Raw genomic sequence first — 143,793 nt, forward strand, 5'->3', positions numbered from 1 at the left:
CTGTGTTAAGTACCTTCTTCATTCCCATACACCAGCCTTTGTGCACAGGCATTCAAATCTGTGTCTCAACAATGGTGCACATCTCTGACATTCACAGAATTTTGTGGTTGTTTATTGCATAGGCAAATTGCAAATATGGAATCTGCAAATGCTAAGAGTCTACTATATGGTAATATTTTTATCTTTCTGGCCCCCACCTCCCACTAGGTTCTCAGATCATGAGGGCAAGGGCTGGTTCTTGCTCAGCTTTGTATCTTCCCAGCTATTGTTTGTGCTTGCTAATTGTTTCACCAGTGAGTAACTAATAAGTAAATTAGTGCTTGCATAATCAATTGACTAAATTTGTGAAAGAATGCACAAACTAATGAATGTATGAATAAATGGATGAGTCCATTAATGGGAGAATAGGTGAATGGTGAACCGATGAATGAGTAGAGTCAAATGAATGTAGGAGTGCTGGTTTCCTTCCTTCCAAACGGTTGTGTGGTGGTGGCAGCCCAAGTGGCCCCGTTACAGAGCCCTGGGAAGAATCAGGGCTGGGGCAGCTTGAGGGACAGAACTGAGGGAGAGTGCAGCTGCCAGAGCCCTTCGAATACAACCATTCCAGAGACTTCTTCCCCCTTCCTTTGGGCCACTATCGACTACCCCTCCATAATGGTGCTGAAGGGGTGTGAGGCAGGGCATGCCTCCAGGAGGCAGGGAGCTAAGTCCATGGCTGTCCTCAACCCTGACATCCCTGCCACAGGCAGTGAGGGCCTGCTCCTCCTTCGACACCATGTCCCCGAGCAGATGACTTTCCTCTCTTGTCAGCAACAGAGCGGCTGTCAGGAGTTTGCATTATTTATCTGTACTGTAACATTTACTGGGATTTAGTGTTTAATAATTGTCACTCCAATATATCTTTTCTTAATCCCTTCAGATCTGCTGCTATAGCAATTTTAAATATTTATCAACACTGTTCGTGTATTCACTGGTTGGGATGCAATTTTTTTGTAATTAAAGATTTACAAGACACTGGTCAAGATTTAGGAAGGATTGGTAGAGATCAAAGGGGGTGGAGAGGAGAGATCTGGTCTTGGAAACCATTGCTTGGAATCCAAAGCTGGAGTTGGCGCTCCCCCGGGAAAGGTGGAAGCTCATCCATTCGTTCCCAAACCCTCTCTTTTACTGTCTTTCACACAGCCCAGTGTTCCCAGTAAGTGGCCTCAGTATGGGCCTGCCTTCTTCTGGAGCTTCTGTGGTATGCCAGCCTTGGGCTAGGTGCTGGGGGACGACAGGGAGCAGGACAGAAAAGGTGCCTTTTGGCATGAAGCTTACATTTAGTGGTGGAGACAGACAATAAACATGTCAACAAATTTTAAAAAAGCATTTTGGATTTTGAAAAATGCTATAAAGAGAATAAACAGATGACTGAAAGTGGGACACTAGTATTAGAGTTCTTTAACACAAACAACAAAAACTGACTCAGGAAAACTTAAGCAAAAAGAAATTTCTAGAAGGATAAGGGAAATTCATCATTCAAAGGAAAGAATGAAAGAGAAAAAGAAGAGAAGGCACAGGAACAAGGGTTATTTTGAGGCAGGCACCAACAGACAGTGTCTTCAGAGGGTGGCCTTTGGGACAAAGTCTCCCAACACTGTTCTGTTTTTGTGACACTTTGCCCAGGAGTCACAGTCCAGGGACAGAAGTTTCTTCCTCTTCAACAAGTGGATACCAGGGCACCTTGACTGACAGTTATACCAGGACTGGGGGAAGGGAAGTTATTCAAAGCAAACTCTGAGTGATGATACCAGAAGGAGTTCTAGGTAACGGACATACTGACACCTCAGGCAAACATCATATTACAGAAAGCCTTTCTGAGGATATTTAAGCTGAGACAAAAATACTGAGGACACATGAAGAGCTGGGTGATGAGGAACCAGCAAGTGCAAAAGCCCTGCAGTGAGAAAGAGCTTGGTGGACTTTCAAGGGGCAGTGCGGCTAGTTCTGTCTTCCCTCAGACTGGACGTGGGAATGGGCCCATCTCCAGTCCCCAGGATTAACCTGGGCCATGTTATGAGCCCAGAGTTTTGTTTATTCCCCAGATCTAGATGGCATTCTCTTAGCTCGTAGGACAGGGAAACTAGTGAGGGTGGAATTCTGGTCAAGTCGAGTCATGGATCTGAAGGCTGTGGTGGACCCAGCATTGGGTCATGTTCAGTAGACTAAGGATGGATAAGCTATGCATGCCCAGAGCACATACGCTCCTGTGGGGGAAAGGCACACAGAGCATTACAGCAGGACAGTGATAGAAGTAAGCTTCAGAGAGTTGATTTGAAACCTTTCTTTTTTTCTAACTATGTGTTTAGTGTTATAAATTCCCTGCTAAGTACTGCTTTAGCAGTGCCCCGATGATTTTGATATGTTGTGTTTTTGTTTTTATTCAATTCAAAATACTTTCTAACATCTCTTTTCTTTGGCCCATGGATATTGTTTAGATGTGTTATTTAGTTTCCAAATATTTAGGGGCTTTCTAGTTATCTTTTTGTATTGATTTCTAATTTTTTCCATTGTGGTCAGAGAAGATACTTGGTATGACTTCAATCATTTAAAATTTATTGAGTTTTATTTATGGCTCAGAAGATAATCTTTCTTGGTAAAAGTTTCACATTTACTTGAAAAAAATGTGTCCTCTGCCATTGTTGGGTAGAGTGTTCCATAAATGTTGACTAGGTCAAGTTGGTTGATAGTGCTGTTCAAATATTCTCTATCCTTGCTAATTTTCTGACAACTTATTCTATCAGTTATTGAGAGGGGGTATGAAAATCTCTGACTGCAATTATGGATTTGTTAATTTCTCTTTCAATTCTATCAGCTTTTGCTTCATGTATTTTGAAGCGCTGTTTAAGGTATATAAATGTTTAGAATTGTTATACAATAAAAAACTATCGAGCTCCAAGTGTCAATTGAGAAAGTTGAGAAACCATAGTCTAGATATAGTTATTACCGACAGTTGAGGCAATATACTTTTATGTACTCTATTTAACGTCCCACAAATCATGGGGTTTCCCAGTCTGGCCTGGAGGTACTACTCCCAGCTTGTGTGAGTTTTGAGACTGTTCCATTTAATCCTTTCAGATTATTCTTTCCCGAGCCTCAGAGATTCCTCACATGTACGTGCTCATCAGTTCTCAGTTGAATACTTGGGATTCACTTTAGATTTCCAGAGTTCTCCCTTTGTGCAACTCTTTTCTCTCCAGTTTTCTTTCCTGTGAATTCTACCTGCCTTGTATGCTCAGCATTGTCTCCTTAACTTGGGGTGTCCACCAGGCTCCACCAGGGATGCTCTTCCTACCTGTGACCTGGAAACTCTCTTAAGATAGTGAGCTGGGGCAATCATAGGGATGACCTTATTTATTTCCCATTTCAAAGGAATCACTGCTTTTCATTGCCTGGTCTTGTAAATGTTTTATAAATAGTCATTGTCTTATAAATAGTCATTTCATATATTTTGTCTGGTTTTTGATTATTTCAGGTGGGAGAGCAAATCCTGTCTTTCTTGTTCCATTTTGGCTGAAAGCCAGTCTCTTTGGATTTTGGAGACCAGTCTTGAGATGCTATGTGGAACCTGTGGCAAACTCAATAGGAGAATCCCAGGAGGTCCTGACACATTGGGAATAAACAGATGCTCTATTTGCCAGGCCCCTCTTCTTTTCAGAAACAGTTTGGCTTATTGTTGGCCCTGACAGACTAAACCCCTGATCAGTGGACACCACATGAGCATGCAACCAAAGCTACTCATCATGACTGACGAACCGATAAATTCAGGGACGCTCAGCAGCACTCTGTAATCAAGTGCAAGTGATATTAGTGGTACTGGGCCAAGCAGACGCAAATGGCTCGTGTAGGTTGTAGGAGCAAGTCACTCAAGCTCTCAGTGTGCCCATTGCTCCTGCTCTGCCATCTCTTCCTCAATCTATACCTGTGGCCTCATGGAGAGTTGACTGAGGAGCACAAAAACAAACACTGCTTTACAAAACTTGTTGTGATATGTTGGTATCCACCCTAAGTACAGTACTCTAGCATTATAGCCCCATTCGGAAGTGCACTGGAAGTGGAGACTGGAAATCCTCCCAGTGGGAGTACTTGGAGCAGTAGAACACTAACTACTTTGCTTGGAAGGAGAGATGGCCTGAGGTAAGGCTCTCACTAATTCATGTGCTTTGCTAATGATTTGGCCAGATGGTCAAGAGCTTGGAAGGGGTAAGATTCAAGAACTGGTGACATGGAAGTTTAAAAAAAAGATATGGGGATGGGCCTCTTGGAATGGGCACAGAACATGAGAATATTTGTGTTCCATGTGGGTATCTACCAAGCCCTTATTGGTAATCAGGTAGACCAGATGGTCTTCTTTGTGGAAATTAGTTAGAATTTTCCCTCAACAAGCCCAGGGTTTACTCAGTGGGCTTATGAACAGAGCGGCCATACTGACTAAGTTGAAGGCTTGGCATAGGTTCAATCACGTAGTCTCAGTCATGTTGATGAAGTCATGGCCCTGTGGCAGTGTGTATGTACATGTGTGTTGCGTGCCAACATCCCATCCCTCTGGTCACCTGGGAGGGCTTTAAGGCAAGGGATGATTAAAGAAGTCTCAGAGGGAAGGCAAGAGGGAGGCAGTCTCTGATCCCTTGTTTGTTCAGGGTCTAGCATAGTTTCTGTCACAGAGTAGTTTCATTTGTTGAATGAGAAAAAAGAAAAGAAAAAAAATGAATGAGTGGATCTACGTATGCTTGGAGTTGGAAGGAATCTCAGAGATGATCTAGTCCCATCCCTAACCACTATGAGACAGTCTTTGTTGGTATCCCCCATTGCTTGTTATTATATAGAGCAATGGTTCTGGTTAAGATGTATCAAGTGCTTATCATTTTGAGTTACTCTACATGCATTAACTTCATAGAAGCCTCAAAATCCGAGGAAGTAATTCTTATGCTTATGTACCACTGAAGAAATAGTTTCAAATAACTTCTTCAGTCACACAATTAGTAGATGACAAAGTCAGGAGCTGAAGCCAGATGTGTCTGACTCCTTAGCATTTTTTTTTTTTTTGAGTGTCACAGGGGAACTTTATTGAGAGAAACATGGCCACACCCAGCAGACATGCTTTCCCTCTCATTCTGGGTCGGTCTCTCTTTCACACACGCACACACACACTCATCTCTAACCTTGTAAACATTATGCTGTACTCCTGGAATACATATTGTGACAGAGTTCTCACCACCTCACAAGGTAACTTGTGCTCTCATTAGCCAGCTTTGGCTGTTAGAAAATTGTCTTTCATCGAGCTGAAACCTGCCTCCCTGTGACTCGCAAGCACTTTTCTGAGTGTCCTCTCTGAGACTTCTGAGAACCACTCTCCTCCTGCTTCCTCAGGACTGTCCTACAGCTGTCTGAGATGGCTCTTGGTGGTTGCATGGATGGAAGGGTCTCATCTAGGGCTGCTGCTGGTGCCCTTGATGAAAGGGCCCAACTTTCCTAATGCTCTTAGCATTGGCTCTCAGGCTGAGCAAGATGAGGCCTAACCAGTGCAGAGTTTCAGGGCCATTGCCTCCTGTCTAGACACCACATGTTATTAATGCCACGTCACCTCACATTAACTATTTTGGCAAAAGAATTTCTTCTACTACTGTGGCCTGTTTTGTTGCATTACTGTGGAACTTAGCTCAAAGCAGAAAATAAGATGAGAGGGCAAGAACAGCAAGCTCCCCTGGGTCTGGCCTGAGTCATCTGTGATTCTGGTCTCTGGGTCTAAGTACTGGGCTGAGAGAGAGGGAGGGAACATTGCACAGGAGCTGGAGGGCACTGCTGGTGTGTGGGGTGATGCTTAGTAACCATCTCTGCTGGAATGGAGCTGTGAGGATTGCATGCGTGTGTGTATGTGTGTGTCCATGTGTGTGCACATCCATGTGTGAGTGAAGTAGCAGGGAATCTTCTAGAACACCTGTTGAGTGTCTGTCTCAGCCTCATCTATCTTGGCCTTTCCATTCTCACTTTGGGTGGAAATGAATCTTGTTTCACTGGAAAAACTATCCTTCAGACTGAGCTGAGCTCCGCACATGAGCTGGCTTCTGGACCTTCCCCCCATTCCTCCAGCCCTGGTGCAGAGAAATAGCTAAGGAGGCTGCTGTTGCATGGAAACCCCGGAGGTCCTAAAGCCATTCTGGTAACTTGTGTGAAGGCTGCAAGGAATCGGCGCACTGCCCTTCACCGGAGCCTGGGCAGAGTCCTCTGGGGCCTCTGCATGACTCTCTTTATGACTCGTGTGTGTGTGTGTGTGTGTGTGTGTGTGTGTGTGTGTGTGTGTGTGTGTTGCTCACCATGAATATGTTCCTTGCATGTGACCCCATGCTAATTGCCTCGGATTTCCTCTTAATTAAGATGTAATGTGGCTCCTGATGCCCAGAGGAGGATGAGGGTGAGAGGTCTTGGATACTTGGTTTGACCTTCCCATACCCCCATATGGGTGAGGGGTGAAGGAGCCAAATGTACACGGGAGAGGAAGGGTGGGTGACGCTCCATTCTCCCGCCCCCAGCACAGCATGCTGTAGAGAAAGGACAGGTATCAGGCTTCCATTCTGACATTGTCCTTGGCTAGCTGTGTGATGAATGGCTGCATTTCACCCACCTGCCACACACGAGGATGGCACTAGACAGCAGAGAAGGTGAGGGCTCTGGAATCTGACCCTCTGGTTTGAATTCTGGACCTGTTATTGGGTAAGTCACATAAACTTTCCAGACCTCAGTTTCTTTGTCTATTAAATGAAGTTAAAAGTTTCTACCTCCTGAGATTGTTGGGAGGTTGAAGATAATGTGTATAAAACACCTATCTCTCAAGGGACATTTAATAAAGAACAGTAGCAATCATTTAAGGAGACCTTGCCTGCTCCTTCCACTCTCTTGGGATGGCAGGGCTAATTGATATGGCAGTTATTTGGGGTTCTGCCAGCTGTTATTATCTAGAGTAACGACAGCAGTATTTACATAAAACTGCCTAACACTTTGTGTTCCCAGAATGTGCAGCTCTGGCGGCCCTGGAGGGGGTACTAGCAGTTCGGGTACATCCTTTTCTGCACTCTCCCCCTTCCTCAATCATAGCTTTTCTGAATGTCCCTAGTTCAAGGACTTGCTGTTTATCAGCTGCAGGGAAAAGATTCAGGATGCTATAGGGGAGATTTTTGTATTGCTAAGTCTCTATGCTCTCAAGGGAGTGGCTAATTAGAGCCCAGGTCCAAAACATGCATCACTGTTGCACCTGGTCCTGGGGCCCCTTGGCCTGGCCGGCTTCCCAGTAAAAGCCATAGATCACAGCCATCTCCTAGCAAAGGTGGGGAGGGCCAGAGTGGCAGGTGGATCACTGGACAGAAGCCAGGAAGCCAGGAGGGCTGCAAGAAACTATATACTCTTCATGACTCAGTGTCACAGGGCAGGGGACAGCCAGATAAATTCAAATATGATGATAATACAGAGCTTTGGAACAGCTCAAGGAATGCCAGGGGTTTTGTCTCATTTGCATGGCCCGCCCCCTTGCCACCTACCTCATTTCCCCATAACTTTGGGTCAGAAGACAAGGAAGAAGCCAAAATTTCTGGCCAGTTTTTAACCTGACATTCATGGTTGCACATTAGAGCACTAGGTTATATGGGGGGAAGGAAGGTGGGAGTGAGCCAGGCCCCCCCGCTCCTCCCATGTCTCATCAGCCTCATGATTCAGGCCTTCGTGCATTCCCTCACACATTCATTCACTCACTACAAAACATGTAATGAACACCTACACTGAGCCAGGTTGTGTTCTAGGTGCTGGACTTGAAATGAGAACCCAGGACCTCAGTCCGATTGGAATGACTGCAGTCCCATCCTTCCCTGCCTTCTCCTCAGAGCCCCCCATTTTCATTTCTGGTGGAATCTCATGGCCATTACTCAGCCCGAGGAGTCCCACCCTCCAGGACTCTGCTCTGCCCACATAACCTAGTGTCTTAGGAACACAGGTGACTTGAAGAACACACCTGGTGTGACAGTGCTGTGTGATCTCATGGTAATACTGAGAAGAGGCCCTAACTCAGAACTGGGGAGGCCCTGGAAGACTTCCTGGGGGAAGCGATATCTAGGCTGAGACCCAAAGGCTGACTAAAACTAGTGAGATGAAGGGAGGAAGGAGAGTTTTGTGGGGGAGAATGTTCCAAGCTGAGAACATTGTGCATAAAGTGCCCAACAGAGACAATGTGATATGTTCTAGCAATTGAAATACATTTGTGTGTGGCAGGGTCTCAGAGTGTAGGAGGGAGTGAAACAGCCTATCTACCAGGAGGTAGGGTAGGGCTGGGTCACGAAGAGCAGTGATTATGTGTCAGGGAGTTTAGTCGGAGCCATGAAACATTGTCAGCAGGAAAGTGATAGGACCGGATCTGAATTTTAGAATGAGCCCTCTGGCTGCTGATTTCCACCACAAAAGGAGGGAGGCAGGGAAGCCAGGTTGGAGGCTGTCATGGTGGTTCAGGGGAGAGATGACGATGGCCTGGACTTTCATGCCTGTTATCCCGACCTCAGTCTCTCTCCTCCAACCCATCATCTCCTTGCCGTGTACTATGACCACTTGTCACACGCAGCTAGCTCATGACGGGATGTAGCCTACTCTTCTCCTTGCCCCAAATCTGTCTCACTACTGGGTCCTCCTGCAGTGGGAGCTCGTATTTGAGCACCATGGCTCTTGGGCATTTCTTCTACTCATTGCCTTGGAAGTCCCTGTGTTCTTTGTTCCTCCCAGGGATGCTGGAGGGTGGGACTCCTCAGGGGCTGAGTAATGGCCATGAGATTCCACCAGAAATGAAAATGGGGAGCTCTGAGGAGAAGGCAGGGGAGGATGGGACTGCAGTCATTCCAATTGGACTGAGGTCCTGGGTTCTCATTTCAAGTCCAGCGGTGCTGGGGAGCCCCTCCTGCTCAAGGATGCCTTAAAAGCAAAGAGTGGAGAAATTGGAAACTTTGTATACTTACTGCTGTGGAAAACAGTGTGGGGATTCCTCAAAAAAATTAAACATAGGATTACCACATGACCAGTAATTCCACTAGTGGGTATGTAGCCCAAAGAATTGAAAGCAGGGTGTCAAAAGAAATATTTGCACACCCATGTTCACTCAGTATCATTCACAGTGAAGAGGTGGACGCAATCTAAGTGTTTATCGACGGATGAATGGGTAAACAAAATGTGGTCTATACATACAACGGAATATTATTCAGCCTTCAAAAGGAAAGAAATTCAACATATGAAGTTCTGACACTTAAGTTTGCGAACTTGCCACCGTGCACTTACATGGGCAGCACTGTACAAACAGCTTGGTAAGGTTACATAACCTTTGTATATCAGCGTCTCACAGCTGTGTTCATGTCGATATGTGATGGTGTCTCTTTGAGTGGTGTTCATTATTGTTGTTGCGTGTTTTTGTGTGCCATCGTGAGAATGTCTGAGCTTGAATTAGAGCAACGGACAAACATTAAAGTTTTTGTTAAACTTGGCAAGAGTGAAAGTGAAATCAGGGACATGTTAATCCAAGTTTATGGGGATAATGCCATGAAGAAAATGGCAGTGTACAAATGGATTAAACGTTTTTCTGAGGATAGAGAATGCGTCATTGATGAAGAGAGGTCAGGGCGGCCAATAACGAGCAGAATTGGCAAAAACATTGCAAAAATTCGTCGAATTCTGCATCAAAATCATTGGCCGACTGTGAGAAGCATAGCAGACTAAGTAAACATCGATAGAGAAACAGGAAAATCTTAACTGAAAATCTTGGCATGAGAAAGGGGTGTGCAAACATGGTCCTGAAGGAGCTCATCGATGAACAAGAGCATAGGAGAGTCAAAGTTGGTCAAGACCTTTTGGAGAGGCAAGATGTTTGTGGCTGTTTCACTGGTCATGAAACATGGGTGTACTAATATGATCCTGAAACAAAGTGTCAAAGTGCACAATGGAAGTCAGCCAATTCTCCATGACAAAAAAAGTTCCATCAGTCCAAATCAAGAGTCGAAATGATGCTGCTAAACTTTTTTGATATCAGAGGGATTATTCAGTATGAATTTGTACCAACTGGACAGTTAACTATTTGGAAGTGCTGAAAATGCTGCGTGAAAAAGTTAGATGACCTGAACTTTTGCCAACAATTCATGGCTCTTGCATCACGACAATGCACCAGCTCACATGGCACTGTCTGTGAGGGAGTTTTTAGCCAGTAAACAAGTAACTGTATGGGAACACCCTCCCTACTCACCTGATCTGGCCTCCTATGACTTCTTTCTTTACCCGAAGATAAAGGAAATCTTGAAAGGAAGATATTTTGATGACATTTGGGACATCAAGGGTAATACGACGACAGCTCTGATGGCCATTACAGAAAAAGAGTTCCAAAATTGCTTTGAAGGGTGGACTAGGTGCTGGCATCAGTGCACAGCTTCCCAAGGGGAGTACTTCGAAGGTGACTGTGGTGATATTCAGCAATGAGGTATGTCCTAGTTTGGTACAAAAATAATTGTGGTTTAAAAGGTTGAAAATAATTACAAAAATAGCAATTACTTTTCCACCAACCTAACAGCACTTTTTCTAGGATGAATTCACGAACCTAATTGTCTGACCTCGTATGCTACAACATGGATGAATCTTAAGGACATTATGCTAAATGAAATACGCCAGACACAAAAACATAACTGTATGATTCTACTTTGAGGTATCTAGAGTGGTCAAATTCATATAGAAACAGAAAGTAGAATGGTGGTTGCCAGGGGTTTGGGGAGGAAGGGATGGGGAGTTGTCGTTTAACCGGTATAAAGTTTCAGTTTTGCAAGATGGAAAAATCCTGGAGACTGGTTGCACAACAATGTGAATATACTTAACATTACTGAGATGTACAAGTAGAAATTGTTCAGATGGCACATTTTACATTATGTGTTTTTAAGTACAATTTTAAAAATTTAAAAATCAGATAATTTAAATTAAAAAACCCCCAGCAAAGCAGAGTCAAGGGTGGGTGATGGAGGTATTTAGCAGCGCCACCTTTCTGAGGACAGGAGGAAACGAGAAAAGGTCAAGCCAGATTCCAACTCCCCTCATCTGAGCTGCCCCAGGTAAGGACATCCGCTTGCCCCCACTAGGGATAGGTGGGGACTGGTGAGGACTGAGAGGCAGCTGTAAGGGCAGAAGTAGGAGAAGCCCTGAGCATTTAGCTGGTACCCAAAATGCCAAAGGGTCACCACTGCCATTTCCTTTAACTGCACCTCCCCCACATAGACACTGTTCCCTCTGAGGATATATTTACCACTTACTTTCCCCTCGATATTAATCTTAGCCTATTTCTTCTCTGTAAAGACAGTGGGGAGTCTGAGAGGTGGGAAACATGAAGTTGCTTTTGGTCCCACACTCATCTAGGGGTGCCTCTGCCTTCCTGTTTCTCCTACCTGCTCTCTCTCTTCAGAAAACTGTAGCGGAGGTCCTGCTGGAGGCAGGGGTGGATGGGGTAATTGATGGGAAGCCCCTTTCACTCATGTGGCGAAATGTCAGCCTGGAGGGGAAGGCCACCGCTGACTTCCCTTTTGCTCAAATGTGATGTTGCCCTTCCACATGCCCCCTCTGTCTAAAGCATCCAGAGCCACTGGGGGTCTTAGGCATGGGCCTGCTGGCAGTACAACTAGAAGGGCTGGACTGAGGTCAGACGCTCCCTTCTCTGTCATCTCAGGCCTTCCTCGGCCATTTGGTGTGGTCCATTGCATGTCTGTGTTCCTGGCATCTTGACCATAAACACTGCAGTTGAATTCCTCAGTGTGCTGGGTAGGTTTTCCTAAGCTTTTGGGCCTCTCTTGACTAAGATGTGGTGGGTTCCATAGAGGAGTCAGCAAGGAAGACAGATGGTGGTAATGTGCGTGTACGAGTACGTCTTTCTTGAAAAACAAGCTCCTCTTGGCAAAGCCTTCACTGGACTTTCTAGTCTTACTTGGTTCTCCTCTTCTGAACTCTTAATCTGTGTTCCCCTTAATCTAACTGTAATGCAGGGTCTCTGTCCCGCTCCCCGCTCAAGCACGCAGGATATGGTGAGGCCAAAAAGGAACACTAACAGAGCCATGGATAAGGGGAGTCATACCACTACAGTCTGGCGGCTGGGTTGAAGACACAGGAAGCAGGAGCCACACGACCCGCAATTCACCGTCTGCTTCTCTGCCAACCAAGCGACAACCTAGCGTAGCTACGGCAGTTATATCAGTGGCTAATGGCTCACTGGTAACAGCTGATGGCCAACTAGTCACAGCTGATGGCCATCTACTTCACTCCTTAACTAAATGGGAGATTCCTGGGAAGAAACTAAATGGGAGATTCCTGGGAAGAAACTCTTTATTTCTTGTCTGATTTCTTCAGCAGCATCTTTGAGGTTCTTTGTTATGCAAAAATATTGTAGTGTTTTATCCATTTCCCCTGGGCCTTTCTTAAATGTTTGATATCCAAATCATTTACTTTTTCTTGTTGTTACTTATTTTTTGTTGTTGATTTTTCTATTCAAATTATTTACTTTTGAGGTGATTGTTGATTTTCTGTTCTTCAGCTATTAATTGGTCTCCTCAAGAGCCTTGTTTTTTTAGTGGCTTGGTGGATGATTTAAACACTTTTATAACATTGATTTCATTGACCTCATTAAAATCTGCATTTTGGGGGGCAAGATGTCAATTTCACTTTTCAATGGGTTCATATCATATTTGTTTGTGTTGGTTGTCACCAACACAAAGTCACCACAAAGTCAACACAAAGTCACCACCCATAGTCAGCGGAAACTGACAAAGACCTGTGACACATGGGCTGGGGCCATGTTAAAATGAACAACTAGGTGAGGGGTTAAGGTCAGAGTGTGGTCACTTCACTTGTGAATATTTTTTGTTATGTTGACTTTTGTGTCCTGGCACAACCTGTGAGAGCTGGAGAATTAATACTCAGAAAACAAGAACCTCTGTATTGCCCTTCTGACACTTGGATGGTAATTAAGAACATACTCTCAATTTGCAAGTTGTAATTTCCCCCTACCGAGGAAGGAGTTTCTGCAGAGCTGCAATCCTGTTGTGTGGGAGGGGAAGCCCGGGTGAGTTGCTTCTAGAGTTTAGAGCTAATGAGAGAGAGTCACAGGGCCAGCGTTTCAGTTCAGTCTAAGGGAGGACTTTTTTTTTTTTTAATTTAAAGGCTTTCAATTTTCTTAAATAATCCTCATATGTACCATTCCACTTTGTGGAAAAACTGAAATATGCAGTCTGGACACAACACAGATTTCTGAACACTGACACAAATACTTACAAGTCTATATTTTATAATATATGGGAACACTGTGTCCCATCTTAGAGACTGTCACAGACGACAGGCCTTAAACTGCAAGAGGCTTACAGATGAAACTTTAAATTTGGAAGTGTTAGCTGCGCCAAAATTCCAAACTGCTTTGAAGAGAGTATTTAGAAATACGTCTGAAAGTAACTCCATCCCAATTCTGTTTGGTCATTGCAGCTGCACTCTGTACATACATATTAGCAACTTAACCTTAGCAGAGGGTACTTCCATCAACTGTATAAAGAGTTTATTGAGGCCCACAACAGAGCTGAATGAGTAAGCAAAATGACTATCCAGAAAAAAGTTGCAATTTCCTGTTTTCCCGGAAGAACTTTTTTAACAAGTAAAACTGTTAAACTGGATGGCTACCTTGTGAGGTAATGAGCTCTATGTCACATAAAGTATTAAAGCTGGGAAATGATGAGGGGGCAGTTCTTAAGAGACCATCTAATGTGGGTGAGAGGTGGGGCTAGAGGACTCTTCCAAATCTGAGAGTCTATTATTCTACATCTTTTGTTCTATGGTATAAACTCCTGAAGACAGGACTAGATTTTACTCATCCCCCAAGCCACCTCATAAATCCAGGGATAGCAGCTTGGTTGATGATTGATGAGTGTCTGACTGAGGGGACAAGCCATTGAATGAAGGAACAAGCTCTCATCTTCCACATGGTCCTCAGTACCTGGCCATTCTAGAAACCAAAGCCAAGGTTAAACTTCGCCACAGTCCTTCCCGTGGGAACCAAAGTAGGAGATGGGACCCTAGGGAAAAAACGGAGACAGAGGTCTGAAAAGAGGGGCAACTGGGTAGCTTATAAAGCTTGTTTTAAATTATTGAGCTCCTACTACAGTGGTTCTCAATCTTGACTGTACATTTAAGTCACCTGGGAAGCTTTTAAAAAAATAATGATGTCTGTATCTCACTCCTAGAGACTTTGATTTATTTGGTCTGTGGTTTTGGGCATCAAGCCAAGGTTGAGAACCACCATCTCACTAAGTGCCAGGCACTTTACATATATTTTCTCACTTAATGCTCACAACTCATAAGTTAGGTCACTGCTTCTCAGAATGTGGTCCGAACCAGAGATATCACTTTGGGAACTTGTGTTAGAAATGCAAATTTTCAAGCCCCATTCTAGACTCTCAGAATTGGAACCTTGGGGTTGGGCCAGGAATCGGTTTCAACCTCCCTCCAGGTGATTCTGATAATGCTCCAGTTTGAGAATCACAGAATTAGGTACTAGCAGCCCTCACTCACAGGTGAGGCAGACAGGTGTGGTTACTAACCCAATGTCTCAGGCATAGTAAGGATCACAGCAGGGATTTGAATACAGGTATACACCTCTGTCCAGACTGAAATGTCCTCCTTCTTACTTACGGTCCCCTGGTCAAACTGAGACACACCACAATGCTTGTGGGAGGTGACTGGGGTCTCTCGCTAGCCCTGGGTTGATTCTTTCTCTTTCTCTTTGCTTGGTGCCAACATGTAACTCCATCTGGAGCCCAAATGCTCTTGCCCTGGGGAAGAAAAGGGCAGAATACCCCAGGATTCATTCTTAAACAGTTTTATTAGGTGCTCAAAATAGCTTCTGGCAGATGGAGTGTAGAATGGGGACTAGAAGAGCTGCAAATGACATTTCCAAAATTGTGTGTGTTTGTGCAAGCACATGTAAGGGCACGTGTGTACACAGCTCATGTGTGTGTGTGGGGGGGAGGATGTCAGAGAAGTTGAGGAACTGGGGAAAGGGCGTAGAGGAGGACTAGAACAGGATGGGTGACTCCAATTGTGGGTACAGAGCCTGGAGTACAGTTTCTAGGCTCTCAGCCTTGTGTGGGGCGGGGGCTGGTTCGGGTAGTAAATGGCCATCAACTGGGATTGGATGCCATCAGCTGTGGCTGGTTGACCATTAGCTGTAACCAGTGAGCCACTGGCCACTAATATAACTGCCGTGGCTACGCTAGCAGAAAATGGGATCTGGCGAGAAGATGGTGGCTGGCAAGTGCGGATTGCAGTTAGGATGGCGGGTTGCGGACGGTGTGGCTCCTGCTTCCTGTGTCTCTAGCCCAGCCGCCAGCGGGAATGTAGTGGTATGACTCCCCTACCTATGGCTCCGTCGGTGTTCCTTTTTGGCCTTACCGTGTGTCATGCAGGGGACCCTGCTCGCTGCGCCATATGTCACACGGGGCAGCCTACAGGGTCTCTGCTCCTGCTCCCCACATAGGAACGCAGGACATGATGTGGCCAAAAAGGAACACCCACGGAGCCATAAGTAGGGGAGTCATATCACTATAGTCTCGCTGGTGGCTGGGTTGGAGACACAGGAAGCAGGAGACACACTATCTGCAACCTGCCATCCACTTATCTGCAATCTGCAACCCGCCGCGCTAACTGCACGCTGCGCTTGCCAGCCACCATCGTCTTGCTAGCCCCCCATTTTTGCTAGCGTAGCCACAGCAGTTATATTAGTGGCTAAAGTCCCAATGGTTACAGCTGACGGCCATCTAGCCACAGCTGATGGCCATCCAATCACAGTTGATGGCCAGTTACTACCTGAGCCAGCACCTTTCCACATGAGGCCGAGAGCCTGAAAACTGCTCTCCTGGCTCTGTCCCTACACTCCACCCCTACAGGGTCTCGCCTCATAATCTACGCGACAAGCGTCTTCCGCGAGGGGCCCTGTGTGAGGAGCCTCAAGGTGAATGCAATATCCTGGACACAGCCAGGCTCTCTGGGCACAGCCATGGTTTCTCAGGGCACTACCAGTTCTTCTGGGCACAGCCAGACTTCCTGGGCTTCTTAGGGTAACCACCAGGTCTCCCCAGGCACAACCAGGATTTCTCAGGGCACCACCAGTACTTCTGGGCACAGCCAGACTTCCTGGGCTTCTTGGGGTACCACCAGTCTCCCCGGACACAGCCAGGGTTCTCAGGACACTGCCACTCTCTCTGGGCACAGCCAGACCCCCTGGACACAGCCAGGGCCTCTCAGGGCACTGCCACTCTCTCTGGGCACAGTCAGACTTCCTGGACTCAGCCAGGGCTTTCAGGACACTGCCACTCTCTCTGGGCACAGCCAGATTTCCTCACATATTCTCCATGGCAGCTAGTCAAGACACAAAAGCAAACATCTGCCAGTTCCACTACATGGTGGTAGGTTCCCAAGCAAACAGTCAAGCAGTCCCTTAAATTAGGGATGGAGCCCATTCCCCATAGTCCACAGTCATTCTCCAGGGTTGTGCGTTAGCCTCACAATGTGTGCCCTCTCCGCAGGGCGAGGGCTCCAAGTCCTCCCCACCTGGGGGTGAGGGCCTCAGCAAGCACTTCCCAGCCCACAGGGCCACAACAACCTTCACTTTCTCCGGCCTATGCTGGTTGGGGAACCGTCATGTCTTCCCACCCCTCCACGGGGTCCAGCTCTCTGGCAGCTGCTCTTCCTGGTCTTCCTGAGACTGAGAGTTCATATGCACAAACTGCTCCACCGCCCTTCGGAGAGCTTTGGCCGGCACCATACCCTGCTCGCTGCGCTATGTGTCATGCAGGGTGGCATGCGGGGTCTCTGCTCCTCCTCCCTACATAGGAACACAAGATATGATGAGGCCAAAAAGGAACACCCACGGAGCCATAGATAAGGGAGTCATACCACTATAGGCTCGCTGGCAGCTGGGCTGGAGACACAGGAAGCAGGAGCCACACTATCTGCAACTTGCCGTCCACTTCTCTGCAATCCGCAACCCGCTGCACTAACTGCACTCTGCGCTTGCCAGCATATCACTATCTTCTTGCTGGCCCCCCATTTTCTCTGGCATAGCCACAGCAGTTATATTAGTGGCCAATGGCCCACTGGTTACAGCTGATGGCCAACTAGCCACAGCCGATGGTCATCCAATCACAGTTGATGGCCATTTACTACCTGAGCCAGCACCTTTCTATGTGAGGCCGAGAGCCTGGAAACTGCACTCCTGGCTCTGTCTCCACACCATGTCCTGTGTTCTTATGTGTGGAACGGGACAAGAGACCCCGCAGGCCACCCCGCATGACACATGGCAAAGCGAGCAGGGTACGGTGCCGGCCAAAGCTCTCCGAAGGGCGGTGGAGCACTTTGTGCGTATGAACACTCGGTCTCAGGAAGACCAAGAGGAGCAGCTGAGGGAGAGCTGGACCCCCGTGGAGGGGTGGGAAGACATGGACGGTTCCCCAACCAGCAGAGGCTGGAGAAAGCAAAGGTTGTTGTGGCCCTGTGGGCTGGGAAGTGCTTGCTGAGGTCCTCACCCCCAGGTTGGGGAGGACTTGGAGCCCTCACCCTGCGGAGAGAGCACACATTGTGAGGCTAATGCACAGCCCTGGTGAATGACTGTGGACTATGGGGAATGGGCTCCATCCCTAATTTAATGGACCCCTTGACTGTTTGCTTGGGAACCTACCACCATGTAGTGGAACTGGCGAATGTTTGCTTTTGTGTCTCAACAGGCCGCTGTGGAGAATATGTGAGAGCCCTGGCTGAGCCCAGGAAGTCTGGCCTGTGCCCAGAGAGAGTGGCTGTGCCCGGGGAGACAGGTGGTACCCTAAGAAGCCCAGGAAGTCTGGCTGTGCCCAGAAGGCCTGGTGGTGCCCTGAGAAACCCTGGCTGTGTCCAGAGAGCCTGGCTGTGTCCAGGATATTGCATTCACCTCGAGACTCCTCACACAGGGCCCGTCGTGGAAGATGCTTGTCACATAGATTATGAGGCAAGACCCTGTAGGGGTGGAGTGTGGGGACAGAGCCAGGAGAGCAGTTTCCAGGATCTTGGCCTCACGGCAGGGTGGGGAGGTGCTGGCTCAGGTAGTAAATGGCCATCAACTGTGATTGGATGGCCATTAGCTGTGGCTAGTTGGCCGTCAGCTGTAACCAGTGAGCCACTGGCCACTGGTATAATTGCTGTGGCTACGCTAGCAGAAAAATGGGGTCTGGCGGGAAGATGGTGGCTGGCAAGCGTGATTGCAGTTAGGACGGCGGGTTGCGGACGGTGTGGCTCCTGCTTCCTGTGTCTCCAGCCCAGCTGCCAGCAAGAATATAGTGGTATGACTCCCCTATCTATGGTTCCGTGGATGTTTCTTTTTGGCCTCACTGTATCCTGCGTTCCTATGTGGGGAGCGGGACCAGAGACCCCGCCTGCCACCAGGCATGACACTAATCTACCCAAGATTAAAAAGGAGAAGTGTTTCCCAGGGACTTGGGCCAACACGATGCCCTCCCTGGGCACGTGGCAGTCAGACAGATGTTGTTGACTGGCTGAGTGAGCTCTAATGTGGCTCTCAGGGTTGGCGGACCCACCTGAGCTTCACTTCAGGGTGAAGTGAAGTTCCAGAATCCTTGAAGGTTTTGTTCGGCTGAAAGCTCAAAGCTTTGATCAAAGGTTAGGAACAGACATAACAGCCCTTGCTTTGCATATGAAAACAATGGGAATTCATTTCATTTTCCTTATTTTAAAGGAAACATCTATCTATGTAAATCTGAATCCCATTTAGGTGCAGACATGGTAGATTCTCATCTATTTAATTCCCCCTGACAGACACTCAAGTCATCATGGGTGCTGTTTCCCATGGCAACTCCCAACTGTAGTCTGGAGTCCCGCAGCTGTGGGTGTGACTCCCAGACTGTCTATTACAGCAATTCTACAATTTTGGGGGGCTTTGGACCCATTTCAGAATCTTTATAAATCCAAGGCGGTGTCTTTCCAGTAAATTTCACATATACACATAAGCAGAAAATTTTGTCAGCAATTCATAGTGGTCCATGGACTCTCCAAGTCCCTTTTGAACTACTGAAGAGTATGGCCCTCCATCTTCCAGTGACCCTCAGTCCAGCCCTGTCCTGAGCCAAGAGACGGGTTGTAGCTCCCCACAACCCTCACTGTAAAATGAATGGAGATAATGATATCGAGGCCATTAGTAGGCAGAGGCCTGAAGCAGATGACTGTGCCAGGCTGGCTTTGGCTGTAAGAGACCTTACCAAGCAATGGCCTTTAAGCTCCAGAGTCATGTACTTGCAGCCCAGGCTCCTACTCCTCGGTCAGCTCCACCCCCACAAGTCCTGGGACCTGCCTACCATATACCCAGCTCCTACAGTCCTTGTCAGTGCAAGTGATACCATCTCCTCATGCTCTCTAGTTAGTACCTGATTGTTTCTGGTTAGCAGCAAACCCAGCTGAGAGGAGTGCACTGCATTCACGTCCTTTTTTTCATGTAGAAGGTAGGTGAATAGAGCATGGGGATTCGTACTTAGAAGACCTGGGTTCAAATTCCAGCTCTACCCTTATTGGTAGTGTGACGTTGGGTAAGTTATGTAAAATTTCCAAGCCTCAGGCTCCTTACCTGTAAAATGGGGATAACAACAATATCTATGTTGCCTAACTCACTGCGTTATTACTAAGAGCAAATGAGAAAGCAGAAATCAGTGAGCTCAGTAGTACCACAGTGTACTGCAATTGTTCTTACCATGCAGGTTGAGCCTGGGTTCCTTCTTTCCTGCCCCCAGGCTGACAGCCTGGCCCATTTTGATTCCTGAGGTGGCAATGAGGGGATGAGGAATAGCTCCGTAGCACTCCCTCAACCTACTGTGTGTTCTGTTGCTGCCAAGAAAGCTGCCATTTTCCAACAGTGGCTCTTCAGAGGTCTCAGACATCCGTGAGCAAGACCACCAGGCCCCTTTGCGTACAGTGGCGCTGAAGTGGGGGTGAGAGACTGTGGCGATTGGAAATTTCTACAAACAAGGCAGAGGAGAACTCTGGATTCCTTGTGGGGACAGTAGAAAAGGGAACCTGAAGAGGCACAATATTTGAAGTGTGTGGAGGAGACCAAGATGCTGCTTCCTGACTGTAGCTGGGCAGCAGAAGGGCACAAGAAGCAGAACCAGTGTCTGCATGAAGACGAAAGGAGGACGGCTCAGGAGGGCATTGTGGCAGGAGAATGACACTTGGCCAGAAGGAGGACATAGGTGCCATGTTTTCTAATTGATGTTAAGATATGGGCATGGAGGTCAGGGGAAGCAGTGGCGGGGACTCCTGCCACCTAGACACTTACTTGGTGCATTGCTCAGCTCAGTGTTGAGCTTCTGATGAGCTCCTGAGCTGCCAGCTGACATCTGAGCTCAGAGGCAAAGGAAGCCCACGGGCAAAGGATGCTCTGGACGTAGTTCTGACCAATGAAGAAAAACTGCCTGGTAAGAGTGGAGGTCCAATCTGCAGAGGAAGCCACTATGGAATTTTAGAGTTCATAGTATCTAAGGAAGGGAAGGATGAAGGGGCAAAATGAGATATAACTAGACTTCTAGGAAGCACGTTTCAAAAAGTCAGAGAAAAGAATCAGAAGCTGTACTTCTCAAGACAATATAGTTCAAGAGGTTTTAAAACTGAAGTCCTTACAATAAAGTCATAAGTTATCCTGAATATATACAGAGGGTGCCACAAAATGTACACACATTTTTAGAAAAGAAAAAAAACTGTATTAAAATTGTAATATTCAATATATAGGTAACAAAAGATGAATACAAGTCATGTGTACAAGGTCTGACAATTAAGTTCGCGAACTTGTTGCAATGATGTTGCTAAGCTTTTTGATATCAGAGGGATTATTCATTATGAATTTATACCAACTGGATAGTTAACCAAGTTTACTATTTGGAAGTGCTGAAAAGGCTGCATGAAAAAGTTAGACAACCTGAACTTTTCACCAACAATTCATGGCTCTTGCATCACAACAACGCACCAGCTCATACGGCACTGTCTGTGAGGGAGTTTTTAACCAGTAAACAAATAACTGTGTTGGAATACCCTCCCTACTCACCTGATCTGACCCCCAATGACTTCTTTTTTTGCCAGAAGGTAAAGGAAATATTGAAAGGAAGATGTTTTGATGACATTAAGGACATCAAGGGTGATATGTTGACAGCTCTGATGGCCGTTCCAGAAAAAGAGTTCCAAAATTGCTTTGAAGGGTGGGCTAGGTGCTGGCGTCGATGCCTAGCTTCCCAAGGGGAGTACTTTGAAGGTGACTGTAGTGATATTCAGCAATGAGGTATGTAGCACTTTTTCTAGGATGAGTTCATGAACTTAATTGTCATATACATTTTTGGGGGCACTCCCTGCATATATAAAAAAGAGGGCAGCATCAAAAATAAGAGTGGCTGCACAGGGAGCTCTCTAAAATCTGCACAAAGAGTTTAGAGGTTCTCATGTTCTTGAAAAACTACTGACATATTTTGAAAGTATATGAATTTGAATCTAGTAGAGCAGGGTGGTTAAGACAGAGCCTTTGGAATAAGACAGCATTTGAATCCTGACTCTGCAACCTACTAGTTTTGTGACCTTGGATAAGTCATTTAGCCTTTTTGAACTCTGATATCTCAATTTGTAAAATGGGGATAACAGTATCTACTTTGTAAGGTGGCTGTCAGTGAAATGAAATGGTGTGCATGGAATTCTTACTAGAATGGGTAGCACCGAGTTAAGTGCTCAGTGTTAGTCATTATTACCATTCTATAAAAAATACAAGGAGATGGTATAAATCAAAGGACAACTGCAAAAGGATAACACCAGTGGGTAAGAACATAGTAGGAAGGTTAAATATAGGTGATCTGACACCTGTGAAACCCAGGAGAAACACACAAAGATTCTTTCAGTAAAATCAAGAAGGGAGGTAGACAACAGGCCCAGAACAGCTAACACATTGTCAATGGCGACAGAGGAAGGACAGGATAGGGGCTCCTCTTGTCACTGCTGTCTCCCCTTGGAATGATGTGCTTGAATGACAAACGCAATGAGGAAGGAACTGAAGGCCAATGAAGCTCATTCCTCACTATGGTGGATGAGTTCCAGTCTCTCTGTTACAAGGCAGGGCATTGACAGACTTGCAAACGTGATTTGGAGCCTTGATCTACGTAAGCTACTTTGAAGCTTCATGGGGAAATACAAAGGGGGTCAGGAGCCTGTGAAAGAGTAAATGTGGCTTTGATTTTCAAAAATAAGGGAAAGGATAGATTTAGAAAATACAGAAGTGTGCTTAGTGTCCATTCCTGGCGAAGTTCTAAACGCAATGATTAAACTGAGGTAATTATTTCAGTAGTTTCCTAACTGGCCTCTGTTTCTGCCCTCAGCTACCCCACACCCCATGCTGTTCTCAGTCTAACAAGCAGAGAGAGAGGTCCCCTTAGGTCAAATCATGCCATGTCGACTCAGGACCCTCCAGTGGCTCCCCACTTACAGGAAGGAAAAGCTCAAGTCCTTCCAGTGGTCTATGAGGCCCAACACAATTGCCTGGCTACTTCTCCGATCTCAGGTCTCACGGTTACTCTTCTCCCACCCTCTCTTGCTCTGGCCACACTACCCTCCTTGCTCTTGGCCTTCACCCATGCTCTTCTCTCTGGCTGGATCACTCTTCCCCCAGACAACTGCTCAATTCTCTCTCAAAAGTCACCTCAACAAGGCCTGCGCTGAGCACCCTATGTAAGCCCCCACACCCACTCTCATCCTCTTCCCTGATTTTTTTCTCCATAGCACTCATTGCCATCCAATATACCATATATTTCTACTTACTGTCCTGTCCATCAACTTTCTCCCCTCACTAAAATGCAAAGTTGGGCTCAGAGTTTTATCTGCACCTCCAGTTCCTAGAATTGTGCCTATCACATAGCCATGATCAATAAATATTTGTGAGTTGGAAGGAGGGAGCAGGAAGAAAAGAAGAGGGGAAGATGGCTTGGTACACCTAGAAAGAATTCACCAGGCTAGGGTGGCCAGCCCAGTTTGCCCAGGACAGAGAGTTTCTGACACAAGGGACTTCCAGTGCTAAGACCAGGAAAGTCCCAGTTGGCCGTCCTACACTACATCAGCCAACCTCATTTACTTCTGTGAGATGAGGACTAGACTGATAGCTCTCCGAATGCCACAGACTCACTATTTCCTCATTTTAGCACCACCTCCCACAAAGTTGGCCTCATGGGAGAATGTAGAAATATCGGTTACAAGATAGCATATTTAACTGGTTTGCAGCAGACTGAGTGGCCAAACCAGACATGTTGATTGATGGACCCATATCAGGCTGGGGAAGGCTGCTGTGGTGACACAGAACGGGTCCACCCAGGTCTGTTCCACAATCTAGCTGAGCTGTGGATGAGGACGTAGAAGACAGGACAGAATCATAAAGTGGCATGCACTATGGAGGAAAAGCTAGTATGTCCAACAATTAGGCTGGGTTTTGAAATCATCTTGATAGGTAGAAATGATAGGCCCTACATAACAATTTAAAATTTAAACAGAAATAAATATTGCTTTCTATTTAGGGTTGAGAAAAAAGCAATCTTAAATGTACAGAAGAGACCAGCTATTTTGTTTGTTTTAAACCCAGCATGTTTAGTTGCCCACATGCTCCGTCTAGTGTGAAAGCTAAGACTTCAAATGCCACTTAGGCCTTGTTAATAGACATAGAAGGCACAGTCCCACCGTCCTCCCACCTGGCTGGAACACACCTGAGCCAGGTGCCCAGCTCTGTACTAGGGAAAGGCTGCTCACTCTCATTTGCTCAGGTTCTAGGACACAGCAACTCACAAAGTGCTTTTTCTCTCCCCCTCCCTAACTGGCTATGTCCTGGCAGTGTCATCTCTTTCCAGGAGAAAAGAGGCCACTTGCTCCCATCCTCTCCCCAGCTTACCTAACTTCTCTGGGGTAGCCAACATGGCTTTCACCACCCCCTCAGGATTCTGGTCTGTAGCTGAGGAGTCTGAGGAAAAAGAGGGTAGCAAAAAGGTCTTCCATTTTCCAGCCTCCCCATCTTCCAAACTCAGGCACATTTAGAGTATTCTGAGCGAGTGGAATCTAAGGCCCTGGGCCTCTAGCTGTGCTGGTAGCCACTTCCTGGGTTGCTGTGACCGGGCCCAGGGCTCCTAGGGGTGTTGTGGGGTGTCAGCAGATGTGCTGATGGGAGAGGGCTTGAGGGCTCCACAGGCTTTCCAGGGCTCTGAGTGCTTATTTAAGGGAACAGCACCCCAAATCTCTATCCATGTGGGCCCACCCAGAAAGCCAGCAACTGCCGATTGTCCTAAAGGAAAGGAGGCATTGATTTCTGACTCCAGTTTTTCATTATCTGCACAGGCCCAGCCCTGCCTCCCTCTTCCTTCTAGGTCAGAGAGAACCAGTGCAAAGCTCACAGATGGTGAACAGGCTAGAACCCACAGTCCAGCTTCAGTCAGTTGGCAGCGCTGCCCAGAACATAGCTGTAGTGATCCCAAAGTTCATCAGGAAAGAATACTGGGGGCTTACGAGTGTGGGCCATGGGTGCTGGAAGGGGAAGGGAGCATGTATGTCACGTCTCTGCTTGCCCAGCCCCCTGTCCTGAAAAACACATCACCCACCCTTGGAAAAGATCACATGGGAATGGAACCTGCTGACCTGAGCAGCCCATCAGTAAAGTGAGGAAGAGCGGAGGGACCACTGTCCAGCCCCTTTCCCAACCCTCTCCCAGGGGACTGGAGCAGAAGGAATGAAACATTTTAGCCACTGGAGGCTGGAGCTCTGAGGTTCTCAAAGTGTGGTACCCAGACCAGCAGCATCAGTGTTTGCATTAGAAATGCAAATTCTCAGGTCCTGCCCACATCTAGACCAGAAACTCTGGGGGTGGGCCCAGCTATCTGTGTTTAGCAAGCCCTGGGTGATTCTGAGACAGGCTGACCTGCTCAAGAGGAAGAAGGCTTCCAAATGGGCTGTTTGTGGAAGGTCTTCAGAGAAGCCTGCTCTCCTGTGCTCAGAGCGAGGAGCGTTACCCTCTGGGGTTTGGGGTGAGTGTGCTCTTTCTAGGTCCTGTGGGGCCTGATGCTCTGTCTCCTGGTCTGGCGTCCACCAGTCTGTACACTTGCCTCTGGGTGGCAGCTTAGAGCAGCCTCTAATAAAATGCTGAATGTTGTCTGTAGCACGGGGGTCCTTAGGCTCGTGTTGTTTCTTTTCTGTCTCAGAAGCCCCATGACTTTCCCCAGCCTATCTCAGAAACAAGTGCTATGGCCAGGGACCTTTTGATGGGAGCTGCCCCCTTGGCTGACCACAGCAGACCCTCACCTTGCCTCTGTTGCCCTTTCAACAGATGTCCTCTTCACACTTGGTCCTCAGAAGTCAATCTGTTTTTTTTCAAATAATGAAAAAGCAAACCGGGTTCATTGCACATTATACTGAAATGACCTGGGATAAATATAGCCATTTCCTTGTCCCACAGCCTTCCCCACACCTCCCCAAATTCTCTATCACCTCACAACCTTTCCTGACCCAGTAAGCCCAAGTTCTTGCTGTCTTGATTATTTGCAATTCTCTGTGTAACTTGCCTCTTGGGCTTGTTTAATTAGAAACAGGCCTGAGAAGTGCTTCTTATGCCCTGGCATGTTAATTGCGTATCAGAGAATGAGAAGGTGTGACAATGTTTGGTGATGTAAATTTCCACTTTACTCCATTTTTCTCCCCCACACCTCTCCTTGCCTCCTATGCTTCCTCCCTTTCTTGTCTGCCTCTCCTGCTCTTTGCCCCTCTTCCCCCACCTCTGTTGCTCAGTTACAGGGGCTCTCTGAGACAGGCCAGAATTAAAATCTGAAGCAGGGGTGTCCAAAGTTTTTTGAACGTTTTTCACCAAGGGCCATATGCGGTAAAATACACAAACAGCCGGGCCACTCACTCGAGGTGAAGTACGTATTGCCTGGTTTATTTAAGTAAACTAAATATATTTTTGGAATTTGCTGTGGGCCAATTAAAAATGGATTGCGGGCCGCAATTGGCCTGTGGGCCGCAGTTTGGACACACCTGGTCGAAAGGGAAAATCTGTGCACGCTTTTGCCATTTCCCTCCCTCTCTCTCTCTCTCTCTCTTCTCCTTTCTCTCCCATTCCAGCCCGTTCCTCTGTCACCCTCTGGGCTTTGAAGGGACTCCAGAGCAGAGAGCTCTGAGTTATACTCGGTACTCAAAGGACTATTTTTTTTTTGTTTCCTTTTCCCCCTTATTATGGTTGTTCTTATTTCATTTTATTTTTTACAAAACAGGAGAAAAGAGTGAATTGGGTTGGGGGAGAGGATACATTTCTCCACAAAGGCACAAAATTGCCTATAGAAAGTCAACCTCAGAGTACCAACCGGGCTGCCAAGAGGAGGTGGTTCTGAGCAGCGTCTCCCCAAATGTCCTTTAGAGCTGGTTGGGAGCGGTCCCCCAAGATGGGAGGAGAAGCTTCCTTCAGCCCTTGCTCAGGAGGGGAATGAGCAAGCAACTGAGACTGTACAGAGAAAGAGAAGAGGAGGGGATGCGTCCTGTGGGCTGAGGCCTGGGTCATAGGCGGGGTCATCCAGGCAGAGGCTCAGGAGCCTCTGGGCATGTAGACATCTGGGGTGATGGGAGGCTCTAACCAGAGTCTTTCTGTCCCTTACAGATGCTCCTCAAAAAGGCAGCAGAGGAGACCTCAGGAGGCGAGGGCCATGTTTTTGAGGCTGCAGGAGCAACCCCTGGGCCACAAAGCCCCATCTGTCTTGGTCCAGCTGCCAGGCCTCAATCACGTGGGTCCATGTCACATTCCTGGCAGGGCATCTGGCCCAGATTGCCTCCCGTTTGGTAAAAAGTAGTCCTAGTCATTTCTCTATTGCTGAAAATAGGCAGAGTTCCAGGAATTTTGTGACAATGGTGGTGACAGAGTCTCCCCTTCTGAGGACCTGGACAGCTTCCTTCCCAGATTCCAGGGCAGGACAAGGGGTGCAGACACCACCCGAACTGAGGGGGCACCCAAGCCCCAGAAAGCCCAGGCTGGAAGGAGAGGCCGCCCACCCACCCCTTGCCTGGGCTGGCCAGTGCCAAGGTGGGCTGCTAGCCCAGCTGCTAGCAGGAGGATGGCCAGGGCCAAGATGGCTATGAGCCCACGTCGGTCCCCTAAGGCTCTGTGGCAAGGAGTGGCCTCTTTAGTCCTGGCCCATACACAAGCCAACTGGGTGTGGGCATCAGCAAAGGCCACTTGCAGGCAGACCCAGTACTCCGTGGCCGGAAGGAGGCGGGTGATGTTATAGCTGAGGGTGCCCCGAGGCAGGCGGGCCAGAGCAGTGGCCCCCTGGCCCCGGAGAGAAGAGGCGCTGGACCAGGTGAGGTTGGTGGAGATAGTGTTGGGTGGGGGAACCCAAGAGAGCAGGATGTGATAGGGGTGGGTCTCCTGCACCCGGAGCTCTAGCCCCCATTCCTTGTCCTTGCCTAGCTGCAGGGGAGCCTGGCCAACCACCACACTGACTGTCTTAGTATCAGCCCCCACCAGGTTCTGGGCCACACAGGTGTATAGCCCTGCCTCTTCTACTGTCACCCTCCGCAGCTCCAGGGTCCCCTCGGGGTACACCCGGTATCTCCTGTCTGCATGGGCAGCTATCAGTCGAGCCCCGACTGGAGTGACCCAGTAGATCTCAGGTTCCGGTTCAGCCAGCGCCCGGCAGTGCAGCACCAGACTCTCTCCACTGGCCACATGGAGGCTGGGGGGAAAGCTGCGGGGGGAGATGAGGGGCAGGCAGTGGTCCGTCATCTCCCGAAAGGGCACCTCTCGGACTGGGCGACGCTGGAGGTCTGGTGGCTCAGCACACAGGGTGGACTGCGGCTCGATGAAGCGGACACGGGTGCCCGTGGCATTGGCCCAGCGGATGACACAGTCACAGCGGATGGGGTTGCCATGAAGACCCACCTCCTGCAGGTTGGGCAGGGACTCCACTGTCTGCCGGTGCAAGGCACTGAGTGCGTTGTTGTTGAGCATGAGGGTCTCCATCTGGGGCAGGTGGTGGAAGGCGCGGGGGTGAACAAAGGACAGCCGGGGATTGTTGGTGACGTCCAGCTTGGTCAGCTCGGGGAGGTTGACCAGGGCAAACTTGTCGATGGAAACCAGCTCCTCCATATTGTTCAGCCCCAGCTCCTTGAGGTGCAGCATGTTGGCGAAATCCCCTGGCCCCACACGCTGGAGCGGGTTCTTGTTCAGGTCCAGGAACTTGAGCCCAGGCACCTGCTCCAGTGCCCGCCTGGGCACCCGATCCAGCTGGTTGTCATAGAAGGAGAGGCTCTCCAGGCTTTGCAACCCCTCCAGGGCGTAGTCGGAGATCTCCCGAAGGTTCATGCCTGCTAGCACCAGGCTGCGCAGGTTGGCCAGGGGCCGGAAGTTCATGTCCAGGATGGCGTCCACCTTGTTCCCGCCAATCATGAGGATCTCCAGGTTGGGCAGCATCTCGAACCAGCGGCTGTCCACGGCCTTCAGCAGGTTGGAGTTGAGGTGCAGCCGAAGCAGGCTGCTGAGGCCAGCGAAGGCCCGGGGTGCAATGCAGTGCAGCTGGTTGTGGTTGAGATATAACTCCTGCAGGCTGGCCAGCCCCGCAAAGCTGTGGTCCTCGAGCCGGGTCAGCTGGTTCTCCTCCAGGTGCAGACTCAGCAGCTGGGGCAGGGCACGGAGATCACAGTCACGGGCATCCGAAAAGCTGTTCTGGGACAGGTCCAGCTCTGTGAGGTTGTCCAGGTAGCCAAGCTCGCTCCGGCCCGCGTGGACGATGCCGTTGCCCTGCAGGAGCAGGGTCTGCGCGCCTGCAGGCAGCGCTGGGGGCACGGCCGTCAGGGACAGGTCATTGCAGTCTACCGTGGTGGCCTCGCGGTAGGACGAGCGAGGTGTATACCAGGGCCGGATCTGGCAAGCACACCGAGGGGGACAGGGCACACGCCAGGGGACCACGGGCACAGCGGCAGTGGCACCAGCCACCCAAGCTAGCAAGAGGGGGGCCACGAGGAGCCTCATTATGGAGCTGCAGGGAAGAGGACCATCCACAGGAGAAGTCTGCAGTCCTTCTGCTCTTACCAGTCTGTAGGCTGAGGGGCAGCAGCCTGCCAGGGCCTGGGGACCCACCCTCCCAGGGCAGTCATGCTACACGTGGTGAGGACCGGCACTTCTCGCCCACCTGGGTGTGGCTGTCCATCCTCATCCGCTGGGCCTGCTCACTCATCGCCACGCCCCCCGGGGCAGCCCTGGAGAAGAGGAGTTAGAGTTAAGCAGGTGGCAGAGAAGCAGAATCTTGTTCCTCCTCCTGTCTCACCTGTCTGACTCAAGAGGCCAAAGGAGCTGAAGGGGTGGGCAGGGCCAAGGCTCCTGGGTTCCGTCCTACAGTCCTTAGACTTTAGTGTCTTTTTCTATGGCCTGCAGGGAAAATGAGTGACTACAAGTCTTCAGGGAAGAAGGGAGATTGGGCCTTGGAAGCTTCCAGGATACTCGGGAAAGGTGTGTGTGTGGAAGACAGTTGGTGGCTGCCATTATTGTCATCTTCAGAGTCCTTCTGAGTCGAGAGAGATGTGGAGTAGATTCTCCAAATTTTCTTACATCTCTCCTCCCTGCCTCCTTGGCTCACTCAATAAATGGAAAATAAAGTGATGGTTCCCAGACATCTCTCTGAGTGGTGTGGACAGGGGATGGTGAAAACAAGTGCAGCTTCTAAATTCCAGGGGGGCTCCCAGGACTCTGGAAGTTGGGAGGAAGTTGCTCCTAATCCCATACCCAGACAGGTTGAGGAAGGGGCTGGTTCTGCCTGGGATCTGCTTAAGCTCTCCTGGGTGTGGTGCAGCTTGGGATTTTGCCAACTTCCATACGTGGACGTAGGGGCTTTCCCTTTCCCAACAGCCTGGCCAAGCTGCCAGGTGGTGGGATTAAGAAGCCTGGGTTTGAGCTCCTCAGCCCTGCAGGTAAGACCTTGCATGACCTGGTCGCAGCTACCTCTTCTGGCTTCTCTTGCTGCCACCCCGCTTAACCGCTATGCACACCCCTTTCAGGTTGAAGTTACCCTGCTGTGCCCCCTTTCTCATGTGTCCTTCTCATTGTCTCCCAGGCAACCCCTACTTGTTCTTCAAGAATTTAAGGTTACTCCCCTCCTACAGAAAACTCCTCCCAGGCCTGCCACCACGGCTGGCTAAGGGGACTGCTTTGCACTCTTACAGGGCCCCACGCTTCCTTCTGTCACAGCCCTGACCACAGCACAGGGCAGGTGTCCCCTAAGTATTCATTACCTGATCAGTCTCTAACCCAGGGCGCTGTCCCCCAGGAGGTCGGGCCCCACCCCACCCCCCCCAACCTACAATCTAGGCCCTTGCTGTTCCCTTCCTGTCAGTCCAGGGGATCGGTGCAGGCTCTCTCAGACGCCACAGCCAGGCTGCATCACCCTGGAAGCAAGTCCATCCTTGTCCAGAACCAAGTTGGGGGGCTTCCTGGGCCTGACCTGACTCCTGAATGGAAGTCTGATTTGGGTAGTTTTCCAGCTGCAGGTATCAGGGAAGTACGCATGATTTGCCAGAACTCTTCAAAGACGCTGAATATTTTTTCTAATTTAACCCTCATAACTAGTCTACAAGATAAGTATTAATACCCCCAGTTTGCAGATGAAGAAACTGAGGTTCAGAAGAGGTTAGAGAATTTAGCTCAAGACACATAGCTGGTAAGTAGCAGGAAACAGGAATCCACCCAGTTTGTGCCATTTAGACCAAGCTTCTCAACCCCCAGGTCTGGCCTGAGCCCACCCTGGGCACCCTGGGGTGCAGTAGCAGCTGCAGGAGCAGGCTGGGTGCCCATTCTTGTCTCCTGGGGCAATGAGTCCTCACCAGGGAGCTTTAGGAACCTGGGAACTGTGTCTCCTACCACTTTCTAGGCAGGTGCCTCTCAGCTGGCCAGAGGGGCTCTTTGCTCACTTCATCCTGCTTCCAGGACACTGGGGCCCAGGAGGGCAGCGGTTGGTGGCTTGGTACCCTTTCTCAGAAGGACAATGGCATGCCTGTTTATATCTACCTCCCACCTTCTTTTGGAGCTATTTCTGAAGGTGGGAAAAAGAAGCATGACTTAAAATGAACAGAGTTTTTGTGCAGGAATGTGTGTGTACTGACACGTAAAACTCAGGGCAAACAAACACATGTGCACACATGCATGCACACCTGCATATAAGTACAAGGGGAGCCTGGGGAGCCCGGCCACCCAAGCCTGTGCCTGTCGGTCAGGAATGGGGGCGGATTTGTGGTGTACTATGTGGGTGGAGAGGCAGCACGGACAAGCTGAGTCCCTGAAGGGCCCTGTCTAAGGCCAGTGGTCCTGCTTCCTGCTTCCTGCCTGGAGAGCAGAACCCACCAGCAAGGAGATCTCACTATTGCACTTACCACTTCCTACCAGAAAAGTTACTGACTTCTCTGAGCATCTGTTCCTTATGTATAAAATGAAGTCATCAGGATTAAAGGAGCTCAGTGTGTTGCACACAGAAAGAGCTCAATAAATGTTAGTTCCCTTCCAGCTCTGCTCATCCCCCGGGGTTGGGAAGCTCTCCAGCTAGGACTTCTTAGGGGAAACAGAAGTTGGATCCTAGAGCCTGACGAGCTTCTGTTAAGCTTGCCCAGTGTGGGCTCAGTGTTGCCTTCAGGTGGTGGAGTGGGTGCTGTGCACAGAAACAGACCACACGTCACACCTTTAAAGAGTGCCACTCTGACAGGACCAAAACTGCAAAGCGATTAGGAGAGCCCAAGACTTTGTAGGCAGAGAGAAGGCTGGAGTGGGTGGAGAGGGGTGTTCATCTGAGCCACAGGCATCTCCGGGGCCTTCAGACCCTGACTGAGCCCCAGGCGTCTCTCCTTTTCCAACACCTTTGTTCTAATACATTTGTGATTGAGAAACCAAACTTAATTTAAAACCTCCAGAGACTGGCCTTTCCCTGCACCCCAGGAAGCACCCTCCTTCTTTCCTGCTCTGGCTGGGCTGGGTGAGGAAGGCAATGGTCCTGCTCCTCACCAGGAGCCCAGAGAGAGGCAGCGGCTTGATGACTCATGTTCACGCCATATCTCTGATCCCAAGTCTTGGCAAAGGCCTAGATAAGCCCTCCCCATCGCTGCTGAGCACGCAGCCCCTTCCAGGGTAGAACTCAGAGCTGCCCACTCACCTGCCATCACCATTTAAGGTCGTCTTGCACACGGCCCACTCATGCCGGCTGATTAGCAATTTCTGCCAGGAGCTCAGAGAAAGCTAATTGTCTTTTATCCATAATCTCCTGGGTGAGCGGGAGTTCAGACCATCACATGTACATTTTCCCCAACTGGATTTCAAGCTCCTTGCTGCTGGGGCCACGTCTTACATGCTTTTTGTGTCCCTACAGCACTCAGTGTAGGACTAGGCACGAAAGGGTACTTGTGAGTGTATATAAATAGTGAAACGTAATCTTCCCATAACCGTGTGTGTAGGCAGAGAAGGGATTATTTAGTCTCCTTTTGCAGGGGAAGTAACTGAGGCTCTAAAAGGTTAAGTGACTTGTCAGCTTCTACATGGCAGGGTTGGCATTCAAACCCAGGTCTTGCCCTGGCAGCCCAGCCAATGCTCTGCCTGGCGGATCAATACCGGCCTTACAAGAACAGAGCACGGGGCTGACCCGGGGAGCTGGCCTTGGACACAAATCCCTTCAGAGGTGGCCTCTGTCCTCAGCTCATCCTCCTTGATGCCTATCTGCCAGGCCCCTCCGTAGCCAGACACTACTCCTTCACTCCTGGGGGGTCTAGAGTGACCTGCTGGGGGGACAGCATGGGGAAGATACGGGTCCTGTGTGAGTGTGGCTGGGCCTGGAACCACAGGGCCAAACAGCAGGCCTCACACAGGCCCTAGCCCGCCTTCTGACTTGGGGCTGGGGTGTGCCCTTTGTGCCAGCACTGCCGGCAGCAGGGCCTTCAGGGATGAAGGCAGAAAGCCCTGGCGGCCACAGTCAGGGAAGTAAAGTTGCCCACTCCAGCGGCAAGTTCTCTCTTGGAAGGGCTGGCTCTGCAAGCCCCATTGGCCCGCCTTCTCCAGGCAGCTGCTTTGGATTTTGCAGGAAGTGTGGAATTGATCTCCTACACTCCCTAGTACACTAAGACCCTTGGCAACGCTCTAAATGAAGATATTTGGAGAAACTCTTGTCAGGAGTCAGAGCTGCTTTTCCCTCCTTCTCCAGCACAGTCCAGGTGCTCCTACCACACATTTAGGTCACTGTTCTTCCAGAGGGCTGGTGGATGCAGCCTCTCCCTGCCCTCCCCCCCTTCCTCTCCCCTTCCTGGCAGCCTCTGCCCTGCCCCTGGGAGCTGAGGGTCTGGAGGGAAGAGCAGGCAGGTGGTGATCGATTGCCTGGCCTTCTTTGCTTCAGTGGCAGGTCCCCCTGAGCCGCGGAGACAGATGGGCAGCATAATTGAGTATAGCATTGATAAACTCCAGCCTCCTCACCAGCAGATAAGCGCTGGGTGGAAGGGATGCAGAGGGAGGGAGGCCAGCCCTCCATCTGTACACCTGGCCTCAGCTTCTCCTGGGAGGTGAGCATGGCCCCTCACTCCCACCTTTCATTTAATCACAGACAACCAGGACCTCAGAGCTGAAGGAGACCTCAGCGTTTATCTAGTCTTCCAGAGCCTGAATTCCATTAATAACTTATGGAGCGGAGAAGCGTGGGCTTTGCAAACAGAGTTTGAGCCTGGCTCTGCCTCTTGCTGTGTGACCTTGGGCAAAGTGGGTAACCCTCTGAACCTCAAATGTTCAAGCTGGGAAATGGGGATAAAACACTAGCTGTGAAGAGCACAAGGATACAAGGGGTATGCAGTGCTTGTTAGTGCCCTTCATTGGCCCCATCATTGCTGCCTCTCATTCCATCCGACCATCTACTTCTCATCTCTCACCTTTTGTAATAAACTTTAAAAAATATTATTGAGGTACAGGAGAGTGCATTAATGGCACTAACTCTAAGTGTACAGCTGGACGAATCTCTACATTTGCAGATACCAGTACAACCACTGCTGCCCAGATCAAGATATAAATATCTCCAGTATTCTAGAAGGTTCCTGGGAAGCTTCCTTCCTAGTCTATATCCAGCACGCACCTGGAGTTAGCCAGTGTCCTGACTACTATCATCATCATTCAGTTTCATCTTTTTAACCCAGACTTCCCCTTTCTTTTCCATCACAACTTGGGACCACATTCTTTGGAAACTTTAGGGAAGGCCAGAACTTCAGACTTGAAATTCACTTAGTTCATCCTCCTTTTTTGAGGGCTATAGCTTCTCTGGGTCTCCTGTGTAATCGGCCATCCCCAGAAAGAGAGACTGACTCTTCCTCATTCTGTACTTCCCATTGCTAGCGATTGCTGTATGCCTTAGGGCCCTGCTCTGGCTGGAATCCAATGGCCTAGGCCTGTGAGTGCCAAACTGCCTCGAGGCAGGGAGATGGCAGGACGACCTCTTGGCCCCATGCACCCCTTGCAGCCATGTGACTCTCAGCCAACTTCCCTTCTTCAAAGCCCTGCTGGGTCTTGGCCACCTCCTGGCGCAGCGCGGCTCACCCCCCTTTCGGCTGCAGACCCCCAGGTCTTCTCATTACAGAACTCAAGGACATTAGGCAAGAAGACAAATGGAAGAGTGTCCAGAAAGGAGGGACACTCTTTCTGGACTCACTTCCAGCAGCCCCTGACCTCTCCCTGGCTGTCTCAGAGGGAGAGACACACTCAACTTGCCCCAAATTCAGCATCTTCCACCAAACCTGCTCTTGCTTCTTCGGTTCCATCTCTGTCAGTCAGCACCACCAGCCACCTTCTCCAAGACTGCAAACATGTGCCATCTTGCCTTGTCCCCCCCACCTCATGCCCCCCCGACAGTGCTCACACTTCCCTTTTCATCTCGTCTTACCCTTATGAGAGCCTCTTTGATCTCTCCTCCTCTCCCTTAAACGACCTTCTCATTCCTAGACACCCCATGCTCCTGCTAAACAAGACTTGCTACTTCTTTCCACACCTCAGGCGTATCACACTGCCTGAAAATCCCTGCCCCAACTTCAACTACCAATCTTCCCTTCAGCCATAAAAAACTATCCCAAATGCTAACTCCTCTATGATGCTTTCCCTGATTCCCTTGAGAAGGGTGGTTACTCGCCCCTCCCGTCTTCCCCAGCAACCCTGAAACTCTGCACAGACCTCCACCACAGCCCCTTCCCTGCTGTCAGGCTGCAGATCTGTCTTCCCAGCTCGGTGTGAGCTGGTCCAGGAAAGGATGCTTTCTTATTGATTTCTGTTTCCCCAGAGCCTAGTGCAGTACAGACTTTCCCTGCAGGGGTGGGAGGTGAACGGCAACCCATTAGTGGGTCATGAAAACAATTTAAAGTGGATCACAATCTGCATTTTTAAAAAAAGAGATAAAATAGAAAATATCAGAGTGGATTGTATGTAGCTAGACTAAGCATTGTTTTGAAAAGTTTGTCCCCCTATTTCACACACACACACACACACACACACACACACACACACACACACACACAGAGGGAGATACAGGGACATGATGAAAAAAATCATGCTTTTTTTTTTTCTTTTTTGTCTTGGGTTGCAGCTACAAAAGCTTGAAAACCATTATTCTTTCTTGGTAAGGTGAGTTCCTTCAACTCTAGTTGACGCCACTGGAAGGAAGACATAAAGCAAAGTCTCAGAGGAAAGACGTGACATTCCTGAGCACCTTCTGTGTGCCAGGATTTCTATTTGCTGGCCACACTGTCTACCTCATCCCATCCTCCAACTACCCTGGGAAGGAGGTAGTTTTTAGATAAGAAACCCCAAGCTCAGTGGAGCTAAGCCATCAGACCAAGTTCCCACAGCAAAATGTGGAAGAGCCAGGATTTGACCCAGGTGTGTCTCATTTGTCAGCCCTTTCTATTTCCATGATTTTGGTGCCAGGAGCTGACTTCTAAGAGTAGATGATGGTGCGGGAACCGGGGGAAAAAACTGGAGGGCATCCCATGGAGAAGGATGAGGTTTCTCATGTCCACCCTTGCCCTCTGCTCCTCTCTGGAGTTCTCTGGAATGAAAGGAGTCAGTGTTCCAGTAAAAACCCCTTCCTGGGCCTGGGAGGGAAGGGACTGGTCCCCGGAGAAAACTCTCTCTCTACTCCCAGGTCTCCTCGCTGGCCCAGGGAGAGGGTGTTTGAACTCTGATGCCTGGAAGGGAGCCTGCCTCGTTATTTCGTAATTAGGAGTGGAAGGTGCCAGTAGGTAGCACACAAAGCCATTTCTGACTGGTTGCACTGCACCAAAAGCGCTGCAGGGGAATGGAGCCAGGTTGCTAGCGCATGGAGAACAGTGCCATGCTGAGTCCCACCCCCACGTGCTGCCAGGCTTCTGCTGATCGTCCTTAGAAACCTCTGACACCTCCACACCTCGCTCTCCTGGGTTCCCCTGGTGCCCCAGCATTCCTCCATCATAAATTTGTCTGTCTGTCTCTCTCACCAGACTGTGAGACCCTCAGGGGAAGGGACTGTGCTCCAAGTTGCCAGTTCTTCCAACTTCTGGCACATAGTAGGAGCTCAGAAAATGTCTGTGGAAGGACGGAAAGAGGGAGGAAAGGAGGGGGAAAAAGGCAAGGAAGGGCAGGGAGAGAGGAAGGAAGCCGGTTATTTCGGAGCTCCTAAAGACCAGGTGGATCAGAGTCTGGGCTCAGGCCCCTTCTGCCTCCGTCCTCGCCAACTGGAAGGAGACACACATTGCTCCCAGAGTCCATCTTCCTCAGGTATACACCTGGTGCCCGGCCCCGCCTCTGGCCGCTGCACAGCCACTTTAACCCTTACCTCAGGTGGAGAAGGAACTTCTCTCTGACTCAGCTTTCCACCTCTGGATTTGAAACGATCCTACGATGGTCATCACCCTTCTGGAGCTCTCTCAGGGCTCCCCTCCGGAAATCCTGTGGACTCACTGACCTCTCTGAGGGCTTTAAAGGTGGCTCTGCACCTGAATCCTGGTGCGGCCTGTGGGAACTTGAGCTTCCTCACTCAGGTTCCCCTACCTCATGGGGGATGTTTGTAAAGTGTCCGGTGCTCAGGGAGAGTCCCTTCCCTTTTTATCCATCTCAGTTTGTCTGAGGCACAATCCCTGGTTTCTAGCCCATATTTATACCAGGCCAACACCAGGTGGTCATGTGGTCTCTACGGCAGGCATACTCTCCTAGAAACCCTTCCACTGCAGGCTGACACTCCTTCCTGATGGAGCTGCCCTCTCCTGGATCAAATATAAGCATTCCCCGGGGCCTCCAACTGGGTCCTATTTCTAGTCTCCAAGGCAGCTCAGTTCATTTACAGAGCATGGATGTCTGACACAACTCTCACCCAGTAAACAATCCGGCGCCTCCTGGCTTAGCTGAGCAGCTCCTTGTTTCCCCAGGTGCTTGCTCCTGGGAAGGGTCAGTAGAGAGGGCCCCTTGGGGACACAGCCCAAGAGAGCAGTTTCCAGGCTCTCGGCCTCACATGGAAAGGTGCTGGCTCAGGTAGTAAATGGCCATCAACTGTGACTGGATGGCCATCAGTTGTGGCTAGTTGGCCGTCAGCTGTAGCCAGTGAGCCATTGGCCACTAATATAACTGCCACGGCTACGCTAGCAGGAAAATGGGGGCTAGCAAGAAGACGGTGGCTGAGCCCTCAAGCGGTGCAGTGAGGGTTGTGAACAGTGTGGCTCCTGCTTCCTGTGTCTGCAACCCAGCCGCCAGAGAGACTATAGTGGTATGACTCCCCTACCTATGGCTCCGTGGGTGTTCCTGTTTGGCCTCACCATGTCCTGCGTTCTTGTGTGGGGAGCGGGAGCACAGACCCCGCACGACAGCCCCTCCAGCAGATTTCTAAATGTCACAGCTTGATGGCGGCTCACAGTCATTCCACGTTGGCCACAGTCACAAGACAGAGGGTCAGCCAAGCCCAGCTGCTGACCCATGAATCTCTCTAGACTTCCTCCCTGTAATTCCCCCTGTTTTTTTCTAGAATCAGGTGGGGTGCTGGGCAGACCCTGCATGTGGGGACAAAGCCCCCAAAAAACAGTTTCCAGGCTCTAGGCCTCACATAGAAAGGTGCTGGCTCGGGTAGTAAATGGCCATCATCTGTGATCAGATGGCCAGCAGCTGTGGCTAGTTGGCCGACAGCTGTAACCCGTAGGCCATTGGCCATTAATATAACGGCTGTGGCTACGCTAGCAGAAAGGAATGGGGGCTAGCAAGAAGATGGTGGCTGGCAAGCGCGGACTGCTGTTAGGCAGATTATGTAGATCCTGCTTCCTGTGTCTCCAGCCCAGCCGCCAGCGAGAATATATTGGTTTGATTCCCCTATCTATGGCTCCGTGGGTGTTCCTTTTTGGCCTTACCGGGTCCTGTGTTCTTATGTGGGGAGCGGGAGAAGAGACCCCACCTTACACCCCGCCGGACGTCCTGTGTGACACTGCAGCATTCTTGAAAGGCTTCCTCCCAGAGCCAGGACCACAGGACATCCCTTTAGACACAGTGGATTTGTGGGAACTAGGAGCAAGGGCAGGGGAAGGAGGGGAAAGTCTTTGAGAGATGCAGGCAATAGTCCTTCCTGCCCCAGTGCCTTTCAATATGCAGGGTCCTTGCCCGGAAGCCCCTTTCTTCATCAGTGTATTTCGGGAATGTCTTCCCATGGCTGAAATTTCAGTGTACATTGCACCTCTCTGATGTCCTCCCTGACCACGGCCATCCACCCTCTTCCCTAATTAATCAATCCCTTGCTCCTTCTTGCATCCTCTAAGAATCCACATCCAGTACGCTGCCCATCTATTCTCTCAGAATGAACTGCTCCAGGGCAGCTCTATGGCTTTGTGGCTCCAGAACTAATAGAAACGGAAGCACCAAGTCTTCCAGTCTTGTTTGAGGTGAGTAAGGAGTTAGATGGGGAGGTTTGGGTTTCTCTCTCTAGAGAGTTTGTGGCACTGAGGGAGGGAGCCTTAAGGCACGTTGGGGGGAGATGTTGGCAGAAGGTTTGGGGCCTGGATGGCTGAGAAAAGGCTGTGGATCAAATGGGGAGAAGACCAGTTAAACAAGGAGAAAGGCCAAAGCTCCTCTAATGGAAAAGGAAAATGAAATCAGAATGAAAATTGATGAGGCGGAGAGAAAAGGAGACTCGTTTCATCAGCAGGTTTGCCAGATGAAGCTGAGAGATAAATCACCCAGCGGCGGAAGGAGCCTTGGTCTCTCCTCGGGGCTCACTGCCTGCTGCCTCTGTCAGCTGTCTCAGGCAGGCCTGCCAGATAAATGGCTGCAGCTGAGGCCTGTGGAAGTTTTTTTCCCCTTCTAAATGCAGTGAGAATGGCCTGTGTCCTCACCACCTCCTGCAGGCCTGCCTGGGTCATTCCTTCGCTGGGTCCAATTCCTTGGTCCCCTCGCCAATCCCACTGGCCTCTCCTTCAGCAGCCCCTCCTTGCTGCCCCTTCCCCAGCTTGGGGCCAGGCCTATGGAGAACATGTCTCAACTCTATCGACCTTCTGCACCCCTCATCCTACTTCTCCAAAGCCAGACGGGGCAGCAGAGCTCAGGACACAGGAGAGAACACAGGACAGGACAGGGCTGGGTTTTAGTCCCAATGTGGGGACAGATCTTGGAATAGGTCCTCTCACTTCTCTAGGGCTTGCGCTCCTCATCCATGAAATGAGGGGTTGGGCCAGAGCAGTGAGCTGTTCTACAACCACATGTGGTCTCTGGACCAGCAGTATCAGCATGTTAGAAATGCAGGTTTTTGGGCCCACCCCAGCCCTCCTGACTCAGAATCTCTGAGGGTAGGGTCTTGTAGCCAGTGTTGGAACAAACCCTCTTTGAAAATCCTATTTGGAAATCGCTGGGCTAGCCAATCGTTAAGGTCCCTCCAGCTGAGATTAGAAATGTATATGTATGTGTATGTATATAAGTATATGTGTATATATGTATATATATGTATGATGAGTTTCTTATCATTATTCTGACAGGTAAGACTTGAGTGTCCAGAACCCCCTTGCACCTTCTCTGTCCTGGACACAAGGAAACTGCTACCTAATGAGCATTCATAGAGCCCTGACTGTATGCTGGCACTGTGAGGGGCTAGGGTGCAAGGTTATGGGAAGGGCAGGCAGGGAGTCAACAAGTAAAAAAAACCACTCTACTATAGTATGATCAATGGTGCCACAGAAGCATTTATCCAAGGGCAACAGAGGCACAGACTAGAAGAGAGAGCACGATTCTGCTTCATGTGGAAAGTTGGGAAGAAAAATCAGAGGAGCTTTACTAAAAGTCATTGAATTATACACAAAAAATGGGTGATTTTGATGGAATGCAAATTGACAATTTTATTAAAGTTGTTTAAAAAAAAAATCACAAGGGAAGTGTTGCCTGAATCGGTAGGTCAGCAGGTACACAGATGGTAGAAGGCATCTGTGTCCCCAATTGCACACATATTGGGGACAGCAGGAGCAAAGGTTCTGGGATAAAAAGATATGAAGCAAATTCCAAGAGGTGACTCCCCTGAGGTTCCAAGAGTGTGGTTGAGGTGGGAAAGAGGCTGGACCAGCAGGCCAGAGCCAGAATTGTCTGGACACGATAGCAAAGGCAGAGGGCGGCCGAAGGGGTATGTGTGGCCTTGACCACTATACCCATTGATAATCGTAATTGATTAGGGCCGGATGCATTTTGCAATTTAAATTCTTCCATATCACTGTCCTATAAGATTTTCACAACAGCCCTGCAAAGTCATAGGTGCCATTTCCTCCATTGTAATGGAAAAGATATTAAATGACTTGCCCAAGAGCATACAGCAAATGAGTAACAGAGCCAGGGCTAGAAGACAGTGTACTGCCAAGCGAGGCCTTCTTTTCCCAGTGGGATGACAATGATGTTGATGGTTACCACTGACTGAGGACTGCTTATGAGCCAGGCCTTGGGCTAGGAACCTGATATGAGTGGCTGCACTGAATGCTCGGAACAATGCTATGATATAGAATGCCTAGCCCTTTTCACAGATGTGAAATTCTCAAGAATATCCAGCTAGTTGAGCCAGAACTCCAACTGGGTCGTGGCTGGTGCCAAAGCCTGTGCTCTGAACCCTGACCTGCATTACCCTCCTCCAGCCCCCACTGCCTAGCTCTCCTCGAGCCCGGAAGGAATGAAGACATTTCCAGTTGACTTCTCCTTATTCAAATTCCCCTGAGCCTGGGCCAACCCAAGACAAAGAAACTGGCCCCTGGCCTATGCTGAGCAGCCCTTCCTCACGGGAAGGCCCTTCCCTGTCCGGCCGAGGCTCCCTCTCCCTGAGCCTGTCCATGCCTTCCGAGCCCACTGGGGACCAGTGGCTCCTGAGGACCCCAGAGCACAGTGGCTGGAAACGCTTCCATCCACGATCAATAGCAGGCATAATTCAGGGACTGCGGCAAGTACAAAGGAGTGTAGGTTAAATCAATATTTAGAAGCTTCAAAATTAAACTAATTAAGAGCAAGCCTCAATGATTTTTACTGTCTGGAAATAAAAAAGACAAAAAAGTCCATCTATATTTCATCATTCTACCTTAGTAGCTTGTAATAATTTGGGAAGAGCAGAAGACAAAAGTGCTCCCAGCCAGCCCCACTTTCTGCGTTGCAGGAAAGGGCAACACCTTGACCTTCATAGTAAAAGACGAGGGGAAGAGGGACGGGAGGGAGCACGGGTGCAAACAGCATGCTGCAGAAGGCCACTGGCTTGCGTGAGGGCCCGTATGAATTGAACTGTGTCCCCCAAAAGGTATAACTGAAGTCATAATTTCCAGTACCTGTGAATGTGACCTTAATCTGGAAATAGGGTCTTTGCAGATGTGGTCAAGTGACAATGAGGTGGGCCCTAACCCAATGACTATAACTCCTTATAAGAAGAGGGAAATTTAGACGCAGACACAGAGACACCAGGAGAATTCCTTGTGATGATGGACACAGAGACTGGAGTGCTGCAGCTGCACGCTGACAAATAACAATGACGGACTGCCATGGCCAGAAGCTGGGAGAAGGCAAGGAAGGAGTCTCCCTTACAGGTTTCAGATGGAGCATGGTCCTGCCCGCACCTCGATTTCAGACTTCTGGCTTCCAGAGCTGTGAGACAATAGATTTCTGTTGTTTTAAGCTACCCGGTTTACAGTACTTTGATACAGCAGCTCTAGGAAACTAACAGGGATCTTGGATGCTAGTTCCCACTCTACACAGTATAACTGTGCAAGCTGGGCAAGATGCTTAACCTCTAGAAGCCTCAGTGTTTTCCTCTGAAAAATAAAGGTAAGACCTTTTGTCTTTTGTACAGAGAAGTAGTGTAGATGAAACGAAAACATGAGTGTGAAATATGTACTATGAGCTGTATGTGCTGTGTCACCTGGCCTCATAGCTAGTGCAAAGAATCTGAGAAGGGACTCAGGAGCCATCTGTCAGATGGGCAGGACATTCTCTGCCAGCTTGTAGGACTGGTCTAAAAATCTAATCACAGGTGTGAGGTGTCTTTGCTTCGTTAGAGATATTGTATACACGAAGGGTATTTTTATTATCATTCTCAACAAGGATTTTATTTGCTGACCACTTTGCCCAAGTTTTCTCATCTATAAAATGAAAGGGTTGGACAACTTTTTCTTAAAGCACCATTTCAGCAGCATTCTCTGAGCTTATTTACATATTAAAAAAAAAAAAAGTCTTGGGGCCGGCCCAGTGACTCAGGCGGTTAGAGCTCTGTGCTCCTAACTCCGAAGGCTGCCGGTTTGATTCCCACATGGGCCAGTGGGCTCTCAACCACAAGGTTGCCAGTTCGATTCCTCGAGTCCCACAAGGGATGGTGGGCAGTGCCCCCTGAAACTAAGATTGCACACAGCACCTTGAGCTGAGCTGCTGCTGAGCTCCCGGATGGCTCAGTTGGTTGGAGCGCGTCCTCTCAACCACAAGGTTGCCGCGACTCCCGCAAGGGATGGTGGGCTGCACCGCCTGCAACTAGCAATGGCAACTGGACCTGGAGCTGAGCTGCGCCCTCCACAACTAAGACTGAAAGGACAACAACGGGGAAAAAAAAAAGTCCTGGAAGTACCCACTGTTCCCCAATAAAGTCCTGTTCCCCTTCCCCAATAAAAAAATCTTAAAAAAAATAAATTCTTAGCAGCCTAACCTCATTCTCATTCCTTACACCTCAGCCTGGTCACCCAGGATAATTCAGAGGGTGCCAACTAAGCACTGTGGCTTTGCTCCCTTTGTCCCCTTTGCCTGGGTTAAGGGAGGGCGGCACCAGAGCACCTCTGTCCTCCCTCAAGAGTGTACCAGGTATGGAAGGAACAGGAAACCACACAGGCAGCAAATAAAAACTCTTATCGATCAGGAGATGGCTGGCATCCCAAGTCTGGCTGGCTCCCAGAACTGTTCATTTTAAATAAACGTTCCTAATAATCCACTCGTACTTAATACTGGAGTTGTGTCTTATTAAAGTGCAGTGGAACTGGGTAGCTGAGCACTGGCACTACTGCCGCCCCGTCCAGGCCCTTTCCAGGGCGCCAGGGGGACCCAGAGTCTCAGGTGGTCTCAGAGTTTTGGAAGGAGCTGCACCTTTCAGCAGCGGGTTCTCCACTGGGGAGACCAATTTTCTTGCCATGTAACAACGACACTCTTCCCAGACAGCTGTCAGTGAGCGAAGGGCCATCCGGCTGCACATCACTCTCACAGGAAGGGTGACATTAGCAGTGCCACCATAATAACCACCTATACGCAACGCCATCGCCTAGTCACCTACCTGCATCCCACCATCTCTGTCAATATCACCAACCCCACGGTTACCACTGTGCTTAGCTGTGATCAAAGAGACCTCCACGCTCACTGCCATCACCACGTGTCACCCTGAACACCCTCTTCTAGCAGAGCGTCAGCTCTTCCATCCACTGTCACAATCCTAGTCATCACAAGTACCCTGATAATCGAAAGAAAATTTATATGGCTTCATCACTCTGACATGTACAGAATCTGAGATAGATATGGATTCTGTCATTGGGAAATATACGTGAGACAATAAGACCCATTACGACGCTAACACGAGAACAAGTGGATTTGCATATACATAGAGGTCCACCCCAAAGAAAGCGTGAACATGGAGGTGGGACGCACAGATGGAGAGTCCTGGGGGAGAGGGGAGAGGGGCGGGAAGGGTCAGTAGGGGCTAGGCCTCACTGTGGCCAGGTGAGCTCCACGTTCTGTCTGGGGAAAAATGAGACTCCTTTGCCTCCTATTAGCTCTGTGTTTTTCAACTCTGGCTGCAAATAGCATCAGATGGGGAATCTTTTAAAATAAATGGATGTCTATGTCCCACTCCAGACCAATTAAATCAATCTCTGGAGCATCATATTAAAAAAAAACACAAAACTCTCCAGGATTTCTTTGCATGCAAATTTTACATCAAAAGAAAAAAAAATTGTAAAACAAAACTAAAGTCCATAGTTGTTGATACTGAAAAATACTCCAGGGAATAGTGTACTGAAGTCAGCAATTCACTTTGAAATACACAAAAAATAAGATGGATTGAGGGATAGATGGAGACAGATGTAATAAAGCAAGTCTAGGAAATGGTTAATGGTAGAATATTATAGATGGTAGGTATATGGTTGCTCACTGTAAAATTCCTTCAACTTTGCTGTATATTTGAAGATTTTTATAATAAAATATTAGTGAAAAAAAATCCCCAACTGGTTTTAATGTGAAGCCAGGACTGAGAACCACTGCATCTGAAGAAAAAATCCATAAGCAAGGAAGTTCCTCTTTCCTCTACCCTCTATGTGTAAAAGAATATACCCCCTTTCTAACAAATCAGACTCTGGTTCAGTGCTTCCCAGCCCGTCTCAAGTTGTGGCACACGTAGAAAGTGTATTTGTATGGTGCACCTGGGGAAATGGAGGGGGTTGCTTGCTTGTAGCAGGAGCCTGTGGCTGGGGAGACGAGAGACATGAGGCTGCTCCAGACCCCATAGTGCTGCCCTGAGTGCCTGGGCTCGACCCAAGACCTGCCCACAGCCATACAGTTTGGCCAGCAATGCTCTGCTCAAACCCCGAGTCTCCCTTTTCTAAAGCCTGGGCTCAGCATTCTTAGCAAGGATTAAATCCTTTCCCAGGAAAACCAGAGCAAAGCCTGAGTACGGCAGTGTGTGTGCGCATGTGCGCACATGGCGTGTCAGATGGGCACTGCGGGCAGGGCCAACCCCATGCCCCATCTGTATGCTCCTCCATAACCACTGGCCCTGTCGGGGAGTGCCATGGCAACACCATGCTCTTTAAACACAGGAGTTTGTGCTACCATTGCAAAGCAGCATTAGGCAATTTAATTAAGGAGCTGGCAGCAGACAAACTTTGTGAGTTAGAGGCATTTTATTAAATCCCACTGTATTATGCAGCTCAGTTCCCCCAGGAGCTACGGAGCTGAGGAGAGGAAAGAATTTGCTGGGGTTTTCTTTTCTCTTTTCTGCTTTCCCTGGCCTCCCTTCTGCTTCACGCAAGCATTCCAAGTGCAGGGAGACCCCAACTGTGATTGTCTGCTCCCCCAGCCCAAGCAGCAGGCCTTGGCATAAGGGCTACAGGCAGCAGCCTAGGGATATAATCACCAGCATTGATCCCATGTATTACCGTTCAGAGAGCACTTTCACATGCATGATGGGGGCCAGGCCTCCAATCGTAGCTTCAGTAGTCACAACAGCATGTTTCATGTTGCCGGTACCAAGCTCAGGGCTTCCCATGATCTCATTGAATCATTCCCACACCCTAGGAGTAAGAATGCTGGCATTTCCATTATATAGATAAGGAAACTGAGGCTTATAGATGTGAAGTAACCTGTCCAAGATTTGTAAGCAGTGTGAGGCAAAGAAGCAAACACAGACAGGCTGACTGCAGAGCTATGGTTCAGACCACAACTCTCTGCTACCTCTTATGGTTGGTTCTACCCCAGTCACCCAGCCGGGGAAATAATTCCACGGTGAAGCTGAGGTGGGAATGGGGTTCTCCAGGATGCTGAGCTAACCTACCAGGCCTAGATCCTTTGTGAAAGGTCACACCCAGGACCTAAGAACTTGCCAACATGCTCAGAGAGCCCAATCTCTCTTCCTGGCTGCCGTAGGGAGAGTGTTTGGCTGGGACTTGAAGTTAACTTCATTATCCTCTGTGGCTGGATATAGGGAAGAACTTCCTGGATAAGGGAGAGGTAGAAACCAAAAAGGTATGATTTGCCAAGAAACCACCTGACACCTAACCTGTCCTCAGTGGAGCAGGCTCTGGGCCCGTCCATGGGAGGCCATCCCGGGCGCCTGCCCTCAGGCTAGGGAAGGGCCTTGGGGTTCCACAGCCTTGAAACTCAGCTCCCACCTCTGGGAGTCCCTTCTGTGTGAGCACGGGTAGGGCAGCTGTGGAGAGGCCCCCGTCCTCTAGGGCTGCAGTCGGCTCCTGGGCTCGGCTGATGGGAGAGCCCAGGTCTAGGTGTGGTGCCAGCAAGGGGCCAAAGGCCTCTCACTCTGCAAACATTTACTGAACCGCTCCAGGCGCACAGCATCCCAGATGTGAGTAAGAGAGGGTACCTGCCCTTTAGACCTATGCCGGGGACCATTCTCATGGGCTCAGCTTCCTCAATCCTAAAATGGGGCTATCAACTGAATAAAAGTAAAACATAAATAAAGCGAGGGCAATGACATATGCCTTGTATAGCTAAAATAGATGCAAAAGATAGCTAATTTCATCAAGGGCTTATTCTCTTATTCTCTTATATCTCTTTTCATCCTCATAACTCTATTACAGTGGTACCTCGATTTTCGAACATAATACATTCCAGAAGACCGTTCGAGTTCTGACACGTTCAAAAACAGCCGACAGCGAGGCCTCAGGATCTTGCACTGAGAGGAAGCCATATGAAATGTTCGACTTACGAGGCGTGTTCGAAAACCGAAGCATTTACTTCCAGGTTTACAGCGTTCATAAACCGAAATGTTTGTCAAAGGAGACGTTCGAAAACCGATGAAACTGAGGCTAAAAGAAGTTAAGCCTATTGCTCAAGGTCAGACAGCTAGTAAGGGGCAAGAACCAGTGCTCTTAACAATCCCATTTTCTCTCTCTCTATGTGTGTATGTATATACATATATATCCATATGTGTGTACATATGTGTATATGCATATACACATACATATTATATAATCATATATATTAATAAGTTTTGAGATATAATTCATATACTATAAATTCACAATCGCATTATATTTGAAAAGTAAATTTAATAGCTGTATTTGCCACCCAGCTTAAGGACACATTATTATCTGCTAGGAAGAAACAGATTTCATGAGTGCGGGGCTTCTCCTCTTGGAAGGGGGCTCAGGAGTCACAGCCCTGGAGCAGTGGAGCCCAGCTGGGCAGATCCTCTGGAGGGAGGAATTTGTGAGGCCCAGTCCTCTCTCTCCCTCCCCCACTTTGCTCTTCATCCATCACCATCCTCTCCCCGCTCCCACCAGACCTGAGGTTTCCACCTGGCTCTGGGGCCTCTTCTATTGGTCTCCATTCCCTTGCTGTACCTGGCAAAGCGTGAACCACTGCAGGTGCCCTCCAGGTGACCCCTTTGAGAAGTTCGGGGCGGGGGGCATGTGTGTGAGGTAGGCCAGGGGGGACAGAGCTAGCTCCAGGGGAAGGCCAAAGGGCCAACTTGAGGGATGCTCAGTTCCACACTCCACAGGGTAAGTCTGCCAGGGAAACAGCAGCCTTTGAATGGTCTAGCAGTAAGAGATCTGGTCTGGGTGGAAATCCAGAGGTTCTAATCCCAGCTCTACCATTTATTAACTATGGGACAATCTCACTGAGTCCCAGTTTCTTCTCATCTGCAAGATGAGGATAAGAACATCTGCCTTGACTGCTTACTATGATCTGGGACCTTTCACAAAGCTTTTTTCTTATTTAATCCTATTTAACACAACAATCCTATGAAAGCAGCAGCGTTAGATTTACTGAAGAGGAAATGAAGGCTCAGAGAAGTTAAGCAACTTGCCCAAGGTCACATGGCAAGTACATGTAGAAGCCACGATTCAAGTCAGTGTGATGCTGAAGCCCTCACTCTGCCAGTCTGTGAGGGAAACTATTGGACAGGTGAGTGCACAGGGGCTTCAGCAGGGGCTACACCAAACTAAGGTAGAGGTCTTCCCCCAACCCTCACATGGCTGTGCTATAGTTTGGCCAGTTTTCTTCCAGTGAGATAAGAACAACTGTTCCAGGGGCTGTGCACCCTCCCCTCTCCTGGAGCAGTTTGGGCAGCTCACGTGTGAGTGTGTGTGCGTGTGTGTATCTGCACAAGCATGCATGTGTGTATGAGTGTATCTGTGCATGAGTGTGTGTGTGTGTGTGTGTGTGTGTGTTGGGGGATGTGGCAGGCAGAAAGGCACCGTTCTCGGCCAGGTGAACCAGCCTGGAGGGGAATGGATTTGGAGGATGTATTTTGCCCATGCTTGCTCTCCTGGGCACAAGGCCTGGGTGGTGCCAGCTCATTTTCACAGCCAGTTCCCCAGGGAATTAACAGGGGAACATTCTCCTCTGGAATAATGATAAAAACAATAATAATTAAGAGGGTTGTCGCTAATATTTCTCTAGTGCCTCTCTCCCCAGACCTCAAAGCTCTGGGCAAAGAGCAAATCTGCCAGCTTTATAGCCATACCGCAGGGCCCGAGAAGCCTCAGGAATTGCCAGATTTTCTGTCTCCAGCTAGGAGGCAAGTGCAGGTGCATATTTGAGATTGACTTGTGCCAAGAGCCGCCTTTGAGTGCCAGTGGCAGAGCTGGGAAATGACCTAGGTCCCTGCCTCTTGCCTCCCCACTCCACTATCCCTCATGTTCTGGGATCACCCTGTGCCCAGGAGTAGCTAAGAGATGGATCAAGGTGTCAGCTATCTTCACCCAACCTCCAAAAGCACCCATCAACCTCTGGGCTCCCCTACCCAGCCTGCTCTGCCTCAGGGAGGACTGCCCCTGCTCCTGCAACCAGTGGGACCATGTCTGCCCGCATGTCTGGTCCCTGCAGAGGACAGCTGATGGCTTTCTCTGGCGCCAGCCAGGAGTCATTACGCACCAAATGTCTAGTTTAAACAAGTGATTAGGCAGCTCTATTAAGAGCAAACGTGCTTCCCACCAGGGAGGTACAGGAACTCCCCTGAGGTGGCTGAAGTGGGAGGGAGGGGCAACTCAGGGCCTCGCAGCACTGGGCTGTTCTCCTCCAAAGCATTGTCCAGAGAATTCAGTGCATGGTGCAGCTCCCAGGTTCTGAGAGCTGGCATCCTGAGTGGCTCAGAGCCTGACAGATTTTCAGACACAGAGCACTCCCGACTGTCCAGGCAGCCCACCCACACCTGGAAATGAAGGACCTGGAACAATTTAAATGGACAGAGAAGCCACAGATCTCATGTGGCCAGTGACTCCAGCCTCCCCATATACACTCTTGAAAAGCAATGACTAGATCTGAGTTATACTTCTTTTCTTTCTCCAGGAGCTGCAGGACAAGAAAAGGTCAGGAACTGTGTTTATCATCAACATATTCCCCCAGCATCTTGAGAGAGAAAGCCTACTGAATCTCAAGTCCACAGATGGACTGAAGAGTCTGGAAATACCTCCATTTGTATGCTGACATGATTGTGTGTGTGAGTGTGTGTGCATGGGTGTGTTTTTCTGGGGGGAAGTTCCATGGCTTGTATCGGATTTTCAATGGAGTCTATGACTCTACTCCTTGGTCAGTTCTGAAGGGAATGGGCTGTTCCCTTCCATAAAGGTGACTTCATCTTCCAGAAGCCATTGGTGGACTTTGAGGCCTGGATTCCACCTGCTTGAAGAGGGGCGTTAGGACGAGTTTGGGGGCATACTGAAGCAGGACACACTATGACAGACAGACTTGCCAGGCAGAGCCGTGGCTGCCTCTAATCCAGACCAGGTAGCTAAGTACCTTCCTTATCACCTCATTTTTCCTATTGGGACAGCTCCATGTCTACTGTTCCCTGTCACCACAGTGACAGCTTTCTAATGATGATATTGGCATCAATGTCATATAAATTCCTCCAGAACCCCAGGGGCTAGGAGGTCAGTTTCAGGAAGCTAGGCACTAAAGCTCTGCATAGCAGAGTGGAAAGAACAAAGCCTTTAGAATATGAAAGACCTGAGTTTAGATCCTGCTTCTGCCTCTTACTAGCAGTGTAACCTTGAACAAATAACTTAACCTCTCTGAGTGTCAGTTTCTATATCTGTAAAATGGGAACAATACCTCACAGAGTTATTTTGAGGATTAAATGAGGTCATGCTGACAGACATGCTGGCATTGTGCTGGCACAGAGCAGGAACTCAGTAAGTGAGTTCTCTTTCCCAGTAGGCATGGGTGGGCATGTACCCTTCTAGCCATTAGATGCACACTACGATATCAGAAAAAGGGGGCCCAGGGGAATGGTTGCTTAGTAAGATGTGAATGCAGTCAGAAGCCATTTCCCCCAACACTGTTGATGGAAATCTCCCAGTCCTTCGTGGCTCACCTGGGGCCCCTTCTCCTCCATGAAACTCCCCTTACAGTGCTCTTTCCCAACATCGCATGATTCCCATTGGGGCTTCTCATCCATCTCATGCAGTCTCCACTCCATCTCTCTCTTTATGATGAGAGAGGCCATTGGCTCATCTAGATCAAAGGGTAGATCCCGAGGCTGCTCCAGAAGCAACCTGAACCCCCAATCCCATCCTGGCCCACCTCTCCAGTCCTTCCCTCCTCTTCTCTTTCCCTTGACCTCTACAAGAACTGACTGTTCTTTTGTATGCTTCCAGGTCTTTGAGCTTGTTGTTCTGGAATATCCTTCCATTCTCTGCTTGGAGAGCTTTTAATTATCCCCCAAGTGTCAGCTCAATTGTCATCTCTTTTGTGACATCTTGCCTCCCTCCTGCTCCCACAGATCCTACCCTAGTTTAGCAAGAGCCACGGATTGGCCATCCGCCTCCCTACACTGAGCTTCTCCAGAGCAGGGGCTGGGCCTGCTCCATGCTGGTTTCCCCTTCACCTCGCACAGCGCCTGGCACATGGCTGGTGTTCAGTAAACGTGGGTTGGGATAAAAGAACACATGACATGGCTGCCCATGGCTGGCAGTGGGGTCCCCTTTAACAGAAGACTTCTTGAAAAGGTGGTAGGTAGTGCCCCCTCACGGGTTCTGCTGGAGTAGGTCCTACCCTATCCAGACTAGATGAGCAGGTGGGTGACGTTAGAGGGCTAATACACTCATCCCATCTGGATTCTGCACTTGTCCAATCCAAACCACGGGGCCAGTGCAGAGGGCTTCTGCCAGTCACTCCAGAACCTTCTCTACCTTGCATCTGCAAAGGGAGAGGATGGAGAGGGGATGAGGAAGGGAACTAACAATTGTCAGCACTGGGGGCATTAGTTCTGGCTCTGTGACACTGGCATCATTAACTCATTTCACAGATGAGGACACTGAGGCTCTGAGGTCACTCACTTGTTCAGGGCTATGTAAGAAGTCGCATGGGCTAAAATTGGAGTCAGGTTGGTCCAACTCTAGAGTGAGGGTTCTTTTCTTTCTTTATAAGATGCTGCCTTCTGCAGAAATCACAACATGGCACCCAGAGGAGACAGGAATGGGGGAAGATTCACACTGAAAAATTATATGTGTGTGTAATATTTCTCCTTCAATGATAATGAAGACGAAGTAAATGGATGGAGGATAGTTTGAATCAGTTGCCAAAATGGCTTTGGACAGCCTTTCCTCCAACTGTCTAGATGTGGGCCAGAGGATTGAACATTGGGGCAACCTTCTAAGCAGTTATCTCAGTTATCTCCATCTCCAGTTCTGATGAGGAATGGCTATTTTAGCACAGAGATGTCTTCCTCTAACTTAGTAACAACCCAGGTGGCTTTATCCCACCCATGTTTCTATCCCACCATGTTTGGTTACTTGCACTACCTTGCCAAAGCCTCAACTCCAAAAGGGTGGGGAGGAAGATGGTAGGAAGAAGCGCAGGAGGGGAGGAGGGAGCCCTCCATGGGGAGAAAAACAGGGGGACTCCAGACAGAAGGGGGAAACGAGGGGAAAAGGTTGGGGGCCAGGCTGCCTGGATTGATCCAGCAGGACTTGAGTGCCTTTATTTTTTATTAGAAATATGTGACCTGAAAAAACTTGGGACTTATTTCTATGCTTTTGGTGTTTTGTTGTGTTACCGTTTTTCTTTAGTTTTTAATGAATGTTCCTTTCTGAAAAACTACTCTTGTTTCTATTGAATTGAGAGAAAATATGGACGGTAGGCACCTACAGTACAGTCCCTCAGAAATGGCAGCTAGCAACAGACTCAGGAGAGCTAAGGAAGGTGGAACTGAGGGAAGGTGGGAGGAGAGGGGGGAAGGGAAGGAGAACCATCCATGGCATCCATGAAGGAACAATAGCTAAGAAGAAGGTGGAAGGCCAGATTTCCTCTCTACACAGGAGCTGTTTCAGGCCCCAGTTGAGATTGCCAGGCAACCCCAACCACCTAGATTCCAAGCCAGGTTCTACAGCAGCTTTTACAGCCTCCTGTGAGGGTGCCATGAAGATGGCTTGACTCCTAGTGGAGTAGGAAATTCTGATTCCAAGTACCAAAGGAGCAAGGAGGCAAAACAGGGGCTGGTAATTTAAGGGGGAAAGGCCTCAAGGGGACTGGCGTGGCAGGGTTAATAGTTTCTTTCCTTCAAGAGAGATGTCATGCCATGTTGGAAAAATAAAACACTGCGTAATTGCAAAGGATGCATTCCACAGTGTATTAGATACCACCACACTGCTACCCCTCTGTCAGCTGGCATCAGGGTGACTGAAGACTTATCAAAAGTCACTTTGACATTTCCAAATGAGATGTTTTGATAGAGGTGCCATTCAACTGGTCCAAAAAAGCCAGGTAGAACCTGAATGGAAATGAGGAACATTTGTCACCTTTGTCTCACCTATTTAAAGTGTTCTTGTCTGACAACAAGGCCCTCTCCAGGACAGCACTAGGAGGGAGGGAGGGAGAGAGGGAGGGAGAGAGGGAGAGGGAGAGGGAGGGAGAGGGAGAGAGAGAGAGAGAGAGAGAATGAACACTGGGAAATGAGCAGATGAGAGGGAAGGGAAGAACAGTAAGAAGTTGGGGGCAGCAGAGGCCAGGTAAGACTGGCTCTCAGTGACTCAGCAGAATGGAGCTGCAGCAAGAGTACAGGCCTGTGCTGTCCAGTATGGCAGCCGTGTGGCCGTTGAGCATTTGAAATGTGGACAGTCCAAACTGAGATGTGCTGAATGTAAATGCATACCAGCTTGTGAAGATTTAATATGGAAAAAGAATGCAAAAATATCTCATTAATAAATTTGTTATACTGATTACATTTTGAAATGATAATATTCTGGATATATTGGGTTAAATAATATCACTAATTTCACCTGAATCTTATTTTTTTTTAACGTAACTACTCGAATATTAAAATCACATATGTGGTTTGCATTATATTTCTACTGAACAGTGCTAGTATAGACTGTAGATAAGAAAGATGTAGGTTCACCTGTGGCTGTGGAAACATGGCCCACATCTACGGCTGTGGGGACTGGGCCGATATCTGTGGCTGTGGAAAAGCGGCCGGCATCCACAGCTGCAGAGACACAGGGGATCCCAGGACAGAACAGAGAACACAAAAGCCAGGAGGTGGGCTCTTTCCCTGCATCCCACAGCTGATCTCTCCTGCCGAGGGGGCAGCATATCCAGCATTTGAGGCAATAACCTCAGTGAGATATCAAGTTGGGCCCTAGGACAAAGGACACAAACTCCATACCTGGGCCCCTCCCCCAGCTCTTCCAATCCTACCCCCGCCCTTCCAGAGACTTAAATTGGCCCCTGAACTGAGGAGTAGTGTCAAATTACACAGGAGCCTTAGTGTTCAGGCTCTGGGAAGACTGGCGTGCAGCTCTGACCCAGGGAAGAGGCTGGGAAGAGTGTTCCTTTTGCTGGGCTAGGAGAGAAGAGACTCCTCCACCCCCAGCCACCACTTTTTGTGGTCTGCGGGAAGAGTGTGACATGGCTGGGGTGGGAGAGAGAAGACCCCTCCATCCCCAGCCCCCACCCTTTCTGGTCTGGCTAGGGCAGGGCAATCACAACTGCAGAGGCACTCCCAGGGGTCAGCAGTAAGTGGCAGATGAAGCTCCCAGCTTTCAGCAGCTCAAAAATCTTCCACTGCCACATACACACACACACACAAACACACACACACGCATGGAAGAAGTGCCCTAAGACTCAGGAGTACTGGACACAGGGCTGGCGGTGCTACTCTCAGTGTGCATATGTGCAGGCAAGGGCAGAAACTGCACTGGTTTTGTAAAAACTACCATCCAGACCCCTCAGCCCCACGCATCTAAATCTGCAGTTCCAACGTCACCCTGGGAACCAGGTGACAGGCTCTGCCCGCACAATACGCAGAAGACTCTTTGGTACAGCAGAGGACAACCTGGAGATTACTTGGTGGGCTTAAACCAAGACTGGCGCTGCTTTTTGTTTTGTTTTGTTTTGTCTTTATATCTTTGATATATTCCCCTGTGTTGAGTGGGGTATGTCGGTTGTTTTTACATGTGAAGGTATTTGATTTTTTCTTGTTGTTGTTGTTCTTGGTGATTTGCTTTGTTCTGAAATTGCCCTACACCAGGGCCCAGCTTAAGAGGCACAAGATTCAACACACCCAGAGGCCAACTCTAGACCAAACCGGAGTACTACTGGGTTTGACCTACAAGTGACACACCCAGACGGAATTCTCTACAGGCACAAGAGCCCATAGAGGCCAAACCACATTTAAGCGGTCAACCCTCACACAGCAGAACACCCTGCGGTGGGCAGAGCCAAGTCTCACAACTAGACAGCCTAGGAGTTAACCCCACCTACTCACAAGCGAAAAGCAATTAAATATTTTCTTTAACAGGACAATATACACAACACAAGAGTCACCTTTGGAGCACATGCAGGGGAGAAGAACGAAGTAGTGCAAGTCAAATATAAAGGACACATACTACATAAGATAACCCAGCAAGAAATAAGAACTCTAGGGGATATACCTAACACATCGAAGCAAACAGAGAGAGTCAGCCAGAATGGGGAAACAAAGAAACATGTCCCAAATAAAAGAACAGAAGAAACCTCCAGAAATGGAACCAAATGAAACAGAGGTAACCAACCCATCAGAGACAGAGTTCAGAACACTGATGATAAGAATGTTTAAGGAGCTTAGAGATGACATAAAGAAGGATAGAGAAATCATAATGAACAACCAGTTAGAACTAAAGAACACAATTACTGACACAAAGAACTCACTTGAAGGAATTAACAGCAGGTTAGATGAAGAGAGGATCGAATCAGTGACTTAGAAGACGAATTAGCAGAGATCACCCAAACAGAACAACAGAAAAAAAAAAACAAAAAAAACAATGAAAATAGTTTAAGAGACCTCTGGGATAACATCAAGCACAACAACATACGCATCATGGGAATACCAGAAGGTGAAGAGAAGAAGCAAGGGATCGAGAATATATTTGAAGTAATAATGTCCGAAAACTTCCCTAATCTGATGAAGGAAACCAATATACAAGCCCAGGAAGTGCAGAGAGTTCCAACCAGGATAAACCCAAACAGGCCCACACCAAGACACATTATAGTTAAAATGGCAAAGGTTAAAGACAAAGAGAGAATCCTAAAAGCAGCAAGAGAAAGACAGAGGATTACATACAAGGGAACTCCCATAAGACTCAAATGACTTTTCTACAGAAACATTGAAGGCCAGAGGGAGTGGCAGGAGATACTCAAAGTGATGGAAAACAAAAACTTACAACCTAGATTGCTTTATCCAGCAAGGCTATCATTTAAAGTTGATGGAGAAATAAAGAGCTTCCCGGAAAAGAATAAGCTAAAGGAATTTATTACCACCAAGCCAGCATTGCAAGAAATACTAAAAGGACTTCTGTAAATAGAAGAAAGATGAAAACAATCTAACTACAAATGTAAAAATGGCATAACTATGTACCTATCAATAATCACTTTAAATGTAAACGGATTAAATGCTCCAATCAAGCGACATAGGGTGGCTGAGTGGATAAGAAAGCAAGACCCTTGTATATGCTGTATACTAGAGACTCACCTTAGATCAAAAGACACACAGGCTGAAAGTAAAGGGTTGGAGTGAGATATTTCATGCAAATGGAAATGAGAAAAAAGCTGGAATTGCAATACTTATATCTGACAAAATGACTTTAAAATGAAGAACATATTAAAAGACAAAGATGGGCACTATATAATAAAGGGATCGATCCAACAAGAAGACATAACCCTAATAAATATCTATGCACCCAACATAGGAGCACCTAAATATATAAAACAGATATTGACTGACATAAAGACAGAGATCAACAGTAACACTATCACAGTAGGGGACTTCAACACACCTCTGACAACAAGGGACAGGTCTTCCAGACAGAAAATCAACATGGAAACAACAGCCTTAAATGACACATTGGACCACTTGGATTTAATCGATATTTTCAGAGCATTTCACCCCAAAGCTGCAGAATACACGTTCTTCTCAAGCGTGCATGGAACATTTTCCAATATAGACCATATGTTAGGCCACAAAATAAGTCTTGATAAATTTAAGAAAATTGAAATCATACCAATTGTCTTTTCTGACCACAGTGCTATGAAATTAGAAACGAACTACAGGAATAAAACTGGAAGACACACCATGGAGGCTGAATAACATGTTACTAAATAATGAATGGGTCAACCAGGAGATCAAGGAAGAAATCAAAAGATATCTCGAGACAAACAAAAATGAAAACACAACAACCCAAAATCTATGGGATGCCACGAAAGGAGTCCTAAGAGGGAAATTCATAGCACTGCAGGCCTACCTAAAGAAACAAGAAACATCACTAATCAACAGTTTATCTTCACACTTAAGGGAACTGGAGAAAGAACAGCAAAATAAGCCCAAAGGGAGCACAAAGAAGGAGATAATAAAGAGCAGAGCGGAAATAAATGAAATAGAAACCAAAAAAAAAAAAAAATACAAAAGATCAACAAATCAAGAATTGGTTCTTAGAGAAGATAAAAAATTGACAAACCTTTAGCCAGACTCATTAAAAAGAAGAGAGAGAGAACCCAAACTAATAAAATCAGAAAGGAAAGAGGAGAAATCCAAAACTCTAATTCAAAAATCTTTATGCACTCCTATGTTTATTGCAGCACTATACACAATAGCCAGACATGGAAACAACTGAAATGCCCATCAGTAGATGACTGTATTAAGAAACTGTGGGCAGACGCCATTATCCTCTGTTTCTCTGCGGCACCAACCTCGACGTCTTGCCTACGTCCCGTTTGTTTACGGCCTATAGATCGGTGTGTCCATTTAATCCAAGAAAATGGAAACTGAACAGCCAGAGGAAACCTTCCCCAACACCGAAACCAATGGTGAATTTGGTAAACGCCCTGCAGAAGATATGGAAGAGGAACAAGCTTTTAAAAGATCTAGAAACACTGACGAGATGGTTGAATTACGCATTCTGCTTCAGAGCAAGAATGCTGGGGCAGTGATTGGAAAAGGAGGCAAGAATATTAAGGCTCTGCGTACAGACTACAATGCCAGTGTTTCAGTCCCAGACAGCAGTGGCCCCGAGCGCATATTGAGTATCAGTGCTGATATTGAAACAATTGGAGAAATTCTGAAGAAAATCATCCCTACCTTGGAAGAGGGCCTGCAGTTGCCATCACCCACTGCAACCAGCCAGCTCCCGCTCGAATCTGATGCTGTGGAATGCTTAAATTACCAACACTATAAAGGAAGCGACTTTGACTGCGAGCTGAGACTGTTGATTCATCAGAGTCTGGCAGGAGGAATTATTGGGGTCAAAGGTGCTAAAATCAAAGAACTTCGAGAGAACACTCAGACAACAATCAAGCTTTTCCAGGAATGCTGTCCTCATTCCACTGACAGAGTTGTTCTTATTGGAGGAAAACCTGATAGGGTTGTGGAGTGCATAAAGATCATCCTTGATCTTATATCAGAGTCTCCCATCAAAGGACGTGCACAGCCTTACGATCCCAATTTTTATGATGAAACCTATGATTATGGTGGCTTTACCATGATGTTTGATGACCGCCGTGGGCGTCCCGTGGGATTTCCCATGCGGGGAAGAGGTGGTTTTGACAGAATGCCTCCTGGTCGGGGTGGGCGTCCCATGCCTCCATCTAGAAGAGATTATGACGACATGAGCCCTCGGCAAGGACCTCCTCCTCCTCCTCCTGGACGAGGTGGCCGGGGAGGTAGCAGGGCTCGGAACCTTCCTCTTCCTCCACCACCACCTCCTAGAGGAGGAGATCTAATGGCCTATGACAGAAGAGGAAGACCTGGAGACCGTTATGATGGCATGGTTGGTTTCAGTGCTGATGAAACTTGGGACTCTGCAATAGATACATGGAGCCCTTCAGAATGGCAGATGGCTTATGAACCACAGGGTGGCTCCGGATATGACTATTCCTATGCAGGGGGTCGTGGCTCATATGGTGATCTTGGTGGACCTATTATTACTACACAAGTAACTATTCCCAAAGATTTGGCTGGATCTATTATTGGCAAAGGTGGTCAACGGATTAAACAAATTCGTCATGAGTCAGGAGCTTCGATCAAAATTGATGAGCCTTTAGAAGGATCCGAAGATCGGATCATTACCATTACAGGAACACAGGACCAGATACAGAATGCACAGTATTTGCTGCAGAACAGTGTGAAGCAGTATGCAGATGTTGAAGGATTCTAATGCAAGATATTTTTTCTTTTTTATAGTGTGAAGCAGTATTCTGGAAAGTTTTTCTAAGACTAGTGAAGAACTGAAGGAGTCCTGCATCTTTTTTTTTTATCTGCTTCTGTTTAAAAAGCCAACATTCCTCTGCTTCCTAGGTGTTCTGCATTTGAGGTGTAGTGAAATCTTTGCTGTTCACCAGATGTAATGTTTTAGTTCCTTACAAACAGGGTGGGGGGAGGGCGTGCAAAAACTAACATTGAAATTTTGAAACAGCAGAGTGAGTGAATTTAATTTTTGTTCATTGTTGGTTAAAAAGGAAAATTCCCCCTATGTAATTATTGTGAACACCTTACTTTGTGGTCACTGTAACATTTGGGGGTGGGGGAGACAGGGAGGAAAAGTAACAATAGTCCTTAATGTCCCTGGCAACTATTCAGAGCAGTGTGCAGAATGTAATGCTCTTTTGTAAGAAACATTTTATGATTTTTAAAATAAATTTAGTGAACCTAAAAAAAAAAAAAAAAAAAAAAAAAAAAAGAAACTGTGGTACATTTATACAATGGAGTATTATGCAGGCATAAAAAAGAAAGAAATCTTACCATTTGCAACAACATGGATGGACCTAGAGAACACTATGTTAAGTGAAATAAGTCAGACAGAGAGAGACGAATACCATATGATCTCACTTATATGTGGAATCCAAAAAAAAGAATAAATGAATGAACTAATCAGAAACAGTTTTGGAGACATAGAGGAAAAACTGAGGGTTGCTAGATGGAAGGGGGCGTGGGGATAAGGGGGAAGGTGAGGGGATTAGAAAACAGTCAGTAAGCACAAGATTGCCACAGAATTTTGAAAATTAATTTGGCGAATGTAATCAATAATGTTGTAAAGATTTTGTAGGGTATCCAATGGACACTTATCCCATGTGGGAGACCACCTCAGGGATGATGTAGATGCCTGATCACTGCATTGTACACTTGAAGCTGAACAATAATGAATGCCAACTATAATTTTATATATATATGTATGTATGTATATGTATGTATATACTTACAAGAAGCGGAGTACAGCATTAGGAATAGAGACAGTGGAAATGTAATGGCTCTGTGCGATGTCAGAGGGATAGTGGATGGGGGAGGAGGGTCCACACAGTGTGAGGGATATAAACGATAAACGTCTAAGTATTACTTTGTCTTGTGCACCTGAAACTAATAAAAAAAATAAAAACAACTGAGGCAAAAAAAGAAAAAGATGTAGGTTCAAATCCCACCTCTACCACTTACACAAGGATTATTGGTTGAGTCTCTTAACCTCTCCACACCTCAATTTCCTCATCTTGTCAAATGGGAAAATATGGTATGTGTTCTTGTTAGGTTGCTGTGATGATTGAATACAAAGATACGTAGAAAACACTGCGCATGATACCAGCTACACGGACGATTAGGAAACATCAGCGGCCCCCCTCTTCCACTTACTCTCCCTCCTCCCCGGGAGCCATGAGAGTGCTCTCCTGGCCTCATCACTAATTAGCTTCATGCTTAGCTTTGTTACCAGCCCTCTGTGAGAATTTGGGAAACTATTGCCCCTTTATAGACATCGGTTTTCTCAACTGTAAAATGAAGGGGTTGGGTCAAATGACTTCTCAGACCCTCAAAAAACTATATGGCCCTTCACCTGAATTATCTAACCTTTGTGGGCCTCAGTTTCCTCATCTGAATCTTGGCAAGTAGCAACAGTGGCCCAAAGGGGGCATGATGAGTTTGTGCCTTATGGCAAAGACACCACTGTCCTCTGGGCTGGGCTCTGGAACCAGTGAGGGGCTGTGCCGAAGCCCTCACACCATTAGTGTCTGAAGCCTGGGGCTGTAAGCAGCTCAGTGAGGCCAGGTAAGGAACTCAAAAGTGCCTGATCATCAAGTGTATCTAGAGAGGGTGGAGGAGACTTTAAAACCTTTAGCCAGGAGCATCATAGCATTGACTAATCCCTGAGGAAATAAATATATTTCCTACAGAGCCTGTCCCTGTTCCCAGTTGCTGCCTTCAACAAGTCCCTCACCTTTCCGGAGGTTCCCACCTTCCCATGCCAGTGCAGTGGGGGTGGAGGTCAGAATTATCAGGGGTATCAAGGAGGGAAGAGAGTGCTGACAACAACTTGAAGATTTAGGGTCAACTAGTCCTTGAGGCCAGGTGGGGACTGATGGTAGAAAACCTCTGACTGAATGCCAAGGTCTCACTTATCAGGACACAAGAGCTCTTGGCAGATACGGATCAAACGGGTGGTCCATACAAATCAGAGGGTGATCCATGGAGCCCTTGAACCAGAACCATCCAGCCAGGGCGTCACTCATTATGAAGATTCCTGGACTCCACACCAGACTTTCAGAATCGAACTCTCTGGAAGTGAGACCCAGGATCTTGCGTGCCAAACGCACCCTGGAGGTGGTCTCTGATAACCACTGATGGAGAGCCCAGGTGACGAGCTGTCTAGTGACCGCCATCAGTCTGGCACCCATTTCTCCACTGAGTAGCCTTCATTTCTGCCAACCTCATCAGCAGGCAGGCATGAGATGTTTGAGCAGAAGGCATTATAAGGGCAAGGGAAAGCTGGGGGTGACTGCACACCTCTTCTCACATCCACCCAGCCCTATATGCAGAAAAAAGTTTCCCAGGCACTGAGGGCAATGGTCACACTGCATCAGTAGGTGTCATGATAATAATGTCCTGTGATGAGGAGCCAGCGATACTGGAATGACTGGTTTCTTTAGTGGAAAGAGATGGGTACAAAATGATGAGCTCTAAGCCCCCTGAGGGGAATGGGCACTGTTGAGGCTGTGGACCCAACCTCCCAACACCCTTCCTTTGGGTCAGGCCGAGGAAAGAGATGTGGCAACCGGGGAAGGCAGACATGGGTGTGGGGCAGCGTAGGGAGAGGAAGAACTCGGGGCAGGTGGCCCATCCTAAGCCACCAAGACAAGAAAGCAGTGGAGAAACAATACAAGGCTGTAACTGGTTGGGTGGGGGTCAGGGGGTGGCGGGTGACAGACACTGGGAAAAATGCAAAGAGAAGGTTGGAGAGAAGCAGCCAATCGCGCCTTCCCTCAGGAGGTGGGGAAAGAAGGGCCTGGGTAGGACACAGATGAAGATGTTCTTCTCACAGGCTGCGCTCACTGTCGGATAAGTCTCAACTGCTGAATCCTGCATGTCAGACTGGGAAGCCTGAGAGAGGACCCAGTCCAGACGCCCAGGAAGCTGAGCCTCCAAAAGGAGAAATCTCATCCTCCCTTATTCCCAGTTCATGTATTTTCTACCTCCCCACATGCTCTGGTTAGTGCTTCCACCAAACTGAAGGATGGCGTCTGAGGTGAGATGCAGTAGAGACAAACAGGGCATACCAACTATAGCCTCTTGCACACAATGGCAGGTTTTATTCGGGGGTCACGTCGGGGCACTCAGTACTTATCTGCTGATTTGTGAACACCTTCACTTGCGCGGCCTCATTATCACGCAGTCGGTCACCACCTTCTCCACTTTACAGATGAGGAACGAGAGGCTCAGGGGCTTCATGTTACCCGATGATGGTGGCAGGCCTGGACCCAGGCTGCTCCTGACAAGATGGAAGCCTTTCCACCAGTCATGCTGTCTCCATGAGCATGTGAGGAGGCAGCATGTGGAGCTGGGATGAGGTCCTGCCAGAGTCACAAAACGCAGAAATAGAGGTACTAGCCCCAAGGCCCTGGCTTCGGACAGAGGGACCAGACAAAGGGATTTGCAGAAGGCCACAGAGCAAATCAATAGTAAAGCCAGGACAGGAACTCTGGATTCCCAATTACAAACTTAACTCCTCAAGCAGCAGTGACTCAGACGTGGGTGAGCTTAGGATCCCTCCGCAGTTGGGGGCAGAAGCTGGAAGCCAGGGTCCATTTCCTTACCTGTGGCTGCTCAGGATTTAGGGAGGTTCTCACTGAAGAGCCCGGCGGGGTGGGGTGGGGGGAGTGGTTGGGGACCTAGGGCTAAACAGCTCTGCATTTGGAAACAAGTAGGCTGTGAGGTCCTTGAGGGCAGGGCTGGGTCTTATTTGTCTCTATATCCCAGCATGCTGCATGATTCCCAGTACATGGCTGTGATGGTGAATGAATGAATCAAACCAAACTAACCAGAAACGAGGCTAAGTGGAGCGAGGCATGTGGTAGAAAAACATGGACTGGGACTCAGGATTTTGCCTTCTCCTCTCCTGTATCAGCGAATATGCCAGGAATTGTGTTGGGTGTAAATCATGGGCAAGACATGACAGAAATGTCCAAGGAGAGAAGGGATAATTAAGCAATAATAAGGAAGCATAACGGGTTGTGTGTTCCTGCTGAGCCTGGACCCTGGTTGACCCAAAGCAAGTCCCTGCCCTCTCTAGGCCTCAGTTTGTTTAGTAGGAATTGGTGTTAGACTAAATGATCTGAGAGCACTTCCCACACCGCCTCCCATGACTGCCAGGCAGGTGATGGGCACGCAGCCCTTCCCGGCATCAGAGAATTATATGGGGGTGGGGAAGAGCAAGGCCAGGCTAAACTACCCTGGCCCAAGGGAGGCAGACAGATTCTCCTGGAAGTTGGGTCCCCAGAGACTGCGCAGCCAGAGGTAACTGGCTGTGACAGAAGAGCAAGCCAGTAGTCAATTTCATTCAATAAATCTCTGATTGTCTAGGAGCCCTGTAAATAGCAGGCTCCCCTGTGGGCCTGAGGCGCTCTCTGCTTCCCTCCCTCTTGCTGGCACCTGCTTTACTCTGTCCAGCCAAGCCCTGTGCCAGCCTGAAAACGTGCCTCAGCCTCTGGGGCAAGGTGGGCAGCAGAGGGTTACATGTCCCCTAGTAGGTGAGGGCCCAGGCCATAGGGCAGTGGGAGGAGGAGGGAGCCAGAATCACTTACTCCTCATTAGTCCAAATTACAATCAGGAGTGAGATGACAATTATAATTTGCAGTGGGCTAATTGTTTTCCCTCAGAAGCTGATCGTTTTGCAGATTGGGGAAATTAATTGTTTCAAGTCCCAGGTGGATTAGCGTTGAACCTCACTGCAGCAAAGCAGTCTCTGCCTCCTCCACCTCTTCACCACCCCTCTGGCCAGCCTCTCAGCCTCAGGCTTCTGCTCTTTGGGATCCTCAGGCAAGGAGAGACGGAGGGTCTGGGGGTCCTGCGTAGGAGAAGGGGAGAGCACTGGCAGAGAGGCAGGGCTGGGAAGCAACTGGTCAGAAGGTGCAGCTGTGAGGAGGGGGTGCTATTGCCTGTAAATGTCCCTGCCTAACCACCTGTCCTCTGCCCAGCTGAGGGGTGGGTCTGGGAAGCTTCTTTGGACCTGCCAGAAGTTCCTATTTCCACCAAACATCTGACAGTCATTGTAACATTCATTTATTCATTCATTCAACAAACACTAATGACCTACTATGTGCCAAGCACTGTTTAAGGAGGGACCCCGCAGTGAACAATACAGACACCATCCCTTCTCTCATGGAACTTACGGGGGAGGGGGGATGGACGATAAGTGGAGAATAAACATGTAAGTAGGTAAGACATCAGATGGTGACAAGGGCTCAAAAGGAACATGGTAAGCAGAATGGCCCTCAAAGATGTCCCTACCCTAGTCCCTGGAACTTGTTAAATTTGTGACCTTATGTGGCAAAAGGGACAGTGCAGATGTAACTAAGGTTATGGACCTTAAGATTAGGGAGAGTCTCACCTGGGTGGGACAAAGCTAATCACAGGAGTCCTTAAAAGCAGAGAACTTTCTCCAGCCAGAAGCAGAAGAGGGATCCAAGCATGCAAGGACTTGATATCCTGTTGCTGGTCCTGAGACGTAGGGGATTATGCACTAGGTGTGAAGAGAGGAGTCTGGAGTTGACAGCCAGTAAGCAAACAGTGACCTCAATCCTAAAACCACAAGGAGCAGCACCCCACCAGCCACCTAAAGGAGCTCAGAAGTGCAGTCTCCCCAGAACCTCCAAAGCTGACACCTTGATTTTGGCCTTTTGAAACCTGGAACAGAGAAGAGATCCAACCTAGATGGACTTCTGACCCACAGAGCTGTGAGACAGCAAATGTGTGCTGCTCCAAGCTGCTAAATTTGTGGTTAACTTGTTACGGCAGCAATGGAAACCTAATTCAGGAATGAAACAGGGGGACAGGATAGAGCGACTTGGTGCTGGTTTGTTCTGGGTGCTCAGGGAAGGCCTCTGAGGAGGGGACATTGGGACTGAGACTGGAGAGATAAGGCAGAGCAGGGTGACCAATTTGTCCCCATTTCCTAGCTTGAGCACATCAATTCTGAGTGCCCCCCAAGCACCTCAGTCCCGGGCAAACAAAGTGGTTGCTTACTGTAAAGTAGAGGGAACAGCCAGGGCAAAGGCCAGAAGTGGGGGCTTTCAGGTGATATACTACAAAAAGCATCATGAGGGAAGTGCTGTCAGATGCAGGAGCAGGTGACAGGGCTGCTGGGGCATCTTGCTCAAAAAACTCTTTAGAATGGGGACCACGCAATTCTAGTTAAGGTGTGGAGGATAGGTAAGAACGCTCCTTTCCAGAACCTTCTAGACTCCCCCTCCTCCCAGCTATGTGCTTAAGAATGACCGTTGCCTTCCCAGTCCCACCCCAGGGCTACTTCCTTTCTCCCCTACTCTGCCTTCCTTCCCCAGCTGGTCTCTGTCAGGGCCCAGGTGTCTCCACGGTGCCAGGGTACCAGGTGCTGCTGCTGCTTCCTCAGCAGGATGCTGGTACATGCTAGCAGCACACAGCAGGGGGAATTATTCAAGGCGTCTTTAATTAGTGAGACAATAGGATGCTGGGAAGGAGGGAAGACAGAGGTTATGGCTGGCTTCCCACCCTGTCAAAATGTCACCTTTGAGCCTGAAGAATGCCTGAGAGACAGAGGACAGAGGAAAAGCAGAGATGGGCAATGGGCCCCTCACACCCTCCACTCCCCCCTCCCAACAGCTGCTCTGCCTTTACATGAACCCACCCCGCCCTGCTCAGTTCAGCTGGTTACCTCCAGACTGAGACAGGCAGGAAGCAGCTGTTTAGGCCCAAAGCAAGGAGCCCAAGTTGTGTAGTGGGAGAGCAAAGAAGGAACTGAGTTAATATTTTGGCTCTTTGTCTCATTAGCTATTAGCTGTGTGATGTCTGGCAAGTTAATTGCTCTGGGTCTCAGTTTTCTCTTCTGTACAATTAGAGTAATAATACCTACTTTGCAGGGTGGTTGTTGTAAAGATTAGAGATGTCAAAAAGTGCCCCACGTGGAGTAGGTACCGGATAAATGGTATAGCTATTTCGATTATGAGTGCAGAACTTCCCATCCCAAATCCCAGCCCCCTTAATCCAATGTTTCTCAAATCAGAGTTTGCCCAGGGATCACCTACGGCACTCGTTAACGTGCAAAAACCCATCCCACTCCCCTCACCCCTATTCTGCGGGTCTGGGAGTGGAACTAGCTCGAAGGAGGTGATTCTGAGCTGGGTAATAAGTGAGCTGTGTCCACACTTATTGTCCACACAGGCCAGTGTCTGCCTCCTGGGAAAGAAAGAGCTGGCTGGAGGCTGTCCCACACCTGTTCCCATTTCATAAGCTGCCTCCACAGATGGAGAGAGCTGTCTGGGAGGTGACCCCTCCCCCCCTTCTACCCTCACTTGGGGGTCTGTGCCTTGGGAAACCTCCACATGTAAGCAAGGAGAGCGGTTCTCGGCCTCCTGGGGAGTTGTGGCTCCTCAGGAGGTCAGAGCTGGTAGGTGCCTGCGCCTCCACCTCAGTTTGCTTCCTTGTTTCTTCAATGAAAGAAACAAGAGGCCCAGAGCCGGGAAATGACTTGTGGAAGGGCACACACTGCCACTCTGGGCTTCTGACTCTGGTCTGCAACGTGAAAGTACTTGGCTACATGACTGCTAGTCTCTCTCAACTCTGAAGCTCTATGCTTGGGAGATTATTTACTCCAGGAGTCGGCTCCACTGGTCCCAAGTGGGGCAACCCTGAAGGAAGTCCAAGGCTGATTGACTTCCTAGATTACTATTGACCCGACTTCCTGACCAGGAGGTTGGCAAAACCTTTATCACATCCCTACTCCAGGTCTTACTCAGTTTATTGTCTACATTGGTGGACATTTCTCCTTCTCCCTCTTTTTCTTTTTTCCTCCATTTTTTCTGTTTCTCTCTATATATTCATTGGAGCATTGACTCCCTACCTGCTGTCTGCCAGGAACTGGGGATATACAAGGTGAACAAGACCCAGATGTCCTGAGGAAGCTCTAAGCTCTCAGCTTCACAGGGCAGACAGAGACACTCACAGGTCTGATGTGGCCCCAGGGGCTGTGAGATGTGTCCTGGGCACCAGCCATGTGGGATGATGTAAGTTAGAACAGCCCAGTGGCCCTCAGAGTGTCCCATCTTTCCTCTGTACCTCTCTCCTGCCTCTGGCTATCTGCTGACAAATACACAGCAATTTAGGTACAATACACCACTATTATTGAAGTTAGAAGATATGGAAAAATATGTGGAGAAAATTTAAACAATTTCTTTTTCCACTTCCTAATGCTAACCACTGTTATTTTGGTGCATATCTGTCATGCAGGGTGTCATGCGGGGTCTCTGGTCCCACTTCCCACATAAGAACGCAGGACATGGTCAAGCCAAAAAAGAACACCCATGGAGCAATAGATAGGGAAATCATACCGTTATAGTCTCACTGGCGGCTGGGTTGGAGACACAGGACGCAGGAGCCACACGATCCACAATCTACACTCCACTAACCAACCTCATTTGCTAGCTGCAATCCGCCATGCTAACTGCAATCAGCAGTGCTTGCTAGCTCGGCACCATCTTCTTGCTAGCCCCCAGTTGCTGCTAGCTTAGCCATGGCAGTTATATTAGTGGCCAGTGGCTCACTGGTTACAGCTGATGGCCAGCTAGCCACAGCTGATGGCCATCCAATCATAGTTGATTGTTTTGGTGGAGCACATCCTTTTTCAAAAGTTACTTTTGAAAAAGAGGGCAGTTTACTGAAAATTTACATGTTTGACAATATCTTTATTTGATCTCCGTAATTAATTGATAGATTGACTGGAAATATAATTTCAGATTGAAAATAAATTCCCCTCATATGTTTGAGGGCATTTTTCCATTACTTACAGTACTTGCTTCCAAGGTTCTGTTGAGAAGTCTGCTGCTATCTTAAAACCTGTCTTTTTCTTTCTAGATACTTGCAGACTCTTCACTTTATTCCTGACATTGTATCTTTGTGAGGGGCCTTCTTCATTAATTGTGCTGAGCACTTAGTGGATTCTTGCAATCTGGAAAGAGATCATTTTCATTTGAGGAAACAGAATATAGTTTCAAATTCTAACAGCTCATTCTTGTTCTCTGCATTTTCCTTAAAAAACAAAAATCACCTAAATGTCCATCAACTTGATAAACGGATAAATAAAATGTGAAAAAGCCATACAATGCATTATCCAGCCATAAAAAAGAAGGAAGTACTGAAACATGCTACAACATGGATGAATCTTGAAAACATCATGCAAAATTAAAGAAGCCAGACACAAAGGCCATGTATTATATGATTCCGTTTATATGAAAACATCCAGGACAGGCAAATCCATAGAGACAGAAAGCAGATTAGTGGCTGCTAGGGTCTGGGGGTGGAAAGAATTGAGGAAGAGTGACAGCTATGGGTCTGAGGTTCCATTTTGGGATGAGGAAAAGTTTTAAAATTAGATAGTGTATAAGGTTGTACAACTTTGTGAGTATATGAAAAAAATCACTAAATTGTATACTTTATAAGGATGATTTTTATGGTATATAAATTATATCTCAGTTTTTTTAAAAAGTCCCCTTGTTCTTGTTCTGTGGGCATGAAACCCTCCCTTAAGTCTCAGAGAATATCAGTTGTGGTGGTGGTGGCAGTGGTTTTATGTTTTCTTTTACTCCCTGCATAATGTTTGCTTTCTTCAAGTGTTCTTTTTGTTTATTATGGCGTATGCTTTTTTTTATTTTAACATTGGACACTTTCCTTAAATATCTAGTAATCCTTGGCCGATGGCTCATATTCTTGAGGTGGGGCATTTAAAAGCTGACTGGAAGTTCTGTGCATGCACAGAGCTTGCTGACTGGTGGTGGGTCTCACCATGGGAGGTTTCAGTGAAGTCTGCCAAATGTCACTCAGTTACCAACATTCCTAGAGCTAATAGGAGGAAAAGGGCAAGGAGCGTCTCCATTTGGCTTGCAAACTTTCAGCAAATCCCCGTTTTTCAATATATTGCCTCGTCTCCACCCATGTTCCCAAGTGAGGGCTTTTGGGTTCAGTCTCTCTGGCGAATAAAGTTCTCTCCACGATGCTGTTAGGTAGAGCAGGGATAGTTCTACAGTGAAATGGGGTAAGGAATCACTCTGTGGTATCACTATCCTCATTTGGGCCCTGCTCCATACCCTGTCTTCAGATGGCACCAATTTCTGAGCCTTCTGTGATTCTATGGCCCATTTCTCATTGGCTTCTTCTTTGGCGGTCTCTAGGTTTTTCTTTCTCTTATCAAGTCAAGTCAGTCAGCTTCTCACCTTCCCAAACTGTTTAGACATCACTGCTTTGCTCTGGGCTCCTGTCCCGTACCCTTGTGGGCTGGTGCCGATTTTATTCCTTTCTTCTTGTTTTAGTGTGGCAGCACAGAGAAACATGCATGTGTTCAGTTTACCATGTTTAGTCAAAGTCCCTCTTCGCTATATGTCATTTGAGAAGCAGCATACTCTTGGTATTCTCAGGCTTATCACAAAGTGGCATCTTGTAACTACCAACCCGGATGTGACACGAAACAGTGTATAGTGCTGACTTGCGTGCTGTGAGTGATTCAGGGAAAGCTCCTGGCAAGCTAAGAGTTGGGTGTCTTTGTCCTCACTAGCCTTCATTACATTTCTCAGTCATACTTTACTGCCTTTTATGGGGAAAATTACATGGTAGTCTCTATTCCACGAATTCATGAAGGGCTATGATGTATCCCTAGAGAACGTCAAGGGTCTAGTGTATCTCTGTCGCTATGGAAACTAGTTCCCTGGTGACAGTCAGGCTTAATGACATCCACAATGGCATGATGCACATGGATTCTAGTGCTGGTAATGGGCAGAGAGCAGTCCCTGGGGAGAGGGCCACACTCACCCTAATGAGTAGCTATATCCTCCAAGATGTCTCCTGGGCCTTGTCTCCCCCTGAGTACCTATCATGGGGCCCATCTTGGAGGACTGTAGCTCAGAGAATGAGGAGGGAGAGAGTGAGCCTCTCTGGCCCACCAAGATCTGGAATCAGTCAAGTGCTCCTGGAACTGCTTCCAAATCCAACCTCCCAGGACTTCAGCTTCATGATCACCCAAGCAAGGGAGAGTTGGCTCAGAGCTCCCTCAGTGGTCAACAGTCCATAATCAACTTTCAGAGTGTGTGTGGAAGGAGAAGATAGATAGTTCAAAAGTCACTGGTGCTTGGCTTTGAAACGCATTACTACTTTTTGTCCGTGGCATATTTACTATGCAAATGCATTAATACATGCTAAGGATTTAAAACAGCCTGGCTCATGGTAAGTGCTTTATAAATGTTTGCTATTACAAGTATTTAGCTTGGGTCCATATGAAAACAAATTCTCTGCCACTCTCTCAACTCAGAAAATGGATAAGCTAGAGACCCAGGAAATGAGAACTCCTGGGTCGTCAACTCCTCTTTTTACAGGGAATAAACCACCATCCAAAATATTTTGCTTATTGGTTCACCCCATTCACTGGACTGATGAATTCACTCCCTGTCGCCCCACTCCTGGATACTTCACCAAGAACTCATTGGCTGTTTATAAAGCCATTTGTGAGCTCTCTCTCCCCAGGCTGTGCTCAAGGCTGCCCCTCCCTGGCCCAGGGGTAAGAGGCTGGCCCAGCTCTCCTCCTCCCAGTTCCTTCCTCCCTGCTCTGTGCCTGCCGCTCCAGTATATCCCTGGTCTTGATAGGGTGCTCGTTCCTCCTTTCCAGCCATGTATGCTCACTTCTCCCTTCCGGCTGCTCTTTCTGCCTTTTACAGATGTATCTCCATCTCTCCTTGCCTTTTCTGTCAGAACCACCGTCTTCTCACTTTTCCTCTTTTCTTCCCCTGGGCTGGGAGCCCCTTAAGGGCAGGTCTTATCTGTCTTTACAGTTTGAACACATCACACAGAGGTTGGCGCATAGTAAATGGTTGAAATATCTTTTTTTTTTTGGGGGGGGATGACAGAATCCTCTTTCTGTATTGCCCCATTTCTGTATCTGCTTTGGGTCCTTTGCCTGTCCCCTCAGATACACACATATACCCTCACACCCTCGCTAGTTTCCCCTTAAAGCCTCTGGGGTGGCTCCTCTGTCTGGCTGGGATGAAGGAGGGGGCATTTCCCATTGTGGGAAAGCCTTTCTGACCTCAGCTGCAGGAAAGGCCTAAATGGGTTGCCCAGCTCAGCATGTCAGGACTGATACCTGCTGATGAGGAGCAGGCTTGTTCCGTGCAATTTCCAACTCATTTGTCTTTTCATTTGTAGCTTAAATTGGCCAATTTCATCTGGAATGTGCTTGGACTCTCTGGCAATCCACACATAACAAATGAATGTCCCTAGTAGCTATGACAGAGAGACTGACTGGGGAATGGGCCCAGATCTCCCACAGCAGCACAACGATGGTCCTGACCTTCTAGAAGCATGAATGCTTGAAGGATGGTGACCAGGCCTGAGAAGGGAGGGCAGAGAGGAACCTGCATGGAAAGAGCCCTGGAAATATCTGTTTTTTTCTGTCTTATATTTGCTCCTATCCCTCCCTACCTGCCTTGAGGGAGAAGGTCAAGTGCAAGGAATGGAAAATAGTTCTTAGGGCTTTGAAGACTAGGCAGCACTGACATACTTTTGAGTGAAAGAAGCCAAAAACTCCAATCATATAAAACTTAAAACAGGCAAAACTAATCCATGTTGCTAGGATTCTGCACAGTGGTTACCTCTGCAGGTGTTATTGAGGGTGAGGGTGCATGAGAGAGCCTTAGCGGCTTGGAGGTTCGTTATCTTGATCTGGGCTGTGGTAACATGGGGGCATTTTACACCTGGGAATAAATTCATCAAGTCGCACACTTAGAATCAGTGTGCTTCACTGTATGAGATCTACCTCAATAAAAATGAGACAAAAGTCACACCAAAAACCTCATCCAAACTTTACTATGCATAAGATTCACATCGGAGCTTATTTAAAATGGATATTTCTGGACGCCCACCCTGGCATCTATTTAGTTGGTCTGGAGTGCTGTCTGAGAACCTGCATTGGTAATACCCCCCTCCCCCCCAAGGGTGGTCACAGATCAGACAAGACCACGTGGTGGAATGGATGTCTGCCCAGTCAAATGGCCTAAGTGCCATCCTGCTGGGAGCCATAAAGGACAGCTGGGTGGTTAAGGGCTCCCAGGTGCCGTTGGCAGGGAGGGTTAGAGTTTGGCCACGCTGTGGCATAGAGGAAGCACTGTCAGAGAGCTGAAGTTGTGGTGGGCACCGAGGGGCTAATTAAGATCAGGACAGCGAGTGGGCCCCCTCACCAGGGAAGAGAATTGCTCCGAGCAAGGAGCCCTCTTGTCCTGGGCACCCTTCGCCAGAATGGATGGCTGGGCAAACATATGGAGTGGCCTGCTGGTCCCCAGCAGAAGTGCATGTCATGGAATGGCCTAATGGCTCCACAATGACCGGTTTGGTCAGTTGTACATTCCTCAGCAAGCACCAGGAAGAAGGAACCCAAGACTGAAGACATATGGCTATAAAGAGGAAACTCTGGGGAGGGCATAGACAAGACAGCATTTCCATAGATAAATGCCAAGACAGACTGAACTTCAGCTCAGAGAATGAGTCTGAAAATGTGTGCAAATGATGTCTTCTGAGCCATCCTTGACTTGAAGGCCTGGGAGAACTGAGGTATAGGATGGGGAGCTCGATTCAGGGCATGAGGAAAGGGAAGTGAGCAACATATCTACCATATGCCAGACCCTTAAAAAAAACTGTCATTGATCCTCACAATAATTCTCTGACATGGCTTACTTATGTGTCCTTTACAGATGAAACTAAGACTAAGAGATGTTCACCAACTTGTCCAAGGCCACAAACTTACAAACAGTTGGAATTTGAACTTATGTCTGTATGATTCAAGCCCCACAATCTTTCTATAACACCTGCTACCTCTCCCTCTCAACCTCTAACAGTGATCGAACATTGAAGAATTTGCAAAATGCTTTCTCTCACATTATCTTATTTGATTTTCACAAATACCTTGTGTTAGGCAGGTATGAGTCCCATTTTAAGGATGAATAATTGACCTTTAGGTAAAGAATAATCTGTCTAAGATCAAATAGCTGGTAAGTGCCTGGGCAGTGGGCCTTAAACACAAGTCATGTGGCTCTAAATTTGTCACAATCCCTTGCCTGGAAACCAAGAAACATAATCCAGCCCTGTCATAAGTCTTGGAGAATCTGGGAACACCACTGCTTAGAGCACAGCTTGGTTTCATGATGACTGAAAACTGGTTTTACATAACTCCTTTAGGGACTGAGATGGAAAAATGGTCTCATCGGGGACATGAAAGCCCAGAAAGCTTGGTGAGTATCTCAAGATTATACAGGACACTGAGGACAGAGCTGAGACTAGAACCCACATTTCCTCAAATGGATAATTTCCAGAGGCCTTCTGGAATATTTCTTCCATCTCGTGTTCTCTGCCTCAGGGCCCTTTCCCTCCATTCTTCATTTGGACCGTAAACTGATGCCAAAGGTGAGAAGGAAGCATCAACAAATGCTGGGAGTGGAATGGGGTGGGGCAGAGCAGCAGTCCCTGGGGGTTTTCTTAGTTCCTCTGCCAAAGCACATCTGGAAGCATCAGCTCATGGACCTGGGGCACGTCAGCCAGGAACAGGTAGGCACAGGGACTGGATCACTTCCCTGATACTACCTATAAGGGATTTCCCAGGTCTTTTCCCTGGTTTACCTGGCCATTAGGACGTCAACACGTGACATGTGAGGAATACGTTGATGAGGAAACTGTGTTCTGGGGTGGCCAGTATCTAGACTGCTCTGATATGTCAAGTCTTTCAATAGCAGCTATCTTGGACCCTCCATTTTGCTTGTGTATACAGTTGGGGATTATTCGCTTGGCAGCTTCTCCCCAGCAAAAAGTCTTTGCTCTCCTGGTTTCTCTTCACTGACTAATCTACTCTGGGAAATGCAACCAGTGTTCTCCAAGTCAGACCTAATTAGACCAGCAAATCGGCGGCACTCAAGTCATCATAGAACATTGCAAGCTCAGGTGCAAATGCTGTTTGGATTATCCTGCAAGCTGTTTGTTGTGTCTGTTTGTGTTTCCTTGGTTTATCCATTCTCTGCTCCCTGCCTTCCATCATCTCTCTAATGGAGAGGCAGGACGCAGTCGCCCACAGGCTGGCATTCATCTTCCCAGCCTGACCTGCTTGCAGGCTATTAAGCTGCTGTTGCAAGATCGAGGAGGGGAGAATAATGAAAACAGTGCGGAGAGCAGAGGAGGGCAAATGGGAGTCTCTTAGAATCAGATCCATTGATAAGTCAGGCCTAGAAGAAATGGCCTCAAGCTTTGAAAAGTGGAGAGCTTCTCAGAGAGCAAGGCCAGGTGAATTGACCTCCTTACTGGGTGGTTCACAGGAAGAGGCCTGGCTAGGAGGATCTCTGCAGAAGGCTGGGCAGCCTAGGAGCCCAGGCAAAGATTACTAAGGTCATTACTGCCCTTGTCCCAATGAAAAAAATTAGCAATTCTCTCTCCTCTCCTCTGTTCCTCTCCTCCCAAAGTATTGCAGGGAGAAAAAAAAAAACAGAAGCCTACAGTCCAGCCCTATTATAGATTCATGATTACAGCTTCACCCAGCCCTCTCTGCTGAGATCCTTTTATTCCTCTCTCACTGCTGCCCTGGCACACACTGCTTCTCACTGAGCCTGTACCTGACCTCAGGAAAGATGTCCTTGCTGACCTCATGGGGCTGGTAGGATGGACGGGCGTGACCTCCTTTGTCCTCCGTCAGAGTGCCTCTCTCCCCACCCCTCTGCCCTGCTTCCCATTTTCTCTTCCTTCCCTCTGACTTAAGGAAAGAGGTTTCTTCTTTTTAAAAACAACCCTCATCCCTCCCCACCTCCTCAGGAAACTCAGTCCTTTACTTACCCTCTGTCCACTTTTAAAAACAATGGAAATGCAACTTTAGTCTGTTATTTCCTCTAAACACAGACCCTACTTGCTTATATCCTTTTGAGTTGCTTTTCAATATCACAGCTTTTCTGATCCAGAAGCGTTTTCTCAGCTTTCAGCCTCTGGAAGCTTTTGACTGAAAGCCAAAAACCCTGCATCTTGCAACTCTCTCCCTGTCTCTGGGCTTTCCTGTGCTCACCTTCCCTCTGAGATCAGCCTCTCGTGCCCTCAATGCATTTTCTTGTCACATTGGCAGCTCTACCCTAGTGACCATCTCACGCTGTCATCTTTTCTCCCCATTCAATTCCTTTGAGTACCAAACTTCCACTTGAGTCCTTAGAACACTGGTCCTAAATCAGACTTGGAACACCCTCCACCCCAGTATTGGCCATGCGTCCTAACTAGCCCATTGTCCCAATAGTCCATTTGATCTCCCCAACTACTTGTTCCATTCTATTTAGGGAGATAATCCTTGAGCTCTTCCTTTGAAGTGCCCATTACAACAGAGTGATCATGTATTCCCAGGGGTCTGAGAACACAATCCCAGATGGCCTGCCAAAAGTTCAAAATTACTCTGAAGCCTTGTTTTAAATTTCCTTGTAAACATCATACTTAATCCGTATTTGCTTTCCTCTAACAGTTGCTCCCTGAGTCTCTGAGTCAATGTGGTACCACTACTGAGACCTATTCCTCAGCCTCCAGCATGAGTCTCACCCCCTCAGAACACTTTCTCCAATCTCTCTTTTCTACCAGCTACCCCTGGCGTTAGAGCTTGGACAATTTACTCTGGCATTTAATTATTAATTGCTTTAGGGGGGGGTCAACACATTAGTAGTTCCCTGACAGCAGTGCCCACAGTCTCACAGTTTTTATCTGTCCCTCCAATCTGTGGCCCTTGGTAAGGCATTGATTTGGATTAAAACCACAGGTTCCCTTTGAGGCCATGAGACATGTTTCTAAAAACCCTCTGTGAAAGTCCCACCCTGAAGACCCCACTTGCTCCAATGTGTCGCTTATGGCTGGGATTGCCTCTCTTGTTACTTCACCTCTCGTCTAGACAGAGGGATGGCAGAGGTGCTCAAGCAAGCCCATCTCCTGGGCACTGTGCTCAAGATTGAGACAAGTCCAACTTGTGGTTCCTTTCCAATCACTTAATTGCATTTGGCTCTCCACACCTAAGGCTGAGGACTTCTAGCCGCTCCACAAATCCTCCTTAATTAAACCTCCTGAGGCCCCTGCCGAGTGGCAATAACTCAGCTCCTCTTGTACAGGTAAAAGTGCCCTGGTGGACTTTCCAGCTTAGAATGGGCACTTTCAGGACCCAACCCATTATTTCTGCAGACTGCACCAGCACAGCCTGACCTATGAATAGCTGGGAGTGTGGTGTGGCAGGAAGCAGGAGCTGAAACAGCTCCTCTGCATTGTGCTAAAGCGAGCAACCTGAAAATTAGATGCAAGATACTATGCAAATATGGCATGTATTAATTTGGAACCATTAGCTTTGGGTATTTTAGGCAATAAAATGTCAGCCCTGTATGTGATCGTATTTATTTCCCCAATTGCCCTTTTCTGATATTCCAAGTAAAACTGAAGATGCAGTTATGGAAGATATTTAAAGGGACATATTCCTCTCTTGTGACTGTTAAGGAACAGGGGTAAGTTGGACATTACTGCTACCTATGTAAACATAGATATTATTTCATCCACATCCTTACTGGCAAACATTTGTTGAGCCCGTCCTCTGTGTAAAACACCATGCTGGGTGCTAAGAGAAGAACATGAAGTGCCTTCATTCCGCTGAGCTCCGTACAATAAATATCTATTAGGTGCCTATTACTAAACATTTATTAAGTGCCACTTACTAGTTGGGTGACCCCAGGCCAGTTAGTTTTTTCACTTGTAAAATGGGGTATTGCATGTGTTCTTCAGACTGTGGCAAATCCCTATCATAGAACACCCTTCAGCAACAAAGAAGAACAGACTATTGAAATGAACAGCTTAGATGAACCTCAAGGAAATTATGCTGATGAAAAAAGAGCCAACACAAAAAAATTATAGACTGTGTGATTCAATTTATATAACATTTGCCACAGGTTAGGGATGGGGGTGTGTGACTATGAACATCAGCACAACTGTGGGTGGGATTGCAGATTGGTGCAGCCACTACAGAAAACAGGATGGAGGGATTTCAGAAAGCTGAAAATGGAACTACCTTATGATCAGCAATTCCACTCTTAGGTATCTATCCAGAGAAATCCAAAACTCTAATTCAAGAATCTTTATGCAGTCCTATGTTTATTGCAGCACTATACACAATAGCCAAGACATGGAAACAACCAAAATGCCCATCGGTAGATGACTGGATTAAGAAACTGTGGTATATTTATACAATGGAGTATTACGCAGCCATAAAGAAGAAAGAAATCTTACCATTTGCAACAACATGGATGGACCTAGAGAACATTATGTTAAGTGAAATAAGTCAGACAGAGAAAGACAAACACCATATGATCTCATTTATATGTGGAATCTAAAGAAAAGAATAAATGAATGAACTAATCAGAAACAGTCTCAGAGACATAGAGGGAAAACTGAGGGTTGTTAGATGGGCGGGGGGTTGGGGATGGGGGAAGGTGAGGGGATTAGAAAACAGTCAGTAACCACAAGATGGCCACGGGGTTACAAAAGTCAATTTGGGGAATGTAATCAATAATGTTGTAAAGATTTTGTAGGGTATCTGATGGACACGTGTCCCATTTGGGAGACCACCTCAGGGATGATGTAGATGCCTGATCACTGCACTGTACACCTGAAGCTGAAGCTGAACAATAATGAATGTCAACCACAAGTTTACATATATATATATATATATATATATATATATATATATATAGTTACAAGAAGTGGAGTACAGCATTAGGAATAGAGACAGTGGAAATGGAATGGCGGTGTGCAATGTCAGATGGATAATGGATGCGGGGAGGGGGTTTGCCACTGTGTGAGAGATATAAATGATAAATATCTAACTATTACATTGTTTTGTGCACCTGAAACTAATATAAAAAAAGTTATTAAAAAGAAAAAAGATCAGCACAAGGGAGCCTTGTGATGGTATATTTAAGTATCTTGATTGTTGTGGTGGTTACACAAAACTACACACACACACACACACACATCAATGCATGTGTAACTGGTGAAATTTGGAAAAGCTCTATGAATTATATCAATGGCAGCTTCCTGGTTTTGATATTGCACTATAATTATGTAATATGTTAATATTAATATGGGGGTGGGGAGGCTGGATGAAGGGGACTCAGGACTTCCCTGTATGGTTCTTTGCTCTATCAGTGAATCGAAACTTATTTTAAAATAAAAAGTCTTTGAAAAAATAGAGAATACTACCTACAGCATAAGGTTATTTTTAGGGTATGAAAAGTTAATATAAAGCACTTAACATAGCATTTAGAACATAGTAAGCCTTCATTATATGTTGTTGTTGTTATTACTACACATGCCAGGCACTGGGAGTTTCAAATGAACAAGCCATGGTCTCTGTCCTGAAGGAACTTCCAATTCAGCAGCAGAAGAAAACGCAGCAAAGAGATTTTTAACAGAATATGCTGAGCATGCTCAGTACATGGAGGAGGTCTCTGAGCATGCAGGAAGGAAGGTTTCCTGGAAAAGATGTCACGAGAGCTGAGTCCTGACACATGGGAAGTGTCAGGAGAGGAGCGTATGTATGAAGGGCATTGGGAAGAAGGAACAGTTGAGCTCAAAAGGTGTGGAACAGCTGAGATGGCTGGGAAACCAGAGGCACTTGGTTTTACTTGGGCATTTGGGAGGCAGAGAGTGGAGGAGAAGAGGCTGGCAAAGTAGGTAGAAGTCAAGCGAGAGAGGCCATGTAGGTGCCAGGAGCCCAGACATCACCCCTCAGGAGGTGGGTGAGGAGCGACTGTCCTTTAGCCCAGGCCCCGTTGTTCAGTACTCTGGATTCTCTGGGCACTCCTTCCCTTGGGACCCCAGAGAGGGCTCGATCAGTTACTGTCTCCAGCACTGAATGAGAGACGGACTATGAGTATCCGAGAAAAGCCAGAGGCCCACCAGGGGCTCTGCAAAGGCAACCTGGAGTGGCCTTAACTACAGCGAAGGTAAATCTACTACAAACGAAACTGTGCAACACATTCCAGACCCACCTTCATCTTCCCACCTGATGTGGGATATATATATATATGATCTCACTATTCCTTGTACGGCTGTGCATAATACAGAACTCATGGCAGCCTCTTTTCTGCAAGCATATATATGCAGCAATACAGACAACACGGAAGTCAGGCCACAAGCACCAGGCTCAAGCCTAAGTCTTTGTTGACCAGCCCGTGACTACATGCAAGTCACTAAACTTTCTGAGCTGTACTTTCCCCCATTATGAAATAAATGATCATAACACACACCCAGCTTCCTCGCAGGGGTGGCTCAAAGAACATTAACAAAGCAAACACCATAATACCATGTTTCCCTGAAAATAAGACCGGGTCTTATATTAATTTTTGCTCCAAAGGACGCATTAGGGCTCACGTTCAGGGGATGTCATCCTGAAAAATCATGCTAGGGCTTATTTTCTGGTTAGGTCTTATTTTTGGGGAAACATGGTATATGTGAAACAGCTTTGTAGTTGTAAAGAACTGTTCAGACGTGAAAGATTATTGCTATTGTTCCTGAAAGAACTGTTGGTAAGAGGAGCCTACACCTCTGACTGGAAAATCAGAAGAAATCTCCTTTGAATCTAGGCACAGTCTTTAATTGAGGAAGGACAGTGAAGGGAAAAGAAAGGGGACAGGAACAGGAGCTATGCTTACACTGGTGAGGAAACAGTCATCTGGTCTACCCATGTCACACTTAGAGGGTAGCTTTTCCTCCAGCTTTTTCAAGGAGATCCTTTGTATATAAAAACTTTTCATTAATGAATTCACTCCCTCAATATTTTTGAACACCTAATGTGTGCCAGGCACTAGTGCTACAATAGTGAAATAAACAGATAGGGTCTCTGTCCTCATAGGGTCACAGTCTAGTGGCAGAGACAGACATTGATCTAATACACACCCAACTATATAATTAGATACCATAATGTGTGTTGAGAGAAGAATACAGTACATACAAGAGTGTTTAACAGCAGCCTGATAAAATTCTGGAGGTACCCTAGGGAAGATTTTCTAAGGAAGAGCTATATGAGCTGAGATCTGAAAGGTAAGTAGAATTTAGGGAGGAGAACTATGGAGTGGGAAAAGTGATGAAGGGCCGAGGAACAGTACCTGTGAGGGCCATGAGGCAAAGAGGATCTTAGCAAGTCAAGAAACTATAAGAAGGCAAAGTGTAGTGTGCAGAGCACGGGGGTTGGGGATGGGGTGATAGAACCAGAGAGTTAGACACTGGCCAGGTTCTATAAGGGGTTGTCAGCCATTGCTCATCCTAAAGAGTGTTAAGAATCATTGAAGAGTTTTGAGAGTTAGAAAATATGACCAGATCAAGATTGTGACCTTGTAAGATTATTCTAGCAGCTATTTGAAGACTAAATTAGAGGGGCAAGTGTAGAGCCAATGAGTAAGTGATTCCTGTGGTCCAGGTGAGAGGTGAGGGCAGCCTGAAGTATAATAACATAGAGGCTGTGAAGATGGGAAAGACTGCATGGATCTAGGTGCTGTTTTGGAAGTAGATTAGGCAAGACCTGGTGATGGACTGGGTGTAAACGTTAAGGGAAGAGTTGACAATGACTCCCAGCTTATGGCATACACAGCTGGTGTGCAGTGGTGCCATTCACAAAAACAGGCAATGCTGGAGGGGGATCAGACAGGGGTGGAGAAGACAGTGGGTGATTTAGGAGGAGAATCATGACTCTGTCTTTGAGGTTTCTTGCGACATGTAACTTAGTCAACTAGGGAGATGGTTATAAGAACATGGAGTTCAGATAAAGAGGCTACAGATGTAGATTTGGTTGTCACCTGAAGGTGGCTGATAATGGAAATCATTCATGAGATGGTCTAGGGACAAGTATCCAGTCAGAAGAGAATACCTTGAACCAGATTATAAAGAACACCAAGGTTTAAAGATCGAGAAGGGAAAGCTGAGTCAGCAAAGAAGACTTAGGGGTAACCAGAAAAGGCAAGAATATGCCGTCAGAGACCCCAAGGGAGAGGAAAGTGTCAGAAAGGAGGGAAAAATGCTTCTGAGAACTGAAAAATGTTCCCTGTGCTTAGTGATATGGAGAGTTGTTGCAGCAGAGTGACGGGGGAGGAAGCCAGACTGAAGTGGGACAGAGGAAGTGGGAGGTGCAGAATTGGAGAGAGCTAGTATAGCCAATTCTTTCAAGAACTTTGGCTTGTAAGGAGAAAAGAGACAAGGTAATAGCAGAAAGTGGAGTTGGACTTGAGGAAGATATTTGTTGTTTTGAAGATGGGAGAAACGTGAGCATGGTGGGAAGGATGTTCCAGAGAAGACCAGAGGACAGGATCTAGAACGGAGGTGGTAGAAGAACTGGCCTACAATGGAAATGCCTCCTGCAGAAATAGGAGGGAGAGGAGGAGAGGGCTGGTACAGAGGCAGGTATATGTGAGGGTGTGGAGGGGATGAGCTGAGGGAGTTCTGCCTGATGACTTCTATTTCTTTGGGAAGTAGGAGGTAAGGTCATCAGCTGAGAGTGAGGGTGTAGGTGATGGTTTGGGGAGGAAGTTGTGAAATGGCCATTGAGAGTCAGGCGAGAGATAACCCGAGATAACCAGCACTTTTGAAGAATAAATTGGGCTGGTGATGGTGAATTTTTAAAGGTACCAATCTGCCTCATTTTGTTTTTTTCTAGCAGGTTCTTTGGATAAAGTCAGAAGAAGCAGATAGAGTGATTAATCCAGACTGAGACTTTGCCAGACTGGGGTAATAAAAAGAGAGTCGAGAGAGTTTAGGATATTGGTAGGAGAGCTCTTAAAATGACGGAACATGGAATCTATCTGGACTCAGAGAAGAAAGACAGAGGAAGGTAATGGATGGCAAGAAAGTAGAAGTGCCAATGGACCAAAGGTCCCAATGAGGTTAAAGAATGGCTATGTGGGAGGCATCAGACAGCAGGCTGGGAGGCCAGGAGGTGGTGACCAGAAAGCAGGGATCTCTACTAGGTGACTATCAGATGATGGTAAGATCTAAGGTGTGACGTTGGGAACGAGTAGCTGAAGTATGGAAGCCAGTGAAGGGGATGACGGGCTGGGGGTAGGATGAGTTCCCATGTAGTTACTGATCTCACCAGGGCAATGGACAGACTTAGAAAAGAGAGGATTTCTACGAGTAGATGGCAAAGGCTTCACTGAAGCAGAAAGGTGGCTGGGGATGGCAAGGGGGAGGTGGAGATGCAGCCTGATTTTATGAGAGTTGGGGAATAACCATCTCTTAGAGAAATTACATTCCCTTGCATGTGAAGTACATTCTCCAGAGTGAAAGGTCAGGAAAGAAAGTGGAAGGAGTCTTGGGAAGACATAATAGATACAGCCCACGGCCAGAAGTTAGGAGATATATATATCCAGCCCTGATGACACTAACATGCTCTGACCTTGGGCAAATCCTTTCCCCATCCTGGGCCACGGGTTTCTCATCCATAAAAATAGGATGGAGGAAATGGCTAAGTTAGAGCTTCCCCACTGACCTTAGAGAGCCATGAACGGGTTACAGGTGTACCAAAATCGTGATCCCCTTTACCCCTGGGTCAGTCAGAGTCCCTGAGCCATTGTCATTGTATATGTGTGCTATGATGTGAATGAGAAGGTGAGGAAGCAGTGGCCCCGACACTCTCCAGGGCCCCAGCCATCTCTGACATTCTGTTTGCACATCTCTGGTATGCCATCTTGGAGGAGGCTGTGGGGAGGCCAAGAGAAGAACAGACAAGACTCCTGCTACAGCCAGAAGTCCATCGGCTGGCAGAGCGGAAGTCAAGCTGCCCAGCTCCCCCCGGCTCTCCTCACCGCCCTCCCAGCACCAGCCAAGGAAGCTGTGGTCTGTGCTTAGATGCCGAGGTGAATGCAGGTGCCTCTGCTCCTCTTTTGCCTGGTGGCTGGGTGGTCACTGGTGGCCCCTTCGAGCCTCAGCAGCAGCGTATGTCCTCGGAGGAGCAATCACCCACTGGCTCCTTCTTTCATTTTCCAGTTATAAAAACAGACTCATCATTTCTGAGGAGTCGGCAGCGAGTCTCACTGACATGAACCAGACAGAGCCATCACAACGCAGATCTTCCTCTTGGGACCAGCCACTTCTCAGAAATCCATGGAAGATCCACTTACGTGGTTGACCTTGGGCTACCCTCTCTCTGTTACTAGCCCTCCTTCGCTTCCCTCTCCTTCCATCTACTGTCAGATGCTATATGCTTAGAGAATGCACAGACAACCTAATTTTACGCTAATCATGAAATACCAGGAAAGACCCAGCACCTGACTCAACACTGTACACAGTAGAAATGCAATAAATATTTACTGAATCAATGAAGGGTATTCTTGAATATTTCAGAAAGAAAACTCTACAAAGCTCACCAGGATTTTCAAAATTATTGATCACACTGCTCCTATTTATTTGAGTAGATAATTAAAAGTAGATAATTAAAAGATTACTTTGAAAATTCTTTCATATTTATTGGTGCCTACTACGTGCCACATGTTTCACAAGTATGAGCTGGTTTCATTTTCACAAGCTGGTGAGATGGTTATGTTAACCCTATTTTACAGACCGGCAAACTGAGGCTCAAAGAGAGTTTAGGAGGCATGTCCAAGGTCATAGAGCTGGTAAGCAGTGGCCACAGGATTCTAAACAAGATGTCTGCAATTTTAAAGCTGGTGCTGTTCAGCACACCAGGCTGCCTCATACTAGGGCATAAACAGAATAGAATCAATCGAGAGACAGAAGAAAAGGGGGAGGCAGAGAAGCGTGTAGGAAGATTGCAGCAACACAGACCATCTGAGGCTCCCCACTGCCATGTTCTGGGGAAGTAGTTTTGAGGCTGGGTAAGATTTGCCAAAGACAAGGAGAGAGAGTCAGACCCTCACTAATCTCTCCACTTTGATTGCTTGGCTGGCTCACCCACTACCTACACAATCTGGCATTTCATTCCGTGCTGCCCAGCTTGGCTCTCTATGAGGGGCCATGAAGATGCAATGACCTGTCCGGTGAATACACTGTCCCTGCTCCCCTCCCCATGAGGCAGAGTGACAACTGGGTCCAGGGGGTACCCCTTGTTCTCAGAGCCTGGGGAGCAGGCAGGAGAGTGGCAGAAAACATGAGTGGTCTGACCTGCCACAGATGAACATGGCTGTCAGCCCCCACACCTGCCTGCCTCTGCCTGACAGGTGAGCAGCTGTGTTCTACAGCTGTCTGTCCATCTGTCTCCTTCTGACGCTCCTCATAGAGGGGAGGCTCTGGATCTGAAGCAGCAACCTCACTCCGGATATTAAACAGCGGGGAATAGGAAGGACGGGGCAAAAAGAAAAGTGTGCCTCCATCTTTATCCAATACCCGACCCCTCCCCACTGCCAAGTCCCTCTCACTGCCTCCCATCCCCTCCCCACTACTCCCCTCAACTCTGCCTGCCAACCTCTACAAATTACCACACATGCCAATAAGTCATTAGAAACCAGAACAACAAATGTGGGGTTGCCATGGAGACCGACACCAGGAGCTGGCAGCCCTGGGGGTCAGCCTGTGGCTCAGGTGTGCTGTGGGGAGAGCTGGAAAGGCCAAAGTGCCTAGCAAAGGGGAGATAATGTGCTACGAACTATTGGGGTTCTGATTCCAGACAGGGCACCAGGCTCTGCGTCCTCCTCTCCATCCCCTCCCCAAAGCCCCAGTACTGCCCACGTGCAGCTTGGTAGGTGTGATAAATGCTGCACAGGCTTCGGGGGGAGGGGGCAGCTGCATCCTGGGCCAGCGGTCCCAGCCCTGTCCCCCATAGACCTGTGTCTGTCTCCAGAGGAGGTGGCTGGGATAAAGCCCCCCTGGGGACCATCCCGGAGCCAAGGACCCTTAGAAACCTGAGCTATTGCTTGTGCTTGGAGGAGACTGAGGCCCAGCAAGGGGCTGAGGGCAGGATAGCCCTCAAGCAACATTCTTCCTGAGCTTGGAACTCACTTGGCTTCTGCCCAGTGCTCAGCATAGTGCCCGGGCCCTTGTAAGTTAAAACACACACTTGTTGAAAATGGTTGAGAGACTGTGTGTAAGACTGCCAGTAAGTATCCAGAAATTCTGATAAGACAGAAGCAGGCCCTGGATTGGAGTCACCACTCTTCCACTAACTCAGTGTGACCTCTGACAAAGCCACTTCTCTCTGGGCCTTGGTTTCATCATCTGGAAAATAACTGGGATGTGTTTCTGACACAGTTTATTTCAAACTGGGCTGTTCAGTTATGAAATGATTCCTCTGGGGTCATGGGTCAGGAGGAGGCAGAGTCAGTGGGGTTCTGGTCCATCCGCTTTGCTCCAACTACAGCAGCCTTGTAGTAATTTCCTGTAGTTGTTACAACACATTACCATAAAGTTAGTGGTTTAACACAGATTTATTATCTTACAATGCAAAATGGATCTCACTGGGCTAAATTCAAGGTGTTGGCAGGTCTGCATTCCTTTGTGGAGATTCTAGGCAGCATCTGTTTCCTGGCCTTTCCTAGCTTCTAGAGGCTATCCACATTCTTTGGCTCATGTCCCCTTCATTCTTCAAAGCCACCAATGCAGCCTTTCTCACTCTGACACTGACTTCTGCCTCTGTCTTCCACACTTAAAGGACCCTTGTGATTACACTGGGTCTACTTAACATAGATTTATGTTAAGGTCAGCTGATTAGCAACTTTAACTCCATCTGCAACCTTAATTCCTCTTGCCATGTAAGCTGACATATTCACAGGTTCCAGGGCCTAGTACACAGACATCTTTGGGGGGCCATTATTCTGTCTATCACACATATGTTTTTAAAAATGGATCGATTTCTGTAAATGTTTGAAAGCCACAGGACTCTCAGTTGCCATCAGTTTTAAAGTGCTGTGACCTGGACTCTTTTTCTACATGGGTGATCCTTACAAAGAATTCAGAGGAACTCTGAGGCCTGCTTCTCAAGTGTGAACGTTGGCAGACTTAGGCTGTCTTGGTGTGGTGCACAGAGTGATGGGTCTCTATGTCCACCAGAAAAGAGCTCTCCAGGAAGGAAAGAATGAGGGTTGTTTGGGGGAATCCACTTGTCTCAGCTCTTTCCTTTCCATTCTATATGCACATACATACTCAGATTACTCTGCAGTCATCTGTTTCTGTTTTTACTTCCAGGTAAGGTCAGATTGAGCTGGGTGTGCGTGCGTGTGTGTGTTTGTGGGTGTGTGTGTCCATGCATGCATGTGAATGATCTCTCCCGTCAGAACGGATGATGGCCAAGGACATGACCCTGTTTTCCTTTGCTCCCCATTACCCATCCCCATCCCTTGGCATTGCACTTGGTACAGAGGACACACTAATTTAACAGTCATAAAATTGAGATACCATCCTTTCTTCCCATACCTTGACCTTCAACACCGTCCTTTTCCTAGATCTATCCAGAGGAGTCCCCAGATTATTATAACAAACTCTAGAAACAGTACCAAGTTCAGAAAGTGCAGGTGTTAGAATCTTCCTGCTAGCATCTTTCCAGGCCCATGGTGACCAACTCTAGAATTTGTAGGTGAGACAGACTCTGACTTGTCCTGAGGGAGATGGTGACCTCTCATTCTCCTTGCATACAACATAACATCTGTAAGATATCTCTGCCAACTGCCAGAGACCCAGTGGGGATGAATAAAAAAACTCTTATGAGAAAAGTGTCCTGGGTATTAATCACAGCCCTGGTGTTTTATGATTTTATGCAAATTACCCTCTCTCGACCTTATTTTTTTCCCTTGGTATATACTGGCAGCTCATTCCTGTTCCTACCTCTATCATATGTCCCAGGGGATCCCAGAAGAGAAATGTGATTCAGTAGGCTAAAGCTGTTCTTTGGAGGACTGGCCCTGGGGAAATTGAGGGGGAAAGGAACTAACATTTATTGAGCTTCTACTTTGTAGCAGGCACTTTACACACATTAGTTTGTTTAATGTGGTGGTTGAGAAGCAGACTTCTGGAGTCAGGAAGATTTGGGGCTGTATTCTGGCTCTGCCACTTGCCAGCTGTGTGTGGCCTTGGGCAAGTTACTTAAAGTTTCCCAGCTTTAGTTTCCTCAACTGCAAAATTGGAGAAAATCATATTCACTTCACAGTGTTATGTGGATTAAGTGAGAATAAATACAATGAAGCTTTTGGCACATCATAAGCACTCAAAAATGTTAGTTCTTATTATTAACAACTCAATGAAGCACGCGTTATGAACCAAAATTTATAGATGGGGAAACTGAGGCTCAGAGAGGTTAAATAAAATGCCCAAGGGTGTGTGGCTAAGGGACGAGGACACTAACCCAGGTCTAACTGATTCCAGTTCCTCTGGACTGGGAGCCAGGAGGACAGAAGCCTGAGGCTCAGGCCTGAGGTTGTGCCCAGAGCTTCCAGGTCAAGTTGGTGGGCCCTCCTTTCTCAGGCTGCCAGGCCACAGAGGAGGGGAGAAGGCTGTTTAGCAGAATCGGTTGCCTGTGTGACTCTTAGCTCCTGCTCTTTGGCTGGTGGTGGGGAGAGGGAGGAGAAAGTGAAGGCACTCTTGAGGGACCCCACTCCACTCCAGGATATTCTTTCTATAGGTCAGAAGCGAACCAAACCCCAAGACCTAAGGCCCAGGTGGTCTCTCTCCAGGGAAAGGGCAAACTCACCCCTCATGGGAGAATGTTTGCTCATTTTGGCACAATATTATTTCCAGTCCACTATTTATGAAACAAATTGGAATGTTTTAGAAGTAACCTACCAAACAGGAGCCCGGGCAGAGAGGAAGGGAGAAGAGAAGCCAGCTGCAGACTGAGTAGAAAAATGGAGTTCAAGGAATGGCAGAGAACTGGGCCTGACATCAGCGGGCTGAGGGGCTGATGGACAGCAACCAATTAGTGGAGGGCAGATCTTGGAAACCACCTGAGAGCTGAGAACTGGAAAGGGGTCTTTCTCAAAGCAAGAGGTGTCAAAAGACAGACATAGGCTGGCAAGAACGCCGGACAATTTTTTTTTCTAATTAAAGTTTATTGGGGTGACAATTATTATTAAACGGACAATGGGTTTTCATCCTTTAAAGATAGGACTGCTCTCCTGACCAGACAGAACAAAAGGGACACCAGAAACCTGGATGGTGGGGAAGGGACTGCTCCAGAGAAAAAGACTGATCCCACCCATGTGCCCTCCCCCTACATTGTCACCCTTCTCCCCCTTCCACCTCCATGAGCTACAAGTTTCCCTCTTGAGAATTCCCCCTCTGCAGACCCAAACCCCACCCCATTTTCCAGCCCCCCATCAGCCACACCCCCTCGAGGCAGCGTTCCCTATAAACTCCCACACAGAGCTCACAGTTCTGATAACATTTATAGTCTAAATCACACAGTTTAGCAGTTGGTTTTAAATACTGTCTGGTATTATTCCCTAGTTATTTCTTGGGAATAAGAGTTTTGCCTCTCCAACGGATCTATAGGTGTCCTTACCAGTAAAGACTGTGACTTAACGTATCTTTATATCGTCCCCGTCTCCCACTCCACACTGCCTACGATTGTGCTCAAGGTCAGATCACATTACCCCCTGCCCCAAAACTCAGCAAAGGCTCTCCATCTCACTCTGAAGAAAGACCAAACTCCTCATCCCAGCTCCAGGGCTCTCCACGATCTGGCCGCCCCCTTGCTCCTCAAACCCTCCAGGCACGGCCCAGCCTCTGAGCCCTTGCTCCTGCTGTTCCTTCTGCCTGGGGTGCCCTTACCAGCTGGCAGCCACTTCCTCTTTACTCGTATGGTACGTCACTTTCTCAGTGAGGTCTCCCCAGGCCATGCTGTGCAAAATTACAAACTCTCCTTTTCCTAACACACCCTCTCCTATCCCCCTCTTCCTTGCTTAATTTTTCTCTTTAGCACTTGCCACCCTCTAATATGCTATTTATTTTACTGTCTCCTCAGACAATCAGGTATAAGCTCCATGAGGGCAGAAATCTCTGATTGCTGGCTGCGTACTGTTGTCCACATCCCCAGGCCAGGTACAGATGCTTAAGAAGTTCTTGCTGAATGAAAAGACTCCAGTCCCACCCTGTGTCCGACATGGCTAAGGCATGGTTTTGCTAAGCAATGGGCAATGGACAGGAAAATTCTGTAGGTCCCCTCCTAGGGTTTCCAGGCAGGAATTCCTGCCCATTCTCAGGAATTTTTTCGCTTTCCCGTTCCCGAATCCTGAGAAAAGTTGGTCGGGAAATTGGGAAAATCAGCTCCTTGAACTCACGTAGTTGGTAGTATCGACTGTCACTGTGGAAACGATTCATCTGGAGAACAGAAAACAGTTTATATTTCGGGATTTGGGAATGGAAAAGCGAAAAAAATTCCTGAGAATGGGCAGGAATTCCCGCCTGGGAACCCCATCCCCTCCACACGTAGGATTTCACCGTTCCCTGGGTCGACTCTGGGGAAGCACCTTCTGAAGTTCAGGGGCCTGGAGCTGTGTGAGCCCCAGCTGCCTTCATCCCATAGAAAGGTCTGTCCAAAAGTGGAAGATGGAGGGGTGGGGAGATTACCAGGCAAGGTAGTCACGTCCTTCCTCTCCCTGTGCACAGCTTTGAAACTTCTAGCTTGTCCACCAGCTGCCCCTCTGTGGCCGCTCCATCTCCCGACATCACCATCGCTGCCTTCCCAGGACAAAGACAGACACTTTCATCATCTGCTTTTGAATGCTCACTTTCAGAAGACTATAGAGGAACATAACCTCCTGCCTTTCTTATCTCTTCCTCCTCCTTTTCTTCCCCCCTGAAAGGATCAGGTAAGACAGACCCACTTTTCCTGCGGGACCAATGCTGATTGCCCAGCAATCACTGCCTATTCTCCCATGTTTTTTTTCCTAAAGGATCTGCCCTGTGTGTTTGTAAAAATGAACAATTATATGTGTCTTGTTCTTCCTAAGACATCTGAGGCTGTCTCCTTAAGGACACCCCACTAATAGGGGTGTCCCAAACCGTCCCCACCTAATCTGCTTGAATCTGGGATCTGCACCCATCCTCACATCTCCTAGAACGCACCCCTGCATTGTTTCCACTATTATGGCCCTGGGGACTGACGCTTAGGGTCCAGCTTCTCTGAGGCCACTGGCTGTGTGTGGCCTCCGAGGCGCTTAGCTGAGGCAGAAGGAAACAATGTTTGTTCTTGAGGACCTGTGATCTGTGAGAGCAAGAGGAAAGCATGACACCCTCTCTGAAGGTCCCAAGAAGGGGACAGGCAGCCTCCAGCTTGGACAGTACTTGGGGAGCTTTTTACTGTAGGGAGGGAGGACAGTGGGCTGGCTTACCCCAGAGCATCCTCCAAGCCCAAGGACCACTAGGGGTGGTTAAGATGCAGAAGCCCTCAGGTCAGAAGGAAGGTTAAATCCTTCCTGTTTTTATTTTTCTAGCTATATGTCTTTGAGCAAGTTACTGAACCTCTGAGTCTCAGTTTCCACAGTTAAAACTAGAGAAAATAAGAGTACCTACCTAATAGGGGTATTTTTGAGGATTTAATGAAATAATGTAGGTAAAGCACTTGGCACAGTGTGCAGCACATAGTAAGTGGTCAATAAATGCTAGCTGCAATGATTGGTGCCATTACAATGTGAGAGGTGGAGACCGAGAACCCTCTGCTTGCCCTTCGTCTTGGAACTCACTTCAGGCCCATCAAATGCTGAGCAGCAGGGAAGGTGTGGGTGGAAGAAATGTACAGAGAGAAACTGAATTCTAAACCAGATCTGGTTAAACTTACCTCCTAATAAGTAGCTCCCTCAGGCTAAGGTGTCTCCTAGGTCCCCAAATGCAAGAAGCCAGAGGACAAGGGCTTTGGCAGCTCTGAGTTTGGAGCAGAGACTGCTTGATGGTGGCTTAGAAAATTTAGGAAGTCATAATCATGAGACCAAATCCCAGCAGGGATGCACCAGGTCGCCTGCCCAAAGACCAACTCCTTTAGGTTGGAGAGTGTGGAGACTTTCTGGGCGACCTGTCAGCCCCACTGGAAGCTCAGCTCCTAGCACTGGAAACAAAGAGGCTGAGGTGGGACATGTCCAACGTATTTCTGATATCCACAGGAGGCAACACATACACAACATAGCACTTCTTCATGATCCGTCTGCCCCAGATGCTTTTGGCACCTGTGTCCCCAGGCTCACCACCTCTGCCTGGTTGACTCCCTTTTAAGCCTTGCCCCACATATCATGTGTTTTGAGAACTATTTCCTAATCTGCAGACAGAGATAGTTACCTCTTTATCTGCTCATACCTGTATTATAGCACTTGTTTCATTAATGTAAGACTGACTCTCCTATTGAATAATAACAATATACTTAATCGTATGCCAGGCACTGTTCTAAGCTCATTATGTGTATTATCTCATTTAATTCTCATAACAACTCTAGGATGATATTAGTATCCCATTTATGCATGAGGAAATTGAGGCACAGAGATGTTAGATGACTTGCCCAATGTCACTCAGCTAAAAGGGGTGGAGCCTGGATTCAAAAGCCAGCTATGCAGCTCCAGAATCTATGTTTTTCACTGTGAATGCCTGGAAGGCAGAGGCAATGTCTGATGTGTCTCTTTGTCTCCAGCACCTAGCACAGGTCTGAGCATACAGGTAGGTGCTTAGAAAAGATGGTCTGATTGGTTAAGCAACTGCCTGCATAAGGCTAACCTGGTGACTATTCCAGCCTCTGAGCTGCAGGACTGAGAGAAACCAAGGCCTTTAGGGAAGTATAAGATATAGGTGTTCTTCTTATTCACCCAGTCTTAGCAATTCTACCACATGCTGTGGCCTGTTCTGTTTGGTTGTGTCTTTTCTTGCATGTCTCTTGCCTTCTGTTTTTTGTTTCTCAGTTTATCTTCTGCCTTTGTCCTCTTCCCCTTCTGTTCCTGGTCACGCTCCCCTTTTTCTGCCCCATCCAGCCTCTGCTCATCGTCCTTGCCCTTCCCTGTAATTCTTGCAGGCTCAAAAACCTCCCACCGCCATTCTTTGCCTTGGAGCTTTTACAGAGGCAAGGCTTGGCCAGGGAGTCTGAGAACACCAGTGTCACTGACTCATTAGACTGGCCATGGGTCAAGGTCTTACCCTCTGACCCTTAATGAAAACAGCAATTTCCCATCAACTCTACCTGAATGCAGGGTGGTGGTATGGAGTGGGGTTTGCCTAGCTACAGCTTGTCGCACATCTGTGTAGCATCAGAAAGACCAGTGCCCTCCCTGCCTTCTCTCTCAGGGTCCCAACTCCTCCAGGAAGCCTTCCCTGATCACTTAAGAAAGCTTATTCATGCAAGAAAATCCTTATATATTCTCATATTCTGAGGAGACAAGCACGTGCCTGAAGAGTTTGCTTAAAATGTAATCTTTAGATAACTGTACAACTTACCAGATGTCAAAAACATCATAGGGGCCAAATGAACTGCAAACAATCAGTGATTTCAAAACGGAAACCTCTGTGACCTGAGGCAAGTGGCTGATCCTCTCTGGTCCTTGAATTTCCTCAGCTATAAGGGTGGGGATTATAACTCAGATCTTAGAAGGTTGTCCGGAGGATTGAATGAGATAATTTTTCTACAGCTCTGACACACAGGTGCTTAATAGGTACTCAGCAACAGATCTGTATCTTTTTTCCCTCCTCTGTCTAAAGCACTGGGCTTCCACTCAGACCATGGCCCTGGGTCTGTAAGCTTTGTGGTACCTGGTATATTGTAAGGAAATGGGCCTGTCATGTTAGAGGTCACTCAGTGTAATAATGATGACAACTCACTAGGACTGTTCACGCTCCCCCACCGCGACTCAAGCCGTGGATCTTTGAAAGAGTCCGGAGGGTACAGAACTAATCAGCTGCGAAGTCCCGGTACAAGTTCAGTTCTGACCTGAGACATGGAAGTTTGTTTAATTGATGCATCCTTACATCCTAAAATAATGCTAGGCTCATAGTAGGTGCTCAATAAATTGTTGAAGGAAGGAATATTTTTTAAAAAACCGTGTATTTCCTTTTTTCTTGCAAATAAAGAAAAGAGGGGTAAAAGGGGCAAATGGTAGGGTACAGGAGACATGCCAGGGAAATGCAGCTGCCAGGCCCACCAGCCCGGGCTCCTCCTCTGCAAAGCAGATGCAGCAAAGCACAGAGCACCTGCCTGGCTTGTGATGAAAGCTGCGGTTTATGAAAGAGAAGGGGGAGCAAATGTGAAGACAGAGACCTAGAGGGGAGCGAGGGAAAAGTCTTGGGGAGAAGGAGAGTGAAAGAAGAGGGAGAGCACTGTGAGAAGAAAGGGAGATGAAGAGATGCTTGAGGAAAGGAGTGAAGAGTGAAGGAGAGAGAAAAAGGAAGGAGGAAGGCACAGGGGAAAAATGGGCAGTGGGGAGGAATTGTGGAGAGTTACAGAGGAAACTGCTGTCTCAGCCTGGGTGGAATTCGTCTTAGAAGACCTCTGAGTTCCCACAGGCATCTGGTGCCTCCTTTGGGTTAGGCTGTGCCAGGGGGAGGGTATGGATTGGGGGCGACGGTGCTCCTAGATACCAGGTGTTTGCTAGATCCTGGGCAGTTCTCAATCCCTGGAGCACTGAGGCCTTTAATGCCATCCTTTCTAAATAATGACATCCCATGCCATGTCCAGAAGGACCCCCTAGACAGAAAGGAGGAGACAGTGTGAGCCAGCTCAGGGGAAAGCAAAGGGCCTAGAAGGCTCAGACCCCTAGCTATGCCCCTCTCTTTCCATCTTCTCCACACAAGGGCACCTGGCCAGTCAGAAAAGTGGGTCAGGCCACCCACATGTGACTTTTTTCTGATAACAACAGGGTCCACAGGTGGGGGTTGGGGGGTTCATGCCCTGTACACAGCCTTGCTCACCGCAAGCCCAGTGCTTTTCGTTGGAGGAAACTGTAAGGAAGAGTGGGCAGTGGGAGGGGATCCTGGCCTTCTCATACAGGAAGAGGACACTGGACCAGAGTTCATCCCTGGCTGGTGGGGAAAGGGGAGCCTGGCTTGGGCTTGGGCACATGGAAAGACCCAGAGCTCCTGATGATGATGGCCAGGCTGGCAGGGAGCCACCTCTCCTCTCCTGACCAGAGGAGGTTGTTCTCTCTACCACTCACCTCCTGGGGTCTGCAAGCAGAGGGCCTGTGCTGTCCATCTCTGCCACTGAGAGCTGTGCCCAGCCCACCCCCTCCCGACCCTGCCATTAGAAGCTGCGTTGGCTTCAACAGATGGGAGCTGCGGCAGCCTGAGGAACAGAGCACAAAGCCCAGCTGACATTTTCCTTCCTGTTCGTTCGGTGGGGGAGGAAGGATAGGGATGGGAGTGGGGGAGGAGCACAGCAACACCCCCTAGGCCCGCCCCCAGGGCCCGGGGCTCCAGCACCTTCAGCTTCTCAGCTCAGCCTGGTCACCAGCGGCTCTTCGCTGGCTGGGCAAGCAGAGCCTGCGCCGCCCTTGCCTGCAGGACAGACGGACCACCTGTGGCTGGCCAACCCCTCCAGTCTCCTGGGCGCTGCGGTGGGCCCAGAGTTGCCCTCGGGGTTTCGCTTCCCACTCTCAAGCCCCCGGGCTGAGCCCAAGGTCGGCCCATCCCCCACCCCAGTGTCCCATCCCAGGCTGCGGATAGACTCCTGCCAACCCCGGAGGAGTCTGGCTCCTGGTTCCAGATACTTCAGACAGCCACCAAGGCCATCTTGTCCCCTCCGCACAGACACCCGAGCTCCAAGGAAGGGGAAGTCCTCGCGGCTCTAGAGTGCTGCCACCCGGCTGCCGCCCCTGTCACACCCTCCCTAAGCCCTGTGCCACCTCTTGGCTTCCCGACATCTCAGGGCCCCGCTCTCCCCAGCAACAGTTTGGGGCGGTTCGGGCCCCTCTGGGGGGGTTACGCGCAGTCGGCCACCTTCTTTACATTCCCCAGTCGGCTTTCCCACTGCGCTCGCGGCCGCCTCCCTCCGCGAGTCACCAGATCCCTCGCAGGCAGCTCGGCGGCGCCCGCGGCCGTCCCCTCCTCAGCCCCCGCCTCGTCCCTGCAGCCACACCAGAGGCCCCCGCGCCACCCGGGGTCAGCCCACAGCCGCACACTCACCCACTGCCGCCGTCCGGGTCCCGGGGCCGCCACGCTGTTCGGCTGGAGAACCTGGTCTGCGCCCTTCCTCCGCGCGTCGCCCGCCCAGGTCAGGGAGCTCCGTGAGCGCCTTCCCGCCGTGGAGTTGTCCTGGGAGTGGTGCTGGGCAGGGCCGGGGAGGGCGACCGCAGAACAATGATCCGCCCCGGGCTCCACGCTGCCCCCGGCGCTAGTGGCCGGAGCCTGCGTGATTAAGCCCGGCACTCCCTCTGCGCGCTGCGTGGCCAAGTGCCCTCAGCAGGGTCCACGCTCCCGGCGCCCCTCCGCGCGCCTGCTCCCTGCTTCTCACTCGCCCTCCGCACCCGCTCCGCCGCCGCTCTCCCAACCTCCCAGCCCACTCCGGTCGCCTCCTCCCAGTCTGCATGCCACGCCACCCCCTCCAGTCCCGCTGCCATTTTAACTCCTGAGTGACCAGAGGCCCCCTCTCCCTAACACACAACCACTCCCCGGTGGGAGAAGTTGGGTGGGGCCCGATGCTAAAGCTTGAGTGTCTGGGGCCAGCGGTGTTCTTGTGCCTTTAGAGGCAAGGCTTAGCTGAAAGAAGGGACACAGCGACTGGGTCTGAGAGAAGGGGGTGGCTCTTCTGATAGTGGCTCTTACCCTCCTGCAATCGGTTCTACCCTTCCAAAGTTACCATGCACCAAAGAATGCAGTGATGGGTGAGAATTTGTTCACCGACACAGACAACTCTTATCCTAAAGAATGGAGATGCCCCCTGAGTTCTCATGCCCTTCCAGCATTGCCCCCTGTGCAGGGCATTTCTGATATCTTGGATAACCCCACCCTGGCCCTTAGCAAACGATGTCAGTCTACTGAGGTGTTAGGCAGGAACTGGCAAGCCCACTGAGGACCATGGCTTTGGGGGGGAGGGGTACACCCCCTGCAGGCTGGGCGTTATGAACACTAGGGAAAGAGAGTAGGAGTTGATCCATGCTGAAGGTTGGTGCTGGGATGGTGCTGGTGGCTTAGAGAGGCTGGGTCCCTGCCATTAGTCTGGGCTTAGGAGAGTAAGTGTCCTGCTGGACCGAAGGCTGAAGGCCCATGACTTAGTGGGGCTGTCCACGCAGACCACTCAGAATGCAGGCAACAAGCTCAGCTCCCTGGCAGGCCACACCCGCAGTTGCAGAATCAACAGTGGAGTGGGTAGGCTGGAGTTCAAGGTATGGGGAGTTCTACCAGGAGGGCCCCTGGTATGTCTTCCTTCATCCAGAGTTTGAGCTCAGTGCCTCCTGTGAGGTGAGCTCTGTATAGAACATGGACAGAGTTCTATGGACAGAGTCTTTTCCAAGGGCACAGCCCGTGGGAAATCCATGCCTGGAGGCATTTATAAAGTCAGTTTGAAGGTCTGTGCGTTCTGTATGCACAGAGGGGGTTCTCACCTTCATATATTCAAGAAGCACATAAGTTCCCACTGTACTCTGAAACCTTCCCCGTGTCCCCACCCTCCACCCCTGCTGTGGGGCACAATGGCCTCAAGGAGCTTAGAGGGACAAGCTGCAACTATACAAAACAAATGTTTAACATTTCAAGGCAATGGAAGTGCCATAGAAATATAGAAAGAAAAAGCCATCTGGGCTAGGGTTATTCATGGAAGGTTTTAAGGAGGAGTTGGATTTCAAGCTGAGTCCAAATGGAGGGATAGGATTTGAACAGGCAGAGAAAACAGGGACCAGCAAAGGCAGGAAAGTGGAGACAAGCAGAGTAGAATGGGTTGTCCGGAGGGTGGGAACAAGAGAGGGAATTTATAGAGTTACTGTTGAATGCCAGGTTTTTTCACCTTTCTCATTTTATCCTCAGAGTTGACTTTTACCCCATTGAACAGACAGGAGAGTGGAGATTCAGAGTGTTCAAAATCTACAGGAAGAATCTGAACTCTGAACTCACAGTGTCCTTGCTATAACACCACATCAGGTGTAAAGAGTGGATCAGCTGATGCAGTTTAGCTCCTTTAAGAACACGTGATTTGAGATGAACGAGGCCGGGAGAGGCTAGTGAGGAGGCTGCAGTAGGAAGGAGGGGGAGGGGAGCAGTGACAATGGAGAGCAATGAGCCTTTGTAAGGAAGACCTGGCAGGATTTTGACACTAATTGAGCGAAAGGCGTCAAAACCTAACTCCAAGCTTTTGAGTGTGAATATTTGGGTCCCTTGTCAATTCAGTGGAGCCACCTCACCATTCTGAGGGCCAATGCCACTGAATAGAGCATGACAGTGAAAAGGAGGAAATGTTACCAGTTCTCTACCAACTCAAGGACCTGAACTCTCAGTCCAGTGCCCCAGCCTCCCAGCACCTATGTATGCTGCCTAGTGTGTCTTAGCTCCCGACCAGATGGTAAGCTTCTGGAGGGGGTAAGAATGCTCCACACAGTGTCAAAACTAGTACCTTATAGTATGTGCTCAATACCTGATTATTGAAGAATAAATGAGGTAAAAGTAAGTAATATTTGCCACGTGGCTGGTTCCTAAGTGGCAGTCCCTGTAAGACACAGGCTGGGTAAGGGATAAGGGAATTGTATTGCCTGTGGAGACAGAAGTGGGGAAATCTTTTCTTGAGCTGGCTCGAAATCTCTAACAACCCAATGGGACTGAGGGAAGAGCATAAGTTTGAGAGCCAGAGGTTTGAAACTCTGCTTATCACTTCCTCTGTGTTGCTTCAGGAAAAGTGCTTAATTTCTCTGAGCTCTAATTCTTTTCTGTGTGAAAATATTAATTCAAGTAAGAGCAGTTAATACTTGTGAAACACCCACTACATGTAAGGCATGATGCTGAGCACATCTATGCCTGAGTTCATTGAAAGTCCCACCTACCCTAGGACTCAAGATAGGGGAAAAAAAAGAGGCTTAACATTTACATAACTGGTACATAATAGAGCTGAGATTTGAAACCAGAGCTATCTGATGGTGCAGTCGAAGGACTACACTACTCTGTAACACTTCCTTAAGCTGAGGGTAGCAGTCAGGGTATTAATTCATACTCATAGGATGGTTGTGAGATGTAATAGGGTTACACGTGTCTGGCAGTGAGCACAGTGTCTGGCATATTACACATCTTGGTAAATGATAGTCTTCTCTCTCAAATCATGGCTGTCATTCTGAGTCAGATACTTTCCTGGGAAGATATCAGGGCTCAATTCAGTCCTTTGGAAGTTCTTTAATTACCCAGAGGATTTAATGGCCCGGTTACTGACCTTTTGCTCTCCAAGTTTAATCTGTAGGTTTAGCCATGCATAACTTCCTTCCAGGAAGCCTGGAAGGGACTCTGTAACACCAGAGTGCCTCTGGAGAAGGATACTGGGATTACGTATCCGTACAAATGATCCTCGGCTCAACTCTACTTGGTTCTTTAATGTAGGGTCAGACACTGTGTTAGAAGGCATGCTATTTGTGTGGTAGGGGGCAGTGAGAAGAGCAGGGCTTCTGGAGCCTGGCAGATGAGCCAACTCAGAGAAGGGAGGCTGGAGACCACTTCCTTCAGTGGACCCTCCACTGTTGTATGCAGCCTCTGGCCAGCCTTCACTTCAGGAGGCCCTGGATGGGCCTCTGGAATCACTGAGGACTACTGTCCCCACAGTGACCCTACTAGATAGAGGGTGTGGCCCTAGAGCAGTAGTCCTTAGTCTTAAGCATCACCAGGAGCATGTGTACAAATGCAGGCTCACCAGTCCTACCCCAGAATCAGATTCTGCAATTCTTGGCAATCTCTCCAGGTGATTCTGATTCAGGTGCCTGGATGAGCCCTAGATGAGATACACTTACCTGCGGGGCCCACTGGTCTCTGACCTCTCCTGTCTGGGCTCAGTGACAGCAGAGCCCTATACTCTGGCTATTGGGGAACAACAGTGAAAGAACACAGGGTCCCTGCCAGAGGAAGGTTCATGGTGAGGCTGAAGCTTAAGCTTTAGGGGGGCTCCCTTGTGGGGAGCAGTGGGGGTCAGCTCTGAGATCCAGGAGTTGTGCAGTGTTCTATATGGGGAAGGAAGGTCAATTTGTAAACAGAAAACATTTTTTATGTAAGCATTCCTGGTAAACTGAAAGAAGAGATGTCAGAAGAAAGGGATTTGGATTTCTAAGGCTCATGTAAATTGTTGTGATCTTTCTAGTTCTAAAGAAATATTACCATTGGACCTAATTTTATATTTGTTCTTTTTTCAGAGGGCCCCACACAACCTGGCTCTTCCCCTGGCCTGTCCCCTGAGGGAGCTCCCAGGATCCACAGACACCCTTGGGTCACAAGACCAGATCGGCAGGAGCACGTTGCAGATGGCAGAGCTGTATGGAACTGCAGGGAGGCCTCACATTCTCGGAAAAGGCACTGCAGGTAAAAATGATGTAAGTTGAGTCTGGTTTTGCCCAGAAACAATTGTAATAATGGAAATCACATTCTTGTCCAAGGTCCTGGTTCCCAGATTTTTATAGGACTAAGTATAAACACCATATTTAATCAACTGTAAATGATACACCTGTACTCTGTATTTGTTAAATTGAATTGAGTATATAAAACAGCTAAACTGGGCAATATGGTAACCAAATCCCATTCTGTGTAATTTAATGTTTCAAAAGATTCCTTGGAGAAATGCTCTTTTGGGGAGTGGGTAGAGGGAGCCACGGAGAGGATTGGAGACTCCCACTTCCCTCCCTACAAAATCTGTGTAGGCAAGAGGGTGATTCCCAGAGGTCTGAGCCGGGGAACAAGGGTTTTGTGCTCCATGGCACATCTGAAACAGATGAACTAGGTAGCCTCATGTGTGGGCACAGCTAGCTGATTCTGAGGTGCATGTCTCTGAAGTCAATAGCTGCCTACACACCAGGAATGGGGGCCACTGGACAGGGCTTGCAGTGCTTGGAGTTGGATGAGGCTCATCTGGAATGGCTTCCTGGAGGAGGAAAGTTTGGAGAAGATACTTGAAAGCAGGAGAGCCGAACAGTTAGGTTTCCTGAGGGGTCAGTCCCAAGGACCCTCAAAGACCTTTTCATTTGAATTTTGACCCACCTCACTGTAACCCACAGGCTATCAAGAAGCCTTTCTCCCTAAGTGCTCATCACCCACCTTCCATCTCCTTCAATGGTTTTCAAATTGCAGGTGGAGACCCATTAGTGAGTTAAAACATAGGGTGTATGGAGTTGTGATGTTCAATGTGTTTTTTACCACGAGTCTCCATCAAACCTTGGCTATTTATTCCCAAAGCATGAAAATAAGGTACACATGAGTTATCTCACATGTTAAAAAATATTTAACCAAATCCAGCCTTTCTACTTGGTATGACTTCTGTTGATTGTCTTCATTTCCAATCAGACTGTATTCATTTCTGAACATTTCATTTCAGAAATGGTTCACAAGACAAAGAAACGGGTTCCACGTATCCTAATTTCATTCTTCTCTGTTTGCACTGTCTCTGACCCTTATATTTTCCTTCTTATTTTCTCACAGAGAAGGATGTCTTTATGGTTTTACTTGCAATTTTTGAATTAATTCCAACATAAATCCTAGAGCTCACAGGGCTCTCCAAAGATCGCTCTTACGATTTCTCCAAGCAGCCACTACCTGGGTCTAGTTTTGCTTTCTAAATCTGTGCTTTTGAAACTGTGTGTACAAAAGAACCACCTGGGGAACTGATTAAAATGCAGTTTCATGGGTCTCACCCAGTAGGTCTGAAGTGGGGTTCCTGAACTGCACTTATGACCAGCTCTCCGAGGGATTCTGAGTGTGACACTTGGAGGACCATTTATAAACCATGCAGAAAATTCAGCTCTTTGCGGGAAACTTTCCCTATTCACTCCTGATTCTGATCACTCCACTCTGTTTCCCTTCTGCAGGAATAGTCTTGGTTTAGGCCACTTTATATTTATTTGCCATCATTTGCACTTTGTCTGAAAGTTATTTGAGCTGGGTATCCTGCCTTCCTACTTAAATTATAAATTCCCCTAAGGAACTGTATCATTCATTACCATTTCCCCAGAGTGCCAGCAGAGGACCTGCTCATGGTAGAGTTCCCATAAGCTCTCTGCGTAGGACAGCATCCTCCCATGTATCTCCCTGCCCCTCGTGGGGTCCCCACACAGGAGTGCTCGGGGCTGGGGTAAGTGTCTGAGTTGTTCCCTGGATCGAACAGCATTATTGATTGGGTGATTTCAGCTCTGTCTGACTTTGTCCTTTCCATCTAACCTACATGGGTTTAGGGAGAAGTGAATCGGTAAAAACTAATGAGTCCAGAGGACACCCCTGGGACTGTGGCTTCATCAGGAGCTCTTATATGCTTCCTGCCCAGAAACACATTGAACAGCAAAAGCAGAGGACTGAGCAGCAAGACTAGAACTAGAACGAGCCAAGCTGGCCTAAAGCAGCTTAAAACAAGCCTCCTGGGCCCTAAATCCTGACACTTAGGCTTTAAAATGGACAGAGGGAGAGAGGACTGAGGAAGCCATGGCCTCGGCACAATCTTGTTCCTACATTAAATGGTTCTCCAGGCAGAGGTCAGCTTGGTCCATTTTCTTGTCCTGAGGAGCTGTCCTGCATGATAAGCAATTTGGGAAAAATTGACACTGAGCTCCTGAGTCTTCTGGGAGCCTTCAGTATATTGTCTCACTTAGTCTTTATGAGGTTCACAGTGGCTAGTCTCCCAGCTAGAAGAGGTGCAAACCAGACTCAGCCCCATGTCCTCTGGTCACGGTCCACTGGGTTTTTTTTCTTTTTCTTTTTTCTGTCCACAATTCCCCTACATCTCATGGAAAAGAGACCCCACAATACCCGAGATTTTAATCAAAGGGATTAAAATCTTCACTGCCAGAAAGCTCACCCTAACGTTTTATTCTTACTTCTCCTCCTGCTAGAATCACATTTCTTTCTATTTGAACCCTAGGGTTTCAAAGAACAGCCTATTACTCTCACCAGCCTCTGTACGTGGGACCTGGGGCCTTTTGGTTCATGAAGTTCATGATGTCTTTTTTTTCTTCAGGTGCTATAAACCCATCCTTTGCTGAGGGGTTGCTTTTCTGGAAAAAGAAACAATTATAAGGAGAGGAAGGAGAAAAGTAGGGTAAAAAGAGAGCTGAGGAAATAAATTAATGCCATCTCTCCCTGAGCTGGGGGAGACTGACCTTCCTGAAGGCGGGACGTGAGGGGGTGACACCCAAAATGCTGGGCTTTTTACAGGCCAGGACCCTGGGCAAGAGTCCAGGAGCTTGGGCCACTTCTGTGTGTTTCTGCATACATGACTAACGGTCCAAATCCCTTCCCAGATCCCAGGCTCCTGCCTCTGCTGGGTGGGCCCCCCGTGGAAGGGAAGATAAGAGGCCTCTTCCAGCGTGGGACACCTAGATGGCTCTGTCACAGACAAGTGGGGTGTTTTAGATTCCAGATGGGAGAACAGATCGCTAAGGACTGGGCTCAGGTACCAAGACCCTCTCCTTTCCTGTCCCCCTTCAATGCAGAGCTGATCTTTCCATACATTGTGTAGGGTGGCTGGAACAGATGACTAATGCATGTCATTTTCAAGATGCTCTCTCTGCACAGGAAAGTACATTCAGATCCAGGTTTTAATTGTGTGTGATTTTAGCTGAGATGGCATTAATTTATTTCCTTTGCTACTTCAGCGGTTCTTCCTCTTTCATCACCGTGAAATTATCTGGAATGTATCTTTTTTTCTAAAGGACAAAAAGAAGCAGCTGATCTTGCTCCTTTTCTACCGATTGAGGTTTAGAACATTCTAGGGGCTGCCAGATGCTGTTCAGTGGGTGCTTCAGGATGGAGACCCTATGGTCTCCCAGTCCCTAGCCTACCTGCCCTCCCACTCACTATCAGATTTATCAGAGGGAATGCTGTATGCAGCAGGACCCTTACTACCCAAGCAGACTCTCTGACAAATCCACCACCAGAAGGGCATTTTCCCCCAGCGCTGGCTCCAGTCAGTTTCCAAAATGAGAGGTACTTTCTTTTTTCTACAACCTTCAGAGAAAAGCGGAACAAAGGGCTTCTTGGAGGAAGAGGACAAAATTAATTGAAGAAAGATGGAGCACGAGGCATCTAAGACCACTGACCAGTGCTCTGAAGAACATGCATTCGGACTTTGGTTGGGAGAGTGTCTATTATTTAAGAAAGTGGGTAGGACCAGGGTGAATATGATAACCCCCTAATACAATGTTTTTAACTTTTTTCTTTTCATTTGAACCCTCTTTGGGATAAGCATAAAAATATGTACACACACCAGAGATTCTGCTGCATCTTGCCCCAGAACTTTGCCCTCTTTGAAAATTATTGTTTTGCTGTATATATCCACACTAGCTAATGCCATTTTATCAAGGCTGACTTACTCTAGTTTTTATTATAAAAATAAAATAATCTTTTCCAAATATAGAAATATAGTATTATTTTGAATATGCTTCTTCAATCTCTATGTAAGTCCCAAGTTGGAGATTTAGCCCTCCACCGCTCCCCATTGGAGAATCACTGAATCACTGCCCTAATATCCAGCACAGGAAATCAGAAACGCATTGGCCATGACAGACAGGGATTATTTAAAGACCCTTTTGTCTCTTGTCCAAGTTGCTACCCCATCCCGTAAAAATCAGTGTTTGATCATTCTGGCAAATAGTAGGAAACTCAGTTAGTATACATTGCATGAATCTTGCAGTATTAAATAATTATCAAGTGCTTGGCACAGTGTTGTTGCCTGGTACCTGAGAAGGTGCTCCATAAGTATTAGCTGTGGTTCCTAAGGTCTCAACACCCTGTCTCCTCCACAGATCCTGTTAGTCTGCCCTCTGCTAAGAAGCTCCAGCTGGTGGAGATGCTAGTTTTCTTACAGTACCCTGGGACGACCTTAGCATCCTCTCATTCTGCAGAACTTATGTTTCACCCACCTTCAAATGGTGGCTACCTGTCCAGATACTGGCTTCTTTTGGTTGAGTCAGAAGCTTAGCACATAGTAGCTTTGTTTTGCACATAGTAGGCCCTCACAAAATGTTTGTTGAGGGAGTGAATGGTCTTCTGCTCTCCACCTGACACCCCTCCAGTCAGCTGAGGCAGAATCTGTGGGAAGCTGGGGCTGGACCACAGGGCTCCTTAGTGAGCAATTAGTCCTCTGACTGCTCTTTACGCACAAGGCTCCAATTTACTAGCACATTCTCATGCCTTGAAAAGTTATCTTTTGGGCAGCCTATCTTTCTAGTGTGTTTAGGGGATTATTGGAGGCTAGTATCACTATGCTGTTTAAAATTTGTTTCTGCATTCTCCCTAGATTGCTTTGAATAGCTTTGGAGTTCAGATAGCTCTTCCTTCCAATTGCTTTTGGTTATTTCCTGGCTGTGTCAGCTGCAGTCTCAATCTTGGTAGGGCGGTAAGTGTCAGTTTCTTTCTCAGCTGGGCCCAGCCCAGACTTGGTGGACACATCTGGCCATGTGATGGAGATGCTGCAATTCTCAGATGTGCCTATCTGTTCATTTGCCGTGACCTACCGTTTCTTAAAAACAAAACACGTACCATATGATCCTGCAATCACCTTCTAGACACACAGCCCAAAGAAATGACAACTTATGCCCACATAAAGTCTTGTACGTGAATGTTCATAGCAGTTTTATTTGTAATAGCCCCAGATTGGAAACAACCCAAATGTCATTCAATGAGTTAGACAAACTGTGGTTCATCCCTGTCACAGAATATGACTCAACAACAAAAAGGAATGAACTATTGATATACACGACTTGGATGGATCTCAGGACCTTGTGTTGAGTGAAAAAGGCCAATTTCAAAAGGTTACATACTGTGTGATTCCATTTATATGACATTCTCAAAATGACGAAATTATACAGATGGAGAACAGATTAGCGGTCGCCAGGGTTTGGGGAGGAGGGGTGGTTAAGGATAAGAAGGGTATGATGTGACCATAAAGGGATAGCACAAGTGAACTTTTTGAATGGAATTGCTCTGTATCTTGATTGTCGTGGTGGTTACACATGATAAAATTGCATAGAACGACACACACACACACGTGCATGTGAAATCTGAAAGGGGTCTGTGGACTGTACCAACATCCATTTCCTGGTTTCCAAAAAATAAAAATAAAAAAATTGAACCAGCGTTTGTTCACACTGTTTGTCAGCCCCTGGTCTGCCTTTGGACTCTGGCATGATATTCAGGTTTGTTTGGAAAGGCTAGACTCTCCTGGCATTCTCAAGTATTAAAAATATAGCTAAAATACTTTAGTTCTCCTTCTAACCTACATAGAATCCATTTTCCCAGAATCATTATAATCTTGTTTGGGAGCTCCACACATTTCCAGCCTATGCCTTTCTTGAGGTATTGTATTCTAAGTGGATTATCCGCCCTGTGAAGGAGGACTATAAACTTATTGTGTTTATTTGATTATTCTAAGCTTAATCAGCTTCACCTTCAAGTTTAAGGAGGATCCTGAATTCAATTACCACAGAACTTGCTTTCTGTTGCTGCTTTATTTTGAGGTCAAATATGTATCCTCTGAACCTCTGGTGTGCTCCTGGTGGTCTGAAGCTCTGCCCTGCAGTTGTTGTGGGATGTGCAGTGTTGCCTGCCCTAGCGGAGTCCAGGATGGCAGGCCTGAAAGAGCCATTCTAAGATTTGATTCATTTAACATCCCCCCAATCCCACGGGAAGAACCCCAGCAGATCTGCTCTCTCTCCTCACCCTTAGTCTCTGGAAGGGAAGGACACAGGTCTCAAGTCACACTTCATCTCCCTGCAGCTCATCTAGACCCACCCCTCTCCTGATCTTGTAGGGCTCCCAGGAAGGTATACAATCATCCAGTAGTGTATCTTACTCTTTTTCCTCTCTCCTTACAAAGAGACTAGACTTGCCTAGACACAGCTTCTCCTTTCATAGGTGAAAATCCTGAGACCCTGTTGTAGTTCGTGGCAAAGCTGGTCTACAGCCCACCATGGTACTGCAGGCTGCTTCTCTCAGAGAATGACTTCTATAAGTGTATTTGTGGCTAACAGTTTTGCTTTGTTAATTGGGGAGTTTGGTGACGACAGAGGTAGGACTTCATCTGAGCTGCCCTGGCAATAACTCAGAATCATCCCTGTGGCTCTGTGTGCCCACCCCTACTTCCCCTGTGGCCAGTTCTTCCAAGGAGTTGAGGGGTGGGTAAAGCTCAGGAAAAAGGAGGAGATGCCTCTGGCTCTTCTGGGGGCTTCTTTGCTTTTTGGTGCTCTGGCCTCTGGAGCATACACACACACACACACACATACACACACACACACACACACACACACACACACACACACACACACGGGATTTAAGCAAACTTCCTCCTCTAGTTTGGTGAATGGCTAAGGACCCAAAGATTAAGACTTATCTGATCTGGTTTGAAACTTGACTCTGCCATTCCTGGCCAAGTGACTTTGGACAAGTCATGTAAATACTCTTAGCCTCTACTTCTTCATCTCTAAATAGGGGTAATACCATCTATCTCATAGGAATATCATTAGTACAGAAGAGAATATATGTAAAGTACCCAATGCAGTCCCTTCTACTTAGTGAGGGCTCAATAAATGTAAGTTATTTTGACAATGCTGATCATGATGAGAGTGAGTATGAGTGTTTTTAAATCATTCCATAGTTGTGTCCTTCATTTTCAGCATAGACACGACTTCCTCTAGAAAACCTTGCCTGCTCCCACAATAGATGGAGGGCCTGTCCTCTGGATCCCCTAGCCTCCAAACTTGTCTGTGTTAATATTTTTACATTGCACTGTTGGTCTTGCCAACTAGACGGAGTTATTTGAGAAAGCGTCCATACCTTGTTCATTCCTCTATCCCCAAGACATAGCACAATACCTGACAAATAGTAGGTGCTCAAGAAATATTTGCTGAATGAATGGATGAGTAAAGAGGTGAATGAGTGAATGAAAAGGTGACATGTAAATATGGGACTCAATGTCCCCTCTCCATACTGAGACTAATCTTTCTTCTGGACCTTTCCTCATTCTGCTTCTACCTTCTGGAAAGTCTATCCCTACCTTTCCATTTTTCTTGGACATTCCTATCTTTCAGGGTCCATATGGAGTCCCTGCCTCCTCTGTGCAGCCTTCCCTGATAACTCCAACCCACTGTGATGCCTCCTGAGTTGGAACTCACATGGGAATTATGTGGTATTGATTTGGACTGTCAGTTAACTTTTAATATTTATGTCACTTCTCCCCAAACTATAAGTTCCTAGATGGCAAGGATTTCACCTTGTTTTGTTCTATACCTCCAAAGTGTTTTATAAACCTCAGGGACTCAATAAATGCTCAGAGGAATTGTGTATGAGGCAACAGAGGCAGGATGCAGAGTGGGTTGCACCGTGCTTCTCCCACTATTAGCTGGGTCACCTTGGGCCAGTTACTTGCTTTCTTGGGAATCTCATTTTCTACAACTACACTAAAAAGTAAAAACACCTGCTCCAGAGAGTTGAGGTGAAAAAGTAAAAGCAGAGTCCTTGACACAAGTCATGTCAGCTGCCGTTATTGTTCTTTCTCCTACATCTTCACTCCTGTGGTCACCATCTACTGAATTCATTCTATTGCCCCACTTTTTATATCACCTTACCCTAAAAATTATGAGAACCCTGTAAGCAAAGCATTGGTCCCCTTGTTTTAAACATAAGGAAACTAAGAGTCAGACATGGTGGGTGACTTTTCAAAGGTCATGTGGCTAAAAAATGTCAGAACCAGGAGACAAGCCCAGATCTGTCTGACACCACATCCATACATATTATAATAAATTCTGGAAACAGTACTGAAGTCTAGGTCCTGCTCTGCTACTGACTTGCTCTGTGACATTGAGCAAATCAGTAAACCCTCTCCAGTTTCCTCAAAACAAGGGTGTCCAGCTAGCTGGTTTTTGACATCATAGCTGACTATTGTGTCATGTTGTTTCTACTTGATTGTGACCTCCTAGATAGCAGTCAAGGACCCTTCTCCAGCATCTTTCATTCTCCTTTCCTAGAGAAGGCCCGTGTAGGTTGTTGATGGATATTAGATTAACTGGGGTTGTGGCGGGAGGGTGGGAACAATGCTGGTGAACAGTGAAAGGCTATGATGAAGGGAGCCAGTGGAACCAAGTACTGTTGTCGTTGGCAGAGGGAGGCCTGGCCTGGGCAAGAGGGAGAAGGAGGAGGGGTTCCGACGTCTGTCTGTGCCTGGTTAAAGCGTGCAGACAGGGTCGCTGAGTCTGGCAGTTCTAAGGACAGGGATTTCTGAATGGGTCTAGGTGAACTTGTGGTTTCAGTGGTGGTGGAGAGGCGTGATCTTGACTCAGAGCTGTGGCTGCACCTGGTTATCTGTGCTGAACACAGGATTCAGCAACTGAGTAACCATGATCCACCCAGCTTTCCATGGCTTGAAATAGCTGACTCCTCTTGTCTAGCCAGGAAAGTCAGTTTTTAATACTCAGCTCTGTGACACTTCCCTGGACACCCTGAGAGAAGCCATCCCTCTCCTCTGCTCCGCCAGCATGATTAATTCGAGGCCATACCTTGACATTTATCACTGCAGAGGAGATCATTTGGGGCTCTTAACAACTGACCAAACACGTGATGTGTTGGAGGCCCACCGCAGAAGCAGTAACATGGCTGTCAGAAACGGCCAGCTCCCTGGCCCTCCCCCTCCCCACCTCTACCCACTCTACCCCACACCCGGGTCCAGTGGGAGTGTCCAGAGTGGCTCCCAGTTCTCCCTGGTTGTCCTTATACTTAACCCTCCGCACCCTCATGCCTGCCTGCTGCCTTCTTCATGTATTCATGTCCCCTTTCCCTCTCAGAATCACGCTGTATCCATCACCTGACCACACTGGGCCCAGCCCAGAAGTGATGAGAAGGGGGCCCCCAAGTATTTTGTAGAAGACACTGTTCCCTATGAGAGAACAGCACTGCACAACCAAGTGCTAACCTGGGGGCTGTCAGCTACGGGCCACAAGGGCTGTGTGTAGACAGAGTGATGGCGGGACCGTCCCTGGAGCAGCATGGGGTCTGGAGTGACCGTGTTATTACTGCCTTCCTTCTGCCAAACCTAATCCTTGGTCCTTCTCCGCTCAGCAGCAGCACGAGGAAGCTGGCAAGGTAGCCACACGCAGGCTGCCTGGCAGCTGCCAGGTGTGCTCAGCCACAAGACAGCAGGTTTGGGTGCATCCGCATTTCCGGGGTGGGGGTGGGAGCTTTCTGCTGAGGTGTCCCAACACGGTGAGCCAGCTTTGGTTTCCTCACTGGCTTCCTCGAATTCCTGGAATCATTTTGGAGGGTCTGTGTGTAACAGAGGACCACAGCTCCCCAGCCCTCAAACAGAGGCCCTGACTAAGCAGACAGGCTGGGAGGGCCCAGGCGGAGGGGGGACATTGTTCCTCTGGCTACTTTATTTCTTTGGTTTGTGGCTGTTTGACAACATCAGTAAAAACAGCTTATAAATTAGGTGCCCGGCTGTAAACTGCAGACGCAGGCGTGGTGCAGGGAGCAGAGGCTCTCCTCCCCATGTCCCTGCACACTCCCCCTGCAGGGAAGAACCAGCCTGTCCTCTCCCAGCACCTGCCTATGGCAGGGCTGGGGTGAGAGAAGTGTGGGGGAAGTGTGGGACAGAAGTGTGGGGGAGCTGCTGTTGGCCCCTCAGAGGCTCTTCAAACAGAGAGATGTTTATATCTTTTCAGTGCGGTCCAAATTACAAGCAGGAAACTGGAGCCCAGGGAACATAAACCAAGGGATACAAGGTAGGTGTTTTTTTTTAAGCTTGATTTAAATCAGCCTTTAGAAGATCTCAAATGCAGCCAGTGGGGAGGAAGAGCTGCAAGGAGTCAGGCAGGCCTGGTGGTCAGGAGCTCAGTGTGACCTGATACTCATGCCTTTCATGTTTCCTCTCTCTCCCAGCTTATTCAGAAAGCCAGTTGTTCTAATGGAGGAGGAGCCTGACAGAACTGAAGACAGGAGCTCAGTGCAGCTTTGAGGCACTGCCAGGACCGGCCTAGTCTTCCAGCAGATATGCAGCCCAGGAACAAGGCAGAGATGGCAGGAGGGGTCATAAGGCCACAGGAGGTGGGTGGCCCAGCCCTCTATTGAAGCACCTCCCCTCTAACCCTAGGCAGGGACAAAATCTGCTCTCCTACCACTGTACCTTCCAACCTCCATGGGAGCCTAAGGACCCGGGTCAGAGCCAGGGGGCCTTAGTGTCCACCCTATCATGCTCAGTGCACACTGAATGTGAAGGAGCCTCGGGACTTAAGTACCAACTAGAGCACCGTTAGTTAGAGTTAGAGTTAGAGTTAGAGTTAGAGTTAGAGTTAGAGTTAGAGTTAGAGTTAGAGTTAGTTCCTGAACACAGAACACAGTTTGTCCTCAGCACCCCCAGTTCTGTCTCTCTAGTCCTTTCATCTGCCACCCCCCCCCCCCCGCATGGCTGTGTAAAGCTCCTACAGCTGGGTCATTCCTCTGCTTTTGTTGATATGTTTTCTTTGTGTGTGACAAGTCTTTGTGTGCATACCCTACCCACAAAGGACAGCTTGAGGGCAGGAAGAGAAGGATGGGAGCAGGTCTGGCCACAGGGATGCCAATAGACAGAGAGAGGACACCCAGAGCACCCCGAGAAAGGGCATCCAAGTGACGCATGTGTGTGCACATGCACATGAATGTGAGCAAATAAATTGACAACTGAGGTGACAAGTCTTGTGGGAGTTGCTTTTCTTCAGGCATTTTAGTGTTTTAGTTATTCCTTTAACCTGCAGGGCAGCTGCCCACACATTCCACCCTGGCCCAAGCCCAGAACGTCTTGGAGGGACAAGTTCCTGGGCTATATTAGACCAAACGTAGACCCAGTGTGTTTTAGACCAGTGCGCTACAAAGCAATGTGCCATCTCTTTGAAAAGAAGATACTTCTGACCCACTGGGAAACATCTGGAAGTATTCTGTCAAATCTAATGAGCTGTGTGATCTTGGGTAAGTCGCTTAACCTCTCTGAGTTTAGAGCTTTTATCTTTGAAGTTAGAAAAGTGATCCCTGTGAAATGGCTGCGAGGATCAAATGAGATAATAGATGAGAAAAAGCTCTGAAAAGGTAAAGTGTTTAAAATGTCTAGAATTCTATAACAACTGCAACAATCATTAGGATTAGTATAGACTATGGTGAATACCAGAAGGAAGCTAAAGACATTCCCACATCTACACTCTGAACACCTGAGTTTGCTAGCCTTATCCTCTCTTTTCTTGTGTAGTGTTTGTGTTTCAGTCATTTTACACACACACACTCACAGACGCTGCTGATTGATGGTTGACCACACCTGCCACCTAGGGTACCCAGGAACCCATATTTACCCACAATGAGGGATCCTGGACCAGGAGTGAAGGCACTCAGTGTGAAAGCCCTATTCCTTGTCACCCTTAGCCCACACTCTGGGACCCAGGAGACTTTAAGATGACTCTGGATATAAATCTAGATCCATCTGGGTGGATCTGGGCCAACAGTTCCTTTGTAGTGGGGTCAGGTGACACCCTGGGACACCCTTTGGCTAGCCTATACCTAGTGTAGCTATCCCTAGTGTGGGGGGGACTCATTGGTGGGTAGTTGCCCCCAAAGATAAGGGTCTGTAAGGTTCAGGAAATGTGTTTATGGGCAATTAGGAGTGGCTCCTATCTCACCAGGTGAGTTTACAACTTAGGAAGCATTTCTATTTTAGCAGAATGAGAATCAAAGGACCTTTCTTAGTTTCAGTTCTGGAGAAAATTGTCCCACCCAGCCTGTCCACACCAGATGGCCAGGCTGACCCACGTCCTCCCTCCCAGCCCCAGCTCTAGGGCCATCCAGTGCACAGGTCTGGCACGGGTGTGCCTGCACCTCTGGAAGCTCCCAGAGCAGAGACCAAGGTACGACTCTGAGGTTTTCAGTTGGCTTTGGCCAAACTCCAAATGCAGATTATGTAGGATTTCTGGATCCTAAGGGCTGGATCCAAGACGAACAACATTTAGGAAACACTCCAGTATCCCCATGGATCTGAAATCACAATTAGCAGCAGTGCAGTGGCACACAAGAGGGGCCTAGGGTGTGGCCCCTTTTCTCCCCTGAATTTTGGTCTCCTGCCACCAGCGAGGGGCCGTGTTGGGTTGGGGAAGGGGCTCTGAGTGCCAGGTGTGGGGTGCAGGGTGACCTGTAGCCCCATGGTAATGCCTCTCAGGATCTCTGCTCTGGTTCTATGGTAGCAGGAAGAAAAAGGCCTAACACTAAAGCCTTCCTCCCTGCTGCTGTCCTCAGTGCGGTCTTTTCCCACCTACTCCTCTGGCTTCCTATTGATTTAAATAGAGAGAAAGCAGGTGTGGGGAGAGAGGAGAGCGACCAAGGGAACAAGAGGCAGATGAAAGCAGAGAGGGGAAGAGGAATGAGCACCCGGGTGGGCGGGAGAGAGGAGAGAGTGAGTAGGAAGGAGAATGAGAGCTGAAAGAGAAGATAAGCAGAGGATGTGGGAGCAAGAAAATCAAAAGGGAAGTGGACAAGGAGAGGGGAGAGAGGGAGGAGACTCCTCCCAGGCGATCCCTCCCCCAGCCAGGGATTTACCACGAAGGATTTGCCTGCCTGCGATGGATCCATCAGAGCCCAGCTCAGCCCATCCCTGGGGGACAGAGCAACACCATGCTTTGCCAGATGCCAACCCTGGGCTTCATGGGCAGAGCGGTGCCTCCCCTGTGCCCACCTGGTGAGAGACCCTTCCGCTGCTCCCCACGGTGGGGACCAGTCCTGCTGTCCATCAGAACCCTCCACCATCAGGTCCCTTTCTGTAGAGGAGGCACTTTGCATGCAGGGCTTTCCTCTGTGTGCTCCAAAGCCAGAGGAGACCCTGAGAGGGGCCCCTGGCAGCTGGTCCTGCCATGCACAGTGCTCAGCCATCCTGGGTGCAGTCTCTTTGGAGGTGATCTCCACACCCGGGGCCTCTCCTCTCCCCGTTCTGTTCGTTCTGTTTGGCCCCCGGGGCTTCGGGCTTCGGCTTAGGAAAATACTCACACAGCGCTGTTTACAGGCACAGTTGGATTGGATTTGTCTGTGTTGCCATGACAACAGTGAGGGCGGCCCCTGTTCTCTCTCCCACCCCATACTCTGCTTCTTTTACAGCCTAATAACCTCTCTGTCTCTCTCTCAGTTCTACCCCCACCATCATTCCTGATTTCCCCCTTCCCTTGGAAGGAGTAAAACTTGCACATATTTCTCTTTAGTCCTTCTAAGATTGTAAGTTCCTGGAGCTGGTCCCAAGCACTGAGGGTGGAGTGGTGTCCTATATTGTGAGTGGAGCAGAGGGGCAAAGGACCTTGGGCAAGGTTTGTGGTCAAGGTAAGGTCTCCGGCACACTCTGAGAAACTGCCTTCTCCTTCCGCAGAGTACCTCTCAATGCACCCATCGCAGCCTCCAGGCATCCCCAGAACCCCTCAGCCACCTCTGCCCCAAACACCTGTTGTCCTCTTTTTTCCCAATTCCCAGTCAAGCTTCACTTCCCCCTATAAGCTGTTGCTGTTTAACTCAACCTGACCTCAAACCCCAGGATCCCGCTCTGCATTTAAGTGCACTCCGGAGTATTGATCTGCACTTGCTTCTCTTATACATGCCCCACATCTCCGTTCTGGGCTGGATTTACGTGTCCAGCCTCCTCAGCAGTACTTCTTTCTGTCCAGCACAATTTGAAATCTTCCTGCCCCAGTATCAGAATTCTTTCCTATAACAAACCCATTCTGTGTAGATTGGAAGGGTTGATCAGCTACCTCTCCTTCACCCTGTCCCACCTGTCCAAGGGATGGGCACCTGGCCAGGCCACACAGCGCCTTCTCTGAGACCTGCTATTAGGACACGGCCCTCTGCCTCTGGACTGTGAACTATAGGACAGTTTACCCTTGGAAAAGGAACCAGTAAATGGCAGGAAGCAGTGCAATGGCGAATATATTTACCTATCTTTCTGGAAACTTCCTGAGACCAAGAGATGTGTCACCCCTACCAGACTGGAGCTCTCCAGGGACAGGAGCTTGGTACCCCATCAAATTAGGAGCTCCCCAGGGTGGGAGGGTTTCTTAAGCAGATTAGGTGCTAAAGTTTAGATAGTTTAATTGGTAAGCTATCAGGGATTTAAAGCTCATCACCAGGGTTTAATTCCTTGTTTGGATAACTTTATAAAAAAATGCACCTGACTATTAGCTCTGTCTTGTTCACCATGTAAGGTACTGAGTTTACAGAGAAAGACAAGGCAATCTTTGCCCTTGAGGATTTATAGTCTGGCAGAAAAACTTGTCTGTGTGATGACAGAAGTTCATATAGTGTCCAGTGGGGGCGTTGGAAGGAATGAAAATACCATCAGAGGGCAGGTCTGGAAAGTCTTCAGAGAAAAGATCCCTGAGCTAGGTCCCAAAAGAGGCAAAGGCACTTGTCATCTGGGCAGGACAGAGAATGGCATTCCAGACTGACGAGCAGCCTCAGCAGAGGCATGAGGTGGGAACCAGCCTGCCAGCTTTGGAGCTGTGGGTGGGTATAAGGTATAGCAGGGAGGATGGGGCTGGAGTACCCCTAGTGCTCAGGAGCATTTTCCCTTCCCCTTCCCTCCTGGACCCTCCTGGCGGCAGGCCTTCATGGAATCATCTTCAGCTGCTTGGACGCTAGGCTTTCAGGTCAGGGTAAATGTGCTGGGCCATACATGCTTAAAAGGACCTCCTTTCTTAGCCCTGCCCTCAGGTTACCATAAGTCAGAACTCTCAGTTGCAAGTACAGGTAACCACCTTTCTCTGTTAGAAGCATAAATAAAATATGACATTTATGAAAAGAACCAGTGGGATGTGCTTCATCAACTTAGGGACAAATCAAGTCTGATTCTTTTTAATACTTAAGTTAATCCTTTCAGCATCCATCAGCCCAATTTAACAGGAAGTCCAGTATCTCTTTTTTGATGTCCATCTCCTCTCCTCTTCCCCAGCTCTTGCCCCTTGTAATTGTTAGAAAATTTCCAGGGCTTGTGAAGTGGGAAGAGGCCAGAGAGTAGATAATTGGAGGGCTTGGCCAGCCTGTGCTTCCGTCATTGACTGATGGAACGAGGCTCCACAGTCAAGTAGGGCTTCCGTTTCTGCCACGATGGGCTTGCTGATTGGGTCCTCAGACAGACCCACTCAGGGACGTTCCATTCTTGGGCCCCTGACATACTGCAAATGAGTGTATATGCAATATGATCATCCACTGTCCCCAAAGGTCACCAGACAAATAGCTGGATCAGAGAGAGTTTCTTGTGTTCAAAAACAAAATTCAACTGAGTAAATTGGAAGATCTAGTTAGCTTTATTAAGTAATTCATGAATACAGCAGCATCCCATCCAGCAAGTAGGAAGGTGCTCTGAGGGCTTGTACAAAATAGAGGGTTTTTATAGGAAGAAGGGTGGGTGGGGCAGGGCAACTGCTAATAAATGAAAAGATTATTTGGGGGCTGGGAAGGGTTTTTATCTTGCAGGTTGCCTTTTCTTTCTATGGGGGTGGGGGATGGAGAGGGTCCAAGTGATGTATTACCTCATTGCTGTCGACCAGAAAATTTCAGACTGTTTGGTTAAGATTAGGTTTCTGGAAGAGGTTGAAACTGCAATTGGATGAATTAGATGAGGTATTAAATCTAGGTTTGGTATCATGGGCTTTTAGCACAAGTGACACCATTTTGGGCCTATGGTTTTCTCTCTAACAATTGCCACAGCCACTCTGCCACCAAGATAATCTAGGCCTCAGTATTAAGACCACATGGTCAGTCTAGGCCGGTGCTCCTCAAGTTTTATTGTGTATTAGAATTAGCTTGTTCAAGCACAGACTTGGGGCCACACCCTCAGAGATTCTGACTGAGCAGGTCTTGGGCACAGGCCTAAAAATTTGCATTTCTAACAAGCTCCCATACTAGGATGCTGCTGGTCCAGGAACCACACTGCATAGCCCTGTCTAGATTCTCCTTTCCTCAAGATGAACTCTACCCTGGGGTCCTTGGTGTCCATTCTCACTAGTAATGTACAAGATTATCACCGTCTCAGTCCATCAGGACTTACTGAATTTGAGTAAATAAGAGATCAGTGTCTTGATCATTTTCCTTTCAAGAGGCTCCTTGGGCCCTATGCAAATTGGTCTGGTCCTTCCCCAGCTGCCTTTGAATCCTCTATACAGATAGTTCTCAAAGTGCGTTCCCTGGAACCAGCACCACCTGGGAACTTGTTAGAAATTCAAATTCTTGGGCCTTACACCAGACCTACTGTCCTGTGTGTCCTTTTATGTGATGGTCATCCAGGTGCAGTCACAAGAAGAGAAATAGGAGAGGCTCAGGGAAACCAAGTTTACTGTACTCACAGCTTCCAGAAACAGGAAGCATACCACATAGGGCCATGCGCGGAGGCACTGGCACTGTCGGGAGGCAGAAGTAACAGGAGAGAAGGAAGAGCTTTGGCCACGGTCCTTACTGGGGTGTCCTCAGGAAAGGAAAGTCAGGGCAGGGCAAACAGTTGAGGATTGGCTAGTATAAATAAGTCCCAGGGGCTTTAAGTGATGATCCAAGTGGTCCCTAGGTGCCTAGTACCTGGCCTTGGGATGCTAAAGGCAGAGGAATATTGTCTCCAGGAGTGTACTTGGGTTGTGGGAGCCAGATAGAGGAGGTTTGGCTCTGGATTGGTTAGTTTGCATATCAAAGGCATGTTCCCAGGTGGGCCCTTTGCTATTTCTAAGAAATGGCTGGCCCTGGGAGGGGTGGGGGGTCAGTCTCCCTCCCCAGCCAGAAAGGTTTTTAAGATGTCAAAACATAATATACAAAAATAAAAATATGAACACTACACCTACTGATTTAGAAACTCTCAGAGTGGGTTGGGTTAAACACTATGTTTTAACCCCCTCCAGGAGATTCTGATTCACACAAAAGTGTGAGCAACATCACTCTACTATCTAACAAAGATATTAGAAGGCAGCTTTTGTCAAGCCATAAAATAGGTCCTTTAATCTTTCCACATGGGAACCCCTTCCCCTAGCTTTACCTAATTGGTGACTCGCTGAATCAACCCTCTATGCCACCACCTGAAGGAGAGCTGTGGTGACTGCTGGGTGCTGCTGGGGTGGCCTTTTCTAGCCAGTCCAGCCACCAACTGGTCTTTGGGCTTGTCACTTCCTGCTGTCTTTTTAGCAGAATGTGGGGACTGAATCTGATGATCTCGAAGTTTCTTCCAGCCCTGCCTTTCCTTAATTCTCTTCATCTCTCCCCAGGTCCTTATCTGTAAAATAGAACTAGTTCTCACCCCTGTATTATAGAGATGATGAAATGAGGGGATGTGTGTGAAGCACTCAACGTATGGTAGAGGTTTGATACTGTTAGTGGAATTTTAAATTATTCTCTTGCCCTCCCAGTTTTGCCCAAACCTTCCTCTTAATTCTAATTGCTGCCTCCACTCTGTGCTTTCCTTGGGCCTCACAGGCCCTCTCTTCTCCAGAATTTCTCTTTACAGAATTCTTCTCTTTACAGAATTAGCATCCTTACAGCTCACAAGTATTGTGGGGAGAGGAGTCCCCCATATACTGCCTTAAGAAACAGGTGGTAGAGGGAGGAATTGAGGTCGTGCAGTTTGCATCAGGCACCGAGAAATGGAAGGCCTCAGACAAGATGACAGAAATGGCCTGCTCCAGTCCTCGGCTCAGCTGCCTCCTGCTAAAACCAAATTCCCATTCCTCTTTCAGGCCTCAGCTATCCTGTCTGAGGAGCAGCTCAGAATATCTGCACCCAGAGCCCAGTGGAGACCCCTGAGTTTCTTTCCTCTCCTGTTACCACCCCCACTCTGTTTCCTCCCCCCACCCCTACCCCTCTCTGCCAGGGTGCCTCTGCCAACGGCTGGTTATTTATATCCCAGAGCAGCTGCTGACAGACAGCTGGGAGCTGGGAGACGGCTGACAGGGATGAGCGAGGCAGAAATGACAGGGTGGTGGGCGGTGCTGTCACTCTTAGCAGGACTGCTGGGCAGAGCCTCCTCTCCTTCACCCAAGGGGGTGAAACTTAGGCAGGGCTGACAAGGGCATCTGGGAAGGGGCACCTCAAAGAGAAGGGAGCAAGGGCTATGAACCTTGGGAGGGGGAGGCAACTGAGGTTGGAGGAAAGTACTTTGACCCAGTTGACCTGTTTTGGAAGGGAAGGGAGCACCTGTGGCTTAATTATCTGGGCATTTACCAGTGGCATCCGCTGTTCGTAAGCTATATGACCTTGGGCAAGTCACTTCCTTACTCTGGATAAAGTGAGGTTGTTGGACACAATTTTCTCAAAGTCCTCTTCCAGCCATGTTAGTGAAGAGGTTACAAACACAAATCCCGGAGTCTGATCTCTAGCTCTGCCAGTTGCTTACTGTATGACCTTGGACAATTTACTTAACCTCTACAGAGAGCAGAGCTCCCTTACCCTCTTTGTAAAATCAGCTCTCAATAGCATCTATATCAAAGGCTTTTTGTAGGGATGAAATGAGTTAATTAATACATGTGAATGCATGAAAGCAGTGCTGGGTACATGGTCATATAGTTTAAACAGAACCCCAATCAAGTCTAAACACAATCAAGTCTATGATTCTTTGGATGTCTCCCCTTGCTTTAACAAGGTAACTGTATTGGAAAATGTTAAGAGAAAAGGGTGGGATCCTCTTTATATATATTACAGGAAGAAGGGGGAGGTTTTATGTGTTCGTATGCCTTGTGTCATCCAAGGCATACTGCAAATTGGGAAATGTTTGGGCTAAGATTACATTTGTTCTGAGCCTGAGTCCTCGTCTTCTGACTATTCTTCCACCTGTTATCTCTAGGGACAATTGTTGTTTTCTCAAAATACCAAAAGATCAAAAGGTTATTGTGCTTTTTATCTGACTCTGTCATTCTGCTTCTCCTTACCTCTCCCCAGCTCCTGTCTTCCTTCCAACCCTTTGCCATCCTTCTATTTCAAAAACTAATACCTGGTGTTTGAGAGAACCAAATCCCAAGGGTGTAATTAAGTCTCTCAGCACAGCTTGCCTATAACACCAGCCTGGCGGTCAGGGTGGGACTTGAGCGGGAATCTGGAGGGTGGGTAACCTTGGAGCAGGGAGCCCATCAGTCCATCCACCAGCTCTGCGCCCAGCTGCAGGCCAACAGACACCCCGGGTTCACAGCACTACCACCTCAGCTGCTGTGTCTGGGAGCAGTTGAGGTTGGTGTGGATGGCGGCCCCTTCTCTCTTTTTACTAATCTTGTCCCCCTTTTTAGAAAAGGAGTATCCTCATAACAGATGAAGCAAAGAAAGCTGATGGGTTACCATGGAAACCAGCTGAACACAAACTCTTAGCTTCTGCTAATACTTGACTTATAGAAATACTTCTATAACCACAACTTGAACACACACACACACACACACACACACACACACAGAGCTGTCAAAGAAGAATAATTATTGGGTCATTTTTCTCTAATTATGATTAGAGTAGGTTCCAATGTTGGAGTCCAGATGAGAGGTGAGGAAGAGATGAATCTGTTCCCCTTTAGATAAGACCCTTGCAATTCACTTCCTTCCAGAAAACCTGGGGCATCAGTTCCAACATCCTAACATTGCCCAGGACTCACGTCTGGAGGATTACGTTCCCCAAATCCCTTAATCCTTTGCTGAGTCATCCCAGTGATAGACCTACCATGTTTCCCCCAAATTAGATCTAACCCGACAATCAGCACTAATGCGTCTTTTGGAGCAAAAATTAACATGAGACCTGGTCTTATTTTACTATAAGACTGGGTCTTATATAATAAATATAATGTAAGACCGGGTCTGATATTAATTTTTGCTCCAAAAGACGCATTAGAGCTGATTGTCCGGCTAGGTCTTAATTTTGGAGAAACACAGTAAGTTAAAATGTCTGGTTTCAAATAATCCCCTGCCTTTGGCCAATGCCACAGCACTGGGAAGAAGGGAGTGTCAGAAATGGTTAGTCATTCATTAAACATTTCCTGATCACCCACTATGTCCCAAACGCCAGGAATTAATAGTAATAAAAATAATAAAAATCTGGTCCGTCATCATGAATCTCATAGCCCAGGCCGTGGGTGGTATAACACAAATTATCTGTTGCTAATAATAAGGGATCCACATTTGCAAATGATTTTCCATATGCACAAATATTGCATTCAAGGTGACTCCTATGATATCATGTGTTTTTTTTTTTTTTTTTGGATCAATGTTTTTATCATTTGTGGTCAGTTTGATATAGACATTATAAAGAAAAACCTCTTACAATGACCATTTTTACATTTTTAACTTATCTTTTTCAGATGTGCTCTCTATGGGTGCTGTTCTAAGAAGTTACTTTATCACAATTAATGAATGATATTAGCTTATGATTTAAATAAACAATGGTTTTCACTTTCTGATATTATTTTCTTTATTGTCAAAGTGTTTGGAATTCATGAATGCTCTTCAAACCTGCTGTAGCTTTCTTAAATTTTTGTGTCTTACAATTTACGTAAAAAAACAAAAAAGAGGAAATGAGTAGTATACAGTAAAATATCATACAAACATGTACTGAGTTATCAATAGGATTTTGCATTGATTGTCACAAATACAGATATATTAGTAAACTAATATTAATAAACAAATACAAATAACATTAATACACTACTATGCTAATATTAAAATGTTATATTTACCCAAGTAGCCCTATGAGTTCAACTCTCTTGCTGTTCACATCCTACATTCTCCTCCTTTTCACTACAGATATCATGTGTTTTTGAGGGGAGAAAGTGATAAATGGGGCCACACCTAGGCCTTTCGGCTTTCCCATCTTTGGTCACTCTGCCTCGGCTGTCACACACCCTGACCACACAGGTGCCAAACTCTTTCTCTCCCCAGAATTGCCTTCTCAATTCAAAAGCTACCTCCTTCTAAAGGGGTCAACCTTGTACCCTACAGAAGGAACACGGGTGCTGTGAGAGCCAGGGCAGGTATCTTTCAAAGGAGCATACTGCCTGAAGGGTTGACCTTCACACACTCTTACATGGTATCTCATTTAACAAGAGAGTTGTGAGCCTCAGAGAGGTCAAACGTGCACAAGGTCACATAGCTGGTTTGGGGAGAACATGAACTCTCTCCCCAGGCAGGTTTGCTGGTCTCTGCACTTTTGCCACTGGGTCCGGGCAAACAGAAATTCTGGGTGGCTCTGCTCAAATGTCCCTGTATCAGAGTCCTTTTCTGTCTACCTTTTCCAAATTGTGCTTGCTATTCCTGTTACTCTCTATCCTCTTCATCTGTTTTTTCCCCTTAATACTCATTGCCACTGGAGCTAATATATCTGCTGTGTATTGTCAATCTTCCTCCGTTAGATTGAAAGCTTGTATCTCATTTGTTCACTGCTGAATTCCCTGCATATAGACTATTACCAGACACACAGTAGGCACTCAATTTGTTTGTTGAATGAGTGAAGAATGAACAAATGGAAGTTCACAGAGCCTGCCTGCCTTCTGCTCAGCCCATTTTATGGAAGCTAAGGATCACGAGGAACTGGCAGCAGGGGAAGTGGGACCCGGGAAGCACACACGTCATAGCTAAGGCTGGCAGAGGCCCAGAAACCTCCAACAAGACAAAGGAACCGATGGCGGTAGTTGGGGGTTTGGTGCTGCTTCCGTTTCCCCAGTCCCCACCTGCTCCCATTCCCAGAGCCTGGTTCCTCCACCCCACATTGACCCTCCCAGAGCTCATCTGGAAACTTCTGATTTGCATCTCCAAAGAAATAAAATAAATTCCACTAAGCACTGTCTATTTTTCCTTCTGTTTGCCCCGACGCAGGCCTGTTGTGGCTCCTGGGATCTGGAGTGGGTAATCTAGGCGATTTCTGTGGTTCAGGAGCTGAGGAACTGAGGGCCCTTCACAATGAAAAAACAAAAGGGAGGGCAACTTCAATTCGAAAGGGGATAGCGGGGGAGGAGGGGGGAGGAAAGATAAACCCGCCACAAAACCCTCCTGACACAATGATAGCCATATTTGCATAACAGAGACTGAGAGCTCACTTGGAAGGAGTGGTAATTAGATTCTCCAGTGATTAGGGACACTTTCCAACGTGCAGAAAGGAGATGGAAATCCAACCTTGAAGCGAAAAAAGAATGTACAGAATTGAGGATGGCAGACTCCAGGCTTGGTGGACCTGACAAGCAAAGGTTTGCAACCTTCTACTTGTCCAGGACCCTGGTGTGGGGGTCGGGGGTGGGGGTGGGTGCGGGAAGAGGGGGTGAATGTTGAAGACATAAAAACCTGCTTTCTGGGAAAAGTTTCCCGGGCAAAGGGACCGGGAAGAGCCCAGGCCCAGCTGAAGCAAACCTGGATGTTCAGGAAGAGCAAGAGGCCATGTGGCTGGAGCAGGGGCACTGGAGAGTGGGAGGAGAGATCAGAGCTCAAGAATGCCTTGGGCATCAGCTATCGTTCTGGACTTTTACTCTGAGAGGGAGGCCTCTGGAGGGCTGCGAGAAGAGCAGTGACATGACGGAATTTTTCATGAGGACAATTCCAGCTGCTGTTTCGCAGGCTGTAGGGGGCAAGGCTAGATGCAGGGAACCCAGGTTAGGAGGCAAATGCAGTGGTCAGTGTAAGGGTGAGATTCAAGGAATCAGTAACGCAGTTAGACTTAGCTAGTTTACAGCTTAACTCACTGCATAGCTTGCTATCTGGCCACCTGTAATTAAACTTGGTTTGTGTGCAGTTTGATCCATCCTGATGTTCATCTGTTTTCTCTTTGTTTCCCCCCTTGCTGATTAACTGAAGAACTCTGTTTGTTCCCTTTCTCGAGTAAACCCATACCTCATTAACAACATCCTAACCTGGGAAAGAGCAATTTTTTAATCCTCAGGCGCCCGAACACTGTCATCCAGTTTACAACTCCCTTGCAGTATTTACTGGTGACACATTAAAGTCCCAGGCCGCTGTGGCTGAGTCCGAGTCCAGAATCCAGCGATAACATCGTTTTCAAACAGACCAGACCCCAGGAAGGATGTCGGCTCTCAAACCTGCCTGACCCACTCCCCTTTCCTATATAAGAAAAAGCTAACCTGAAATTAGTGCAGTTGTGTATTAGTGCCTTGGTGACCCCCCTCACCCCGACCCCATCGGTGTTTGTCTCCTTACTACCTGCAGCTGTCCACTCTCAGACTCTGGACTCTGCCCTGGCGACCTCCCCCACCCTCTCTCCTTACAACCTGTGGCAGCCTGTGTTTCTCTCCTTATAACCTGTGGCAGCCATCATCTTTGGACACTGCCAAGGGCATTTGTCATGCGGGGGACCCTGCTTGCTGTGCCATTTGTCGTGCGGGGCGTCCGGTGGGGTCTCAGCTCCCGCTCCCCACATAAGAACGCAGGACATGGTGAGGCCAAGAAGGAACACCCATGGAGCCATAGATAGGGGAGTTGTCAAATCACTATATTCTCGCCGGTGGCATCCGCCTCTCTGCAATCCACTCTTGCTAGCCCCCATTTTTCTGCTAGCGTAGCCACAGCAGTTATAGTAGTGGCCAATGGCTTACGGGTTACAGCTGACGGCCAACTAGCCACAGCTGATGGCCATCCAATCACAGTTGATGGCCATTTACTACCCGAGCCAGCACCTTTCTGTGTGAGGCTGAGAGCCTGGAAACTGCTTTCTGGGGCTTTGTCCCCACACTCCACCCCTACAGGGTCTTGCCTCACAATCTATGTGACAAGCGTCTTCCGCGAGGGGCCCTGTGCGAGGAGCCTGGAGCTGAATGCAATATCCTGGACACAGCCAGGCTCTCTAAGCACAGCCAGGGTTTCTCAGGGCACCACCAGTACTTCTGGGCACAGCAAGACTTCCTTGGCTTCTTAGGGTACCACCTGTCTCCCCGGGCACAGCCAGTTTCTCAGGGCACTGCCACTCTCTCTGGACACAGCCAGACTTCCCGGACACAGCCAGGGCCTCTCAGGGCACTGCCACTCTCTCTGGGCCTCTCAGGGTACCATGCTGAAACAACAGCGGCTCACATCAAGGTGCTTACATATTATCAATGGTGGCCAGTCAAGACACAAAAGCAAACATCCGCCATTTCCACTACATGGTGGTATGTTCCCAAACAGTCAAGCTGTCCATTAAATCAGGGATAGAAGGCAATTCCCCATAGTCCATAGTTGTTCGCCAGGGCTGTCCTGGAGGTGAGGGACGACCTTGACCTCACCCTCATCTCCCACGGAGGACTCAGCAAGCGTTTCCTCCTGGGACTACAAGTCCCACATCCGGGCTACCTCAGCAAGCAGTTCCCAGCCCACAGGGCGGCAACAACCTCCGCTTTCTCCGGCCTCTGCTGGTTGGGGAACCATCCACATCTTTCCACCCCTCCATGGGGGTCCAGCTTTCAGGCAACCACTCCTCCTGGTCTTCCTGAGACTGAGTGTTCATAGGCACAAACTGCTCCACTGCCCTTCGAGGAGCTTTGGCCAGCACTGTATCCTGCCGACTACGCCATGTGTCACGCCACGTGTCTTGCGGGGGATCCTGCTTGCTGCGCCATTTGTCCTGCGGGGCGTCCAGTGGGGTCTCAGCTCCCGCTCCCCACATAAGAACGCAGGACATGGTGAGGCCAAAAAGGAACACCCATGGAGCCATAAGTAGGGGAGTTGTCAAATCACTATATTCTCACCGGCGGCATCCGCCTCTCTGCACTCCGCTCTTGCTAGCCCCCATCTTCCTGCTAGCGTAGCCACAGCAGTTATATTAGTAGCCAATGGCTCACTGGTTACAGCTGACAGCCAACTAGCCACAGCTGATGGCCATTTAATCACAGTTGATGGACATTTACTACCTGAGCCAGCACCTTTGTGGGGACAAAACCCCAAAAAACAGTTTCCAGGCTCTCGGCCTCACATAGAAAGGTGCTGGCTCGGGTAGTAAATGGCCATCAACTGTGATCAGATGCCAGCAGCTGTGGCTAGTTGGCCGTCAGCTGTAACCCGTAGGCCATTGGCCACTAATATAACGGCTGTGGCTACGCTAGCAGGAAAAGGAATGGGGGCTAGCAAGAAGATGGTGGCTGGCAAGCGCGGACTGCTATTAGGCAGATTATGTAGATCCTGCTTCCTATGTCTCCAGCCCAGCCGCCAGCGAGAATATATTGGTTTGACTCCCCTATCTATGGCTCCGTGGGTGTTCCTTTTTGGCCTTACCGTGTCCTGCGTTCTTGGGCGGGGAGTGGGAGCTGAGACCCTGCACGACAAATGGCGCAGCGAGCAGGGTCTCCTGCGCGACAACCTTTCTATGTGAGGCCGAGAGCCTGGAAACTGTTTTCTGGAGCTTTGTCCCCACAGCATTCTCTCTCTGCCCTAACTTTAATAAAAACTTCCTTTGTAGAGTCTGTGAACGCTTTCACCTTTTGTGAATGAACAGGGGTTAATTCCACTCCACAACAGTCAGGGCGCCCAGGTGGTGTCTGTGGAGGTGGCAAGAAGTGCTTGGAGCCAGCAGAATTGGTTGCTGGATCAGATGAGAAAGAAAGGATTCAAGGATGATGCCCAAGGTTTTAGCCTGAGCAATTGGAGCTACTGTTTCCTGAGGTGGAAAGAATGGGGAAGAGATAACATTTTGTTCTGGAGGTATTGGGTTTGAGCTGGTTAAATATCCAGGTAGAGACGTTCAGAAGGCTGTTGGAAATTGGAGTTTGGAGTTCAGGGAAAGAGGTCTGGGTTGGAGATATAAATTTGCATATAGATGGCACTTAAAGTAATGAGAATGGATGAGATCAACTAGGGAGCCAATGCTGATAGGAAAGAAAGGAGGTCTGACAGTGAGCCTGAGGCTCAAGCTGTTTAGAAGTTTGTCATGTGGGGTGTCATGCGGGGTCTCAGCTCCCGCTCCCCACATAAGAACGCAGGACATGGTGAGGCCCAAAAGGAACACCCATGGAGCTATAGGTAGGTGAGTCATACCACTATAATCTCACTGGTGGCTGGGTTGGAGACACAGGAAGCAGGAGCCACACTGTTCGCAACCCTCACTGCTCCGCTTGCTGGCTCAGCCACCATCTTCTTGCTAGCTCCCATTTTTCTGCTAGCATAGCCACAGCAGTTATATTAGTGGCCAATGGCTCACTGGTTACAGCTGATGGCCAACTAGCCACAGCTGATGGCCATCCAATCACAGTTGATGGCCATTTACTACCTGAGCCAGCACCTTTCTATGTGATACCGAGAGCCTGGAAACTGCTTTCTGGGGCTCTGTCCCCACAAAGTTCTTTCTGGCAGATCAGTGGGATAGGAGAGCATCAGTCTGGGTAAACTAAGGCCCAGATTTTAAGCATCCTATCTCCCCACACGGATTTCTATAAAACTCTCTATCCTCGGATCCTAGAGATACGAACTGAAGCAGCCCAGCATCATTAAAGGAGATGGAGACAGAGGACAGCTAATTGTAACCTGGATAAGTTCTTCCCTTTTCCAGGCCTCAGCTTCCTCCTGTCAAAGGAGGGGTAGATGCTTGGTCTCTGAGGGCCCCTTCAGCTTGAACTCTTAACTTTAATTCCAGAAAGTCTAATGCACTCCGATAACTGACTTCAGGGAGACAGTTGGGTTGATACTTTGTTCCCCTCATCTCGTTCTCACTGTCTACAATACACAGTTGAGCCTTATTATTTGTGGATTCTATATTTGCAAATTTGCCTGCTCGTGAAATTTGTTTGTAGTAACAAAATCAATATTCAGGGGGTTTTGGCGGTCATTTGCAGACTTGCAGAACAGTGAAAACTTTGAGTTGCCTGAGGCGCATGTTCTCAGCTGAAGTCAAATAAGGTGACCTCCTGCTTCCTTGCTTTAGCTCTCACATTGTAAACAAGTGTCCTTTTCAAGGTTTGTTTAGTGCCACATTTTCCTCATCTTTGTGCCTTTTGTTGGTGATTTTGCTATTTAAAGTGGCCTCCAAATGTAGTGCTGAAGTGCTGTCTGGTATTCTTAAGTGTGAAACAGCTGTGAAATGCCGTATGGACAAAATACCATTAGGATAGCTTTGTTCTGTCATGAGTTATAGTACTGTTGGCTGTGAATTCAATGTTAATGAAGCAACAAAATCTATTTAATTAGGTGTCTTTATTTATACAGAAACACACATAAAGTAAGGTTATGTACAGTATTGATCAATTGATGAAAACGTTGTGACCTGGGCTCGCAGGAACCTAACCCAGTATTTCCCCTAGGAGCAATGGTTCAGTATTTGCTAATTCAGTGTTTGCAGCGATTTGTAAACCATAACTACTATTAATAACCAAAAATCAGTTTGTTTAGTTGTTTGTTAAACCCTAGTATGCACACACATGAAGTAATTTCAGAACTGCTAGCCCATACCCTTGTGAGACGCAATTTTATTGACTAGAGTATAGTACTTGTGTATAGTTCCTTTTGTCTCTAGTCTTTATAGCATCTAATCAAAATTGTTTCCCCAAGTTATTTAGGTTAGTTTTTTTCTTTCCCATCCCCTTAAGTGTGGGTATATGATTTATTAATTTGGTTTATTTATTAATTTGTTTATTTTCTTTGTTTGTATTCATTTTGGGTTGACCCAACATTCTGGCTATTTTTTTTTAATTTGCACACAGTAAAATTCAGTTTTTGTGGTATACAGTGCAGTCGGTCTTGACAAATGCACAGTTGTGTATCCACCTGTACAGACATGACATAGAAAAATTCCGTTACTCCAAAAATGCCCCTGTCCTGCCCCTTTATAGCCAGTTCCTCTCCCCACCAATAAGCTCTGGCAATCACTGTTATGCTTGTCATCCCTATAGTAACGCCTTTTCTAGAATGTCGTATAATGGAATCATGCAATGTGTAGCCTTTTGGATCTAACTTCTTTCATTTAGCAAAAGGCACTTAAGACTCATCTACGCTGTGTGTCATTCAGGAGGTTGTTCCTGTCCATTGCTGGGTAGTGTTTAACTCTGTGGAGGTACCATAGTTTGTTTATCCATTTGCTAGTTGAAGAACATTTGGGTTCTTCCAGTTTTTGGAGATTTTGAATAAAGCTGCTGTAAACATTCATCTACAGATTTTTATGTGAATACAGGTTTCCACTTCTCTTAAGCAAAGCGAAGTCGGTTTATAGGTCATATGATAGGTGTATATTTGACTTTATATAAAACCACCAAGCTGTTTTCCAAAGTGGCACAATGTATGAGAGTTCCTGTTGTTCTAGATCCTCATCAGCACTTACTATTGTAGTAAAAATTTAGCCGTTCTAATAGGTTTGTAGTGGTATCTCATTATGGTTTTAGTTTAACATTTCCTATTGACTAATGACATTGAACATCCTTTCATATGCTTATTTGCCATCTCTATATCTTCTTTGGAGAAGTGACTGTTCTGATCTTTTGTCCATTATTTTAGTGGGTGTTTGCTTTCTTATTGTTGAGTTTTGAGGGTTCTTCGTATATTCTGGATACAAGCCCTTTGTCAAAAATGTGATTTGCAAATGTTTTCTCCCCATCTGTGGCTTATATTTCTAGTCTATTAACAGTGTCACTTGCAGAACAAAAGTTTTTAATTTTGATAATATTTAATTTATAATATTTTTCTTTTATGCTTTTGCTTTGTGACCTAATTAAGGTCACAAAGATTTTCTCCTATGCTTCTTCCAGAAGTTTTAGATCTGTGTTTTACATATGATCCACATGTAAAATGATCCATTTTAAACTAATTTTGAGGTAATTTTTGTATAAGGTGTGAAGTATAGGTTGTGATTCATTTTTCTGCATATGTTTATCAAATTGTTCTAGAACCATCATTGAAAAGACTAACCTTTGAGTAGTCTTTTTGAGTCAGTTGAGGAAAAAGACTGAGTTTCACAATGGGTTGAAATGCTGGTCCAGTTCTGACACCAATTCTGTGTGTTTTTTCAATACCATAAAGCAATTAACTCACTTCTGACACTGTCTACCGGGAGACAGCGTCAGATCCCACAGGTGAAGGGCTCAGTCCCACAAGACTGACCCCCTCCCTTCAGATGCCAATCACAAGTTCAGTTTGTCACCTGTGCTTCTGACCAACTTTTATAAATCAAAGGTTCTCACGACCTCCAACTCCCTCTTAAGTTTCCATTAATTTGCTGGAGCAGTTCATAGAACTGGAAATTATAAAAGTCACACAGGAAATTATGGAAAGACTTTGGACTTCCCACAAATCATTAAAACGAGGAAGGGTTGTTGAATCAAACTCAGGCAGATCTTCTGGGGAAGGGTACGCCTAGCTGATGTCCAAATGAGGTGCATTTCTCTCTCCAGTTCTACCTCCTTGGCTTGCTAGTTAAGGTGGATGCTGTAGCCTGGGCTGGAAGCCAGGTAGACTCATTGGTCCACGATGAGAGTCTAGGAGAAAGGTTGTTTTGTTTGCTTTCACAGTGAGACCTGTTGTAATAACAACACCAAGATGTCCTGGTGCTTTGACTATTCTCTCCCTGGGCTTCTAATGGAGATTGACAGAATCTAGCATTCCAAGTAATTCTATTGTCAGTTTCAGCAGGCTCCTGCACCTCATTAGACAAAAGTAGAGAGAAATGAGCAAAGAAGGAATGTCAGCCCCAGCGCAGAGAGGGCCTGTTAGAGTAAGCAGCCTGCAGGAAAAGACAAGGTAATAAGAAACTTATCTGGGCCTTCCAACTATCTCCTGTAGGTCCTGCGTGAGAAACTGGGACATTTGCGACAATGCTCTGAGGACTGCAGCCAGTGTGGACTGTTCAGGTTCAGCTGTGGCCCTACTCACCGAGGGACAGAGTGAGAGAAGGCTAAGAAAGATGTCTCTTGAATTGTCCAGTTCTTGGATCAGAGGCTCCTCCTGGTGGTGGAACCTATCAGGGAGGTGTCTGTGTAGCTTGGGTGTGAGCAGCAAGTGGGTACAGTGTTGGAGCTCAAAGCCTTACTATTTGATTTATCTAGACCTTTAGGATTTCACTCTGTGGGATAAACTGTAAGACCGTGGGAGAGAATCCTGCGCCTATAGGAAAATAGAGATCTGTCATTGTCCCACACTAATATCCTGTCCTCAGCCCTGGCCAGGAGCACACACAAACTCACATAGATACACACATAATACACATGGCACTCACATGTACAACTTCATGTACAAGTACGCACAATCCTCACTCGTGTATTCATACACATTTTTAAACACACAGAATCTAGACCAAATGTAGATGCCAACTACACATCCATACGACACATACAGGTTCATGCTGAAAGCATTCATCTAAAAGTTTTTGTTTGTGGCTCATGGCATCAGCCTCTTTGCCATCTCTTTACATCTTGGATGTATACAGCTCATATACACATTCACACCTACCCACCATTCTCACAACACACAGCACGCACTCAAACACCCATGCCACAAGCACATTCCCACACACACAAACATACATGCCTCTTCCATTTTCACCAGGCATGGGAGCTCCTGACCAGACCTAATCACTCTGATGCTACCCTGCTCCACGTGTGCACACCTACATACTCACGTTCTCCCTGCAGCAGGCTTTGGCAGGCTGGGCCAGTGTCCACACAGACTGGCAGAATAGGAGTGCTCTCTGCTTCCCTCCTGCCTATTGACATGCATCACCTGTCCCGTCCTTAGTTCTTTGCAATCTGGCTTCAACTGGGTTGAATGCCAAAATCTTCCTGGCACAGATCCCAGAGCAACAGCCAAGAAGCAAATATCCTGTGGGAATGAACTTCCACGAGCTCAGATGGGTGCATGCCAGCTCTGGAAGGACCATCAAGGAAAAAGGCTCTATTGGTGACCCCCCACTCCTCACCAGTGCTTGGGAGAGCCATGGGATGAGTCAGCACATGGAATCCTCTTTTCATCCCTCCTTTCTCCTCCTCAAAATCTTGGATATTTTGGGTATTCTATTAATAGGCCCTTCCCAAACTAGACGAATGAGTGTGGCCTGAAAGAGATACCAGCTTAGAGAATCCAGAGTTGGAGTCTGGGCTACATTTCCTATTAGCCTTCCGTTGGGCATCACTATAGCCCTATGATCTGGAACATGCCTGAAAAAATTCATTTTAACTGAAAAAATGTGAATGTATGTCAACCTGTGTAACTGGACCCACACTGCTTTATCTCTAGGGACCTCTCCACATTATAAGGAGATGTCCTTATAATGCAGCTGAGGAATTCTTGCTGTTATTCTAAATTTCACCAGGTAAGTAAATCATTTTCTTCCCCATCTCACATTTTCTTCCCTATCTCACATCTGGCCCTAGCTACTCCCTGTACCTTGCATTATCTGTTGCTAAGTAATAAGACTAGTTACCAATATTTGAAGACCTGTTATGCTCCAGGTACTATACTAAGTACTTTACCAACATCTCATTTAATCCTCACAACGTCCTTGTTGAGTGGATATTATTGTCCCCATTGTATAGTCAAGGAGTCTGAGTCTTGAGAGGCCAAGAAGCTTGCTCAACTTCACCACTCTAATAAACAGCAAAGATGGGATTTCAACTCAGCTCTTTGCTTCTGAAGCCCATGCCTTCCCCTCTACAGCAAGCTTACATTTATGATCACCAGTCGTAGAATGCAAATTCTGTTTATACATCCATTGTCTACGTCTAACCCCCTTTTCTTTAACTATAAGCCAGACTATGAATGGCAGGAATTGTGTTTATTGAATTCATTTCACGGTCCTCAACATACTTCCAGGAAAATATAGTAGAGATTACTTTTTTAAAAAAGTAATCGTTTCATAAATTTCAAATTGTGTCTGGAGTGAACAGACCAAGTTCAAGCTCTGTTCTTAAAAAAGAACAAACTTCAGAGAGAACTGGGTTTGAATCTAGCACTATCATTTACTGGCAGTGTGACTTTACTTTTGTTACTTCCTCCCTCCAGCCTCAGTTTCCTCATTTGTAAAATGAAATAGTGTATGTGATGAACTCTTGGGTTCCTTCCAAACGTGATTTCCCAAGAGCCTCCTGTGTCACGTGATACAGAGTGGAAGTGACGACTGCAACCACTTCCCGCACTTTGGAGCAGCCCGCCTCCTCCTCCTGTGCATCTGTCTGTTGGCCTGCTCCTGCCGGGGTCCAACAAGTCAGGCTGCAGAAGAATAATGGTAACTACGAGGCCTGACGAGGAGGCTCGCGATCCATCCTAGAGGAAGTGCTGCATTTCTCACTACTGAGTATCACTACGGTCACCTTCCAAGGACTCCCCTTGGGAAGCTATGCACCGACACGAGTGCCTAGTCCACCCTTCAAAGCAATTTGGAACTCTTTTTCTGGAATGGCCATCAGAGCTGTTGTCATATTACCCTTGATGTCCTGAATGTCATCAAAATGTCTTCCTTTCAATATTTCCTTTATCTTCGGGTAAAGAAAGAAGTCACTGGGGGGCAGATGAGGTGAGTAGGGAGGGTGTTCCAATACAGTTATTTGTTCACTGGCTGAAAACTCCCTCACAGACAATGCAGTGTGAGCTGGTGCATTGTCGTGATGCAAGAGGCATGAATTGTTGGTGAAAAGTTCAGGTCGTCTAACTTTTTCATGCAGCCTTTTCAGCACTTCCAAATAGTAAACTTGGTTAACTGTTTGTCCAGTTGGTACAAATTCATAATGAATAATCCCTCCGATAGCAAAAAAGGTTTAAAAAAAGGTTAGCAACATCATTGCAACAAGTTCTCAAACTTAATTGTCAGACTTTAAATGTGACAGTTGTTAACTAGACTGATTTTGGTGATCATTTCATAACGTATACAAATATCAAATGGTTATGTTGTATACCTGAAACTAATATAATTTTATATGTCAACTATATCTCAATAACAATTATGACATAGATAAATAAATAGAAAAAAAGAAAAAATAAGTCAAGATTCAATTCCCCTCTCATTGGAGAACAAAGACACACTTTGACCCACCTTATCTGACAAGACAGCTACCAGGAGCTTCCCAAAGCCACAGTCATGTGCCAAACACTGCATGTGCTGAACACTCCCCATGCTCTTAAAGAGCCTGTGTTAGGGGAAAAAAAAGTCTAAGGATATGACTGAAGGACTATGAAAAAAAGGGCTGCGGAGAGACAGACAAGCTGAGCACATGGGTTGCTGACTCTCCTGGGTTGACAAGGCCTCCAGATATCTGTTGACAGAAAGGGAGAGAGACAGATCCTCACTGATGGGAAGACAGCAGCAGCCATACAGGCCTACCCCACGCGTTCTTTTCCTGTCATTAGCAGGTGCTTGGTAAAACAGCATCACTGTTGTGCAAAGAGCTAGTCTGGGAGAAGGAGTCAGGATTCTAGACCTGGCTCTGAGGTACTGGTTGACTCGAGGCAAGTCATGCACCTCTCTGAGCCTCAGTCTTCCCATCTGTATGCAACCAGGTTCTTTCAGGCTTCATTCTGGAGGTGTAACCAAAGAATATGGATCACAGTAATGGTTGTAGACACTAAGGCTCTAGGTTTCCTCAGGAAAAGTACTGGAACCTTAGTCCCCAAATACTCCTCTTATGGTTCAAAGGCTTCTTGGGACAAGAAAAAAGTGGCCATGACACACTCTTTTTTTTATACCCATGATGTCCCCCTGCCCCCGCCATTCTCCACACTCTTGCCCACTCTCTCCCTTGCGATTCTCCTGTAACTAGAAGCTCTGGTCCTACCTGTGTGTGGGTAAATGTTTAATGACAAGCTTTGAGGTGAGGGGAATGCCTGATTGTAGGATTTGCCAGTTGCCAAGGTGTAAACACTCCCACCATAGCTAATTTCAAGATACCAAATGTGATGTCATTGAATGCAAAGCTAGGAAGATTCATAGTAGCACACCATTATATAGTATTCTCACCATACAGATACACCAGACATAAATAACCTCAAGGGCATAGATAATAAGATGTAGTGAAATAATTAGGAGGCGATGAATTTTGAGTACTTATTACCTTTGCTTTTATAATTTTTTAATTGTAGCTTTATGCAATTTATTTTTAATAAGGTTGGTTTTAACAACTGTCTCACGAAATTTCTGAAAAATGCATGGTACATCCCATTCAATCCTTCTCAGACAAATGCTAAAATTTGCAGAAGTACGTAGTTGAGGCCCTTGCTGTGTGAACTTTGTGGTTAAATGAGGGCACTGATTTCTGCATGCCTGTTTTATCTCCCTCTTTAACTTCGGTTTCCTCATCTGTTGTATAAGACATTACTCCCAGATTCCCCCTCCTTCGTTGGAATAGCATTGAGAGAAATAAAGTCATGGTAGTAGTAATACCTTGCTTCTTATGGAACCTACAGTTTACTAAGCCCAAATCGCATATTAATTCTCAGCAGTTCTGTGTCGTGAGGTTGATAGAGCAGTGAAGTTAATGGATGGAACATTTCACCCAGGTCAGCAAACTTTTTCCATAGAAGACTAGAGACTAAATATTTTAGGCTTTGCAGGCCTTATGGTTTCTATTGCAATGACCTGATTCTGCTATTGTAGGTTAAAAGCAGCCATAGACAATGTGTAAAAAACAATAGCAGCTATGTTCCAATAAACTTTCATTATGGACAATGAAATTTCAATTTCATATAATTTTCACATGTCATAAATGTTATTCTTCTTTTGATTTTTTTTAACCATTTGAAAATACAAAAATCACTCAACTTGCAGGCCATATAAAAACAAGCTGTAGGTAGAATTTCACCTGCAGGCAATACCCTCGCAGAAGAGGAAATTAAGCTTTGAAGAGAACAATGACTTGTTCAAGTTGATCTAAATGGACAGAATTGGGACTAGCTTGGTTCCTATTCCATTGAATTTTCCACTAAACTAACCTGCCGCAGAAAGGAGCTGCTCCTGCTCTTTAATACACCTTGAGGGACCCACAGGTGAATTCCCCATTGTGGGTCTTCTGTAGTCCTGAGGGCTTGTAGGTCACCTTCCTTGACTGCTCATTTCTGACTCTTTAACTGCAGTGGGCTTTCCTATGCATCAAAGTTAATCAGAAGAGGCTTTTGGACAATGTATAGTTACAAGCAATTTGTAACTCTGCTCCTTTGCTGTTAAGTCAGAAAATAAAGTGCCCACAGTCTTTACAACTACTGGTTTTATGACTCTGTCCTATTTTCACCAGGTATCCTACATTTTGACAAAGTGGGGACTGCTTATCTGTTCATTATTCTGTGTTCTCAAGTATTCTAGTCCAGGACTCTTCCTTCAGAAAGAACTTGGTTACTAATGACTAAGCACCCTCCAGCCATAGTGATGTGCAACAAGAGGTGTGTGACTCACCTGTGTGATTTATTTTCCCTTAGATATATTATTATGAAAAGTTTAGAGACGTCATCAAAATGGCGGCGTGAGGTGAGCCTCTGTAAAGCTCCCCTGGAATTTACAACTAATCGATCAACAATAACTCCACAAAGGACTCCCTGCACAGCACACAGGCAAGACGAAGAGGTCCACTACTGAATTCACCTAAAAGGTGGGAGAATCACTCGAGTGGGTGAGGAGGGAAGGGAGAAGTGCGGAGACGGAGCCACTCGGGCGCAGGACGCAGACCTAGCTCAGTGCTCCGAGCTCGCTGCTCCCGGAACTACCGCAGCTGCAGGAGAGGGAAGGACTCGGACTGCTAGGGCTCCGCTTATGGCCCACAGGGCTGAGGGGGCAGCATACAAAACCGCTGAACCCAACGCTCGCTCACGGCAGACCTCGGAGCAAAGACTGAGGGAAGAGGGCTAAAATCGGTGGTTTAAGCCCTCACTGCCGAGCGGAGAACGGAAGCCTTAGGCACGGAGACTAGCCGCCCCCTCCCTACCCTCCCAGAGCTCGCCCCACCCCCACCTGCCCGGTGCTAGAAGCAGAACAGTAGCAGTGTCAGATCAAAAGAACAGAATATTTGCTCTTCTGAGAACTATGGACCATAGACACAGATTCGCAGCCCAACTAGTTCCAGCAAAGGGGAGGGAGCTGTGGAAGCAGGACTGGCTGTGGTGGTGGTCCCTGCCATTGCTCTGGGCCACCTCTCACAACTCACCCCGCCCCTGGCCCCACATATCTGGGCGGATCCCTGCAAGAGTAAACAGAACTGCTGAAAAAGCATAGACTCAAAGTGAAAGGGTGGATATTGACACTCCAAGCAAATGGTACCCAGAGAAAATCAGGTGTAGCCATAATGATATCAGATGAAACACACTTTAGGGTGAAAAAGATAACAAGAGACAAGGATGGACATTTCATAATGGTGAAGGGGACTATACAACAAGAAGACATAATAGTCATCAATATTTATGCCCCCAATCAGGGAGCACCGAAATATACCAAGCAACTACTAACAGAACTAAAGGGAGAAATTGACCAAAACACAATTATACTAGGGGACTTAAATACATCATTGACAGCTATGGATAGATCATCCAAACAGAAGATAAATAACGAAATAGCAGCCATAAATGACACATTAGATGAAATGGACATAATTGACATATCTAGAGCACTTCATCCTAAAACATCAGACTATACATTCTTTTCGAGTGTACATGGAACATTCTCAAGGATAGACCATATACTGGGACATAAAATCAGCCTCAGCAAATTTAAGAAGATTGAAATCATACCAAGCATATTCTCTGATCACAAGGCTTTGAAATTGGATATCAACTGCGAAAAGAAAGCAGGAAAAAACACAAATACATGGACATTAAACAACATACTTTTAAAGAATGACTGGGTCAAAGAAGAAATTAGAGGAGAGATCAAAAGATACATAAAACAAATGACAATGAAAATACATCTGTGGGGACAGAGCACCAGAAAGCAGTTTCCAGGCTCTCGGCCTTATGTAGAGAGGTGCTGGCTTGGATAGTGGATGGCCATCAGCTGTGACTGGTTGGCCATCAGCTGTAGCCATTAAGCCATTGGCCACTGATATAACTGCCGCGGCTACGGAGGGGAGCCGAGGAGAGTGAAGGAGGAGACTGAAGGAGAGTAAGGAGAGTCGAGGAGAGTTGGTCGGTTGGCAGCAAAGCGGACAGCAGGTCGCACGTCGTGTAAACCCAGCCTCCAGTGAGACCATAGTGGTATGACTTCCCTACCTATAGCTCCGTGGGTATTCCTTTTTGGCCTCAAAATGTCCTGCGTTCTTATGTGGGGAGCGGGAGGAGAGACCCCGCAGGTCGCCCCGCCAGACACCCTGCACGACAACATCCTACCAAAATTTTTTGGATGCAGCGAAAGCAGTTTCAAGAGGGAAATTTATATCATTACAGGCCTATCTCAAGAAACAAGAAAAATCACAAATAAATAACCTCATGTTACAACTTAAAGAACTGGAAAAAGAAGAACAAGTGAGACCCAAGGTCAGCAGAAGAAAGGAAATAACAAAAATCAGAGAGGAATTAAATGAAATAGAGAACAAAAAGACAATAGAAAAAATTAATGTGACAAAGAGCTGGTTCTTTGAAAAGATTAATAAAATCAACAAACCCATGGCTAGACTCACTAAGACAAAAAGAGAGAAGACACTAATTAACAAAATCAGAAATGAAAAAGGGAAAGTTATCACAGACACCACAGAAATACAAACGATCTTGCAAGAATACTATGAAGGACTATATGCCACCAAATTCAATAACCTAGAAGAAATGGACAAGTTCTTAGAAACATATAGCTTTCCAAGGCTGAACCATGAAGAACTGGAAAATCTAAACAGACCGATTACCAGTAACGAAATTGAATCAGTCATCCAATCCTTCCCAAAAGCAAAAGTCCGGGACCAGATGGCTTCACTAGTGAATTCTACCAAACCTTCAAACAGGATCTAATACCAATCCTGCTCAAACTCTTCCAAAAAATTGAAGAAGAGACAGTACTTCCTAACTCATTTTATGAGGCCAACATTACCCTGATACCAAAACTTGGTAAGGACAACACAAAAAAAGAAAGCTACAGACCAATATCTCTGATGAATACTGATGCAAAAATCCTAAACAAAATTCTAGCAAATCGAATATAACAATGCATTAAAAAGATTATTCATCACGACCAAGTGGGGTTCATCCCGGGGCACAGGATGGTTCAACATCCACAAATCTATCAATGTGATACATCACATAAACAAAATAAAGGACAAAAATCATATGATTATATCAATTGATGCAGAAAAAGCATTTGACAAGATACAACATCCATTTATGATTAAAACACTTAATAAAATAGGTATAGAAGGAAAATGCCTTAACATAATAAAGGCCATATATGACAAGCCCTCAGCTAATCTCATAATTAATGGTGAAAAACTGAAGCCCTTTGCTCTACGTTCAGGAACACGACAGGGCTGTCCCCTATCACATCTGCTATTCAACATAGTGTTGGAAGTCCTCGCCAGAGCTATCAGGCAAGAGAAAGAAATAAAAGGCATCCAAATTGGGAATGAAGAAGGTAAATTATCACTCTTTGCAGATGACGTTAGGTTATATATAGAAAACCCTAAAGACTCCACCAAAAAGCTGTTAGAAACAATCAACGAATACAGTAAAGTTGCTGGCTACAAAATCAACGTACAAAAGTCCATTGCATTTTTATATACTAACAATGAAATTTCAGTAAAAGAAATACAAAAGACAATTCCCTTTGCAATTGCAGCAAAAAGAATAAAATACCTAGGAATAAACTTAACCAAGGATGTGAAGGATTTATATGCTGAAAACTATGAGACATTTTTTAAAGAAATTGAAGAAAACCAAAGAAATGGAAAGACATTCCGTGCTCATTGATAGGAAGAATCAACATAGTTAAAATGGCCATATTACCCAAAGCAATATACAGATTTAATGCAATCCCCATCAAAATCCCAATGGCATTTTTAAAGAAATAGAACAAAAAATCATCAGATTTGTTTGGAATCACAAAAGACCCCGAATAGCCAAAGCAATCTTAAGAAAAAAGAACAATACTGGAGGTATCTCACTGCCTGACTTTAGCTTGTACTACAGGGCTACAATAATCAAAACAGCATGGTATTGGCAGAAAAACAGACACATAGACCAATAGAATAGAATTGAGAACCCAGAAATAAAACCACATATATATTGACAGATAATTTTTGACAAAGAAGCTAAAAACATACAATGGAGAAAAGACAGCCTCTTCAATAAATGGTGCTGGCAGAATTGGATAGCCACGTGCAAAAGAATGAAACTGGACTGCTATCTGTCACCATGTACCAAAATTAATTCAAAATGGATCAAAGATTTAAGCATAAGACCTGACACAATAAACTGCATAGAAGAAAACATAGGTACTAAACTTATAGACCTTGGGTTCAAAGAGCATTTTATGAATTTGACTCCAAAGGCAATGGAAGTAAAAGCTAAAATAAACAAATGGGTCTATATGAAACTTAAAAGCTTCTGCACAGCAAAAGAAACCATCGACAAAATAAAGAGGCAACCCACTGAATGGGAGAAGATTTTTGCAAACAGTGCCTCCGATAAGGGGCTAATATCCAAAATATACAAGGAACTCATGAAGTTCAGCAACAAAAAAACAAACAACCCAATTGAAAAATGGGCAGACAACCTGAAGAGACATTTCTCCAAAGAGGACTTACAAATGGCAAATAGACATATGAAAAAATGTTCATCATCACTAATCATCAAAGAAATGCAAATAAAAACCTCAATGAGATATCACCTCACCCCTGTCAGAATGGCTATCATCAACAAGACAAATAGTAATAAGTGTTGGAGAGGCTGTGGAGAAAAAGGAACCCTCATCCACTGTTGGGAATGAAGACTGGTGCAGCCGTTATGGAAGGCAGTGTGGAGGTTCCTCAAAAAATTACGAATAAAATTACCATATGACCCAGCAATCGCTTTCCTGGGTATCTACCCCAAAAATTTGAAAACATTTATACATAAAGACATGTGTGTTCCAATGTTCATTGCAGCTTTTTTTACGGTGGCCAAGACATGGGAACAACCAAAATGTCCTTCGATAGATGAATGGATAAAGAAGTTGTGGTATATATACACAATGCAATACTATTCGGCGGTAAGAAAAGATGATATAGGAACATTTGTGACAACATGGATGGATCTTGAGAGTATGATGCTAAGTGAAATAAGTCAGACAGAAAAAGCAGAGAACCCTATGATTTCACTGATATGTGGTATATAAACCAAAAACAACAAAATAACAAGACAAACAAATAAGAAACAACAACTCATAGACACAGACAATAGTTTAGTGGATACCAGAGGGTAAAGGGGGTGGGGGGAGGGAGATGATGGTAAGGGGGATCAAATATATGGTGATGGAAGGAGAACTGACTCTGGGTGGTGAACACACAATGGGATTTATAGATGATGTAATACAGAATTGTACACCTGAAATTATGTAATTTCACTAGCAATTGTCACCCCAATAAATTTTAAAAAAAGAAGGTATCTAAATATCCCTAGGAATATATTTTAATAAGACTAAAGAAATGACTTCTCTGTTTTTCTGGATGTTGGATTTATCATTGGACTTTATAATCCAAATCTCCCAACCTAAACACAGTTTTATTAGAGTTGTATCCAGGATTTGTAGATTTAAAAAACAAACAAACAAACAAAAAAACGTTTAAACCTCCAGAGGGGTGTAAAGAATTGCACAGTGAACACCCATATGCCTGCCACCTAGACTCTATAACTAACCTTTTGCTGCCTTTGATTTATCACGTATCTGTCCATCTATCCATCCGTCCGTCCATTCTTAGGTTTTTGACACATTTCAGTGTAAGTTGCAGACATTGGTACACTTAAGCTTTAAACACTTCAGCATTTTATCATTAACTAGAGTTCGGTATTTTTTTATGCTCCTTTTTAATTAATTTATTTTTTGTCCTGGCATAAATTTGAAAGGCTCTGGAAGCTGCCTCCAGGAAATAGATCTCTACCTCACTGGCCCCTAAAGACTTCCCTTGGGCATTTCTTTCTTTGGCTTTTCCAAGGCTTTGATAATGCAGATACCTTTGTAGAGAGAATTCAATTCCACCCACGGGTGGCTGGAGTGGTGGAAATAGCCTTTGGTCTGGGTTTGAATCCCACTCCAAGTTATGTGTCCTTAGGCAAGTTTTTAAGAAAAATCTCTCTGTGCCTCTTCACATGTCAAATGTGGTTAAATAGTAACTACCTTGAAATAATAATAATAGTGAAGATCACATATTGTTTTGGTGACTAACTTGGTAAGTGACAGTCTGCTAGGATAATCAGATAGAAAAAGTAACTGCCTGTTTTCCTGACTACAAGCATGTCACAAAAGAATGATAGCTATTTCCAACTTCACCCCAACTCCACTGGGAAGGCCTTCCAAGCTTTGAACACTAAGCTTCAGGCTCTTCTTATGCCTGGGGGTAGTTAACAGCTTAAAAGACAAAACAAAGGAAAACTTACCTTAGCAAAGCCTTTGCTGAGAAAGAGTTGGCTCCACAGGGAGAGAAGGGAGACTGCTGCTTTGGACTGGAACTGGGAGTAGTTTGAACCCCAGGGGAAAGGGAGGAGGATGTGAAAGGGCAGGTTCTGTGAGTGGAGACCTGCTCTCCACACCCACAAGTCATGCAGGACACATTTAAACCTCTTACGTGGTCTGGGGGTCTAGGGCCTAGTCAGCATGGAGAACTAGACTCTGTGAACCGCCTCCTTGAAGGGACCCTCTGGGTTTGATGATGGACAGAAGCCTCCCCCCAAGCTTTCTGAAATGAGTGACTATCCACTCAGACACTCAAACCACCAAGAGAGGGGAAAGGGTTACCCCAAGCATAGTGGAATGTCCCACCAGCTATGTAGGCGGCATCTCAGAGTAGTATTTAATTTAGAAAATTAACAATCCATTCTTGCATTGTTCCTTTCTTCTTTTTCCTTCCAACAAGTTGGTGTCTTGAGAGACGTGCTGATGAAGTGGCTACATGGCCGAGAGGGAGTTAGGGATGTTGGAGAGGTTCTTCCCCTTCTGACAGGTTTCTGGTCAGAGACAGGCCTCAGAGCCACTCTGAAGAGAGATCTGGCTCAAGGGTTTCACCTCCCACCTGTGGGGAGGACAAAAGGGCCAAAGGGAGGTGAGGGAAGCAAGCTGGCAAACTGGCATCTGGACTCCCAGAACCAGAGACACGTGTTCTCGCTCCCACTTATCTCCCAAGCTGCTTTTTCCTGTAGCTGGTCTGGGGGACAGTAGAAAACAAATGGATGTGAAAAAAAATTAACAACAATAATTACAGGTTACAACAAATCAATCAGAACTGTGCGAATAGCCTCAGGCAGGTAGCTGAGTCAGGTTCTTCAGTTTAATACCTGCCCTCAGTGGCAGCTGCAGTGTGAGTACCCCACAGGAGACTGGCAGGAGCGCCGGATGTGATGTCTGAGAATCGGGATTTGTGTACCAAGCCTGCCCTCACCAGCTGTATCAACAGGCCACGGACTCCACCCCTCTTAGCTTCAGTTTCAGCACCTACATTGAAATAATAATTATATCTATTGAAACTTAATATATATAACTTAATATATATATAACAACTAATATCTGTTGAAACAAATCTCGAAGGACATAGAAGAGTCAAAAGCGCTTTGGAAACTGTATGGTGCTAGACAGACAGATCATCTTTTTATCTTCTGATTATCTCTTGAATCCACACACTTCTCTCCATCTCTACCAGTGGCTCCTTTAAGCCAGCGCCCACCGTCTCTCATCTGGCCTGTTGCCCCTTCCCAAGGGCCTGTATCCACTCTACCCTCTCTTCTAACTTCTTCAGTAGGCTTGCAGCCAGCATGATCTTCTAAAATCCAAAGTGTGCTCATGTACCCAGGTTTGTCTAATCCCTGCGGACTGGAGGGAAAAGAGGGATTGAGAGTGGTTTGGATTGAGAGACAAAAGCTAGAGCTGGAGAGAAGGGTGGAATGGACCTCAGTGTGCTTGGCGTGGTGAGAGGTTCTATTACTGTCCTCGTGTTGTTTAACAACTCCGGGGAAAGACAGAGTTTGCAAGTGTGAAACAAATGGAATGCCATTAAACACAAAGTTGTGTGCTTCTAATTGTGAGATACTTCTGTCTGCAGCAGAAGCCCAGGAAGCTCATGATGAGGGCTGAGTTAAAGACGGGACCTTGAAGAGCAAGCTGGGTGACAATGGAGAGAGGATAGGCTTCTGGACAGGGGGTCATACTGGGCTAAGGTTTAGGGGGCAAGGGACAGCAGTGTGGGCCTATGGGAATGCGCTGATTAGATTATCAGACAGCTGGCTGGGTGGTGAAGTCAGGTAAAGCAGGACTTTAAAGTCTAGCCGGAGGCGATGAGATCTA

At 47.3% G+C, this 143,793-nt stretch overlaps 2 protein-coding genes and 1 long non-coding RNA gene across 7 annotated transcripts; 2 read left to right on the forward strand and 1 right to left on the reverse strand.

Moving 5' to 3' along the window:
• Window positions 1-19,378: 19,378 nt before the first annotated feature.
• LRRN2 (leucine rich repeat neuronal 2) lies at window positions 19,379-95,855 on the reverse strand. Of its 4 annotated transcripts, XM_081026957.1 has the most exons (4): window positions 95,481-95,855; window positions 89,961-90,071; window positions 68,174-68,334; window positions 19,379-29,394 (listed from the first exon to the last, which is right to left on the reverse strand). In XM_081026957.1, the coding sequence occupies exon 4, from the start codon at window positions 29,165-29,167 to the stop codon at window positions 27,005-27,007; it is 2,163 nt and encodes a 720-aa protein (XP_080883083.1). In that variant the 5' UTR covers window positions 29,168-29,394; window positions 68,174-68,334; window positions 89,961-90,071; window positions 95,481-95,855; the 3' UTR covers window positions 19,379-27,004. The 4 variants fall into 4 exon arrangements, with proteins under 4 accessions (XP_080883083.1, XP_080883084.1, XP_080883082.1 ...); XM_081026958.1 differs by lacking the exon at window positions 89,961-90,071; XM_081026956.1 differs by lacking the exon at window positions 68,174-68,334 and having other exon boundaries at window positions 95,481-95,844.
• On the forward strand, window positions 57,540-62,653 carry LOC308487964 (heterogeneous nuclear ribonucleoprotein K-like). Of its 2 annotated transcripts, XM_081026962.1 has the most exons (2): window positions 57,540-59,001; window positions 59,061-62,653. In XM_081026962.1, the coding sequence occupies exons 1-2, from the start codon at window positions 57,640-57,642 to the stop codon at window positions 59,106-59,108; spliced, it is 1,410 nt and encodes a 469-aa protein (XP_080883088.1). In that variant the 5' UTR covers window positions 57,540-57,639; the 3' UTR covers window positions 59,109-62,653. The 2 variants fall into 2 exon arrangements, with proteins under 2 accessions (XP_080883088.1, XP_080883089.1); XM_081026963.1 differs by having other exon boundaries at window positions 57,540-59,541.
• Window positions 95,856-110,085: 14,230 nt separating the features above from the next.
• Window positions 110,086-111,378, forward strand: LOC308487967. The gene is made up of 3 exons (XR_013991817.1): window positions 110,086-110,221; window positions 110,379-110,543; window positions 111,230-111,378. It is a non-coding gene; the product is annotated as an uncharacterized lncRNA (long non-coding RNA).
• The last annotated feature ends 32,415 nt before the right edge of the window (window positions 111,379-143,793 follow it).

Source organism: Rhinolophus hipposideros (assembly GCF_964194185.1).
Source record: "Rhinolophus hipposideros genome assembly, chromosome: 19".
In the NCBI taxonomy this organism is placed as follows: Eukaryota; Metazoa; Chordata; class Mammalia; order Chiroptera; family Rhinolophidae; genus Rhinolophus; species Rhinolophus hipposideros.

Excerpts from the sequence above, each read along its gene's own strand:
- LRRN2 (XM_081026955.1), bottom strand. The coding sequence starts at position 29,167 with ATGAGGCTCCTCGTGGCCCCCCTCTTGCTAGCTTGGGTGGCTGGTGCC.
- LOC308487964 (XM_081026962.1), top strand. The coding sequence starts at position 57,640 with ATGGAAACTGAACAGCCAGAGGAAACCTTCCCCAACACCGAAACCAAT. Across the intron at positions 59,002-59,060 it reads AGTATTTGCTGCAGAACAGT|TGTGAAGCAGTATTCTGGAA; the intron begins GTGAAGCAGTAT and ends TCTTTTTTATAG.